This window comes from Pipistrellus kuhlii, unplaced genomic scaffold, assembly GCF_014108245.1.
Source record: "Pipistrellus kuhlii isolate mPipKuh1 unplaced genomic scaffold, mPipKuh1.p scaffold_m20_p_2, whole genome shotgun sequence".
Classification (NCBI taxonomy): Eukaryota; Metazoa; Chordata; class Mammalia; order Chiroptera; family Vespertilionidae; genus Pipistrellus; species Pipistrellus kuhlii.
Window position 1 is genome coordinate 8,297,846 of NW_023425515.1, and position 124,814 is coordinate 8,422,659.

Here is a 124,814-nt window from a genome sequence, read left to right on the forward strand (position 1 = left end):
TCTGTTTACCTCCCTGCATAGCCCAATGACATCTGAAAACATGTTTCCCCTTTCAGAAAAATACCCAGTGAATGCTTGTTGGTGAACAGGCTTTAGTTACGAGGTGCCTTCGCCTTGCCGAGTAAACTAACGGGAAAAGATACTCGAATCCTTAAACAGCTGCTAACATGCAAGAACTCCATTTACTGTGGAGCCATCCAGTGCCTGGCATTTTTCCCCTCCAACTTTCATTAATGTGCAGACACTCTGCACCATTACCACTTCTTTAGAAAAACAACGTGGTCTGTGCTGTAGGTGTCCTCTGTCATCCTGCCGATTTCCTGCAGGGAGAGAGACAGCACAGCAGCCCATTGCCGCAAGCACAACCTGAAGATGCCTCTTTACTGCTTGTGCAGAAGCAAGACTAAAGGCTGAACAAGCTACCTCCATGCACCACGGCAGCTCAGAGTATGGGAGGATTTCACCTGCTGTGTCATTGCAAAGAGCAGCAGTATCAGCAGCTTCCAAATTCATTATGGATTGGTTATTTGTTTGTTTGCTGACTCATGTTAGAGCAGATGAATGCGTTGTTTTGCCCTGTCCCCCACCTTTAATTTAGCAGCGTCTCCCAAAATATATGCTTCTTGATTCAGCCGCGTTGTGAGATGGATATCTTCCCCCGTCTTGCTTTATGCGAGATGTTTAAGATACCTTTGCCATAGTGACATCAACTGGAAAAAGCGGGAACTGGAACCTCTAAGTATCACAGAGACCCCCAAATTCATATTTTTCTGCATTACTTAAAAGTACGGCTCAAATCATGCTTGTATAAGTACCACAAGGATCGTCCCAGCTGCATTTGAAAAAGGACTTTTCAAATTGCTATCTAAATAATAAAAACAGTGTTTATTATTACAAAAATAACCAAGAGAACTAAGAGAACTAATTCGTTCCTATTTTTTTGACTCGTACTTGGAAAACATCCTGGCAATAATGATATGAGAGGTTCTTCGCTTGTCTTTCACATTTAAAAAAAAAATAGATTTCAAAATAAATTTGCAGTATTATAAAATTAATGGGCAATTCATACTACTTATGGATAAACTTTATTGGAATAGTCATTCCTTTATTAGGCAAATATATATTTTAAAATCAGATACATAAGGCATCAACAATGCAAGTTGCGCTACAGATATGCATGAACCATGGATGTTTTCTGTCTCCTGGGAATTTACAATACTACCACGTAAACCATTTACAATACATTTGGATAAAACCTTATGCATTATGTTCATGGCCGAAGAATGAGATAAGAATTTAAAGGAAGAAAATCAGTTGGCGTTCTAATTGGAATTCAAGGAATAAGTAAGATTTTTTTTTAAATAATACAAATAAGCAATACCGTATTTTTCGGACCATAAGACGCTCCGGACCATAAGACGCACCAGTTTTTAGAGAAGGGAAATGAAGAAAAAAAGATTCTGAAACAAATAGTGTCCTAAAATATTTTATGTGCATTAAAACCCAACATCACAGTCATAAACACATGTAATCAACCCTGTAAAGTAAACAGCAGCATTTAGAACCATTTTAGAGCCAGGCAAGCACACAGAGACCACACAGAGCCAGGCAAGTAAAAAAACTTTTTTTTTAAAGTATATGTGTAGGCTATATTTGGACCATAAGACGCAGGGACTTTTTCCCCCCACTTCTGGGGGGGAAAAAGTGCGTCTTATGGTCCGAAAAATACGGTACTTTATTGTTGAAGGTTTTTTGTTTGTTTGTTTGTTTGGTTGGTTGGTTGGTTGGTTGGTTGGTTTTTTATTCCTATAAGTAATCTTAAGCTTTGTTCTGGAACTAGGCTTGATTTTTAAGCTTAGCAAGTCTTCTTTGAACTCGATACCTTGTCCTCCTGAATGACAAGATTTCCCTCTGTCTGGTGGAAGCATCACTCTTTCTGGTCTCGTGTGAGCTCCAAACATTGCTCCCCCTGCTCCTGGCAGGTGGGTCTTTCTTGTCTCTGCTGAAGACCCCCAGCCTCCCAGCCTCCCCCCTAGCACCCCTCTCACTTCGCACTGCCCAGGTCTTCCAGACTCTGTCTCTGTGCAGCCCTCTTCTTTCTGTGACTGCCCTGCAAATGCCAGCTGCCTCAGCTCCCCCGTCATCACCCCTAAATTCCTTTACCCCTATTCTGCATGCTGGAATCTCAGACTGCACCATGAGCTGGGACATCTTGCCTCCTTTGCTTCCCCCTCTTTAGGGTCCCAGGCCTGTGCTACCTGATGTCCAATATCCAAGATATGTTGTTTCTTGTTTTCGTCTTCTTGTTTTACTTTTGTTGAAGGAGGGGAAATATATCCAGTGTCTTAGTCTGTTCTGGCTGCCTTAGCAAAATTAGCATTGATTTCTCCCCGTTCTGGAGGCAGGAAGCCCAAAATTAGGGTGTGCGTGGCAGCATGGTCAGGAGGAGGCCTTCCTGGTTGCATGTTTCTAGGGGGTCCTCACCCGGTGGAAGGGGTGAGAGAGCTCTCTCAGGCCTCCTTTGTAAGGACCCTGATCTCATTCATAAGAAACCCTCATGACCTAATCACCTCCCCCAGTCCCCACTCCTAATACCCTCACACTGGGCACTAACATGTGAATTTGGGGGGGGGGGGTGAACCCAAACATCTGGACCATAGCACCCAAACATCCGGACCATAGCACCCCCTTCCTCCAACTTGACCATAAGTGGCAGTGTGACTACCGCAATATATTTTTATTATGGAGAATTTAGAATATACACATTTGTGGGGAATTTTGTGTTTTTGGGAGGTTTTTTGACATAATTTTTTAACGGATTCTTTATAGATTTATAAATAATAATACATGAACTCAATAGTTTAAATTTGCACATCACACAGCAAAGGTGCCTAAAACAACATGAACGCTGGATTAGGTGTTTTGTTACAACTAAAATATTATCACGACCCAGCCAAGGCTGGTTTTTAAAATAGAACATGATTAATGTTCTCAATTAAAGACACATGCTGGCGGTTTTTATCCTCTCTCTTCTCCTCTGTTTTCTCTCTTTACTTGCATATCCAACATAGTTCTTCCTTTACACTGTGCCCCTTCTGAGTGTACTGCTATGTCACGGGCCCTTCGATGCCCAATATCTATTTAAAGAACTCCCTCAACCTACCAGTCTTAACTGAGATCTGTCTTTACGTGGAGTACATTGCCAGAACTTCAGTATCCTATACACCCTACAGCTAGGGCAATTAGAAGTCACACCCTGGGGGGTACACGTAGCTTCCGTGAGGAGACCCTGGTCAGTGCTTGTATGGAACCCCTTCATCTGAGATAACAAAGCCCTGTGACTCAGTGTAGCAAGTGGACTCTGGACTGGATTCAGCCTCTTTGTGACTGCACAGCTGCAGTCCTGGGATACGGTTCTGTTTTCAGTCCTTGGAGTAGGCATTAACTCATTTCCTCACGCTGTTGGTACCATAGGACTAGGAGTCTGCAGATGAGTGTCAGTCTGTGAACTGTTTGTGATCTGTCCCTGAGGACAGATCCTGAAACAATTAGAGCAGTTTGACAGAGAAATCTTATATCTGTGGAATCTACGCATTTTTGAAAAGTAGGTATTTTTTTCAATCTTCTTTTTGTTTATCTAGTAATTCAATTTTAAACTCTATTGTAATTCACATAGCCACGTGCCCCTATTTTTTAAGTTTCCATTTAAACAAGTTTTGGCAAATTGTCCACCTACGTAATACAGAGCAACATGGAGGCTATACTCATCGACTCTCAACTTTTTCTGGTGCTCAGTCTTTGTTACTGCTGAGTGGCACTTCCACTGTGTATTCTGCATTTGTTTACTCAGTCACCTGTTGAAAGACATTTGTTCACATTTGGGGGGGCCATAATGAATAAAATTACTGTAAGTATTAGTGTTCAAGTCTTGCAGTGGATTTATGTTTTATTTCTCTTAGGTCAATGCCTAGGATTAGGAGTTAGGTTGTAACAAAAATGTGTTAAACTACTTTAAAGTCGTGTGCTCCTTTACATTTTCACCAGCTATTTGCCTGATGATCATTTGTCACCACCACTTGGTGTTGTGAAACTTTAAGCTTTCAGCAGTTATAATGGGTAGTGATACTGAAATGTGATTTTTGTTTCCTGATGATCAATAATGCTGAACTTTTTATATATATGCTTATTGGCTATATATTTTTTTGGAAGTATCTGTTCAAATCTTGTGGCCCTGTTATTGCATTTTCTTGTTAAGAAAAGGGTTCCCTATATATTTTGTCTATTTACCTCCCATTTACCCTCTCCTCTTCCACCTCCACCCCCTCCCCCTGCCACAATCATTACACTGTTGTGTACATCCATGAGTTTTTTTGTGTTTTTTTTCCCTTGTATTTTTAAAATAAGAACTTGGTAAAACATAAGCATTACAAGTTTTTTTGTGGTTTTTTTTTTCCAAATCCATATTTTGACTTTAAAAGTTCAAAAACAAAGGTTTTTAAAAATGCTGCAGTGCCTTTTACTGATATCTCTGAACTTTGCTTTTTTGTCTTATCTAAAAAAATTATTGCTACCCCACACTTATAAACATGTTCTTGTTTTACTTCTGTAAGTTTTAGAGTTTTTCCTTTTTAGGCTGATGATCCATTTTTTTATCCATCTTATTTTTATGTGTGATATAAAAAAAGGATTGAGGTTCATTTTCCCCCATAAATATATCCAGTAGTTCTAACATTTAAAAGACTATCATTTTTCTGTCTACCTTTATCTCAATACCACATCTTAGTTTAGCTTTAAATGGCAAAGCTTTGTATAGTGTAAATTCTCTTAATTTTTCTTTTCCAAATTGTTTTGACTATTCTGGGTCACTTGAATTTACACATAAATTTTGTTTACAAGGAAGACTGCCAGAATTTTTACTTGAATTCCATTATTTATACATCAAATTAGGGATAATTAACATTTATAAAAGTGAGTCTTCCAATTTGCAATTACGGTACACAGGCAGTCCTCGGGTTACATCAGACTCCACGTTCATCGTTTCGTGGTTACATCGCCATCTCCCATTTATTTATAAAAAAAAAAAAAAGTTTTGTCATTTCACTGTATGTATTATTTATTTACCACAAGGTCAGGAATTATCTTTCAATTTTTTTTACTGTTTCACTTCATTACTGCTGAGTATGTGCTCCATGTGAGTGACGTAGGTGCCTATGTAATTGACTTACAGAGAAAATCGTGTTACTTCGTGCGTAAGAAAGGATCTCGACGTAACCCGAGGACCTACTGTATCTCCATCCACTTAGATTTTCTTTCATTTCTTTTTCTTAATATATTTTATTGATATTTTACAGAGAGGAAGGGAGAGGGACAGAGAGTTAGAAACATCAATCAGCTGCCTTCTGCACAATCCCCACGGGGTACATGCCCTTGACCAGAATCAAACCTGGGACCCTTAAGTCCGCAGGCCAGATGCTAGCGGCTAGAGCTAAACTGGTTAGGACTTTTCTTTCATTTCTTACCAACTTATGTGGTTTTCATTGAGCGTCTTAAACAAATTTTGTTATATTTGTCCCAAAGTATTTCATGTTTTCTAATTCTACTAAGTGATAGCTTTTACATTTCAATTACCAATTATGTTGCCAGCATGTAAAAATACTAGCAAAACTGAATTATGTCTATTGAACTTGCACCTTACCTTACTCAAAATCAATTCTAGTAGTTTATTTTTTAGGATTTTCAACCTTTGATCATGTCTCCTGCAAAGAGTTTAATTTCTTACAATATGCATATTCTTTCTACAGTAACTTCATAGGTTGGATCTTCAGTACAGTATTAAATAGAAAAGGTGACAGCAGGTATCTTGTCTTCCCCAAATCTTAGGAGAAAAACAAACTATTATGTATGTTAACTGTAGGTTTTTCAGATACTCCCTGTCAAGTTCCCTTCTAATTCTGGTTTTATCATAGATGGATACTGAATTTTACTGTACACATTTTCTGCACCTAGTCAGATGACCATGTCTCCCCATCCCATGTTAATTTGGTGAATTACATTGGTTTTTGTAAATTCTAGTGATTCATATTTAAAAAGAAATTTGTGGTAAAATACACGTAACATATAATTACCATTTTAACCATGCTTAAGAGTACGTACTGGTGAGTGTCATTAAGTACAATTTTTATTGTGCAACCAATCTCCACAACTTTTTCATCTTGCATAATTAAAACTGTTTCCATTAAACAGTTCCCCATTTCCTTCTGCCCCTTTTAATTCAATTTAAAAAATATTTTTATTGATTTCAGAAAGGAAGGGAAAGGGAGAGATAGAAACATCAATGATGAGAATCATTGATCTGCTGCCTCATGCAGGGAATCGAGACCCTATTAGGAATTGAGCCTAAAACCCGTGCATGTGCCCTTGACCAAAATCGAACCCAAGACTCTACAGTCCTCAAGCCGGCACTCTAGTCACTGAGCCAACCCAGTTAGGGCTCATTTTTTTATTTTACGAAAATTTCAGTCTGTGATCAATTGGAAAAAGTTGTCCTTCACCTCAGAAAGTTTTATAAGCCATGTTCTAAGTCATCTTATTAATAATAAAAAGAAAGCATTTTTAAATTTTCTATATTGTTGAAAATATTACATATGCCCCCTTTTCCCACTGACCCCTTATAACCCACCCCACCCCCTGCCCAGGCCTTCACCACACTATTGTCTGTGTCCATGGGTTATGCATATATGTATACAAGTTCTTTGATTAAAAAAATTTTTTTTAAACATGTTCTTGGCTTGCAAATTCGTTTAAAGTCCCACCAAAAAGAAAAATGCATCAGTGTTTGGGGAGAACAAATATACATCACTTCAAACTAGGTAAAATTAGACTGTTTTTAAAGCAACTTATTTCAGTCAGACTGTGATTTCTTTTTTAGGTATTCTGGATGACTGCTTGACCATAAACAGAAGCATAAGCCATTTTCTCCTGTCCTCTTTGACTCCTCTACACTTCCGTCCTGGCTGAAGCATCCTGCTGTCACTCATGGACAAGTAATGTTTGGGGTTTTTTATTGATTATGGTATCACATAATTGTCCTCATCCCCCCATTCCCATCCCAAACCCCTCCCCACGTATGCTCCCACCCCCCTCTTGTCCATGACCACTGGTTAGGCTTATATGCATGCACACAAGTCCTTTGGTTGATCTCTCCCCTTTACCCCCACCCTCCCCTACTTTCCCTCTGAGGCTTGACAGCCTAATCGCTGCTTCTCTGTCTCTGGGTCTGTTTTTGTTCATCGGTTTATGTTGTTCATTATTTCCCCTAGATGCGTGAGATCATGTGATCCAAGAAATACCCTTATAAGAACTGAAACCGAGACAAGCCATAATGGTTGTGATGAGAGGCAAATAAATCAGTCTGTAGTGAGTTCCTTTCTGGGCCAACAGTTCTTTTGAGTCCCAATTTCAATGTCAAACAGTGCCTTATGTGTACATGTCAGCCATATTTCAGATCTGGTTGGTGGCCAAACGGTGGTGATGCAGGTCCGACTGTCTCTGGTTTGGTCCTGGGCATCCTTTAGTGACACACAGCTGCTGTCTGCTAGTATGGCAAGGCGTTGTCAGCATCCTCCATCTCTAAACTGTTTCTCTTCGTATTCATGGCTGGAGCACTCCTGTCTATTCCTCTCTGTTGCAGGAATCCACATGGTCTCGGAATTTATAGAAAACATCCCTTTATTAACTTCTGATCAAGAATATGTTTCTATATTTTCAGAAAAGTAATGTTTTTTAATCAAAAACAAAAACAAACTTTACTAAGAATTTCTAGTTTAATAATCATTGGCTCGCCTTTTGACATACTCAGGGCTTAACATGTGGATGGGGTTTCATTCATTCATGCATGCATTCATTAATTCATTTTCAAGACTAAACTCTATCACTCAATTTTAGTTCATGACATCTGTTTTTCACAAATTGAGAGTTTTAAAGTATGTGGGAATGATGTATAATACATCAGATGTGTACTGTCCTATTTTCATCAACCAAATATCCCTATAACTTGAGACTGTTTGAAGGAATAAAACTTCTAACACAGAAGTATACTGTATAATAGTTTATTTTTCTCATTTTACTATTTTTACATTTTATGCACAAATATTTTTATCTGAGTAAAAATAGAAAATAACTGTTTTATGTAAAATTACAAAAAAAAATAAAAACCACAAAGAAATACATAATTATTATTATGACAGTATAAGTGTCTTTATTTAAAGAGTAAAAATGTATGCAAAAATCTTCCTCCCTTGTACAAAAAATTGAGAATTTATTTTTCTGGCAGCAAGTGAAATATCACTAAATATCAATATTTTTACACTTCCTAGATATGAAGACATTAAGTTAGTCACAAGTTATTTTGCAGTTATGAATTTAAAAACATTTTTGTGCTATTTCAAAGATACACTGGTTCTTTTTAAAAGGCAGTACATAAAATGATGAATATGGAAAGTAGCAGACCTTGTCATACATATCTGGAGGTACAAATCTTTAAAGAAATATCATACTGAGTTTCACCAGTAGTCAGGGGAGAAAAACAACTAAACAAATTTTCCTAATTAACTGACATAGACTGATACAAAATGAATATGATTGATTCATGTGAAGATCAACCACACAGAGCAATTCTGCCTTAATTTGATTTTCTGATGCCAACACAAATCTCCAAACTTCAGGCTAGTTCTATACCTATAAAGGTGGCTCAGGGAGAACCTCATGTGGAAAACAAGTTTTAAAACAAAATGAACATTTCATTATTCTTGTACTTAAGGTATAAAAGATGACCAATAATTTTATTTCTTCCTTTAAATATATTGTAAATTCTCCTATGAAAAATTCATACATTAAACGTAACAAAGAATGAACAGTGTGAATTATATTTTCTTCCATAATCTTTCTATATGGGAAAAGACTACTTGACTTCTGATAACTGTAACCTCAACAAGGACAGTGAAAATCGTTTACTGTAACTTAACACAAAGTAACAGAAATTTCTTGAATCAATTGGGGAAACTACTTATGTTATGGTGCATAAAATAAGAAGCAATGAACAAAAAAGAAAAAAACTTGATCATGTATGAGAACTGTCTCTGTCCAAATTGTAATGAATAATAAAAACTTATAGAAAAAAATGAAGAATGTGTTGTTTTTTAAGCATCTGAGAAATACTACAGAAGAAATAATAATTTGACTTTAGAGATCTAAAAGAAATGTGGCTGTTCCTTGGCTTAAAAAATAAAAAATGTATACACTCACACACCTATAACTGAGATATAAAGGAAGTCTGCCATCCTGGCTCTAATGTTAACATAATGCCACCTTAAAAGCATTTCAAAAGTCAAGTATTTTAAGCTCTAGAAAATATACCAGAATAGTGTAATTTTTTTAGAACTATAAGTGATTTGTCAATTCCCTAAGCCATAAGTAGATGGTGCAAAACCTTCTTTTTAGCCATTAGCTATCTGAAAGTAGGGCTTTTGTATATTAATTCATATTGCTAGTCTACTCAGATAGTCTTGCAACCATTGCACCCAATATCTAATAATAATTTGTCAGTCTATTTTGTGTGTGTTTATAAAATGGTACCAGTGGGATGTTACAAACTTTGTTCCTTTTTAGGTGTGTACAGCAGTCTTAAAGAACTTAATTCAGTCAAATAGTTGGACCAACATTATACTTTGTAGCCCTACAGCACAGCACTTAACATTAAAGTTATCAGACCAGGGGATCACAGACCTCTCCTCTTCTCCTGTTCCTAAAAGCCCTGTCTCCTGTGGTTCATTCCAAATGCTATTTAGTATATGATGGCAGCACCTGCTAGCAAAGCCACGTTGCCTGTATTACCATGGCCCTTTCCTCCTGGTTAGTCAAAAGCATTAACTAACCCTCATAAAGCTGTTTAGAGGGGTGAATTTAAAGTAAATGATGAGGGAGAAGGTGCATGAAGTAATATTTGAGAATAAATCTTCTGTTATAAGAGGATTAGAACCTATTTGCCATATCTCACATCAGGATTTGTACATAATACCTTAAAACAAACAACAAAACAAAAGCAAGCAAGGAGAGTGAGCAAGCAAACAACAAAAAAATACATATTTCTAGCCACTTCTGCTTAGTGTTAGTTTGTGGTTAAGTAAAGAGTTTCATATTTATAAGAATTATTTAATTTTTTTAAGATTAAAAAAATGAGTTATTACCTTTTCAAATATCTTTCCTTTTGAATATTATGTCTTTATATATGTGTATATCTGTATTTATAGGAAATGGTCATGTGGACATGTATACATATATCTGTATATTCAGATATATATTCAAAAGGAGAAATTAAATAAATGGGCAATTTTGCTTTAAGAGAAAACTGCCTGTACTGGAGATAAAATTTTCGTTTTAAACTATTTGCAAATAATTTCCTAATATCTTGAAAGGTGAAGTACTGCTGACTGATTTAAAGTCTTCATTTCATCAGAAACACAATGACCATTGAAGCTGCTCTACATAAACCAACATGAAAGAGTAATTTAAAAACAAAAAGAGAGAGAGAGAGAGAGAAAGAGAGAGAGAGAGAGAGAGAGAAGACAAACCAATTTTCTGGCTGAGGTATACCTTCTCGGCTTTTTAGATCTCTGACAGGAAAAAGAGATCACTTCAAGATTTTTGTAATAGTTGGTTTATTAGATTCAATGCTTCTCTTAGAATAATTTAAATTCTTGACCTGACATGAATCTATACAAAAACCTGAGCCAGATTTAAACCTGGATCTCCCTCTTCAGCACTGCTCTTCTGCCAGTTGACTTCTTTGTCCTTTGCTTGCAAATATATAAATTACTTTAATAACTTGATACTAATAGTTTAGTAATTTATTATTTATACTTTTATTTGATATGACTATTTTAGCTCTGCCTGATTAGATGAAACAGGCACACATGCTTTCTCTGTTAAAGTTCCATTTTCTGGTTTTATGTAAAGCAACATCTAAAGCAGCAGAGAGGGTAAACAGTTATACTTTCAAAAATAGGTAAGCCAGACTGTTTCCTGAAGATACTTCATTTATTTTTCATCCTCAGATGCTGCTGGCTATTTTTGGTAGGGCTAGACATTAATACTGACCAGTTTAGTTTTCCTGACTGTTAAACTACCCACAATGAACCTGCCTTCATACTGAAGCCATTGTGGTGATCCTGTAACATACACATATTCTAAAATATATGCTCAAAGTAAAAAGATCCAAATTCACAAGAGTATGAAATATTTATAAAAAAAATCATGCATCAGACTGTACAGTCTAGAAATAAAGGAAGATCCAAATTCAGTAATAAAGGTAAGAGCAATGCTTGCTCTCATAGTTAAGAAAAACCTTGAAACCCCAGCAGGTCCTGAGCTCAGTTATCCTTTTCTGCTTGCAGAGAAGCTGCAGCCAGGGCTACTGCCGTGACAGGCTGGGCGATTCCATGGAGCTGCATCTTTGCAAGTTTCTTCTGTTCACACTCTGTGACCAAACGGTTCAACTCTGCCGCACTGTATCCAATAAGAGTCTTCAAGTCACAGACAAATTTGTACACAAATCTCTTGCCCTGAACTTTACAAATCATGTCCCCATCATAATAATACCTTTAAAAAGAGAAAAACACATCAGTACTATATAAAAAGTAAAGAGTTTGGACTTCCCACAGTATTTCACACTCTTCCATAAACAGCAGACTAGGAGAATACGGCATCTATCGTAACAGAAGTTAACATGGAAGTTACATAGAAATATTTAATGTTACTATGCAAGGAAACTTCACATTACTTACTACAATTTCAATACTTAGCACTCCAAAACTTTACATACTACATTTTCAAAGCATGTTTTATACAATTAAGATGAAATACTGATTTAAAAACAAACATTACTAAATAAAACAAAAATCTTTGGGAGCAGTAACAGAACTTATGGACAGGGGCTTAGAGTCAGGATGCTGAGATTCAAAATCTATCTTTATTTATACCGTAATTTCCTTTGAGACCAGAAGAAAGCCACATTTTCTCTAAGCTTTAATTCTTCTTCTATTATATAAAATAAGATGTAAAACAGTACTTACCCTCATAGAACTGTTGAGGATTAAAAGGATTATCTTTGCAAAGTGCCTAAGCATATAAACTAGGACATAATCCTTTATAAAATATAAGCTATGTTAATAATAAAGAGCCATATAATGCGAAGAAATTTTTACTAATATGGATTGTTGGAATGTCCACAATTCTTTTCTGTCTTATACAAAACCCTACGATGTGTAACCATGCCTTCAGTTAATATGTAAAGACTTTCCTTTCTGAGAAATTCACCAAACCCAATAGGGAACCTCAAAAGTATAATAAGTAAACAGGGAAGAAAAAACAACACAGAAAAACGGGAAGTAGTGCATCACTAAGAAACAATGCGTCTGAGCCTTGGGGAAATCACTCCACAACAGTGATTTTCAACCTTTTTCATCTCATGGAACACATAGTAAATTACTAAAATTCTGAGAGGCACACACAAAATATATTTTTTACATATCTGACAAAAAAAAGTTATAATTTTGATTCTGACACACCAAAAAACTATTGTTGAATTGGCTGTTGTCATTTATTTGACAATCTAAGGGAAAAGAGGTCAGTGCCCCTGACTAAATAGGTATAGCATGACAATTCTTGCAGACACTGGTAGAAAACCACTGCTCTAGAAGTCTAGTTTATTGCTGCTTTCTATGGAGACAGAAATAGAACGGAATTTATATTTAACTCAGAAAACACTTTATTTACCACTATGCCCTGCCAATCCCAATTCCAATAAAAGGGGGCGGAAGGCGGGGCCGGCAGACTGTGGAGCCTTTATGTTAAAATTACACTGCCTATTTGCACCCATTTGACAAGAGTTGTTAGTGATTTATTACAAAAGGAACATTTGCAAAAGTACCAATGGTATAAACTACCATATTTAGCAGGGTTTCATTATAAAAGTTACTCCATTTAATTGAGTACATTAATGAAATAACTGAGCTAAACACAGGAAATCATGTCATCTTTCCCTAAATGCAGAACAGCAAAAAACAGAATAGTCATGTTCATTTCCCCCCCAGTAAGAGATTTAACATCGGCTGTAATCTTGTGTTCCCTTTTGTGGCAATTATGTTAAAACATAATTTAGATCTCAGTCCACAAGCCACCAAATGCTTGGCATCCAGTTTAAAATGCTACTGGCATTTCAATTTCTTAAGTAAATCCTATATAATAAAAGCAGGGTATGCAAATTGTCCCCTGGACTGGGAGGTCATCCGGGAGTTCGACCTGGGGCAGGGCCGCAGGGGGAAGGAAGGGAACACCCAGCTGGCAGCTGCTAAGGACCATACCAGTGTATGAATTTGTGCACTGGGCCTCTAGTTTCTACATAATATGTAAGGCTGTACAAGCAGACACCATAGAAAAAAGGAAAATTAAACCTCAGAGGGAAGGTCAGGGAGAGTGGCGGTAAGAGGGAGAGATCAAACAAAGGACTTGTATGCATGCATATAAGCCTAACCAATGGACACAGACAACAGGGGGGCGGGGTGAAGGCATGAGGGGTGTAGGGGAGGTAATGGGGGAATAAGGGCACATATATAACACCATAATCAATTTAAAAATTTTAGAAAAATTTAAAAAAAGGAAAGTGGTTTTATATTTCAAAGAGAAAAATTAAGTTGATATAGTCTTAAGTTTCTAGGCAAAAGGTGATAAAAAAAATTAACTTCCTTCAATCTAGAAGATAAATTACACAACCACCAGCAATTCATTGCATTTGTCCCCTCTATAAAATGAGGAAAGTTGAAAGGTACACAATACCTGAATTTTCATGGTCATGATTTATTTCCTCCCTCTTAAAATTTTTTTTATTTTTTTAACCTTCCATATTGTGAAATATTCTACTCAAACAAAAAGGACAAAAAAGTGAACAGCTCATGATTACAAATTGCACATTCACCTGTTAAATATGACGCAGATCAGGAAACAACAGTGCCAGGAACCCGGAATCCCCTCCATAGCTACTCCCAATCATCACTTTTCCCGCCCCAAAGATAAACACAATCCTGTCTCATGCTCGTTATCTAGTGCTTTTATTTATAGTTTTTCCACCCAAAATGTGATTGGGAATTGAACCATGACCTTGGTTCACAGGTGGACACTTAGCCATGGAGCCATGCCAGCAGGGCCAAAAATCCATCCTAAGTGCTGTGACTTAGTTTTTCTGCTTTTTAAAAAAATATATTTTATTAATTTTTTTTTTATAGAGAGGAAGGGAAAGGTATAGAGAGTTAGAAACATGGATCAACTGCCTCCTGCACACTCCCTACAGAGTGCTCCCACAACCACGGTACATGCTCTAGACCAGATTCTAACCTGGGACCCTTCAGTCTGCAGGCCGATGCTCTATCGACTGAGCCAAACCAGTTAGGGCAGTTGTTCTGCTTTTGCCACTTTACTATTTAAATGCATTCATATAGGATATGAACAGGTCTGGATTTGGGGGGGGTGGGGGGTTTGAATTCTTTCACTAAAAATTATATTTACAAGATTCAGTATCTATGCTTGTAACAACAGTTCATTTTCATGGGTGTGCACTATATTCTCTTCTATACCACAATTTATTTATTCACTCTACTGTTGACAGATATAGGCATCCTATATATAAAAACCCAGAGTCTGTAACATCCAAAACGACTGAAGGCTCCACCGACCGGAAATCAGTCCTGCAGTCAGTGCTGGGTTGCTGTGGCAACAGGGGAGGCTGACCCACTGGGCCCTAAAGGACACTTAGCACACAAAGCCACTCTATCAACACAGGGTAGCAGCCAAAATACGGAGACAAAGAACCAGGTCAAAGATGAAAGAAATGGAGGAAAGCAAACTACAGGGTATAGAGTTCTAAACCATGGTTTTAGGGTTTTTCAAGAATTTTCCAGAAAAGGCTGATAAATTTAGCGAGACCCTCAAGGATATGAAAAAGGACTAACTGGGAATTAAGCATACACTGACTGAAATAAAAAATAATATATAGAGATCCAACAGCAGACTAGAGGATCACAGAATCAAGTCAAAGATTAGAAATACAGAGATGCAAAAAACATTCAACTGGAAAAGCAAAAAGGAAAAAGAATCCAAAAATATGAAGATAGAGTAAGGAGCCTCTGGGACCACTTTAAGAGTACCAAAATCAGAATTATGGGGGTCCCAGAAGAAGAGAGAGAGCAAGATACTGAAAACCTATCTTGAAGAAATAATGACTGAAAATTTTTAGTGAAAGAGACTTACAAGAACAGGAAGCGCACAAAAAGAATCTAAAAAGGACCACACCAAGACACATCATAATTAAAATGCCAAGAGCAAAAGACCAAGAGAGAATATTAAAAACAGCAAGAGAAAAACAGTTAGTTACCTACAAGGGAGCACTCATAAGATTGTCAGTTGATTTCTCAACAGAAACTATGCAGGCCAGAAGGGAGTGGCAAGAAATATTCAAAGTGATGAATAGAAGAACCTACAACCAAGATTACTCTACCCAGCAAAGATATCATTTAGAACTGAAGGTCAAATAAAGAGCTTCACAGATAAGAAAAAGCTAAAGGATTTCATCACCACCAAACCATTATTATATGAAATGCTGAAAGGGTATTCTCTAAGAAGAGGAAGAAAAAGGTAAAGATAAAAATTATGAACAATAAGTACATATCTATCAATAGGTGAATCTAAAAATCAAGTGAATAAAAATATGATAATCAGAATAAACTGGTGAATATAATAGAATCAGGGGGATAGAAAGGGAGTGGACTGACAATTCACAGGGGTAAGGGTATGGAGAGTGTGGGAAGAGATTGGACAAAAATCGTACACCTATGGATCAGGACAGAGTGGGGAGGAACCAGGTGAAGGGAAGCTATGGGTGGAAAAAAAGAGGAAAAATTGTAATAATCTGAACAATAAATATTTACTAAGAGAAAACAAATTTTATACTACTTAGGGGAAATTATAAATAATGTTATTCCATTTCAATTCTATCAATGTAAACGTTGGATATTCAGATTTAGTCAGATTGTGGGGGGAGAAAAAAACAAACAAACAAGAAAACAGGCCACCATTTTGCTTCCAAAATTTTGCATATTTGCTCAAGTTTACACTCAATGCACTTATGCAAATGATAGCATCTTTATCTGTTATGTAAATAATAGGAACCTCAAAGATTAAATATGCTGGTTTTAAACAGAGTAGTATCTGCTTTTAAATCAGATAAAAACAAGGCTATCAGCAGATTATGGGACAGGCCATGAGTGAAATAACATTCAAAATATTTTAAGGCATTGCTTCTTGGCCTTTTGGCTAAGATCAAATGCAAAATATTGTTAAGGCAAAAAACTGCCAGCCAAGAATAATCTCACAGTTAACCTTCAGATATAAAGAAGAAATCAAGGCTTTCCCTGATAAATCAAAGCAAATAATCTTAAAAGTAATCTGTAAAAAAAAAAAAAAACAAAACTCTTTATGTATTATACTAAAAATCTTTTTAAGAAGCCATTTTTAATGTTAAGTGTGAAAATTTTTTAGCATATATTTAAAACATCTTATGAGCAAGTCAAGGATTTTAACACCATTCTATCACAATTTCACACCAAGAAGGAGCCATATTTAGAAAAGATTGACATTTAAGAAGTAATAAATGTTACCTTAATGCACGACTGAGTTTCTCATAGTTCATTGTAGGTTTATTTTTACGTTGTCCCCATTTTTGTGCAACCAGTTCAGGCTGATTCAGTTTAAACTCGCCTTCATCACCAACCCAAGAAATGCAGTCTCGAGCATCCTTGTCAGTAAGAAGTTCTAGCAAAAACTGCCACAGTTGAATCTGGCCATTGTTTCCTAAATTGACAGGGACAAGCAATGACCAAAGTGCTATGAATTAAAAAAGGGCAAAAGGCAACAAACAGGCTCTCTGGTTTTTTTAGCTTAGCTATGCTAAAAGCACAGATTTTTCCCCAAAAAAAACTGTCTAAGCACTACCAGAGAAATAGACCATATCAGGTTTTTATCCTATGTAATAAAAGCCCAATATGCTAAGTGTCTGACCATTAGTTTGATCAGTCGCTATGCCACACACTGACCACCAGGGGACAGACAGTCCGACAGGTAGGTTAGCTTGCTGCTGGGGTCCAGGCGGATCCAGACTGGGCGAGACCAGTCAGACACGCCCTGAAGCCTTCCTGCAGTTCCTCCCCTGCCCTAATTGTGCACCAGTGGGGCCCCTTGGGGGATGTCAGAGAGCCAGTTTCTGCCCAATCTCCACAAGCCAGGCTGAGGGACCCCGCAGTTGCATGCATCCATGCACCGAGCCTCTAGTAGTGAAATAAAACAAAACATATATAACTTGATAAACATTATAAATACCAGATGAAAATGCAAAAATACCTGTTCTGTTCCCAGGTGAACTTCTATCTTCTCCTGAAATCCTTGGAGCTCTTTGTACTTTAGCTGCCTTTGCACTGCTGTTTATACCTTTAATGGTAGTTGGTGTTGCAGACTGAACTGATGCTGGAATAATTTGGACAGCTGCAAATAAAGACAAGGGGAAAAACTGTTTCCACTTCTAATACAAGCAGGGAAAAAAAACTACTGAAAGACATAAAATGCAATTAAGTTTAATGAATGCCCCCCTAATTACCTCAACAAAAAGCCTCATTTCAAATAGCCTTAATCCATAAGTTTTAAACAAAATTACAAAAAAGTTCCGAGGATAAGGTATGATGTTGGTTTGCATTACGGTTCATGAATCTCAACTTAGTAAGAGTTGGTCTTATTTGTGAAATAACTCAGTGATGTATATACAGTCTTAGTATTTGTTCATTAAAAATGGTTTATCAACTGCTGGAGAAAATGTGGGCAAATGAGAACTCACATTCCACTACTGATCAGAGTACAAACATATACCACCACTTTGAGGAAAACACTGGTAATATCTAGTAAGATTGAATAGGTAGAAACCTTATAATATTACAACCAGAGAATCTCATGTATACTCTGACAAATGCTTATTCAATGATGTTGACAAAGTTTAATATACAGCAGTGAAAATAAATGACACTGAGCAGTAATTATCAACATGGGAAAGTCTCATAACTTTTACCCAAAAAGTTTAAATGTGTAAAACAATGCTATCAAGTGTTTATGGTTACATAATTGGTAAAAATCTACACAGAATGATCAACATCCACTTCAGGATAGTCATGTAAAACAGAATCTACAACTAGTAAAGTTTAGATTTTATATATAAAGGTTTAGTTTTTAATAGTGTATGGTGTTATGGTATATAGATGGTGGTTATCATTTATTACTTCTTTGTATATCTAAAATACTTCATAAGTATTTAGTTTGTTCTTTTTTTTACTATCTCGCAGTACTGAATAAAGGAAACATTTCTTATTGATAAATGGGCCTTATGTTATGCGCATGAATACTCACGTTGATCAATTGTAACTATCTCATTCATCTGTTGCTCCTGGCTTGCCAATACATCTGAAGAACACACATAAAAATTTGTTTTCATTTAAAACCAGAATGTAAACCCCAATCCAGTAAAATTGAACTTAATAAATTTGATTCTTTTAAAAGAAACTTCACAATTAAAGGCAAAACCAAGCAATCAATTGAAACTTATTGGCATAACTTTAAAAAAATATTTGATAGTCACTTTTAATTTCTAAGTGTAAATATCTATGTCTAAATCTATTTATCTATCTACATAAAACCATGTAAAACACGAAAATCTTCAATATCAGATCATAAATGAGAATATATACCACATTGAAATTATTTAGATATATACTCTTCAAAAAGGCTTCCTCTCAAGAGAAATCTTTATAATTTAATAATTTGTTCTAATATCCACTTTTAAATAATACTGCTTTAATTTGATAATGCTTTAAAAACAGATACATTTTCAATAAAACTGTAAATGTCCTAAATGTCACAACTGAACTAGATAATTTAACATGTCTACAAATACAGCTCCCAACATAAGAGTACATCATAAAAGGCCCTAACATAATCCATTAGAGACACATCTGTTACGCATCTATTGCTATTCCTTACTCAAATGCTATTCTTTACCTCTCCAATAAGAGGAATGCTTCCCAGTCTCTATTACTTTAGCCTATTCACTGCCCATTATTGCCCCGAAGCTTCTGCCTTAAAATTGAATTGTACCCACCAGCAATCATATGAGTACTCCCAACACAATTCTACTTAGGGCACCATGCCAGGACCCAGTCCCAGACACAGAGCTGGAAAGGGCTGGGGAACTAAAAAGAAGTGTGAAATCCACCTGTCAGATGGAAATTTTGGAAGTTTTCTTTGGTTGTCCTGAGTTTGGGAGTTTAAACAACTACATGGAACTAACCTAGGAGAGATCTGGGTTCTGATCCAAGCACTCACTCACTGGATGTGTGACTTTGGTTAAGTTATTCAACTAACTTGAACATTAATTCGTGTTTAAATGAGATATCCTCAACCTACCACCTCATGAGGTTGTCCTGATGCTTAAAAACAAATGCCTTTCAGAAACACAGTGCCTGAAAACAGTTAACTTTTCAGCAAACTGAATATGCTACCGTTTTATCCAGATTCCTAGTTTTGAGCATTTTCCCCAATAACTGCTGTCTTGAAGAAAAATCCATGCCTTATGTTTGTGACCCCCAAATTTTATTAAAGTACCTTGAAAAGGTAAAAGATGCTACTGAAACTGAAACTGCTCTATTTGTGACTATAAATGAACAAAGGTGCCCTAGTCTAAAAAGGCAAGAGAGTCACCATCACAAAGCACAGGTGTGACCAACCAATAAGATTAGTCTGTAAGTCCTAATTCTCAGAACGAGTTTTATCTCTTTCCTGGGATCTCTCAAAACAGAAGGCACAACATAGAAAGAGAGAGGTTTTTGAAAGCTTGTAATAAGACCATGTAGGTACTCTGTGGTTTGCAGTCTTAATACAGAGATAAAATAAGATAATACATATAAAACTCTTACCACATCCTTATCCAGTGAATAAATGGTAAGTATTATTGCTATTATCAATAAGCAGTTATGTTAACAAAAGGAAAAAATTAAACTTAAGTTACAATATAAATAGATAATAACTCCAGTCATACATTTTCTAAGAAGCTCCAGATGACTCCAGAGAATTTCTCCCCGAGGAACCCGTTGAAAGAAATCTTCTTGGTTGAGACTACATAAATCTCGTCCTGAAATGTTGAGTGTGCTGAGGTCTATATCAGACATGCTGAATTCCTTCATGACCCAAACTACCCAATGCAAGACTTGGTCTGTAGACCACTGTATAGGATCTAAAAAGAAAAAATATTACCATTAGCATTAGCCTAGTTTCATCTTAGATATTATATACATTTACAGTTAACTTGTTAATACACACACACACAAACACACACAGGTAAAATCCAGACAGCCTTTTTCTCCCAAGGAAATAGTATATAAAGTAAAAAGAGTTTTATGCTACATTTTCTCAATAGCTATTTTTCAATTCCTTAATCTAAATTATTGATGGATTCCCCATGGTTCTACATCAATTAGTCTGAAATTTTATCAAGAACAAAATGCTAAATTGCTCTGCAGTGGCCCAACTGGAATAATGCATGTGATTATGGAGTAACTTATCCAAGTTTAAAAAATTGTCTTGTAGCAGTGTATGATTTGGTGCACTGAAGAAAAAAAAAAAAATGGGGGGGGAGGTTGTTTTCTAAAGAGCTAACTTATTATCCAAAATGTGAACAAAGTACTCATTTCTACCTTCCACTTCTTGTAAAAAGCTGGCTGCTTATCATACAACATGCCAACTGCCTCTTACTTAGCTTTTCCCCCTATAATTCATTAAGGTCTTAAATACAAATACTGTGTCGTGTAAATCATTCTATCTTCGAAACTTACCACAGTGCCTTGTGCATACATTTGTTGAATTTAAAAAAGGTGATCCAACTCGTTTCATGTCCTCATCACTTTTTATTGATTAAATTCACAAATGAAAATATGGCAAACACATATAAATATTTCATTGTTGTATGCCTGGGACCTAACAGCATTCTACCCAGAGAGGTTTAATAAATACTAGCTGCATTAATTTGGTATAGGTATTGATGCATGGAGATGATCAATCCAAATGATAGTGGTTATATGCCATCAAGATGCATGCTATTCAATATGAAAATAAGTGATAAAAATAACATTTAGGCCGAAGCCGGTTTGGCTCAGTGGTAGAGTGTCGGTCTGCGGACTGAAAGGTCCCAGGTTCGATTCCGGTCAAGGGCATGTACCTTCGTTGCGGGCACATCCCCAGTGGGGGGTGTGCAAGAGGCAGCTGATCGATGACTCTCTCTCATCGATGTTTCTAACTCTATCTGTCTCCCTTCCTCTCTGTACAAAATCAATAAAATATATTTAAAAAAAAAAAAAAAAAAAAAAAATAACATTTAGGTACTTATCAAGAGCCAATTTATAGAACATAATCAATGTAAGAATACAGGACTAATAACCACAGAATTGATTATTTTATTAAAAATTTTTTATATTGATTTTTCACAAAGAAGTGAAGGAAGGAGGATTCTGAGAAGATGGCAGCAGTTTTAAATTCCTATGAACTAAAAAAATCACTAAAAGCAACTGAAGAGAAAAAAAAAAAAAAATCCATTAATATTCACACTAAAACCAGGGGATAAGTTATCCCATGGACCACAAAATACATTCAAGGTGAAGACAAAGCAGTAATAGCCACAAGCCCCGCAAAGGATCAGAATCTATGCAGAACGCACAGGGAGAAGCAAAGAGACATTTCACATTATCCATTGTGAGAGCAGGAAACAGTCAGGAAATATTCATTAAAAGCACAACATGCCAAGGTGAAAACGGAGCAACTCAAAGTACAATAGTTTTGCCCAATCCAACAGCAGCTGAATACAAAGGTCTGTGGTAAGGTTTAAGGGGCCAGACCAGTTTAACACCTGTGACTTTTTCAAACTGAGCCAAAATCATACAGGAACACATAGCTGAAGTAGAAGAGAAAAGGAAACTGCAGAAGAAAAAGAAACCCTGAGAAAACTGACAGTGAAGGGTTTAGAAACTTTTGCAGATCTCAACAAGCTCCTTGAAAACTTTGAAAACATGGACCTCAACACTGAAAGGTTTCTATTAACAGAGAGGAATGTTCATTATCTGTTTACAAAGAAACCTATGATAAAAATTTTTTTTTAAAAGCAAACCATGATAGATGTATTTCTAAAAAGAGTGACACCTCCTCAATAAATGCCACAGGCAGGTCCTTCGGAGGTATTCCAGAGGCATTGTCATTATGGGAGGTGACAGCACCATGGAAGTTATTTATTGCCCCTGAAGACCTCCCGTAGAATGGATGAAATGTAGAGGTAGAAGACAGTGATAATGATGCTTCTGACTCTGCAGGCCTCGGGTAATGTGCTTGTCTTAGTTCTTAACAAAAAAAGTTTAAAAAGTTAGAATAAAAAATGTAAAAAGCTTATAGAAGGATCTAAAGAAAATATTTTTGTACAGCTAGAAAATGTGCTATTAAAAAAGAGCTGAAAAGTTTTTAAAAAAATTAAAAGTAATAAAGATACAGGAAGCTAAGGTTAATTTATTGGTAAAATAAGCTTTTTTGGCAAATTATGTGTAAAGAGGTCACAAAGTCTACAATAGTGTATAGTAACTCCCTAGTAGGCCTTCACAGTCACTCACCACTTATTCACCGACTCCCAAGGAGCAACTTGCAGTCGTGCAAACTCCACTCATGTGTATCCTTTCTAGCTTCTGTATCACATTTTTGCTGTACCTTTTCTATATTTAGATACACAAACACTTGCCATTATGCTACAATTGCCAACAGTGTTCAGTATAGTAACATCATATATTATGGGTTTACAGTCTAGGAGCAATAGAGTATACCAGACAGTCTAAGTGTGTGATCGATAGTCTATAGCACATATGTTTGTACATGTGCGCTCTATGTTTGCACAATGACAAAATTGCCTAATGGTGCATTTCTAAGAATGTACCACCATTGTTAAGTGAAACCAGGTTGTATTTCTTTATATTCTTAGCACCCAGGACAGTATTTGTCCATCATGTGTTATAGTCCAAAAAAGGAGAAATACAGAAAATCAATATTCTGCCTAAAAATTCTACTTTTAAAACAAATTATAACTTACCCTAGTATCTTCTATGTCAAGCTTAATTCTTATCATTCTACCTAACGTGTAATTATGTACTTTCTTACCATAGGGGATCCCAAGGCGTTCTTGCTCTTTCCTATAACCTTCTAGTGCGGCAGCCCATCTTGTCACTTGCTCCGAGGTTTCATCTGAAATGGTTGTAATGTGTTTTGTGCCATCAAGAGTTATAACCTGAGCTTCTTCAACAAGATGTGCTTCTGCTTCAGCATGATGAGCATCTGGATCAATGACTACTTCAACTGTTTCCGCAGGTTTAACAATTTCAAGGATGTTGAGCTTTGGTTCAATTCCTTTAACAGTGAATTAAAAAAATATCCAGATGAAAACATGAAATTCACTAACAAAATTTAGTTGAGTTTATATGTTCTCAAATGATAGAGCAAAACTCCATTTTCAATGTTTAGCAATATGTCTAGAGAATTTAAGAAAGTCCTATTAAATGATAAAAACAATTCAATAGAATTTTGGAGATATATATATAGATATATATATATCTATATCTATATATATATCTATATATATATCTCCAAAATATATATATATAACTAATATGCAAAGTGTCCCCTCGGGAGTTCAATTGCTCACTATGACCTGCACTGGTCACGAGGGGGCAGCATGGAACATGGCAAGCAACCAGGGGCAGTGGTGGGGGACTAAAGAAGCAAGGGAAGGAGCCGGGGAGGCGGTGGGGGGTGTGTGTATGTGGGGGGGGGGAAGGGGGGGAAAGACCACATGGTGGAGGCACACCAGTGGCAAGAGAAGAAGGGGTGGAGGAGGCAGGGAATCTGATCAGCCCGGATTGCCAGCCAGGCCTAGGGACCCTACCCATGCATGCACCAGGCCTCTAATCCTATCTAATAAAAGAGTAATATACAAATTGACCATAACTCCAACACAAGATGGCCGCCCTCATGTGGACACAAGATGGCCAGCAGGAGAGGGCAGTTGTGGGTGATTAGGCCAGGAGGGGAGGGCAGTTGGGAGGGAGGGGGGGAATCACAGGCCTGGAGGGGAGGGCAGCTGGGAGAGACCAGGGGAGCAAGGAAGGGCAGTTTGGAGTTACCAGGCCAGCAGGGGAGGGCATTTATAGGCAATCAGGCCATCAGAGTAGAAGCTAGGCATCAATCAGGCTGGCAGGGGAATGTTTAGGGGGTGATCAGGCTACCAGGCAGAAGTGGTTAGGGGCAATCAGCCAGGTGGGCAGGCGAGTGGTTGGGAACCAGCAGTCCTGGATTGTGAGAGGGATGTTCCAGATTGGAGAGGGTGCAGGCTGTGCTAAGGGACACCCCCCATGCACAAATTTCGTGCACTAGGCCTCTAGTCCTATATAAGTGCTTAACATGCTAAGTGTCCAGTTGTCCGTTCAACCAATCAAAGTATAATATGCTGATGATATGCTAAGGCCGCTCAACCACTTGTTATGACATGCACTGATCACCAGGGGATAACTGACTAGTTGAAGAATCGCTATGACATGCACTGACCAGCAGGGGGAAGACATTCCGACAGGTAGGTTAGCTTGCTGCTGGGGTTGGCCAATCAGGACTAAGACAGGCCAGACATGCCCTGGAGCCCTCCGGCGTCCCTCCCCAGTCCAGATTGTGCACCAGTGGGGTCCCTCTGCCTGGCCTGCGTCCTCTGCCTAACCCCGCAGGCCAGGCCGAAACCCCTCCAGTGCACAAATTCTTGCTCCAGGCCTCTAATATTATGTAATAGTGTTGTGTCAATATTTCCTGATTTTGAGCATTGTGCTCTGGTCATGTAAAAGAATTCCTTATTTTTAGAAAACGCATTTATTTAGGCAGAGAAGGGAACATGTCTGCAACTTATTAGTAAATAGGTTAAAAAAAAAAAAAGTGGGGGTGAGGAAGAGAATAAAGCAACTTCCTTTGCAAATTTCTCCTTTTGTGCTCAACTGCAGAGTCTAGATCTCCTTTGTAGCAAGGGTACCCAATGTGACTTAGGCTCTAGAATGAGCCTTCTATTGAGAAATGAGTTAAGGGTGGATAAGTAGGACCATGGCATCCATTTTTTGGCTCCTGTGGAGCACTGAAAAGGTAGCATCGTGGTTCTAGCTTATGGCAGGCAGGGCAACTGTCAGTCCCGCACTGAACTGTGGCTGTGTCATTCTTAGAAAGCCAACTAGAACCCATTCTACCAGCCCTCTCTCATCCTGTTATTTATTACCCTACCTTGCTGATTAATCCAGTAAAATGTGTGATACTATCTGCTTCACTTTGACAGATAGAATAATTAATTTAAAAGCCTTTATTTGGCCATAATATCACATTAATTAATTTAGAAAACCATATAAAACACCCAAAACTTATAAAATTCAGTTCTCAGAAAAACATGAATGCAATTTTAAATAACTATACAAAAATTAACTTACCTTGATAAGAAATCACCTGTACACTAAGTTGTACAGTTCCATCTGTCTTTACTCCTTGGTCAAATAAACTTCGTTCTGGATCCAGCTAAATATGGGTAAAAGGAGTAAGATTATTTTCAACAAATTATCTGATTTAATAAAAATGAATATATCAAAACTATACTGAACTACTGAAGTATACTAATTAAATTATAAGAACACATTTAATTTTGCAAGTTGTAATATCATGTACTTCTTTGCCAAAATTTAAAATATTTTAACCACCGTGGTAGTAATTAAGGACAACATAAAGAACAGAATTTATTTTAAATTGAAGTTTTCTCTAGCTCTAGAGTCTAGTTTAGGATTTTAAATAATGCCAAAAAGCAATTGTTTATTCCCTAAAACTATTTTAAGTAGAAAACAATGCAACTTATCTGTCATTAAAAAGCAAGGCTATTTAATTAGTGGGGACAATTTAAATAAATTTATTTGTATAACTAGAGGCCCGGTGCACAAAATTCATACAAGGGGGAGGAGTTAGTCTCTCAGCCCGGCCTGGATCCTCTCAAAATCTAGCACCCTTTGGGGGATGATGGGCAGTCGGGCATCCCTCTTGCAATCCAGGATGCTGCATACACCAGTGACCATACTTTTCACACGGGTGAAAGGCATCTTGCAGTTGTATAAGCAGCTACATTTATTTTTGCCCTGATTATAAAAACTAGTACATAACATGATCCTTCTGAAGCAGTAGTACCATTTTCCCCATCTTATGGGTGGAAAAACTGAAGTAGAGCGAAGTTAAGTAATTGGCTTTGTCATACAGTTATAAGTGTCCGCATCAGGGCTGACCACGAAATGTGCAAGTCAGAGTCCATGCATGTCATCGCTACATCATCCTGCTTTTTCAGTGTTAGAGTAGCCTTGCCAGGTTTTAATTTTTAAATCTAAGAGACTACTGCCAATACATAGGGTAGAGTCCCTAGGCCTGGCCAGCGATCAAGGCCATCTTTGGGGCACCTGGCAGATGGGGCAATTGGGGGCCCTGCTGACACCGGCCTTGGCTGGTGGCCTGACTCCACCCAATGGCCAGCCCCACCCCGACCACGCTGCCAGTCGCCTCCCTCTGGGGAGGGGACACACACTCGCACGTGCACACAGAAGCTCAATGCACGAGCTGCCCCCAACCTCCTGTGTTGAACGTCTGCCCCCTGGTGGTCAGTGCACATCATAGTGACAGGTCATTCCTGCCAGTCATTCTGCCGTTCAGTCAATTTGCTTATTAGAGTTTAATTATACAGGATACTTGTTATCAACCAACTATACACATTTAAGGTCAGAGTTAATGCTAAATCTCTGATCACAAAGTTAATAAGGAACTTATGACTTTGCTACCTGACCTAGATATGGATATCTTTACTCATAATTCTATATCCTTTAAGTATGAGTTCTTTTTACCCTCATAGCACCTTATAATGAATGCATTTACACAATGACAAATTGATGACAAAAAGTAATTCGGATTTTCAGATATGCACTTAAATGCTGAAATATGAATTAAAAAAAAAAAAAAAAAAGATTACCTGAATATCTTGTAGACAAATTTCATGAGCATCCAAAGAACACTGTAGTCTTGGTTCTAGTAGTTTCTTTAAATTGCCTATTGGCTCATTGATGTCTATGGCCTGGCTTACACATTCAGCTGGGGTGTAGGTTTGTTCTACAATGCTAAATGTTAAAGTATATAATGGTTAAAAATTACATTTTTACCCTGAAAATTAAAGTAACAATATGTTCAAACCAAAACTGATTACCAAAACACATTTCTGGTCTTTGAAACTCATGTCTGCATAGACACCATTCATAGTGGTAAACTTATCACCAAATAGTGCTGCCAACAGACCAAGTCCAAAGTGATATACTGCTTCTTCAATTAGGTTATGTAAAGCAACACTGCAGCCCCCATCTTGCTGCGCATGCTCCCTCAGGCCATCTGCCACATCGTGAGCAGCCCTACAGAGAAGCCCATGCGGTCAGGAAGTGAACAGTCATATCACCAGTCTCATGAGTGATCCTGTAAACAGATATGCTAGCCCCAGTCAATTCTCAGATGACTATAGCCAGACTGACAGCTTCACGGCAAACACATGAAATACCCTGAGGTAAGAGAGACATGTAGTCTCTACTGTTTCTTCTGTTAAAGAAAGTAGCATAGTGAAACATATTGAAATTCTCTATCAAAAAGATTAAGATCTCTTGGGCAGCCATGACCTTTTCTGTGAAGAAAACATTCCTGTGCGAGGGTATGGAGGCAGAGGACAGGACCGAGGACAGCTAACGTGGGGTTTTCCTAAGAACCAGAGCCAGACCTCTCCTCTGAGAAGAGGAGGTGGTATGAGTGACCTCCACCTGCTGGCAGAAAATACAGAGCTGCTGAACAGCTAGTATAAATCTCAATTATGCCAGATTAGGTAGTTCTAGAGATCGGTGTACAACATGGTTCTTATAGTTAAATACACAGTATTGTACACTGAAAAATTTGTTAAGTGCTTTTACCACAATAAAACAAATTTTTTAAAAACTAAGGTCTAGCCAGGACTGGTTTGGCTCAGTGGATAGAGCATCGGCCTGTGGACTGAAAGGTCCCGGGTTCGATTCCAGTCAAGGGCATGTACCTTGGTTGCAGGCACATCCCCAGTGGGGGGTGAGCAAGAGGCAGCTGGTCCGTGTTTCTCTCCCATCGACGTTTCTAACTCTCTGTCCCTCTCAATTCCTCTCTGTGTAAAATCAATAAAATATATTTAAAAAATAAATAAATAAATAAATACCCAGTTGCTGAAGAAGGTTGCATGCAGAGAGTCATTTGAATGCAGTAATTTTCAAAAAAGAAACACCCAAAAAACAAAAAAAAACTAAGGTCTAAAATCTTAGCTGTAACCTAAACACTCAGCATCCTATTCATCAATCTTAGTAATTTGGTTCATTCTCATTGCAGTTATTCTAAACTTTTACTAAACAGAAGTTCTTCTCTACTACTCTTTAGTCCCTTTTACTTTCATTGTATTATCTCATCAAGACCACTGCCCTTCTCACTTAATGGAGTAATATTCTATTACAATTCCAAGAACTAATACCTTTCACTACTCTATATGCTTATTACTATGCACACAATTTCTCATATACCTGTATACCTTCTCAAACACAATGTGCCTCTACAAGGACAGGTCATTGTCTCATATATACTCCTGTCAGTTCATAGTAGCTACTTATACATATTTGTTACATTAGTTCAGGTTGGGAATTAAACTCTATAGGAAATCAAAATACCCAGCACAGATGAAAGAATAAAAATAATCAAACAGTGCGATGAGGTATTAAAACCATCACAATCAATTGCTTGATTATGTGTATATTACTATCTTTTTTAAAATATATTTTTTATTGATTTTGGAGTGGAAGGGATAGAAACATCAATGATGAGAGAGAATCACTGATGGGCTGCCTCCCGCACACCCCCTACAGGGAATCGAGCCAGCAACCTAGGTATGTGCCCTTGACCAAATAGAACCCAGGACCCTACAGTCCGTAGGCCAATGCTCTTTCCACTGAGCCAAACTGGCTAGGGCCGTGATCAGCCAACTGCAGCTCTCGAGCCATATGCAGCTCTTTGGCCCCTTGAATATGGCTCTTCCACAAAATACCACAGCCTGTGCAAGTCTATTTTGAAGAAGTGGCATTAAAAGAAGTTTAAATTTTAAAAATTTGGCTCTCAAAAGAAATTTCAATCATTGTAATGTTGATATTTGGCTCTGTTGTCTAATGAGTTTGCTGACCACTGGGCTAGGGCATATTACTATCTTTTAAAACTATCTTTCCATCTCAGCTATAAATTCATTAAGTCAGAGTAAAAAAGCAATACCTTATTCCCCAAAACACTGTCAGTTGAAAAAAAAAAAAAAAAAAATGGCCCCCAAAGAACTCTGGCTTGATTCTTAATTTTAATGTACAATATATGAGTAATATATAAATTCAGATAATACCAACCTTTCTTCTGTGCATTCTGTTTTCTCTGTTCCATCAATTTCAATTTCTATCAGCTCCTCTGCTTCTCTTTTTGTCATGGTTGAAGTAATTCAAAAGCTCAGCCCTGTAAGAGTTAAATTTTAAGACATTTAAAAATTATCTGCACAAAGAGGAGTGCTACAGAAGTAGTAGAGACCCAATTTAAATAAAGAGCAGTGGGTAAGTAGAACAGGAAGAAGTAATCTTCACACATAAAAGAAAATCCACATGATATTGATGAACTAGTTTTTGTTTACATGGTGCTTATTAGCCTAACATAAATTCTTCATAGTTCTATGGATTTATCGGAACTTGTTCAGTCCAATCTCAGGGAATAAATTAACTCAAGCTACTTCAAAATCAAATGAAAGGTATGCGAACTATATTAAAGCAACTTTAGTCTCAATAACAGGTTCAAACCTGTAGCTTAAAAATCAATGAATGTAGAGATAAACCACTATTGTTTACCTAAAAGCTGTGCAGTATTAGTAGGACAAAGAATGTACTTTATTAGCATTGTACTGATAGAGTGATAGAAAACTAAAGTTAATGCTAGCTATGATTTGTTAGAAATTACCTATCTTATAAGTACAATATTCTAAAACAGCAAAATCAAGTAACAAAAAGTTACACACACACACACACACACACACACATATATTTAGAGAGAGAGAGAGAGAGTTAGTTGTATTATAATGAATTACTACATTACTGTAGGAGAAAGAGAGAGAGAGAGAGTTAGTTGTATTATAATGAATTACTACATTACTGTAGGAGAGAGAGAGAGAGAGAGAGAGAGAGAGAGAGAGAGAGAGAGAGAGACTGTGTGAGAGAGAGAGTTAGTTGTATTATAATGAATTACTACATTACTGTAGGAGAGAGAGGGAGGGAGGGAGGGAGGGAGAGAGAGAGAGAGAGAGAGAGAGAGAGAGAGAGAGAGAGAGAGAGTTGTATTATAATGAATTACTACATTACTGTAGGACTAGCAAAGTCTTCCACCTTAGAAAGGGCTATACCTCTCCTCAGGTCTATAATTAGCCGGCATCCAAATCTAGAATGCCTGTAATAAAAATGGTCTGATTTCCCCCATATTATTAAGGTTGCTCTCACATGTCCTCTTATAGGAAGACCAGTAAGAGGCTGGGGTTCTCCAGCAGAGTACATACCTATAATGCACCTCTAGCAGACTGCCTAGGCCCTAGGCAACTTTTGCTTTCTTCTGTTCTGACCCTAGCTTAGTAGAACTTCCCTTTCCCTAATAAAGTCTATTCCTTAACACACTCTTTGTAAACTGTGTTATTTATCTTGACCACTAGGGCAAAACAAGTTGTGACCCTGTAGGACAACATAAATTCCACCTGGTTTGAAGGAATGTTATTATGTTTACAGAAGTATAAAAAATACTTTGAACAGTACTTCACTCTTAGTAGGCACTCTCTTAAAAAAAATGTTTTAAAAACTATTATCCTATATAATGAAAGTCTACTGTGCTAAGTGTCTAGTCGACCAGTAGCTATGATATGTCAATGATAAGCTAAGGCCGTTCAACCGCTAGCTGATGTGCACTGACCACCAGGGGGCAGACAGTCCACCAGTCAACCAGTTGCTATGACATGCACTGACCATAGGGGGCAGGCACTCGGACCTGTAGATTAGCTTGCTTCTGGACTGAGACCACTGGACTGAGCTAGACGGGACATGTCCTAGAGCCCTCCTGCAGTCTCTCCCCGGCCCCAATCATGCACCAGTGGGGTCCCTCAGCCTGGCCTGTGCCCTCTTGCAATTTGGGACCCCTCGGGGGATGTTGGAGAGCTGGTTTTGGCCTAATCCCACTAGCCAGTCCAAGGGACTTTACTGTTGCATGCATTCATGCACCAGGCCTCTAATACTCCATATAAAATTGACTTCAGGCCGAAACTGGTTTGACTCAGCGGTAGAGCGTTGGTCTGCGGACTGAAAGGTCCCGGGTTCAATTCCGGTCAAGGGCATGTACATTGGTTGCGGGCACATCCCCGGTGGGAAGTGTGCAAGAGGCAACTGGTAGATGTTTCTCTCTCATAGACGTTTCTAGCTCTCTCTCTCTCCCTACTTCTCTGTAAAAAAAAACAATAAAATATATATTTAAAATTGACTTCAGTTCCCCTAAAGGCTTAAATGTGAAAGATACAACTATACAGCTAATAGAAGAAAATGGTGAGGGTTTTTTTCCTATGGTTTATTAATAGAAAATAATTTTAACATTCCGAAAATTAAACCACAAGGCAAAACACTAATGCATTTGTGATTATATAAAAATTAAGATTTATGTTCAATAGACAGGGTAACGACTGAGAAAAGATATTTTCGATATCCAAAAGTGACAAGGGAATAACTGGAATAGACAGCAAATTCCTGCAAATGGATAACAACCCCCCAAAAGTCAGGGCAAATTAGGAAAGCAGGTAAAGTGTAGGAAATGGGAAAGTAACATAGAGAAAACCAAAATGGCTAAGGATATAAAGAAATGTTCAAACTCAAATAATTCAAAAATGCAATTTAAAACAAAAACTTTATACTCTGAGTGTGTGTGTGAGAAATGTAGTGTTGAATACTGAAAAGAATAAGCAGGGATGTGGAGCCTAAGAGACCTCTGCCTCTGTTGAAGTACAGACAGGTCCAGCTAATCTGGAGAAAAATCTAGCAGCACTTGTTCAAATCAAACATGCTTACACCTAAGACCCAGCAATCCTGGACATAGATAAGCATTCCAGAGATATTGATTGATAAGAACATTCAGGGAATAGCTGAAAGCTAGAGCCAATGAAAATAGCCATGGTAAGGAAGTCCTGAGATATAAGAAAATGAGAAAGAAGCCCACACCATGGAACTTTAGTAACAGCTAAAAACAAGGAAGTAATGCACCCACACACAAATCATAAAGGCGGGAGCTCTCCCTCCAGGGAGCCCCTGCCTAGCCTAGCCTTTCCCCTCCAGCTCTTGGGGGGAGGGGGGGTGTTGTTACCATTAACTTCCTCGTTCCCAAGCTCCTGGGGCCCTTCCTTTACTTCTATAACTAAACTGGTGAATTCTAGGAATTACTGTTTCTATCTCTGTAATATACTCAATAAATGTTCTCTTACAAAAAAAAATATATATATATATATAGATAGATAGATAGATAGATATATCTATATATATGTGTATTGTATACTGAAAAAGAAGTGAGAAATAGTAAGGTTTATAGCAGAACAGAACTTTAAAAAAATAATTTTTTTTTTAGGTTTAGTAAATTTTTATTATAACATATTTTCCATAATATTTTCTTTTGAAAAACTATATGTAGTAAAGTATAAATAAAACATATACTCATTACCCAAAAATTTTTGAGAAATTAATATTTTTTAATATTAACTTCAGATTTCCTTTTAAAGATATAAAAATGTAAAAGTCTTGTGTGCTCCTTTATATTGTAAATTTGTGAGCTTATCATTTCATACTCAGCTCTTCATATAACATTTCTTTTAAAAGATCTTTATGTTTTATTTTCAGGGCCCATAAAGAGGTCCACTCCTCTCTCCATAACCAATTTTATTTTTTAAAAGGTTAGAAAACAACTGAATTTTCCCATAACTTTGGGAAAAATAAAAAAGTATATGAAAAAGTAACCAGAGGCTGAGAAATGGTCCAGGCTTAATCAGCAGGGTTATCTATGGTTCTCCATAATATAAGCACTAAAACGGGGGCTTGTTAAAAATAAATTTACCGCCGAAACCGGTTTGGCTCAGTGGTAGAGCGTCGGTCTGCAGACTGAAAGGTCCCAGGTTCGATTCCGGTCAGGGGCATGTATGTTGGTTGCAGGCACAACCCCAGTAAGGGGTGTGCAAGAGGCAGCTGGTCGATGTTTCTCTCTCATCAACGTTTCTAGCTCTCTATCTTCCTCCCTTCCTCTCTGTAAAAAATCAATAAAATATATTTTTTTTAAAAAGAAATTTACCCTGTGATCTTCCAAAAAAGTTATAGATCCGTCTCTAGAAGGTGCCCCGCCAAAAAAGAGAACCCCATATACCTTATTTTTTAAAAATATATATTTTATTGATTTTTTACAAAGAGGAATTGAGAGTTAGAAATATCAAAGAGAGAGAATCATCGATCAGCTGCCCCTTGCACACCCCCCATTAGGGATGTGCCCTGCAACCAAGGTACATGCCCCTGACTGGAATGGAACCCAGGACCCTTCAGTCCACAGGCCGATGCTCCATCCACTGAGCCAAACCAGTTTCGGCAAGAATCCCATATATAATACTTTAGAAAAAAAATAATCATAGTCTCTAAATTGATCCTTTTTTCTCTCTCAGGTCTCTAAATTTAGCCTGAAAGTAAGGGAGATTGGGAAATTGTCCAAGTCGCTGATATCACTGCTTGAGTGGGTCTGAGCTTTTTCTGGAACCAGGATTCCTTCACAAAACGCACAGGGGAGGAGAGAACATCACTTGGAGCCTTTCCCCAAAGGCTGCCCTGGTTTCTCCTGGATTAAGTCTCACCTGGGGCTCAGAGCCCTTCACAAAATACAGGTACTGTAAACTAAACTTAACTAAGAAGTCCAGACAAGGCTAGTATTCTTTCAAATATAGTCACATTTAATATTCTTCCTTGGAGCTACAGATAAATTTGAGAACTAACCCTTGCTGGTTTGGCTCAGTGGATAGAGCATCAGCCTGCAGACTGAAGGGTCCCAGGTTCGATTCAGACATGCCAGGTTGCAGGCTTGATCCCCAATGGGGGGCGCTGCAAGAGGCAGCAGATCAATGATTCTCTCTCATCATTGCTAGGTCAATCTCTCTCTCCCTCTCCCTTCCTCTCTGAAATCAATAAAAATATATTTTTTTTTTAAAAACTTGAGAATTAGTCTTCTTCACTGGAAAACATTAATAGTTTAGGACAGCTTTTCCCAATAAGGGCGATACTTATATGCAATACTTATCTATATTTAACATACAAAATGTATTAAAAAATATTATGTAAAATAAATGTGTATTTAATATAAATGTGTACTAAGAGTACCGACCTGATCAACTGAACATTTTCTCAAACTAAAAAATACTGTAATATATCTGAATAAAAAAAAAATGTTTGTTTTTAAAAACAAAGTCAACAGGCAAGCCAGTGTGGCTCGCTGGATCCCATGCAACAAACAGGAGGTCGCAGGTTTGATCCCCAGAGTACTTGCCAGGGTTTCTGCACCAACACCGTTAGTGGGACTGGAGGAAAGAGATCTAAGGATGACGTTTCTCCCTCATGGATGTCTCCCTCCCCACCCCCATTTCCCTTCCTTTCTCTAGAATCAATTAAAAATATTTTAAAAATAAATAAGAAAAAAAAAAGAGTAAAACGCGCGCTCGCGCGCGTGTGTGTGTGTGTGTGTGTGTGTGTGTGTGTGTGTAGAGAGGGGGAAAACAAATGTAGAGAATGACTGATACTTGGTGACTTCCCCCACCAGGTGACGGTGTTCACTGTAGAATTTTTCAAGTTTCCTGTAGATATGAAATTTTCTAAGCAAAATTGGAGGGGAAAAATAGTATTCAGCCTCCACATCCTCTTTAGGAATAGCCTCCATTGAGCATCTAGTTCAGCATTTACCTTCTTACTTCAAGACTATTTATCCCCCATAACACATAGTCCTGTCTACTATGCAATCCAGGTGATCCGACTTAAGCCAACCAAAAAATAAATGGGGCTGGAAAGACGGGATCAAGCCCCGCAGGAGGGATTGTTAATCCCTTTAAGCAGTTTGGAAAGAGCTGGTGGGTTTCTTCGGAAGTTTCGGACACAACACGGTGCTGGCCATGTCATCGCCGCCCGGTGCCTGGCTCTGCTCCTGCCCGGGGCCGGGCCAGGCGGGTCTCAGTGCCTCCTCCTCACCGGGCAGCCCCGCCGCGACCCCCCAAACCAGGGTCCCCCAAAACAGGCGCCAACAGCGGTGCTTCCGGTCCGCATAAAACACGTAAAAAAAAGTTGGCAAACTGCGTTAACCCATCACGTCCCCCTTGTCTCACTGCCACTTTTTAAAAGAAACCCAACGACCAACACAGACACATGAACACATGGCGTGGGTGCAGCTCGGGGGCCGTTCTAGGAAGACCGCCGGGCGGGAAGGGAGGGCCGGTCGCGGGGCCGGCGAGGCTGGCTTTGCTTCTTCCCGGGAGATCCCGGGAGCCGGGCCCGCTCCGCCGCGGGGGCTGCGGGCCGCCACGCCGGGCGGGGAAGGAGCGGGAGCGGGGCCGGGGCCGGGGCCGGGGCCGGGGCCCGGGACGCGCGGCTCGTCCGCCCGGCGCCGCGCGCCCCCCGCCCCTCCGTCCCTCCCTCCGCTCCCCGCACGGCTCCCCGCCCCTCCCCACCCGGCTCCCTCAAGTCTCCACGAACGGAAATGGGAGTCACAGCGCCGGGGACCAGCGGAAACAAAACACAGAGGCGGCCGCGGGGGGGCCGCGCCGGGGGAGCGGGCCCCGGAGCGACGCCGGCCCGCCGCCCGCGCCGCCCTCCGCTCCGCTCCGCTCCCGCGGCCGCACTCACCGCTCCGGAACCCAGCGGGCCGCCCCGCCCGCGCTCCACAGCCGGCCGAGGACCCGCGGCGGCGCGCGCCCCACGTGCGGCGTCTCCCCCGGTGAAACCTGCAGCTCCCGCGACTCCCCGAGTGGGACGCCCCTGGGCCCTTCCCGCGGAATCGGCGCGGAGAAACTCCAACCCCCCCCTCCCGCCTCCCAGGCACCCCCGGGCTCAGGACTACAAGTCCCAGCAGGTGGCGCGACACGAACGCCCCCGAGGCGACGGAGGCTCACGAGGCACAAAAGGAGCACAACGCCCCAGGCCGCTTTGTTTTCACACTGTCACTGTGTCGGGACGTTCATACACTTCAACAACCCAAGAAGAAACAGGACTGCTGGCCGGTTCGGGACGGGAAGGACCGAACTCACGGAAAGGCCGGGCCCAGTGCGCATGCGTACATGGGGAGGGTTTTGTGTCTTTTTTTTTTTCCCCCCCAGAAGGGAAAGAGGGAGCGGATTACATGAGGAGGAGGAGGAAAGATGGCGGAAGAGCCGCTAGGGGACCCGGAAGCACTTACCCTCTACTTCCTCCCGTTTGCCTTCTGCCTCACCTAGAGCCGTCCGGTCGCGGACTGTCTCTGAGACGCTTCCTGTCCGGTGAGCGCCGACCGACTGAAACGGCGGCCCACAATGCACTGCGATAGCGTGTAGGCGGGCGGGGGCGGGGCCAAGGCCGGAAGTAGGACGGCGGCGGTGGCGGCGGCGGCGGCGGCGGTCTGGCAGCTCGGGACTGAGTACAAGGTGACTGGGAGGGTAGCTGGCCTAGCTGGGCCTCTGGGGACTGCGATTCAGAGTTTTTCTCTGGGGACCGGGCTGCCTGTTACCTTTGCCCTTCCTGAGAGAGCAGCGTTTTTGGCCCGGGGACCTTCCCGGCCGGCTCCGAGGTCACTGCAGACGCCGGAGCCTGCAGGCCTCGGAGTTTGCCGAGGAGGCTCGATGGATACGGCCTGGAGGATAATGTCCGCCCTGAGGGCAGGCCGCGGTGGGGCGGGTTGCAGGGTCGCGGGGTTTCCCGGCTGGGGCAGCCCAAGGTCATGCTCGGGGAGCATGTCTCAGCCAGGCCTGCTCAGCCCGGGCTCCCGGGAGCTGGTTCTGAGCTATTGAAAGCCGACCATGGGGATAGTCGTCTTAAAAGTTTGCAGCCCGCCTGAAAATATAAGTAGTGCTACAACTGTTAGGCAACCGTGTTTTTACACTCTTTCCTGCACCATCCTACGCCCCAACAACCCCGAGGAACCGGACGCTGGCGGGGCCGGGTGGGGAGGCTGGGGCTCGAACCTGGGGAGGGGCCAGAGTGCGCATCCGAACTCAGCAGGGATCCAAGAGGGAAAAAGCGGGTCCAGTTAGGCGGGTTGTGCATTGACTTTGAGGAGATGCTTTGAGGGGCCCTGGCGGGGTAGCTCGGTGGCCAGAGCGCCTTCCCCATACACCAGGGTTGAAGGTCAAGGCACATACAAGAGGCAGCCATTGCATGCCCAAAGACGTAGAACAACGAAGGCGATGTTTCTCCCTCGATCCCCCTCTAAAACCAATAAGTAAAAAAAAAAAAAAAAAAAAAATGTAGCCGAAACCCGTTTGGCTCAGTGGTAGAGTGTCGGTCTGCGGACTGAAAGGTCCCAGGTTCGATTCCGGCAAGGGCATGTACCTTGGTTGCGGGTACATCCGCGGTAGGGGTTGTGCAAGAGGCAGCTGGTCGATGATTCTCTCTCATCGATGTTTCTAGCTCTCTGTCTCTCTCCCTCTCTGTAAAAAACCAATAAAATATATATATATTTTTTAAAAAAATGTATATCTTTCAAGGATATGCTTTGAAGAGGCAGCGAGAGGACTGACCTTGGCTGGTCGGCCATCACTGTAAACAGAACCCTGCTCTTGCACATGCCATGCCCTTTGCTGTTGCCTTCCCCAGTCCTTTTCTGACTGTCACCTCCCTGTCATGGCCTCTCGTGGCCCCTAGTCGTACTCCAGTAGGAAACTTACCACAGTTGCTCTTCACACCTGTTTGTGTAATAGCACGTGCCTCCTGCGGGCCAGTGGACAGTCCACACTCACTGTGTATTTAAGCACAAATGAGGTTATGTGTTTTATCTTTTTAGACAAGATGGATTTGAGGGCCCCAAAGGACTTATGAAGGGACGTGAGCTGTTGAATGTATGGGACTCAGGGGCAAACAAAATTAGAGAGGTGATTTCCGAATCATTAGTATTCAGAAATCGGGGGGGAAAAAATAGATTTTACTCCTTTTGCAGTAGGAATAATATGGTTTTTGCTGTCAGAGCAAATTAATTGTGGAAATATGAGCAACTTTTTTAAACTTAAACTTCTTCTAACACCACATCTTCAAAATAGTATTTTGTGGAAGAGCCACACTCAAGGGGCCAAAGAGCCGCATATGGCTCTCCAGCCGCAGTTTGCCGACCACGCTATAGCTCAGTGACACAATCTGTATGCTACTACTGGTCTACAAACCATACTTCCAGGAGGAGAAGGAGGAGGAGTATAACTTAATATGGGTTCTGTGTCAGTATGATGATGATTATTGTTATTGCTATTATTAATTTTTGGAGGTGGAGGGATCATGTTAGCTTTAACATGTCAGGTTTTGACTTTATCTTTAAGGTTCAGAAATTGTACCAGGCTATATTGAGTTATGACTGTTGTCATCATTCCAATATAGGGTTTGGTAAGCCCTTAACTAGACTCAGTCTTTTTTAATTTAAGGGAACTTTTTTCTACTTATGGTCTCCTTATCTATTCCTTTTCTTTTGAAATTCGTTTGCGTATATTTGTTGTAATTTGGTATTTTTTACATTTGGTGTTTCATGACACTGAATGCGATCTCAACTGAGATCAGTTTATCAACTGAAATTTATAGTTAGAAAAGTATGTCCTTTAGCTCTAAGGATTTGGAAATCCGTATTTTTAAAAATCAGAATTTCATGTCCTTTACATATTCCAAGTCACTGACTAGGTTGTACCACATGATTTTCTCTCTTGTTGGTGGGTTTCCTTGGCTGGTTGCTATTTCTCCTTGCTGGCTGTGTTGGACTTAGATTTGCAGTTGTAAAAGGCAGACTCCCTATGTGGGTCTTCCAAGTAGAAACTTCCAGGCTATCAATCCTGACTGAGGCTACTGTCTCCAGCGCCCCTGCCCGGTTCTCTGGAGAGAATCCTAGCACATTGTTTTAGAGGTCGGGATTGTTCTTTTCCTCTCGGGGTGGGTAGCTTTCCAACATCCTAATTTTCCCTGACCCAAGACTAAGTTCATGGGGAGGGTACACCCCATTCCATATTCTGTGCTTTCTTTCTGATGTAACCCTGGTGGGGCCACTCAGAGCCCTGAGCTCCTAACTGCTCCCAGGACCCAGGTGTTCGGGTTAAGAAGTGGGCAGTGGAGAGGGGAATGGGGCTAGGATCAGGTGATTGTTCTTACCCTGTTTCCCCGAAAATAAGACAGTGTCTTGTATTAATTTTTGCTCCCAAAGATGCGCTAGATCTTATTTTCAGGGAATGTCTTATTTTTCCATGCGCTAGGTCTTATTTTCAAAGGATGTCTTATTTTCAGGGAAACACGGTAGCATTCACTGAGGTCTAGTATGCTTCAAGTCCTAGAGAAGTAGAGGTATTTTATAATTATATGTATATTAAAATGTATTAACATTGTGGTGCCTTTTTTTCTTTCCACAGTAATAGTCACCATGATTCTTCAGAGGCTCTTCAGATTCTCCTCTGTCATTCGGTCTGCAATCTCAGTCCATTTGAGGAGGAATATTGGTGTTACAGCGGTGGCCTTTAATAAGGAACTCGATCCTTTACAGAAACTCTTCGTGGACAAGATTAGGGAATACAAAACTAAGCGACAGTAAGTGGGTGGATGATCAGCCATTGTGTAAATGTAAATATTTAAAGTATGTAAGTTTTGAGGTGGTCATACACTTGGTGTTTGAAAGTGTCTAAAACCTTTACTGAGCTGATCCCTTGCATGGAGGTTCATTAGATCTTGATTATTTTAAGTCCCTGATTTTATCTTTTTTTTATATGGTTTTCCGGGAAAAGTTCATTAAACCTTTTGTTATTTTGCTTATATCCTTGTATCTAAAGGATATGTCATCATTCTACCTTTAAAAAAAAAAAAGTGAAGACTTGACTCAGGATTTTGTTTATAGCTTGAAAGAGTTCTCAAACCTATAGACATTCCCAGGTCTACCTCAGGTTACAAACAATTGGTGTGAAGGTGGAACAGGTAAATGGGGTGGGAAGAGAATATCTTTCAGGAGGAAAGAGTACTGTGAGCTAAGGCATGAAAACTGGAAAGCATATATGGGAAATTGTGTAATGTTATTTCCTAAGACTGTGGAGTATATAAAGCAGCGTTTTTCAACCGCTGTTCCGCGGCACACTAGTGTGCCACGAGATGTTGCCTGGTGTGCCGTAGGTGCAGACAAGACAAGAATTTTATAATTTTTCACTATTTTGTTTACTTAATATTTCATAATAAAGTAATTATAAAATACTTTCTTTGTGTTTATTTGATTCCTATTCAAGAGAATTACTTTATATATAGTCAATATAGGCACAGAGTTAAATTTTTTAACATTTTCTAATGGTGGTGTGCCTCGTGATTTTTTTCATGAAACAAGTGTGTCTTTGCCCAAAAAAGGTTGAAAAACACTGATATAAAGAATGTAGAGAGCACTAAAGGATAGACTAGGATTAAAATGAGGAATTATGGAAGGCCTTGATTATAGACTGGACAATTAAAATATATGAAAAGCATATATGAGAAATTAAAGATTTTTTAGTGGGATGGTGAGGTAGAACAATATTGCTCCGTATTAGGAAGAAGATTTTTATCACAGTGTACTAGGAAATTTGGGTTGAGAAAAAAGGAAAGATAGACATGTTAGAAAAATATGATAATATCAGCATTAATGAGAATCCTGTCTTTATAGCAGTGGGAATATAAAAGTGACAGGAATCAAAATACTGAGACTTGAGGTTGAGTGACTAACAAAGGTTTTCTCGTTACCTGAACTAAGGAGGGAGAGGGTGAAGGGATTAAAATGAAGATAATATGAAACTCCCACAACAACCTTATTCATGTCATCCCCGTTTTACGTATTAGAAAACTAAGGCTAAAAAGTTAGAATTCATACTGTTCAGTAAGCAGGTGTGCAGGACTGATTGGGAAATTGGAGCATCTGTGTGGAGGTATTGTGGCATCACAATATTGATGCTATTTGCACTTTCACTGTCCTTAAAAACCTGTTCAATAAGAAGTCAAGCCTTAGGCATACTCTGAACCTTAGGGGTCTGGCTCCTTCATTTGTGCAAACAGTAGAGAAATGTTCTGAGCATGAATACTGGGCAGATTATTTAACCTCTGTACCTCCGATTCCTAATATATAAGATGGGGATGATGATAATAGCAGTACCTGTATCATAAGATGTTATAAAGATTAAATGGTCAGGCCTAATATATATGTGAGTGTTTTTAAATATATTTTACTGATCTTTACAGAGAGGAAGAGAAGAGGGATAGAGAGTTAGAAACATCAATGAGAAAGAATCATTGATCAGCTGCCTCTTGCACACCCCCTACTGGAGATTGTGCTGGCAACCAAGGTACATGCCCTTAACCGGAATCGAACCTGGGACCCTTCAGTCTGCAGGCTGACACTCCATCCACTGAGCCAAACTGGTTAGGGCCTAATAATTTTTTTTTTAAGTGAAATAAATAAATCTCCCTTGAGTGTCTGTTTTGTCCCAGTCACCATCTATTAATAGAACAAGATGGGCAGGGAGACTTATAGTCAGTTGAGGAAGTAGATGACTTATGAAGAGGGAGCTTTTTAAGCTTAAGCAGATGGCTGAAACTGGTTTGGCTCAGTGGATAGAGTGTCGGCCTGCAGACTGAAGGGTCCCAGGTTCGATTCCGGTCAAGGGCATGTACCTTGGTTGCGGGTACATCCCCAGTAGGAGGTGTGCAAGAGGCAGCTGATGGATGATTCTCTCTCATCGATGTTTCTAGCTTTCTATCCCTCTCTCTTTCTCTCTGTAAAAACTCAATAAAATATATATATTTAAGCTTAAGCAGATGTATGGTAAATCAGATTTGATTACATTCAAGTTTTAATAGCTATCACCTATCAGTAACCAGTATATTGATGAGACTGGCTGGATCTTTTCAAAGCAGTTTCTAAAGCTTGTGAATCCCAGAGCTGGAAGACAGGCACAAAGTACTGCTCGAATGCTCTTTCAAGAACTGCACTGTGGCTGGCCCAGCCAGTGTGGTTCAGTGGTTGAATATCAACCTATGAACCAGGAAGTTAAACTGTTCGATTTCTGGTCAGGGCACATGCCAGGGTTGCAGCTTGATCCCCATGGTGAGGCGTGCAGGAGGCAGCCCATCAGTGATTCTCTCTCATCATCGATGTTTTTGTCTCCCTCTTCTTTCCTCTCTGAAATCAATACAGTTTAAAAAAAAAAAAAAAAAAAAGAACTACATATGTATGCATTTCAGTAGCTGTTATTTACATATGACTAATCAAATTCTAGTTAATTACAATTAAGTTTAAGTAAAAGTTCAGTTTTTCAGTCACCTTAACCACATTTCTAGTGCTCAATAGGCAGATGTGACTAGAGGCTACCATATTAGACAGCACAGATATAGAGCATTTCTGTCATTACAGAAAATTTCATTGCTGATATAAAAGAAAATTGTATCCATAACAAGAAGTACCATTAATAAGTTCATAAATTAGAGCTGTCTCTATATTTTGTGAAAATTCTGTAACAAATGTTTCCCTGTCTGTATCATAAGCATGTATGAAAATATTATTATCCTAGATGGAATTTTCACTTGTAAATATTTTGTTTATTGTTCATTGATAGATGGGCGGTAATATTATGGCAAGCCAAAGAATTTGTACAAAGTATTAAGTAAATTTAATTGGTCTCGTTATATTTATTTCCCAAAACACAGCTCTGGTATGTCATTTTATTGCTTTGCAAATAAAATACAAACTCCCAGGCTTAACATTTCAGGCTTCTCATGATCTGGATCCTGCTGGCTTTTTCATCTAAACTGCTTAATATTCCCTCATAAAGCCAGTGCTACCCTAACTGGTTTGGCCTTTGGACTGAAAGGTCCCAGATTCAATTCTGGTCAAGGGCATGTTCCTTGGTTGTGGGCACGTCCCCAGTAGCGGGTGTGCAGGAGGCAGCTGATCAATGTTTCTAACTCTCTATAGCTTTCCTTTCCTCTCAAAACTCAGTAAAATAAATAAAAATAAATAAATAAAAAGCCAGTGCTTTACCTCCTCCAGATCTCTGCTTTTTTAGTCTTAGAATGTCTCAAATTCTGACCCAAATATTTTTTTTAATCCTCACACAAGGATTTATTTTATTTGAGGGAAGGAGGTGGGAGATCTGGGAGATGTGGGAGAGAAACCAATCGGTTGCCTCCTGTAAGTGCCCCAGTTGGGGATGGAACCCTCAGCCTAGCTATGTGGCCTGACTAGAATCAAACCGGGTGTCCGGGACGACGCCCCAAACAACTGAACCACTCAGGGCACACAAATGCCATTTTTTTAAAATGAAGTTTTTTCTGATTAGCTCAGCAAAAATGCCCTCTCAACAAAAGTGCCTTTTTGTTAAACCATGACTCCCTTATGCCATAAATGTTTATAAATATGTTTTGTTTTGTTTTCTTCTAAGTGGCAAAACCTCTGAGGATAGGGAGTAGTTTCAGTTTTGTAACCAGCACCTTAAATGAGTTTTTATTTGCTCATTTGCACACAGGTCATCTGGAGGGCCTGTTGATGCCGGCCCAGAGTATCAGCAAGACCTGGAGAGAGAGCTTTTTAAGCTTAAGCAAATGTATGGCAAAGTAGACATGAATACATTCCCAGACTTCAAATTTGAAGGTAAATCTCTAATCAGATTCATCCTTTTGGGAGATCACTTTAAGAGGAAAATATGTATACCTATTTATGTTTACTTCTATAGAGGATAAATATCAATTACATGTAGATTTATTAGGGCAGTGATATGTGCATGGGATAAATATTTGCCATTGGTATCGGTCACAGGGGTGGGGAACCTTTTTTCTGCTCGGGCCACTTGGATACTTAGAACATCATTCGTGGGCCAAACAAAATTATCAACTTAAAAAATTGGCCTGCTATATTTGGTCAAACATTTAATTAACTCACACCTAATGCCTTGGCAGGCCAGACCAAATGATTTCAATTTCAGTTTTTATACATCCTATAGACTGGGTGTTCCCCCTACAGGATGTTTAAAATAATGGGGATCTGAAATCAAACTCCCTGATCTTGAATCCTCTGACAATATCACTTATGAACTGTAGTCTTAGATAGTTAACTGATACCTATTTCACATTTGGAGAGAATTATAATATCTTCCTCATGTGGTGGTTTTAGGTAAATGATATATGTAGAGTCAATTAATAGCCTGCCTCATAATAATGCTGAATAATCTTCAGCAATTGTTATATTTCCATGTAGATGTTTAGAAACAGTCTGTATTCACTAAAAAAAAAAAAAAAAAAAAAAAAAAACAGCAGAAGATTGATGAGTTAAATATTGAAGCCTTCTCAATAAGGCATTTTATTGCATTAGGCTAAGCTTAAGCCTTTTTTCCTTTTCTTAGATCCCAAATTTGAAGCCGTGGAAAAACCCCAGTCTTGAAGAAATGTAAAATATTTCTGGTCATGTGTCCTGGATGAGTTGTATACCTGATCAAAAGTATCAGAAGAAGCATACATTTCAACAACTGTCAAATGTTCTTTCATTCTGATTCCAAATAAATTATTTGGTGATTTTGAGTGTATTGAATTCTGTGTTTTAGCATTACTTTTAAATCATCCCATCTGGTTCTAAGGAAGCACGTGGAGAACATGGATAAATTGAGTACAGCTTGCCTATAACCTACCAGACTCTTATCAAGTGCTGGGTTTCCTTTTCATTCTGGAGTCCTGCAGCCCAAGAGGATCTCTCTCCTTCTTAACCCCATGACCTTGTGATAGGAGAGAAAGCTAGGAAAATTCTAGGACCGGCAGAATAGGGGAACTAAGACAGATAGTTAAATAGCAGTTTTCAATCACCTAGTAAATCCCAAGTTCCCTAAACCAAGGACACTTAAGAGTAAATGGTTTGCACTGCTCCCAGAGGGTAAATAGCTTAAATCACCTTACTCAGATAACAGAAATTCAATTCATGCCATTTGTCAACCATAGCCAAGGACAGATTAAGAGGATAAATCTCTTGGTTCATCAGCAAAGGTTGATGAGTACTCTATTGATCCTACCCTAAATGCTCAGCCTTTAAAGCCCCTGAAAATGAAAGTCCCAGCATGCTCTCTCTCCAGGGAGCACATACATGCCATGTCCCGTCGTCCCGTCCCGTCCCTCCGCCCTCCCTCCCCCCCGCACATGCCTTCTAAACTCCAAGGAGACTTTGAACCAGGGGAGCAATGGGCAGTGGCAGCTTATCCTGGGCTAACCCCCTGAGCCTGTCCCAAAGGCCCCCTTTTCTCTGGCTTCCCAGTGAACCAAAGCAGCCCAGACTAGGCTCTGCTGTTGCTTCTTCTGTGCCCTTCCTTGTTCCAGTGTCTAAGTGTGCTTTTGCTGCAGTCAACTTCTTGCTTTTCTACACTTTGTCTCTTGATTAAAATATTTCCTTCAAGAAGACAAGAATCAAAAGAAGACATCTCAGCAGAGAGAAGGTCACCAGGGCCAAGAACCCCGACCATGGGAAAAACTACAAGCCCTTCCCTTAAGTATTAACCCCTGGAGATGACATCTAGGCTTCAGCGATGCTTCAGCCCCAGGCCCAAAACAGGAGCACACCAGGCAGGGATGCAATGGCTGGTGTCAGGGCCAGCCGCCATGAATAATGACTCCCTGCTCTGGCTCTGGCCCCTGACAGGACACACCTGGAAAGCTGATGAATATTCTATTGAGGTCCTCTGGAGACCTCAGCTAAAAGCCCTCAGGATGGAGGAGCCAGTGCCACTCAATGGAGCAAGCCAGAGCCTTTCCCAACCCCCTCTCCCCAGGTGCCTCTTCTAAGCTCCGAGGACCCTTCTTTTGCTGTAACTTGTTTCCATTTCTTCTACAGCTCACTTCTACCTCTGTGACTTTGTAAAGAAACTCCCTTATAGTTTGTCTTGGGTCTGAATTCTTTCTTAGCCAGAACTTAAGAACCGAGGTTGCTGAACCGTGGTTTTAACACCTGGTACCGTTTTGCCACCAATAAAATGTCCTTAGTTCCATTTGATGCGTGCATAAGGCAGCCAAAGAGGAGTGTGACAGATGGATAGGGACAATATGCCAAGATGTGTGTGTGTGGGGGTGGGCCTTGAATTTCAAGCTGAGAAGTTCAGATTTTAGTACTCACACTGTATAGAACAAGAGTGAAAGGTTTTTAGCAAGGGGAAGGGAGTTGTCGTTAGTAGAGGAATTGGGAAGTAACTGACAGGGTTGGGGAAGGGAGAGACTAGAGGACAAAGGAGAGATTAGCAGAGATTGAAATTGTGATTATGAAAGAGGGTGTTTGAAAGGAAGAAGTTCCTAGAAGACAAAAGATGAGATATTAACAGCCTGAGATAAAAGGATTAAAGTAGTGACAATTATCAAATGAGTCAATGAATGGTGGACTCTGAACAAATGAGGTTAAAAACTAGAGATTGAGAAAAAGGGTAGTAGTGATGGTGATAGAATTGAAATGTATTCATCATGGTTGGCTTCAATGGTTTAGGAAAGATGGGAGTTGGACACCTGTGGAGAGGGGAAAGTGGACAAGAATGAAATGGTCCACCAAGGCATTTAGACTGGGTAGCAGAGAAAGGAGAGACAGAAAAATGTTTTAGGCTGTGAGACTAGGGAAGGGTCAGGGGCCAGAGATTCCTGAGAATGGAGGGAAGTAAGGTATAAGAGAAGAATTTGAAAATTGAATAGACAGAATGTTCAGGGCAGAGAAAAGACAGCATGTAGCCCTTACTTTGGCTATGAACTTGGCAGTCACTGACCCTCTGTAGAACACGTCATCGCCCATTTTAAAATATTGAGATTTTATAGACCCTCTCTTCCATCCTCCCCCACCTCTGACATATATGAAATGTTCAATAAATAGTTGTGGCTTTTTATTTTCAGAGCTTTTTTTTTTTCCTTTTCAGTGTTTGAGAGGTTGGCAGGCATCCATATTGAGATGATGAGATTCTAATCTCAGGCAGCTCAAGAGCTGGCCTTGTAACTGCAGATGGTAAGAGGGTGTGGCTTCCTGGGCTTCGCTAAACAATAGGTGGATGACTTACCCGGCACAGTTAAATGGGCTAAAAAGTTGATCAAGTTCAGCTATTTTTATAATGTAGACTATTGTCAAATAAAACCACCTGTGAGATGAAGGAAGTTTTTTGCAAACAAGTTTTCCAGATACAGTTAGATTAAACCCCCAACTAAAAATAAACCTTGTTAAAAGAGCAACAATAATAATGAAAACAAAACAAAACTTGCTGTTAAAGATTCTAGAGCCCTATTAATTATATAGCACAATTTTACTGCAGAACCCGCTGTTTTTGTTAAATAAAGTTTTATTGGAATACAAACAGGTCCATTTGTTTATTATTGTCTAAGACTTCTTTAGTGGGACAAGGATAGAGTCCAATAGTTATAACATGAACCGTATGGCCTACGGTGTATAGCCCTTAAAATACCTATCTGGCATTTCTTCAGAAAATGTTTGAAGGGGATTGATGAGAAGCATGATATGCCATAAACAGAGGGGGGAGAGGGGAGTAGTCTGACTACAGGTGTCTTCCCAGTGACCTGGTATCCAGGCACGTGCTAGACACTCAGTGAGTGGTTAAGTCATTTGTCCAGTGAATTCTGAGGATTTGCTTTGCTTATTGGGCAAAAAGAATGTATGCCTTTATTTTTTATTTTCTACTATTTTTAGAGAGAGGGAAACATTGATGTGAAAGCAAAACATTGATCGGTTGCAACCCAGGTATGTGCCCCAACTGGGGAAATGAACTGGCAACCTCTCCGTGTAAGGGATAACTCTCAACCAACTGAGCCAGCCAGGGTAAGAATAGGCTCATGTAAAAGCAGCTTAACCGTGTTCAAAGTTGTCAAAAGTAGTGAGGGACTTTTTCATCTAGATTTGCCCAGAACTGGAAATACAATATCCTGGTCGTTTTTTGTTTTCAATATGAATGATCCAAAACAAATTATAATTATGCTTTTAACATAGTTGAACTGCTCTTATTATGAAACTAGTGGCCTAGTGCATGAATTCGTGCACCAGTGGGGTCCCTTGGCTTGGCCTGTGGGATCGTGCTGAAACTGGCTCTCTGACATCCCCCAAGAGGTCATGGATTGAAAGAGGATGCAGGCCAGGTTAGGGACTCCACTCATGCACAATCAGGACCAGGGAGGGATGCAGGAGGTTGGCCAGCTGGGGAGGAACCAAGGGAGGGCTCTAGGCCATGTCTGGCCCCGACTCGCTCAGTCCTGATCATCTGGACCCCCTCAGCAAGTTAACCTACTGGTTGGAGTGTCTGCCCCCTGGTGGTCAGTGCTCTTCATAGTGACTGGTTGACTGTCTGCCCCCAGGTGGTAAGTGAACATCACAGCAAGCGGTTGAGCAGCCTTAGCATATCATTAGCGTATTATACTTTGACCAGACTTTCAGCATATTAGGCTTTTATTATATAGGGTTACAATTTGATTGATTGAACGGATGACCAGATACTTAGCACATTAGGCTTCTATTATATCATTGACATTTTCACTTTGTGACACTAGCTGGAAGTCTTTGTGATTAATCAGTTGAGGAACCAGATGATTAGATCCATTTTCATTTCAGCCACTATTTCTCCTGTGCCCTGGATGTAGCAAGGGGATGGGTACCAAGCTCAGGGAGCCATAGTGAACTCCTTCACCTCATTTTACTTGTCACATGCTACTTTTCCCCTCCGTAGCCACAGATTTGTGATGAACAGGATTGTCAATCCACAGGCCATAAGACCAAAGGACTTGGCCAAGCCCAAATTTTCCTGCCTGATTTTTAGACAGACATGAAGTCGCCATCCCACAGGGAAAGGCATTCACAGGGTTCTGTTTGCAGGCTCCAAGACACTGGTCCTCTTCAAAGGAGTCTTAGGGGAAGGAAGTAGCAACAAGCAGATCTGGGTAAAATAACACAATTGGGTCTGTGTTTGGCTCTCTTACTCAGCTCTGGTCAGGAAGTATTTTTCTTCATTTTGCTTTTACTTAGAAATGGAAGTAAATACAGAGTACAAACCTTTGGGTATAAGACTCACTCCCTATCCTTCTCTTCTGTGGATAAATGAGCAGTAGAATAAGGATTATATGAGGGGAGAAAAGAGGATTTTGGTGGAAATGAGATCAGAGTTCCCTTTGCATCTGTCAGTATATTTCTGAACCCTCTAAATCTGTACAGGGAGTGCATGTAGTTTATACTTGCATGCTCTGAGGATTAATTTCACAATAAAAATATGATATATTTTAGTAACTTTATCTAGAAGTTAGGACATTTAAGATTTTACAAACCCCAGAATAGTGCAATGTATTTTGATTCTGTTAACTCAGTCCACACACAAGCAGCCAGATTATATTTTAGGTGCACACAAACTATTTGATTTTTCTTCTTTTTAATTTTTTAATTACAGTTGACATACAACATTATATTAGTTTCATGTGTGCAGTCTAATGATTAGACATTTATATAACTTATGAAGTGATCACCCTGATAAATCTAGTACTCACCTGGCTGTATACATAGTTATTACAATACTAGGAGCCCAGTGCACAAAATTGCGTGAGACCTCAGACCTGCTGCACCACAAGACCCATCAATGCACCTCCTGGTGACTGGTTGTTTAATCGTTATGGCCACTGACCTTTTATAATTTAGCTTTTTCTTGTCTGGGAAGCTCTTTATATGGCCTTTGATTCTGAATAATAATTTTGTTGTGTAATCTTGGTTGTAGGTCCTTGCTTTTCATCACTTTGAGTATTTCATGCCAATTCCTTCTGGCCTACAAAGTTCCTCTTGAGAAATCAGCTGAGTCTTATAGGAGCTCCCTTGTAGGTGACTAACTGCTTTTCAGATTCTTTCTCTGTATTTAATATTGTCTTTTAGTTATAATGTGTCATGGTGTGGGCCTCTTTGGGTTCATTTTGTTTGCAGCTGGGTACTTCCCAGGTTTGTATATTTATTCCATTCACTAGCTTAGGGAACTTTCATTATTTCCTCAAATAGGTTTCCAATTCCTTCCTTTCTCTTCTCCTTCCAGTACCCTTATAACGTGAATGTTGGTATAGTTCATGTTGTCCCAGAGGCCCCTTACACTATCTTCATTTTTTTTTTAAATTCTTTTTCTTTTTGCTGTTTCGATTGGACATTTTCTTTTTTTTAAATATAATTTTATTGATTTCAGAGAGAAAGGGAGATGGATAGATAGAAACATCAATGATTAGAGAGAATAATTGATTATTTGCCTCCTGTAGGCTCCCTACTGGGGATCGAGCCTACACCCAGGCCCTGGGGATCAAACCTGGGACTCTTCACTCCACAAGTCAAGGCTCTGTCCACTGACCCAAACCAGTTAGGGCTTGATTGGACATTTTCTGCTACCTTATCTTTTAAATCACTGATTCAATCCTCTGCTTTATCTAACTTATTGTTGATTCCCTCTAACATATTCATTTTTGGTTATTGTAGTCTTCATTTCTGACTTGTTCTTTATGTCTTCTATCTCTATTTTTATGTTTCATATCCCTTTGTTAAAGTTCTCACTGAGATCATTGAGCATTCTTATAAGCAGTGTTTTGAACTCTGCATCTGGTAGATTGCTTGTCACCATATTTGTTTAGTTCTTTTTCTGGAGTTTTGTTCTCTCCTTTTATTTGGGACATGATTCTTTGTCTCTTCATTTTGGCTACCTCCCTGCGTTTATTTCTATGTATTAGGTAGAACTACTAGTCTCCCGTCTTAATAGAGTGGCCTTATGTAATAGGTTTTCTACGTTTCCTGTGGGGCCCAGTGGTGCAGTTTCCCTAATCACCTGAGCCAGATGCTTCATGTATATCCCTTGTGTGGGATGTATGTGCTGTCCTGTCATAGTTGAGAGATTGCTGTTGGCATGGCAATGGGAAGATTGACCCTCAGACTGACTGGTGGTGAGAACTGGCTGCAGTGGAGAAGCTGTTGTGTAGGGATTGACTCTGCAGAGCAGGATTTGCTTTAGTGGAGCTCTAGTACCTGCCAAGTCTGCCTTCTGAACGTACTGATTGTGGAGGTGGTTGAGTGGTACTAGTGTGGTCGGAAGTTGGCCACCAGGTATATTGGTTTTGGGGAGGTATAGGCCCAGGTCAGAAACTGCCTGTGCCCTGCTCAGGGTCACTTGGTATGAACTACAAAGTGATCTCTAGAGGACTGCCACTTGTGCTGGGTTTGCAGATGCTGGGAGAGAACTGAGACTGGCTACCTCTAGTGCCAGGCCTGGGGCTGCTTACAAAAGGTACAGGGCACATCAAGGCCAGATGCTGCTTGTTTGGGGTTTGTGAACCTTTGAGTGACTTTAGGAAAGTTCGCAGTATGAACCAAGACAGGCTATTTGTATGGAAAAGCCACTGGAATTGGCTTGAGTGGGCCCAAAAGTTAGGTGGCCTTGGTGGACAGTATTAGCCAGGTTAATGGAGACTCGGGTATGGCACCTGTCTGCTGGCTCTGTGAAAGGGGCACTGTGCAAAGGAGCAATGGCCTCTGCCAGCACTTCCCGCCCTGATGCCAGACTCCACAGTTTCTTCCTGTATGTTCTTTTGTGCTGCTGTCTGTGTTGGAGCTCAGAACGGGTGAGTCCCAATGAGTGTGTGTGTGTGTGGTGGTGGGGGGGAGGGGGGCTTTTAAGAATGTCTGGGGCTCCAGCATCCCTCTGTCCCACTCAGCCACAATTCCCATTGGCTTTCACAGCTAGGAGTTATGGGGACCTCTCTTCCCAGCATGGGAATCTGGGCTTGGGGGGAGGAGGGGAGGCGCATGGTATGGGGTTGGGACCCGTTGCTCTTCAGCAGGGATCTATGCTGCTGAGATATTCTGTTTCCTGTGGGGCCTAGGGGTACAGTCTCCCTAGTGACCTGAGCCAGGTTCTCCAGGTATGTCTCTTGTGTGGGATGTATGTGCCCAATTTTTAATGGCCACATGTGGGTGTGGGACCAGCCCATCATGCATCTCTGGCCCTCTTACCAGCCTAGAAATGGCTTATGTATATCCTTAGTTATACATAATCTGTCCATCTAGATGTCAGATGGTTTTCAATATAGTTGTTCTGTACTTTCGTTGTAATTTTGATATCGCCGTGGGGTGGGAGATGGTGAGTATAGTTTTCTTCTTGACCAGAATCCCAGACTGTTTAAAATGACAATTTCAAGTGATTTAGTGTTCATAAAAATTTTAATAAAATACCAATTTCATCTCCTTATGTACCTCTTTGCAAATGTAAGACAAAGCAGAGTGTTATAATCTTTTAATAATTTGTGAACAAATTATTGGTGTATTTCAGAGGTGGAATTCTTTTAAATTATAAAGGATTTTGAGTGCTTGAAATCCTACGAAAAGAAAGAAAAACCAAGTTTAAATATACAGTATTAATTTCTATTTGAAGAAATATACAAATCTTACAGTATCTGAATCTTACAAGTTCACAAACCAGCACATATTGAATTAAACCTACTTTATGGGAAACTAAATAATTAAATACTAGGAGACGCTGTCTTTGAAACTGTTCCTAAGGCAATAGGAGTAGGAATAAGAGTAGGGTAACTCTTATTTCTGAAGGGTGTGCTACAGCATCAGGTGGGTAAAGATCAGGGGTGCTGCAAAGCATTACCCAGTGCACAGGGCAACTTCTCCCCCCCTCAAAAAAAAAAAAAAAAAACCCAGAATTATGTGAAATTATAAGAATTCATTATATATGAATTATAACACCCGGCTGGTGTGGCTCAGGGGTTGAGCCTCAACCTATGAACCAGGAGGTCAAGGTTCATTTCCCCATCAGGGCACATGTCTGGGTTGCAGGCTCGATCCCCAGTGTGGGATATTCAGAAGGCAGCCAATCAATGATTCTCTCTCATCACTGATGTTTCTATTTCTCCCTCTCCCTTCCTCTCTGAAATCAATAAAAATAAATAAATAAATAATAATAAAAAAAACTTTGATGGGAAAAACTCTATAGAGCAGTGTATGGGTGTTCAACATTAGTGTCCAGCAGGATCACCCAAGTGTTTAAAATACTGATGCCCATGCCCCAGCCCAACCTCCAGTGAGAGGAAATTGAAGAGAATCCCTGCCATAGAGTGCTAGGAGTGCAGAGAACCAGTGCACTATTTCTCAAGAAAGGGCTTAGGCTCCTAAAACCATTGGAAACCTTCCACCCCCCACACCCACACACACACTGTGTTCTTGAAAAATAACATGGAGTTGAATATATATATATATCCAGAGAGTTATAAAATCTGAGCAATGGATTTACTGCTTTACGTGGTGTCTATGAATGCAAAAGTGCACCAGGGTCCAAACGTCTAAATCGTGTTCCCTTAGCCATCTCCCTTAGACGATAATTGCATCTTGTCAGGGATTTCCAAGATTTCTGCAATAGCAGAGGATGTTCTACCTTCTTAAAATCTCTCAGTGCTTTTATTAACCAAAAGAGTGTCCTGGGACCACAGATGTTCGAAAAGAAGTGACTGCTGGGCCAAGCTGACAAAATTGAGGTGCCTGGTTCCCAGCTCTGCCACTATTATCCTCTGAGAACTTGTGTCTTCATTTCCTCATCTATAAAATGAAGTGGATAATAGCAGCCCCAAAGCCGACTAATAATAGAAAAACACCATAAGAAAAAATAATGGTGTGGCAAGGCCTCCTCGCTCTACAAATGCCCAGCAACTGGATCATGCCACTGCAGACAGGGATGCAAGCTCCCATTTACTCAGCTCCTTCGAAAGGCCAGTGGTAGACACTAGTACAAAATATATTAAAAGTGAAAATGCACCCAGCGTGGCCCAGTGGTCGAGCCTCAACCTATGAGCCAAGAGGTCATGGTTCAATTCCCAGTCAGGGCACCTGCCTGGGTTGCGAGCTTGATCCCCAATGTGGGCTGGGGGTGGAGGGTTTGCAGGAGGCAGATGATCAATGATTCTCTCTCATCACTGATGTTTCTATATCTGTGTCCCTCTCCATTCCTTTATGAAATCAATAAAAATATATGAAAGGAAGGAAGGAAGGAAGGAAGGAAGGAAGGAAGGAAGGAAGGAAGGAAGGAAAGAAGGAAGAAAGGTAAGAACCCATCACTTCCATACAATTACTTCCTTCCCTTGCCTTATTCCCTAAACACGTCCATTCTATAAATACGCTTTAACAATACTCACATTTTGACCCACTGGAGTGGCTTTGGATGCAGAGTTACTCTTCCTGTTTGTGGAATATAAAAGACATTTAGTGCATGATCACTTCCAAGTCTGAAATACATACCCTCATTCGGTCAATGTTACTTCCATACATTTTCTCAACAGGAAGGCGAACATTTGTAGCCAGATACAAGAAAAAGCCAGAAATCCCAACTAAAGTCCTTTATTTATAGGCAGCATCCACAGAGAAAGCCATGCAACACAATATTAGTGTGTGTTTGTGTGTGTGTGTGTGTGTGTGTGTGTATGAGAAAGAGAGAGAGAGAGAGAGAGAGAGAGAGAGAGAGAAGCCCTGTGTATCTGGTTGAGCCTATGGCTAGTATAGTAAGGATTTTTGTGGAAAATGCAAAACAGAGACTTGCAAACATTTAACATTTTGAAGGCTTGAGATTACAATCTCAAATTTCATTTTTCCCATGGAAAGGAAGTTCTATGCGGTGACTATGGTTATGGGGTAACTTGTGTGTATGTCATTTCTTTCCCCCCTCCCCACCTCCCGTTACTGCTGCTGTGTCACCACAAGTCCCTAGGACAGTGTTGGGCACAGAATCCGTATTTAATTAAATGTAAACATGATGGTTGAATAAAATTTTCCTTGGAAAATTTCTATTTAGCAAATTACTGCAAATCTATTTTGTTTAAAGTAGTATTATGGAAATGCCTATGCAGTCAAATTAACAAATGTATTTCGTCTCTAGGTAGTCAAACATTATTGACAAGTAGGCATGTGGTGGGATATATTTCTTGATGAACTTGAGTCACAGTCACTTCTCATAGAATTAACAGCCTTTGCCAATTAACTCCCCACATTTGGCTTTGAGCAGATGATTAACAGAAAATTAGTTGGTATGAAAGGAAAGCATGCATTTTAAGAAAGTATACTTACTGGAAGGTTTCCTCTACAAAAGAATAAGTATATATCGTTAGTACAAGAGTTAGAATGGCACGGTATAGATCTATATAATCATTAAGTTTAAGCTTCATTTCTTTTTCTGTCTTGATTCTCACTTGCTGACATTGGTACCTTCTAAATCAAGAGTTGGCAGACTTTTTCTGTAAAGGGCCACATGCAAATATTTTTGACTTTGTGGGCCAAGAGGTGAAATTGAGGATATCACATAGGTCATTATAGAGCAAGAAAAAAACAAACTTCCATAAACTTTTATTGGTTAAACTTTTAAATATAATAATAAATTCTTGTGTTAACAGAATAATGAAAATTCTCCTTTGGGGGAGCTAACATTCATCTTAATTAAGGTTCAAGGTTAGTGTTCCCTATTTTCAAATAGATTGCCAGTGTTCATCTGTAAAAACCATTCTTAGCTCATGGTCCAAAAAAAAAAAAAAACATGTGGCAGGCCAAAACTGGTTTGGCTCAGTAGATAGAGCGTCAGCCTGCAGATTGAAAGGTCCCAGGTTTGATTCCGGTCAAGGGCATGTACCTTGGTTGTGGGCACATCTCCAGTGGGGGGTGCGCAGGAGGCAGATGATCAATGTTTCTCTTTTATCAGTGTTTCTGACTCTCTATCCCTCTCCCTTCCTCTCTTTAGAAAAATCAATAAAATGTATTAAAAAAACAAAACAAAAAAATCACAACAAGTTTGTCCACACTATGTAGTTTGCCCAAGCCTGTCTGAAATGCAAGTTCAAGAAAATGGTTCTCTTAGATTTTCTGCCAGATGAAAATGGAGTAACACTCTTAGCTAATGAACTGCCAACACCCAAATCAATTCTTTAATTCATTATTTTAAAAAAAAATGTTTACCAAATTTTCAAAAGATACTTAAATATTCTTTGCAAGTAGTAGAAATAAAGATGACAAGAATTTTGAGCAATCTTTTGTCTGTTCTTTCACTGGTGGCCAGCAGGGGGACTCAGCGGATTCCATTCATAAAGTTATACAGGACAGGACTAGTTTGTAGTACCATGCAAAAGAACAAGTATTATTCATTCACAGAACAGTTCTTAACTATAAAGAATTTCCTTGAAACCATGTTCATGGAAACATTTTATTACAATATCTACTTAAAGGTATTATTATCTAAACCCCTTTTAAATTTAAGTTTTATTTTTGTATAGAATACTTTCTACACCTAAACTCCAAAATTAATGTTCACTATGAGACAGTGGGTCTAAACTAGTTTGTGCTGTAAGTTTATGTATTATTCCATTAAAAATTCTACTTTGTACACTATTCCCAATGGACTTGGTGGGGGGCGGGGGGTTCTACAGCTTTTGAGCTCTCAGGTAATTTTAAAGATTAAGGAAAAAGGAAATGCATTAAGAGAATAAAACAGATTAGTTTTAAATCTCACACATTTACATCAAACCTATTACCAAATTTGGGTTTAGCATCACCAGAGGTCTAAACATGACGAACGAAAAATCTTGTTCAGAAGCAACTGTAGTGTCATAGGTTTCTAGTTTTTTTTGTGTGTGTGTTTTTATTTTTATTTATTTTATTATTATTATTGTTGTTGTTTTAATTTCTTTATTGGTTATGGTATCACATAATTGTCCTCATCCCCATAAGGTTTCTAGATTTTGCTGAATAATTCTTTTCTAAATACAGTTGTGCTAAATTTGACATTCCACATTCCACCGTTATCCATTGATAAAAACAGTTGACAGATTTCAATGAAATAGCTCATAATAAAACTAGAAATCAATTTACCACTTGAGATACACAGATCCTAACTGAAAAGGATCTTCCGTGCATGTGCATGTATGGTAAACACCATCCACGTTGACTATCTCTTGGTATCACTGCACCAAGCCACGCCAGGGAGCCTCCGGCGTATCCAGTGGTGCCTCCTGGGATGCTGGGCTGAGGCAGCTCTGCCTTTGCTCCCTATATTTGCCAAGGTGCTTCATGACCCACCTGCAGGTCATCTTCGATATCCTCTACTACAGAAAAAGCAAGGAAAAATAGTCTCCAGAAAGATGTTCTCACTTCTTAAGAGAAACAGTGTCGCATAAGAACGCTCTCTATCCACAGGAATTTGTCTAGCAAAGGATGAGATCACTTACTTGAAAAGTAGCCTTTCCTCTGAGCATAGCACACACCAAGGCCACAAATGGAAATCACTAAGGCCACTACCACCACGGCCGCAATGATGCCACTCACGTTGAGATCATCTGGAAAGCAAAATGGACCAGGAATGAACTCATGTCCAGCAGAAGGGCAGGTGCAGTCCTTCTGTTTGCAGCTGTACCATAGATATGGGTAGTTTCATGCTTTTGAAGTCCAGACAAATAACTCATTTTCAGGACATGGTTCAAAAGATAATTTGCTGATTACCTATAATTTCTATATTTCAAAAAGAACTTCTTTAGAACGGTTCACAGGTTCTGCTTTTGGTTATGTTATTAATGATAATTTAAAAAGAAAACAACATGAGATTTCAGGAATTCTTGTGTATTTCGAATTATATAAATTCCAAACCAAAGGCGTGAAATGCCTAGGAACAATGGATGAGCATTAAATAAACTAATTTTAACTTTTAAACTAACTTATGCCAGAAAGAGTAGATATGTGGAAATCATATCTAACTTAAAGCGGTACTACTAACAAAACACAAACTATTAAAATACTATCTGTTATGTATTTTACCTATTATGTATCTGCTAGAAAAATGTAACTAGAATGTAAAAACCATAATATCACAGATATTACTTCTTAAGAGGTGGGTAAATTAGGCATTAAAATTAAACATGACCATTTAAAGAAAAAATAAATAGTAATAATGTAGGTGGTACAGGTTACAATAAAAACCATGAGGATAGTATATGAATGAATTAAGTTAGGAAAACACTACATCGTGTTAATTTTTATAACAGACTAGAGGCTCAGTGCACGAAATTCATGCACTCGGGGGCAGGGGGTCCCTCAGCCTGGCCTGCACCCTCTCGAAGACCAGGAGCCCTTGGGGGATGTCCAACTGACAGCTTAGGCCTGATCCCCATGAACCTAAGATTATATTTTCCTTAAAAATTAGTGATGCATTTAACTGTACTCAGACAATACACATTACTGCACACATATCTGCACACTCGTAAGCACACTGGAAAAATAAATTTCTGACCCCAAAATGCTAAGGATAAGCTCCTGAACTGAGAGAAACCTCTGTCTTCTGCTTCAGGTTGCAGCCCTCCTGAGTGACCTTTAACCCCTTGGGGTACCATCTCAGCACTCTATTACACTCCATTTTCAAAACACACATTTTTCACAGAGGAAGAATTAAACCAAATTATTAAAAATAAAATGAAAAAATAATATGCTTGTTCTGAAACTCATAATCTGAAAAGATTCTTGTGCCCTAATTTTATTGGATTTTAAGGAGCTTCATTTTATGTAACATAATATACAGCAGCTACCTTTTATAGCAACCTAGATCCATAATTACCTTTTTTGAGAACCTACTTTGCAGTAAGTCTAACAGTATTTCCCAAGATCAACCAAATTAACAATAATAACCTGATAACAAGTCAACAGACAACACTTATATGGTGTTCACAATATGCCAGTGCTACTCTTAACACTTTCAAATATCATTTCCATCTTCATATCAACCCTGTGAGGATAGCATATTTTTACTTCCATTTAGGGGAGACTGAGGCACAGAGGTCAAATAATTCACCTCAGAGTATATAGCTAGTACATGGCAGAGCCAGAATTGGATGCAAAGACAAAGAAGCTATTTTTAATCTATCTCCCAAACAAGCCGAGTACTTAGCATTTTATGTGGATTAAAAACAGCATCTTTGCTCCTTACATCAAGCTAGCTTTTTTTAAAAAATATATTTTATTGGTTGTTGCTTTTTTTTTTTTAAATCAAACTCTTTTTTTTTTTAAATATATATATATTTTTATTGATTTTGTGCAGAGAGGAAGGGAAAGAGATAGAGAGTTAGAAACATCGATGAGAGAGAGTCATCCATCTGCTGCCTCTTGCACAGCCCCAACTGGGAATATGCCCGCAACCAAGGTACATGCCCTTGACCGGAATCGAACCCGGGACCCTTCAGTCCCCAAGCCAACGCTCTATCCATTGAGCCAAACCAGTCTCTGCTGGTTGTTGCTTTTTTTATATAGAGAGGAAGGGAGAGGGATAGAGAGTTAGAAACATCGATCAGCTGCCTCCTGCACACTCCCTACTGGGTATGTGGCTGCAACCAAGATACATGCCCTTGACAGGAATTGAACCCAAGACCCTTGAGTTTGCAGGCCTATGCTTTATCCACTGAGCCAAACCTGTTAGGTCATATCATGCTAGTTTTAAACATTCCCTCCAGATTATCCTCCCAACCACTCAGCCCTTTTCCACCCCTTGCTCCTTCTACCCCCACTCCTTACACCTCCTAGCTGCAAACCATCTGTTCCCCCCAGTAGTTCATGCTTACCTACTTGCATTTTTTTCCCACGGCACCTGCGAGATCCAACGGAATTACGGGCTTCGCAGTAATACTCTCCACTGTCCAGTTTTGAAACGGTGTTAAATTGCTGGAATTTTGTGGAAGGAAGAAAAATAAATGTGTTTTTTTAAGCAATAAACCTGTGAATAGGCTCCAGGTCCCTTGAACTTTCGCGGTAAGTTGGTTTTTCTTTTTCAATGACTTCAAGACTGTATTTTTACTATGAATTCAAAAATCTTCCACTAGCTAGGCCTCCTGTTTAATTTGACAGAGAAAGGTTTATGGAGAAGTATCTTTTTGTGTGTGATACTGGGAAAGTAAGACAGTTATGAAAGCAATGGGCATGTTTTAAAGTTCATAGTACATTGTATTCTAGAAGTATTCTAGGTACTTCTTTTTTAAAAAATATATATTTTATTGATTTTTTTACAGAGAAACATCAATCAGCTGCCTCCTGCACACCTCCCACTGGGGATGTGCCTGCAACCAAGGTACATGCCCTTGACCGGAATCGAACCTGAGACCCTTGAGTCCGCAGGCCGGCGTTCTATCCACTGAGCCAAACTGGTTTCGGCTCTAGGTACTTCTAATTCTCCTAGTTAAATGTTATTTGCAAGGGAAGGCCTTCTTGGCCTGAAAGGGCTGGTACACCCTTTGAAGCCACATTGAATTCAATGCAGAGGCACATGCTAACCCTTCTAAAGAGCCAGCGCTACCACCGGGAGGCAATATGGAGCCTAGGAAAGTCATAATCGATGTGGTTCATAGGATTACAAATTCTATCAGGTGTAGAATATTTGAAAATTCTAAAAACATGAAGTCCAACCCTTGCTCCTTCCACTCCCTGCTAAAGTAACTGAGAGTTAAGACTTTGATTTAGGTTTCATACTTGCTATTAGTAGTTTTATCCCCTTGGGAAATTTTACCTAGGGAAGGAGGAAGGAATGCGGGGAGATAGGAGGATTTCAAATAAGAGCGAAAGACAGACAGATAAGAAGGAAAACGGAGGGAAGGCAGGAGGCTGGAAGGAGAATGGGAGGAAAGAAGGAAGGAAGGAAGGAAGGGAGGGAGGGAGGGAGGGAGGGAAGAAGGGAGGGAGAGAGAAAGGAAAGGAGGAGGGAGGAAAGGAGGGAGAGAGGGAAGGAACAAGGATAAAGGGAGGGAGGAAGAGAAGAAAGAGGAAGGAAGGAAGGAAGGAAGGAAGGAAGGAAGGAAGGAAGGAAGGAAGGAAGGAAGGAAGGAAGGAGGAAAGAAAGGAGGAGGGAGTGAATGCAGAGTTGCCTGGACTCAGTACAGAGGGGAAGAGGGTGCTCAGAATCATTCCTTCACACCTCCTGTCACCTCAGGACGGCAGGAGCCATTCTTAGCCATGAGAGCCAAGAACCTCTAAGGAGCATCCCCTCATGGTCTTTGCTCTTCATGCCACGTATGTCCCTAAAACTAGCCAAGATCTTATTAACTCCCTTTCCTCTCACTTTTCTTTACTCACTCCCCACCCACTTTCCCTCTCTGTAGACTTCAGCCAAGTGGGGTTAAAGCTTTTCCTCGTTTATTTTAACTCTTCGGAAACATCTCTCACTCCCCCTAAAAGTCAGAGTACTTCAACAATATTCACCATGAGCTCCAGGCCCAGCGTGTGTACCAACCATCCGTTAGACTAAAACAATGATCTTCCAACACATTATAACTGGTCATTATAAAAGGAAGTCACGCCAAAACCAATTTGGCTCAGTGGATAGAGCATCTCGGCCTGCGGACTGAAAGGTCCCAGGTTCAATTCCAGTCAAGGGCATGTACCTTGGTTGCGGGCACATCCCCAGTAGAGGGTGTGCAAGAGGCAGCTGATCAATGATTCTCTCTCATCGATGTTTCTAACTCTTTATCCCTCTTTTCCACTCTGTGAAAAATCAATAATATATATATAAAGGAAGTCACCATCACCCGTACAATGGTGTTTTGGTTGCTGCCCATTTCTCAAAAACCAAGCTGGTTCTGCCCTTGACATCACAAGATATTTCAAGGGTAACAGAGGAAAGTGAATGTTATCCTTTCAGACTTGCCTCAGGGCTTTTAGCACCTGCTCCGGGAAAAAATAAATTGGAAAAGCAAATATAGCGAAGTGTGATGGCAAGTGCTCGGCCCAGATTCACTGGGCCTGCTGACTCACCTGCTGCCACCCAGAGGGCCAGGGCGTGGCCTTCCTCAGGGAGTAGCCACACCCATGGAGATGCCCATTACTTAGCCAGTTTATCCATATGCGTTTTTGTTTACCAGAGGAACTAGTTTGTAAATGTTATAATGCACTTGTGGGTTGAAGGCAGAAAAGGAAACATTATACCCTCCTTTTAAAATCATGAAAATGATTATTGCCGGGTCTATTTAAGACTTTTTGATAATGCTTGTGGTAGTAATTCTGCAGGAAGGGAAAGTAGATATTTTAAAACTGACATGTTACATTTTTGGAATGAAAAAGAAAGCTTCAAGCTTAATGATCTTGATTTTGACTTCCATCTCTACCTTACAAGAGAGAAAAAGGCAAATATATACTTTAATTTTTAAATGTCATGAACTTTAAAAGTTTATTTCATAGATTGCCATCAGTGTTCCTAGAAAGGTGATATTTTCAATGGGAAAATCTAAAGTCATAGGTTCTTCAATCACCAAGTCAATGGTTGATGATCTAGTAATGGGAGTTTCATGACACAGACATCCGATCAGAGGTTGGCAATACTAATCTTACATGACTGGCACTTGGGTAAGGGTGCCCCTCCCAATGCCAGAGTTTCTGTGCATCTCCCTGACATTGTAAATGTTACCTTTCCAGGCCAGGAAGGCAGCCAGCATGAACCACCTGATCCGTCATCACGGTTCAACCTGCTCTGTCCCAGGCCACTGTGTGCTCAGCTCCCCGGTCGTCTATCGTCTTCCCATCTCCGGTCCCAGCCCTTTCCCTCCCTTCTCTGGGCATGGACCCCTATCTTCCCATCTGCCCTCTCCTCTCTCCACTTAACCAGCAATGACATCAGCCCTCTATTCTACATCATTTTACGTTCCAATTATTTCTTTCCCCTCCAAATGCAGAACAGTTATGGGGCCAAGGCCTGCAATGCCCTCACCAGAGTTCCAGATTTCGTGTTCATTGTGTAGGAGCTGTTGGTAACGTGGGCGTCGAGTCTGGGGTTCCCCAGCAGGCGGGTGCCATCCTTAAACCACGTGTACGTAGGCGCTGGATTCCCTTCTTTGTCTTGACATCGCAGCTCCACCACGGTCCCGCTCAGGACAGAACTGGGGATGTTACATGTGGGAACTCCTGGAGCCACTGGGGGACGGGAGTCGAATGGTATTGGTTATTTACAAGGCAGATTTGGGAGATGCAGGTAAGGTCCAAAAGCTGCTGTTTCTGCCAGGGACTGACCTAATCAATCCCTCTTTTAAACAGGGTTTTCTCTGGCTCATCACAAAAGGGAAAAAGAAAGATTCAAAGCACAAGAACAATTAGCCATTCTTCTATGAGACTGAAAGTTTCCGCCTTGTAAAACTCTGGGCAGAGAGCCTGTCGGTCACACTGGACTTCTGATCTGCAGAACCGTGAGCTAATTAGTGGGTGGGGTTTCATGCTGCTAAATTTGGGATCACTTGTTATGTAACAATTGAAGGTCAATACTCCATGTGATTCTCCTGCAAGGTTTTCTGAATTTCTTCTATACTAGTATGTCACTAGTATTGTAGAAAGATCCTGGATTATATAGAAAAAAGAAGTGGTTTTATTTTATTGATTTCAGAGAGGAAGGAAGAGGGAGAGAGAGATGGAAACATCAATGATGAGAGAGAATCATTGATTGGCTGCCTCCTGCATGCCCCCTACTGGGGATCAAGTCTGTAACCTAGGCATGTGGCCTGACTGGGAATTGAATCATGACCTCCTGGCTCATAGGTCGACGATCAACCACTGAACTACACCGGCTGGGCAAAAAGAAGTGATTTTATTCCTCTTGTTTGGTATTTTATACTAACATCTATGAAGGAGCAAATATCATGTTCCTCTATCAACAGTAATCACGAGCAGTTAATATCCATCAGTGATTTTTACAGTAATTAACCATAAGGCCTTTGGGGTTAGCTCCAAATCCTGACCCTACCAGCTGTGTGGGCTCGGGAAAACCATTTAACTTCTATTTCCTCATCTGTGAAGCTCAGGCTGTCAATGATGATAAAGTAAAATTACATATTAGAAAAGGCCTGATGCATAGAATAAATGCTAATTTATTATTAGAATAAATGCTAATTTCTTTTCTTTATCAAATAATATCTAATACTTCTCCTGGACTACCCTTTTGTTTTACTGTTTTGTTTTTTTTGTTTGTTTGTTTTTATCATCTCGTGGGATACTCTCCTATGCGGTAGGAGAAATACCGCATATGCTGAAAGGTATTGCAAGAAAATGCTCCTATGAACAGTGTAGGGCCGTTCAGATTTACATCCCTCTTGAATGAAGAGAAGTTTTGTGATCACGCACTAGTAACCTTCACAGTTCACTAGCCAATGAAGTGAAGTGAGAAATGGTCGCGACACTGCAGGGAAGATGGTGCTGGTGGTCTCTGTGACTCTGCTGCCTGGGCCCTGAGCGGCCCCATTGTCCCCAGGGCAGGGTGATGGGAAGGGGGGCAGGGCGCAGTCATCACACAAGATACAAGTACGTCACCTAGTACTTCTAGCGTGACTGTGTTCTCTTCCAGCCTCTGGCCTTCGTTAGTTGGGGTGCTCACTTCACAACGATATTTCCCAGCATCATTTCTTGTAACATTTTTGATCCTGATACTGAAATCCATCATCTGAGCTCGATCTTTAAAGTCACCTGTTAGAAAAAGAAGACCACGGTGTTGATGATAATACAAGTCACTGTCTCTATACTACCTTCCTCAGATCACTTCATTCAGTACCCAAAGCAGTTATTTTTCAACCAATAAACGAAACTTAAAAATTGCATATGAGTGCTGCTATTTCAAACTTCTTTTCTTTCATCACCCACCTTAGAGCAATCAATGCATGGCCTGTCAGTGGTTGGCAAACTCATTAGTCAACAGAGCCAAATATCAACAGTGCAACGATTGAAATTTCTTTTGAGAGCCAGATCTTTTTAAACTTAAACTTCTTCTAACTTCACTTCTTCAAAACAGACTCACCCAGGCCGTGGTATTTTGTGGAAGAGGCACACTCAAGGAGCCAAAGAGCTGCATGTGGCTCTAGAGCCACAGTTTCCTGACCATGGGCCTGTCTTACTGCATCTGTACTTGAACCACTGAGTTATTGTACAATAAGTCACAGACATCCTAGCATTTCTTCCATCCATCTACACTTTAAATCAAAAGCTCATTACAAAGTCAATAGGAAGAATAGGGAGTGAAATGTAAGACAAATCAAAAATAAGAAAGTACTGGATTAAGGTAGTTGCATTTACCCTCCTCTAAGTCTTACTTCCTAAGCTTTGCAGTGATGGAGATACTGAAACGCGATGAAGTTACTATAACTGAGCTGCATCCCAATCTGCAGCATCTTGTCTTTCTTTCTCTCGAGAGGAAGAACAATTGTATTCTACACCCTGGAGGTCTGAGCTGAGCAAGGAAGGGACCAGGGCCTCAGTGGAGTTCGCCTACGTCTGTTCTGTGTTCTCTGTTCCGGGGGCTGTGTTCTAGGTCTTCGTCACTCACTGCTGGTTTCATCTCCCACTTGCAAACACACATTTTCATGAGCCGGCTACGTCCTGTCTCATTTGTAAACGAACAGATAGCAGCTGCGCTTGGTGTTTGTTCTCTGGCTCTCACCTCGAGTCCACAGCTTCTTACCTCTGAGATCCTGGCCGTAGTAGACAAAGGAGACACTCGGCCCCAGTTTCTTCCACTCTAACCTGGAGGCCGGGGTCTTCCTGGGGAATTTGCAGGTTAAAATAACCTCTAGAAACAATAATAGAAGTACTTATTTGATAAATTGTCCCTCTGAAATCATATTTCACTTAATTATGCAATGAATTTTTAACATCCTTAAGTTATTCCTCTGTATTTCTATTCATTCATTCATTCCATCTATCCATTTCATCAATCCATCCATCCATTCACTCATAAATTACCTCAACATGTACCACATGGCTTAACCCAAAGGTAAACTGAAAGCACTGTAACTCTTCCGCATAATAATTGTGTGATACTTTGTTACTTTCCCTAGTTCTTAGACATCAGTTACTCTCAATAAAATAAGATAATATCTCAAATTCTTGTGAGTCTTTAAATACAATAATATATGCACAGTATGTACTTTAAAATGGCAGCAATGATTAATTACCTTATTCTTTCCAGCCTCAGACTTTGAGGATTTTATAGTCTGGAACAAGAAGCAAATCGGATAATGCCATTTCGGTCCAGTGTGCTGAGCGCCAGGGTGGAGGTAAGCCTAGGAGAGGCACTAAGTCCAGCCCAGGCCATGCAGTGCACACCCACAAATATCCCCTCCACAGGCTACATTCCCACTAAGATCCCTTCTTTGGTTACTCTCTCTCAGAATATTTTAATACAAAGCTAAGATTGTCTTCTAACAAGTTGTTGAATCCTACCCCTTACCACAATCCAGATAAATTATGGTAAAATTCTTTCATATGTCTGATTTTGTGGTAAGCAGATTTAATACCATTAAATAAATTTAAAAAACCACAACTCAGGATATTACATAATAAGGTAGATTAGAGAGTAATGCTTATCATACTATTCTGGTTGTATTAAAAATATACACGTAGGTATGAACAAAAAGCCTGTATAAATGTATATGAAAATATTAACCAGTGATGATTTCTGTGTGATAGAATCATTATTTTTCTTTTTGTTTTATGTAGTTGCTAAGTTTTTTTTAGTTCCACGTGTATTGATAGAAGAAGATGTAATGGAAAATAGAAAGTAGGTAAAAGAAAGGTAAGGGGGGAAAAAACCCGAAGTTGTTTTCAAAGATGCCTAAAGATGTATTGATAGAAGCAGGTTCTGCATTACAGAGAGACACCATTTCACAGACATGTTTACAATTACACTGAGAGACAAACGTGTGCCGAGGCACTGGTCTGAGGAAGCACAGCTCCCTTCTGTTGATTAAGGAGATGGGTGGGGACTTCCCGGGGTTTGGAGTTTTAGATAGGTTTCCTTCCCGTATTTTGTTGAGTTTCCAACAATTAAACACACACCCACACTCATTTTTAGCCCCTATTCCTAGTTCTTAGGAATACACTTACTTTCAATTGTTTCACATATTTAACTAGACACACGCACACCCCCCCTTGGGGAATTCTTCCTGATTTCTGTCCTTGCTGCTCTGTGGGGGACCTTTGGAGAAATGATTTTTGAAAACATAACCAAGGATTTCCCCAAAGGCAGTGGACTCCGCTCCAGCCTCATTCGCGCTGAGCACGTGACCTGTGGAGAAATGGTCTATGCAACTTGTCTAAAATACACTGAGCGTATTTTATTGTTCTGGAGCTCTGTCGAGGAGCAACACAAAGACCTCTGTCCTTTTGGATCTTATAATTTGCAAGAGGTCAGAAAAGCATGAAGTAAATTATATAGTATATCAGGTTGAGTGTTATAGAAATAGAGTAGATCAGAGTACAGGAGGCATGGGAATTCTGGGGGACACATGTACAATTTAAAAAAAAATAACGTAGTTGGGAAAGAGATCAACCAAAGGACTTGTGTGCATGCATATGAGCCTAATCAGTGGTCATGGTCAACAGGGGGGTAGGGGCATGCGTGGGGAGGGATTTGGGATTGGAATGGGGGGATGAGGACAAATATGTGATACCTTAATCAATAAAGTAATTAAAAAGAAATAATAACGTAGTCAGAATTCACCTCATTTCGAAGGTGACATCTGAACAAACACTTAAAAGATGGAATTAGATCCCAGCTGAATGACACAGTGGTTAAGCATGGACCTATGAACCAGGAGGTCACGGTTTGATCCCTGATCAGGGCTCATGCCGGGGTCATGGTCTTGATCCCCAGTAGGGGGCGTGCAGGGGCAGCTAATTGATGTTTCTCACATCAGTGTTTCTCTCCCTTCCTCTCTAAAGCCAATAATAATAATAATAATAATAATAATAATAATAATAATGGCCAAAACCGGTTTGGCTCGGTGGATAGAGCGTCGGCCTTCGGACTGAATGGTCCCAGGTTCGATTCTGGTCGGGGGCATGTGTCTTGGTTGCAGGCACATCCCCAGTAGGGGGTGTGCGGGAGGCAGCTGGTTGATGATTCTCTCTCATCGATGTTTCTAGCTCTCTATCTCTCTCCCTTCCTCTTTGTAAAAAAAAAAATCAATAAAATATATTAAAATAATAATAATAATAATAATAATAATAAAAGACAGAATTAGAATTCTAACTAGAATGTCCTAAAATTCCCATTTAGAATTTGCCATGTGGTTCTTGGGAAGTGCTCTAAGCAAGGGATGAGCCAGGGCCCAGACCCTGTGAGGAACAATAAATCGGGGTTCAACGTCTGAGTATAAAGAACCAAGTGAACTTAAAAGATAACTACCATGGACTCTTCTTTTCTTCTTAGCCAAAGGTCAACACTCCAGGCCTGCATAATTCTGCATCTAGCCCTCAGGGTAATTGTGTCATCATATAGTAGCTTAGCACAGGCTTTGAAGTTAGATATTTGCCAAATACCAGCTGTGTGATACTGTGCAAATTACCTAACTTGCACAATAGGTAAAGTTGTTGTAAGGTTTAAATGAGATGATGTATTTATGTACTTGGGGGCACATGGTACTCATGCGCCATAAATGGTAATTATTACTTTCACACAGGAGGAGCTTGTCTTAGTTGTAGTGGTAAGAGTGCATCAACATGACAGAAATCCACACTTTATTACCATTACAAATTTACCTAAAAAATCACTTAGATTTGAACTAAAATGTTACTTCTCAGATGGCAAAGAAAATAATATAGAGATAAATCATATTTTCTCAAAAGAAGGCATATTAAGACAGAAAAATGCACCAAGTTTTTCCATTAAGATGCTTATTTCATTCAGATTGAGAAAAGGCAATTTTTTTTTTTAAAGTTTAGTGCCTGTTTGTTGTTTTTATTGCTTTTTTAATTTATTTTTATTTTTTTAGAGAGGAAGGGTGAAGGAGAGACAGAGAAACATTGATGTGAGAGCAAAACATCAATTGGCTAGATCATTGATTCTCTCTCATCATTAGTGTTTCTATTTCTCTCCCTCTCCCTTTCTCTTTGAAATCAATAAAAATATTTTTTAAAAAAATCAATTGGCTGCCTTCTGCATGCCCCCTACTGGGGATTGAGCCCACAGCATTGTGCCCTGACCAGGAATTGAACTAGCAACCTTTTGTTGTACGGGACAATGCCCAATCAACTGAGCCACAACAACGAAGGCTAATTTTTGTTCTGACAAAGCATTAACACAGATATTTTGCTATGAATTTTAGTTTTTCTAGGATTCTGTACTGCTGACTATCTTCTGATTTTCTTCTCTGTGCTCAAGTTAAAAATAATCAAAATTTTATATAATGCAAGAAGAGAATTGATCCTACTAAGTAATTGTGAAGAATTCAAATTACTTCTGAGGAGAAAAGTATCCTATAAAACCCTAATTTATAGCTCTCGGGGTTGGACACTCTACATAAGATTATTCATATAATTTATAAGCCTGACAGAGCTGTCTTTTTTTTTCTTTCCCCAATCTTATTCTGTTTTTGGCTCTACTATCGGAAGTGATACAGAACAGCAGTACTGGAAAGAAGGAATTAATTCATGATTTATTGACATCAGAGTGATAGAGACAAAAAGTCAAATGAATTGGATGGACCACACATACACATAAATCATAAAATATTTTAGACTGCAAGTAAAATCAAATTACTGTATGCAATATCCTAAAACTAAAAAGTGGTAGAAATTTATTTTTGCTTTATGGAGAGCCAAGTTGGAATGATTGGGCACATATAAAATGGAATCAAAATGTAATTCTTAATTAAAAGGAGCAGAAGTGAAACCAAAAGATAGAAAATACTTACTTGGGTCTAAGACTAACGTTTGATTGCAATAAATTATAGAAGAATTTTCTACAGTAAACGTAAAACACCCATTAAAAAGGAATGTAGCCGAAACCGGTTTGGCTCAGTGGTAGAGCGTCGGTCTGCGGACTGAAAGGTCCCAGGTTCGATTCCAGTCAGAGGCATGTACATTGGTTGTGGGCACATCCCCGGTGGGGGTGTGTGCAGGAGGCAGCTGGTCGATGTTTCTCTCTCATTGACGTTTCTAGCTCTCTATCTCTCTCCCTTCCTCTCTGTAAAAAATCAATAAAATATATTAAAAAAAAAAAAAAAGGAATGTAGCCCTGGCTGGTGTGGCTTAGTTGGTTGAGCATCATCTCATGCACCGAGAGGTCACCAGTTTGAATCCCAGTCAGGACACATGGATTGTGGGCTTGATGCTTAGTAGGGAGGATGCAGGAGGCCGCTGATTGATGTTTCTCTCTCACATCAATAAATCTCTCTCTCTCTCTCTCTCTCTCTCTCTCTCTCTCTCTCTCTCTCTCTTTTCCTCTCCTTCTCCCTCCATCTCCCTTCCTCTCTATCTAAAATCAATAAAAACATATTTTTTAAAAAGTAATGTCAATGGTTCAGAGTTGTAGTATGGAGCGATGTTTTGAAACTAGATGGAGGTGATGGTTACACAACATTATGAATGCCACTAACTTGTTTACTTTAACACAGTGGATTTAATGTTATGTGAGTTTCGCCTGAATAAAATTTTTAAAAAATATATTTTATTGATTTTTTAGAGAGGAAGGGAGAGGGATAGAAAGCCAGAAACATCAATGAGAGAGAAACATCGACCAGCTAACCCCTGCACACCCCCTACCGGGGATGTGCCCACAACCAATGTACATGCCCTTGACCGGAATTGAACCTGGGACCCCTCAGTCTGCAGGCTGACGCTCTACCCACTGAGCCAAACCGGCTTCGGTGTGAATAAGTTTTTTATTTACTATCATCATTATTATTATTATTTAGTTAATCCTCACCTGAGGATATTTTTCCTATTGATGTTTAGAGAGACTGGAAGGGAGGGAGAGAAGAGAAAGAAACACTGATTTGAGAGAGACATATATATTGGTTGCCTCCTGCGTGTGCCCAGTCCAGGCCAGGGGAATCGAACCTGTGATCCTTAAGCATGAGGGCTGATGCTCTAACCATTGAGCCACTGGCTAGAGCTCAGTACGTTTTTCAAAAAGGAATGAAAGGTTAAAGAATATAACTGGCATTGTAATTCAGATATTGTGGCATAGGGCCGAGAGGGCAGGGATGGATGTATATCCATGGTATCCCGTTGCACTCAACAGTAAGAACCTCCGGGGAAAGTAAAAAGTAAGAGAAACTAACTCCACTTCCTTATCCCTCATGAGCATCCTGACCCATCTTCCTCTCACTGTGCTCACTTGTTTGGCCTTGACAGTGTCTTTGGTACCTCTTCCAGGCCTGCTTATCCTTCCTCTACGTACGTTCCATAGTTCCAAATCACTTCCAATCTTTAATTTCCTCTTCCCACCTCTGCCCATTTAAAACTAAGCCAGGATAAGAGTATTTTATTAGCTTACTCATATAAAATATTAGAACTTTTAAATACTTAATTTGTTATTAAGTGATGTTATTTTTGAATGATAGACTGACTCTTATTATAACATATTTTTACTATATAATCACATATAACAAATGTGCCAAGTACTATTGCAAGTACTAATTCATTTAATTCCTCCACACCCCACTCTTCACCTATAATCTTTTTTAAAAAAATTTTAAAAATACATTTTATTGCCGAAACCGGTTTGGCTCAGTGGTAGAGCGTCGGTCTGTGGACTGAAAGGTCCCGGGTTCGATTCCAGTTAAGGGCATGTACATTGGTTGCGGGCACATCCCCAGTAAAGGATGTGCAAGAGGCAGCTGATCGATGATCCTCTCTCATCGATGTTTCTAACTCTCTATTCCTCTCTCTTCCTCTCTGTAAAAAATCAATAAAATATATTAAATAAATAAATAAATAAATAAATATTTTATTGATTTTTTTACAGAGAGAAATTGAGAGGGATAAAGAGTTAGAAACATCAATGAGAGAGAAACATCAGCTGCCTCCTGCACACCTCCCACTGGGGATGTGCCCACAACCAAGGTACGTGCCCTTGACTGGAATTGAACCTGGGACCTTTCAGTCCACAGGCTGATGCTCTATCCACTGAGCCAAACTGGTTTCGGCCTCACCTATAATCTTTGCTCTCCTTTAACCTATCTCTCTCTACCTCCAGGAACCTAAGACATGCCTGAAGAAAAGGGATCAGACATCAGGACTTGTTTCTTAAATGCTTACCGTCTCTGCCTCAGCAAGTATGACATTTAAGAGACAGACAGTCTTCTCTTTTCCTAGGATTATTGTGTTCCAGGTAAAAGAGACTTCAGAAAAGTAGTGGGTAGTCAATATTTGAGGTAAACTCACAAAAGCCTTATAAATTGTTGGCTATTAGAACCATTAATTTTTTAAAATTGTGGTAAAATACACATACTTTAAACGTAACATCTCAATTTTCCAATATATATATTGAATATATAGATATAGATATAGATGATATAGATATAGATATAGATATAGATATATTTTTATTGATTTTTTTTACAGAGAGGAAGAGAGAGGGACAGAGAGTTAGAAACAATGATGAGAATCATCGATCAGCTGCCTCTTGCACACCCCCTACTGGGGATGTGCCTGCAACCAAGGTATATGCCCTTGACTGGAATCAAACCTGGGACCTTTCAGTCTGCAGGCCGATGCTCTATCCATTGAGCCAAACCGGTTTTGGCTAAAATATATTTTTATTAATTTCAGAGAAGAAGGGAGAGGGAGAGGGAGAGAGAGAGAAACATCAATGATGAGAGAGAATCATTGATCTGCTGCCTCTCGTATGCCCCCCTCTGGGAATCGAGCCCCCAACCTCAGCATGTACCCTTGACCAGAATCAAACCAGGGACCCTTTGGTCCACAGGCCAACGTTCTAGCCATTGAGCCAAAAGATCTAGGGCAACATCTTGATTTTTAACTGTATAGTTCAGTCATGGTAAGTATATTCACATTGTTGAGCAACAAACCTCCAGAACTTTTTCATTTTGCAAAACCAAACTTAAATATTTTGAAGAAACTAAAATAAACCACAAAATGGCACCTCAAAATAGGCTATGTTCATTTGAAGTACATCAAGTAGCGTGAGGTTTGCGGTGTTAACTTCCATTTACCACATCTACCTGACTGGAAATTTTTAAGATCCCCATCTCCCCAGTTTCACAAATTAGATTTGCTTTGTTCCGGATAATTTACGTAATAAGAGACCTTTCTTGTAATCAGGTCTTTCACCGCATGTCCAAAATTTCCATTGAGGAGGTGGAGAAAGAGTTCCCAAGGCAGAAAGGGCATTTTAGGCAGAAGAATGAGTGTGAGGGGAGGCAGAGGGTCTGGACAAACAGAAAGATTGCTTCACATGTGCCATACTCTTGGGTCATTTAATCAAAACAGTCTGTGAAAAGCAGCAATGTACTCTACCTTGATACTCGATTGCTGTGATTACTTGATGATCCTTTGGGTCAGACAATCCAAAGGTCTTAGGACCTGGCAGATTAAAACAGAGAGGATAATTAAAATAGTATAAGAGGTCTTTCTAAAAATGTTTGAATAAGATGCAAGGGTGGCAATATGAAAGAAAACAGGCCTCAAGTTTGGTGACAGTTTCATATAATTCGTAGCATGTTATGTTTTTATTTTATTTTATACATATATATATATATATATATATATATATATATATATATATATTTGTATTGATTTCAGAGAGGAAGGGAGAGGGAGAGAGATGGAAACATCAATGATTAGAGAGAATCATTGACTGGCTGCCTCCTGCACTCCCCTACTGGGGATTGAGCCCGCAACCTAGGCATGTGCCCTTACCGAAATTGAACCTGGGACCTTTCAGTCCACAGGGCGATACACTTTCCACTGAACCAAACTGGCTAGGGCACATTATGTTTTAAAGTATTCAAATAAGAAAAACCAAGCCAAACCATTAAATGTCTCTTCCGTGTTCTGTATGGTGGTTTTACCCTTTAAGCATTTCCCAAAGCAGAACCCATAAATCTATTAGGGCCCCCTAACAGACAACACATTTCCACAAGCCTGATTGTTAAACAAGAGTGTATGTCCTTAATTCACCAAATATATAATCCAGTATCAGAGGGCAATGTCCCCCCACTAAAACCTACTAATTTTTGGCACCTCATTCAAGGATATAAACTGCTTTGGGAACTTATCCCTGACTGTACCTTCCTTGTATGAAAATGGGTCATTATGGTGATTATGGTGGCGAACGTGATCTGAGAGTTATACAGTGATGATGACGATGGTGTATCATCATGCCCATTACCTTACACAAAATTTCACTTTACAAGTGTTCAAACATAATTTACTTTTATTCTATAATATGCAATATTCAGAGTGACCTGCTGTACTAGACATTACTTTCTCTTAAAAAAGTTTTTAAAATTTATTTTTCAATTACAGTCGACATACAATATTCTATTAGCATCAGGTATCCAACATAGTTATTGACTTTCGTATACCTTATGACTAGGCATACTAAGATTGGAACAACCAAGTAGCAGTACCAGGAATTAAAACTTTCTAATTCAATCTTTGACATGTGTCATTTTGTGTTATGGATGCCATTCTACCATCAGTTTAATGACCATATTTAAAAATAATTTAAATCACTTCCTATAAGTGTGAAAATTTCATATATATATGAAATATAAATGCTACTGGGGAAAGATTTTTACCTGTTGTACCTCTGATATAGCCCAAATACCTAGAATAGTGCCTAGCATAAAACAAGGCACAGTAAGTGGTTGTTGAATGCATAAATAATACCCGACTACCTTGTATACTATTGAGAGGAATCCAGTGAATGGGGTCAGATCAAACCAACATTAAATAAAGGGTTCCTGAAGGCAAGCAATTCACTGGGGAAGGTGTCATATGTATGCAATACTGGACTGGTATTAATTTCTTCAAAGTCAGAATACAAAGCATCCTTGCTGGTTAGCTTAAGTAAACAATTTAGGTAAAAGGATCCAACTGCTGCTATTCATTATTCACCCCCAAATCACATATGAAATAACCTAAGATGAAATTAAACTGGTCATAAAAATATAAAGGTTATTTCTTGAATATATTTCTACAATTTACTAGAAGTGCTGTTTTGCTGTTCATGCTTTCATCTGCCTCTGTCTCTGTAAGATCTACAACCCTGCTTTCACGAAGGCAAAAATGATTTCATTGTTGCCATATCCAATGGACAATTTTCAGTGTTTATCTTACTTAATCTCTCTCTGAAATCTGACTTCGTTGATTTCCCTGGACTGTGTGACATGACTAATCTTCATTCTGTATCCCTTGTGGGTTCTTCTCATCCATCCACCATCCATCCATCCATCCATCCACCCGCAATCCATCCATCCATCCATCCATCCATCCATCCATCCATCCACCATCCATCCACCACCCATCTATCCACCATCCACCATCCATCCATCCATCTATCCACCCACAATCCATCCATCCATCCATCCATCCACCCACAATCCATCCATCCATCCATCCATCCACCCACCATCCACCATCCATCTACTACCCATCTATCCACCATCCACCATCCATCCATCCATTTATCCATCCATCCATCCATCCATCCATCCATCCATCTATCCATCCATCCGGAAATGGCTTTTCTGACTCAACTCCTTTATATATAATTTCTTATAGTCTCAGTCATTCAATAACCATTTATTTGCTAAAAAGTCCTAAATCTGTATACCCAGTTGTAAGTTGTCTCCTGAGATTAAATCCATAAACTGCTCTTTCTATAGGATATCTATATCTCCATTTCCTATAAGAACCACAAACTCATAGGCAAAAATAGACTCAATGTTTACCCCTAAACGTTGTTTTCTTTCTACAAATCCTATCACAGTGAAAGACACCACAATCTATTGTACATGGTCACTCATGCCAGAAATTTAGGTGCTTCCCATGATGTAACATCATTCCATCTATTTACTCATCAGTTTCCATCTATGGACTGAGAATCATGTGCTGTACAAGACACAATGTTTTGGAATATTTTCCCTCCCCCACCTTATGCAGCCAAGTGTTCTTTGCCTCAGGAGGGAATGTACGAAGCCAAAACCAGAGAGAAAAAAGCAAGTATTTCCAGACTTTCCACACCTGGAAAACTTGACTGTGAGGGAAACGGAAATGGAAACGAATCATAGCTGATGCAGATCTTTAAGAAAAATTATACCTTGTTCCCAGCCTTATGGTAGAGAGGAGGAAGTGAATTGGAGAACAGAATCTTAATGGGCTCTTAGGAAAGAACAATAGACCTGGCTGGTGTTGCTCAGTTGGTTGGAAAGTCCCTTACATTGAAAGGTCTAAGGTTCGATTCCCTGTCAGGGTACATACCTAGGTTTCGAGTTCAATCGCTGGGCAACTCATCAAGAAAGAAAGAGAGAGAGAGAGAGAGAGAGAGAGAGAGAGAGAGAGAGAGAGAGAGAGAGAAAGGAAGAAAGGAAGAGAGAGAGAGAGAGAGAGAGAGAGAGAGAGAGAGAGAGAGAGAGAAGAGAGAGAGAGAGAGAGAGAGAGAGAGAGAGAGAGAGAGAGAGAGAGAGAGAGAAGAGAGAGAGGAAGAGAGAGAAAGGGAGGAAGGGAGGAAGGGAGGAAGGGAGGAAGGGAGGAAGGGAGGAAGGAGAAAAGAAGAAAAGAAAGAAAGAAACAAAGAAAGAAAGAAGGAAAGAAAGAAAGAAAGAAAGACAGAAAGGAGAGAGTAGATGACATTTATTTAACACTTAGATGTTAGGCCACATTCCTAGAACTTAAATATTAGGTTATTTGACTCTTACAACAATTCTCTATGGTAGGGTACCATTAAATTTTTTTTAAATTGATTTCAGGGAGGAAGGAAGAGATAGAGACAGAAACATCAAGAATGAAAGAATCATTAATCAACTGCCTCCTGAACAGTCCACACTTGGAATTAACCCGGGCATGTGTCCTAACAGAGAACTGAACCATGACCTCCTGGTTCAGAGGCAGGGATTAAGCAATCTTTTTAAATATCCTTTTTCTCCTTCCCATATATTTCTGTCCCAAAGCAGAATATGTACTGTGTTCCTCTAACTCTCTTCTCTCATCCCCATCCTCTCCCCAGGATCACACACACACACACACACACACACACACACACCCAATCCCTGTGTCTTTCTTTTTCAGCTTCTCCTCTTCTTTCCCAACTTTGTTGAGGGTCTGGGGAAGCCAGGGTCTCATGTATTCTTGTTGCATATAACCTACATCTAAATAATACGATTTTTTTTTTATTTTTTTTTTGCCAGTGATTCTGATTCCAAACCATTATTCTGTGAGACTTTCAAAGCACATTTTGAAAAAGTCTCTTTTCTCTTTTAGCAACATGTAAATTAGTGCCCTCTGAGAAATTCCAATAGGACTGGCATTTGTCATTTTTAAAGGGTTTTGGTACTTTTTAGACAAAACACCGAAGACTCATATTCCCTTGAAACAAGCTGAGGGAAAAGTCGGGGGCCAAAGAGGAAAAGATCTTTGTTTCCTCAGCATCATCAGATCTTTGAACTTTTCCAACACTGCAGGGCCCTCTGAGCCTGTTTGTTTTCTTGAGGAGGCTCGGGCCAGCTTTCAGTGGAGGCAAACATTCGTTCAGCCTGAGGTTGGAAGGTTAGGACTGGGTTAAATCATGTCCCTCCTTTTCCATTTTTCCACTTGCTTAACACTACTCTGAGAAAAGTTTCTTCCATTTTCAAAAAATCACTTCAAAAGTTCTGTGGAAAAGAACAGCTGTTAACTTCGGATTTGAAGTCCCTCAGAATTTTTATATGTATATATTTGAACAGAAAAAAACAATGTGTCCCAGACACTAAAAAAGCGAGGGTTGGTTGAATTGGCAAAACTACAAAGATAAAAACAAAAATTAAAATGAGGATTGGTTTTAATGAATTAATAAATAGGTAGTTGAATATTAATTTATGTAATTTTTTAAGCATCTCCTCCTAGCTACCTTTCTTCTTCTAATTCTATTTACTTCAAGGTTTGCTTTTAATTAAGTAAGAAGAATTAAAACGCATGGTGACTTTGGTTGAGCTTATTAAAGACAATGTTCTAAGTCTTTATAAAACAATTTATGCGTTATAAGACTTCTATCCTGTTTCAGCCTTCCTACCCTTGGCATTCAATTTTAATTTTTTTTTAAACTTGCACTCAATAGCTCTTCTTATGAAAACAAAACGTTGGATTTTGTATAAACATTTCGCTAACAGATGTTAGGGATAGTCTCTGTTGGCTGCTTTCTTGAAGTGATTTTTATTTTCCTTTCCATTTTCCAGAACAAGTTAAGTAGGAAAACAAATAAAATTGTCTGCTGATTGAGGCCGGCGATTGTTTTAAAGTTAGGTTAGCTACAAAACATCTTTAATAGTTAGGGATGTGTGCCAGAGTCTCTGGCAGAAATTCATAAGATGAGGCTAAGAGATGATTACTTCCATAACCACTAACAACTCCCAGCCAAGTCAAAAGAAACCCTGGTGTTTCTTCCCCTCCCTAACGGTAAGGATAAAAGTTCTTATATTGTTTATCACTTACCTAAAATAATCTGGTTTGACTAAAAAAGAAATACTCATCGACAGCATCACAATTTTAAAATTTACTATAAAAGTGTTGTTTAAATGAATGCTTTTAACTAAAAACATACTTAGCAAAAATGGATATGTTGACCTAACCGGTTTGGCTCAGTGGATAGAGTGTCAAAGGTCCCGGGTCCAATTCCGGTCAAAGGCATGTACCTTGATTGTGGGCACATCCCCAGTAGGAGGTGTGCAGGAGGCAGCTGATCAATGTTTCTCTCTCATCGATGTTATTGACTCTCTATCCCTCTCCATTCCTCTCTGTAAAAAAACAATAAAATACATTTTTTAAAAATTGATATGTTACAGAGATGACCATGCACACAAGCAAGGTATAAAAACTGGAATAAGTTATTTCATAAATCATCAAAAATAAACGTTAATAGCCTTGTGGTTTTGATAAGGATATGGAATTTTTGGACTGGAACCCAGATTCTTTGTCTGCTGGAGTCGAAGAATGAATCCATGAACAGAAGGTGGTATAGCAAAGGTGGAGATTTATTGAAGAACAAGTACAACTCCCATGTGGGGAGAGGGAAAGGGTCCCACATGGGGAGGGGAAAGGCATCCACCGACTTCCTGTTTCCATGGTTTATAAAGGCAGCAGTTTCTGTGGGCTGATATCCCCTCTGATTGGTCAATATTCCCTTTCGAATTGGTTACTATAGTGACTCCTGAGGCCCTCCTCCCTTATTGTCCTCCTATTCCTTTTGGGCTTTTTTTTTCTGTCTTTTTTATTTTGTAAATATAGACCTTTTTTTGGCTACTTCCAGTTCCCTTTCTTACGGAAATGTAACTGTACCTGGTTTCCTTGTATTATGGAAATGTACCTTCTCCCAATCTGTAGCCCTGTTTTTTCCATGGACCCCAATTCTAAAAATTCCTTCAACCTGCTTATCTATATACATAACACAGACATATGTTAATTAACCAGGACACCATAACGGATAGACCAGATAGGAGGAGGTTGCATGCCCAGTGTTGGGGTGGGGTGGCAGGGGCCTTTGCACACCTGGGCTGGGGGAAGGCCTGATCTGCAGCAGCTGTGGCTGCTTCAGGGGCCAGAGACAGAGGCGAGGCCAGACCAGTGACTGGAGGGTGGGTGGTGCCTCTCGATTCCGAATCAGTGCTGGGCTCCTAGTATTCCCCTAAAATTCTTGTTTCAGCAATCACTGATATACAATTACATTAACAACTATAAGAAAGATGCCCAGGGCCAGCAGTAGCAAAATAATACCACCCAGTATTCATTATGGATAGTATTTATATGTTTTTAAAAAATATATTTTATTGGTTTTTCACAGAGAGAAAGAGAGAGGGATAGAGAGTTAGAAACATCGATGAGAGAGAATCATCGATCAGCTGCCTCTTGCACACCCCCTACTGGGATGTGCCTGCAACCAAGGTACATGCCCTTGACTAGAATCGAACCTGGGACCTTTCAGTCTGCAGGCCAACACTCTATCCACTGAGCCACACCAGTCCCGGCAATATTTATATGTTAAAATTTATAAATTGAGACAGGAATTAGGATTTAGATAATATACTCATCTATCTCACCACTTAAGTATAGTAGGTCTAAAGAGGGGTGGGGATGGAGGAGAGGGAGACAAACATACAGACATGTCTTCTTCTAACCTCTCAAACTGGACATTCTGGACATTTTTTAAAAAATGGGTGTTTGTTTACTTACTTATTTATTTATTAAAATATTACATATGTCTCCTTTCCCCCCCATTGGCCTCTCTCTGGCCACTCCCACCCCCCAGCACATGCCCTTACCCCCCTAGTGTCTGTGACCATTGGTTATGCTTATATGCATGCACATAAGTCCTTTGGTTGATCTCTTAACTTCCCCCCTCCTCCCCTGCCTTCCCTCTGAAGTTTGGTGGTCTGTTCAATGCTTCTATGTTTCTGGATCTGTTTTTGTTCATCAGTTTATACTGTTGATTATATTTCACAAGTGAGTGAGATCATGTGTTATTTATCTCTTTCCGATGGGCTTATTTCGCTTAGCATAATGCTCTCCATGGCCACCCAGGGCCCTTCCCCTTAATGAGACATTGATACCCTATTTTCAGAGAAAGTAAAGCCACATCAAAGTGTAAGGAAAATGAAAAGATGTGCTTAACTTTTAGAGCTGATGTCCTGGTGAGCTAATGACGTCCTGGTGAGTTAATGATAGCCTAAAGAATTTAAGGGTGATTTCACTATGAATAAATTTTCTCCTTAAGAACCTAACTTCTAAGTAAAATGTGACTCCACTGTGTTAATATCCTCATTTGACAGATGTGAGGACTCAGAGAGAGGTTAAGTAGCTCTTGCTCAAGGTTACAATGCTATAAAGCAGGGAAGCCAAGACAGGCATCTATACTAGCTCTACTGGCCCCACAGGTATCCCCTCCCCCTGCCCAGCCATTCTCAAATTAGGGGCTTTGTGAGAAAGTACTAGGACCAAACACAATACTGCCAGATACTCTGCAGATGGCTTCTTTGTCTGCTGGAGTTGAAGAATGAATCCATGAACAGAAGGTGGTATAGCAAAGGTGGATTTTCAAGCCTGAGGGCTGTAAGGACATCATTCAGAGAGTATATAACCAATTGCCATTTTTAGCAGAGAAAATGTTTGTGGGAGAATGTTTGTGGTGAATGAAGTAATCTGAATTAAACTTGTGTGTTTATTAATGCTGCACAAAAGTGTTATGTCTCCTCCCCTTTGCTGCTTTAAAAACCATTTGAGGACAAGAAAGACAATTTGTGTTTTAGAACTGAATATAAAGTTGTTTTCCTATAAGTTGCATGCATTAGTAAATTTAGAGAACTTTTCAGGGCATTCTGTTACTCAAACAACCATTCAATTAAAATTTTGGAGTAATATTAGATAGACATGAAATAAATAAATTAGCTTCTTACAGTAAAACGATTTCTAAAAAATGTCAAAGAAAAGTCCTTCAGCACAACTTCACTTGTTTAACAGTGGTCAATAGCAATGGAAGGCCATCAATGGTTGAACTTCACCAGGTAGGTAGTCCCCAGTAGGAAATAAAAGAAGCTATTTAAATTTTCTGAGGACTTTCATTGATATTCTCCATGTGACAATCTCAGCCAAATACAATTATTTTACCAATGGCATGAACTATGTATTTTATTTTACTTTTTAAATATTTTTAATTGAATTTTAGACAGAGAGGAAGGGAGAGAGAGAGAGAAAAACGTCCATGAGAGAGAAACATCTATTGGCTGCCTCCTACATGCCTCCTACCAGTGATCCAGCTGGAAACCTGGGCATGTGCCCTGACTGGGAATTGAACTGGCAACCTCCTGGTACGTTGGATAATGCCCAGCCAAGTGAACCACACCAGCTAGGACTGAACTCTAGATTTTTAATAGCTGATAACAGTCAACCCAAATCCAGTAGACTCTCAAGGCAAAAATGAAGAAATGTCATGGTATAAACCTGATGCCAATAAGAATCACACACTCACTGGAAGGCATGCCGATCATTCTGTGTTCTGATTTCCCCTAAGACTAAGATACCAAGAAACAATAGCATGAGAACTTTATCAGTGTAAAATAAGAAGCTGTTATTAAAGATGTCAGATATAAAAATAGGCGCATGATATAATGGCAAAGAGCACTAAAATGGGAGAGGGTCCCTCTTCACTGTCTCCTGTGGTCTGAGCTATGTCTCAGGCACATCCTTAGAGTGGAGATGGGGCATCAGGCTTTGAGTGCTTGATGACATTTTTAAAAAAATATATATTTTATTGATTTTTTTTACAGAGAGGAAGGGAGAGGGATAGAGAGTTAGAAACATCAATGAGAGGGAAACATCGATCAGCTGCCTCCTACACACCTCCTAGTGGAGATGTGCCCGCAACCAAGGTACATGCCCTTGAACCTGGGACCCTTCAGTCCACAGGCTGATGCTCTATCCACTGAACCAAACCGGTTAGGGTGCTTGATGACACTTTAATTTAAGATCATGCTCTGCCCTTGGTTCTGAAACTTTAGTTACTAACTCAATATAGTTTTTCAAAACTTAAAGTCCAGCACCACCAGTATTTGATAGTTATAATTCTCAGCAGAAATGAACATATTAATATACTGTCACATTCTAGTAAATACTGTTTCAGAGCAGGCACTATAAATCATTTCTCCAGAGGGGTGTGTGTGTGTGTGTGTGTGTGTGTGTGTGTGTGTGTGTATTTAACCCTCAAACAAGGGTATTTTTCCATTGATTTTTAGAAAGAGTGGAAGAGCCAGGAAAAGACGGGAAGAAACATAGATGTGAGAGCAACACATCGATTGGTTGGTTGCCTCCTGCATGCTCCCCAACCAGGGCCCAGGCTGGGGAAGAGCTTGCAACAGAGGTAGAGGTACAAGCCCTTGACCAGAATCAAATCGAACCTGGGACCCTTTGGTCCACAGACCAACGCTCTATCCACTGAAACAAACCAGCTAGGGCTCTCTAGAGTTTTGATCAGCTCTGGGCAAAGTGGTAAAACTGAATTTCTGAATTCTGGGTTCTGAACTCTGGTTCTGAATCACCAGCGCATGGGAATCTGGAAACCCTGCACGCACTGTCCTCTGACAGCTGATACACAGGCTGCTCAGTGGCTGTTGAGCTCAAGGGAGAGTGAAAAGGTTATTCCGCAGTCAGGTAATGTTTATAAATCCACTAAAGCAACAAACGCGAGAAGACAGCACTCTACCATCTACTAAGCTCTCTGCACCTCCCACAGGACACATGCTTGTTTTAAACTTTCTTTATACCTTGATGTCTAACCTGATTAAGTGAATTTGGGGAATTATAACAATTTATTATTTTTTTTAATTTTTATTTTTTTAAATCCAACACCATTTAAAAATATATATATTTTATTGACTTTTTACAGAGAGGAAGAGAAAGGGATAGAGAACTAGAAACATCGATGAGAGAGAATCATCCATCAGCTGCTTCTTGCACAACCCCTACTGGGGATGTGCCCGCAACCAAGGTACATGCCCTTGACCGGAATCGAACCCGGGACTTTTCAGACCGCAGGCTGATGCTCTATCCACTGAGCCAAATCGGTTTTGGCACAACAATTTAATAAATCAAAAGTTTTTATATTTTGAAAGCATAAACATGCAGTTATGAATACAAATTGTGTATTACAAAGATTAGTATAAAAAGTATCCAGAAGATTCTCTAACATCACCAATTTGTTAAATTTATAACTTGCAAATGAAGTTATCTTTGCATTTCTTTTTTTAAAAAATGTTTTTAAATTAATTGTAAGGAGAGAGGATGGGAAAGAAGAAGAAGAAGAAGAAGAAGAAGAAGAAGAAGAAGAAGAAGAAGAAGGAGGAGGAGGAGGAGGAGGAGGAGGAGGAGGAGGAGGAGGAGGAGGAGGAGGAGGAGGAGGAGAAGAAGGAAAAGAAGAAAAGAGAAGGAGGAGGAGGAGGAAGAGGAGGAGGAGGGGGAGGAAGAGGAGGAGGAGGAGGAGGAGGAGGGGGAGGAGAATGAGAAGAAGGAGAAGAAGGCGAGAGAGAGACAACAATGTATTGTTCCACTTATTTATGCATTCATTGATTCTTGTATGAGCCCTAATGAGGGACCAAACCCCCAATCTTGGTATATCAGGACAAAGTCTAACCAACTGAGCTACCAGTCTAGGGTGATCTTTGCATTTCTTCAATGAAGATAGAGCATTGCTAATGTTTTCAATTTTTTTTTTCCTGAATTAAAAGTGTTACAGACATAATGAATATATAGACTCACAAAGGCAGGCAGGCTGACCAGGAATTTACTGAGGAATTTAAGCTTTGGGGTTCTCACTTGCACCTCCCAAGGCCCTGTGGTGAGGTGGGGAGGGCCTAGCAATGTAAGCTCATTTTGTAAAATTTGAAAGAACAAAATTAAAAAAAAAAAAATTCTTAGCGAGAGCTCCAATATTCCATCTCTGCACGCCGTTATGGACTTCTCCTTATTAACGAGCTCCTTTAGCTTTCTAGATCTGACCACCCACAACAAAGGAAGCAGTCTGCAGAATCCATTATCTGCTAGTTCAACTTTTAAAAGTATAAAGATTTTATAGACCACAACTTAGAGCTCACCTGCTCCCATACACCACCTCTCTCTCCAACTTCAATTCTTAAAATATGAGAGTTGTATACGTGTTGTTTTTCTATTCTCCTGTTGGATGAGGATTCCTTAGAACTGTAGTTCTTACATTTCATACATGTGATATATTAATTAACTTTCATTAGCAGAAATGCTTCCAGAAGAGATGTAGAAACGAAGGGAAATCCTCCAGCTCATTGTTGCTTCGTGTTTCCTTTCATTAGTCTTCAGGAAGCCAAAGGAACAAGAAGCATTTATTTTGAAGTACAGATCATAGAAACAATGGTTTGGCGTGGCTCACCAGTTGTATTTTACAACTGTCAGGGAAGACTGCTCAGAATTAGTTACCCTGATTTCTTGAGCACTCAAAATCCAAGGACTATAATCGCCCCCTCTTTAAAATTCTTTATTGTTGAAATTTTTACATATGTATCCTTTTCCCCCCAATTGGCCTCTCCCCGGCCATTCCCAATCCCCGCCCCCCCCCCCCCCAGCACAGGCCCTCACCCCACCTCCCCTATTGTCTGTGTCCATTAGTCATGCTCATATGCATGGATACAAGTCCTTTGGTTGATCTCTTATCCCACCCCTAGCACTCCCCTGCTTTCCCTCTGAGATTTGATGGTCTTTTCGATGCTTTTGTCTCTGGATCTATTTTTGTTCATTAGTTTATGTTGTTCATTATATTCCATAAATGAGTGAGATCATGCGATATTTATCTTTCTTTGACTGGCCTATTTCACGTAGCATAATGCTCTCTCGGTCCACCAATGCTGTTGCAAATGGTAAGAGTTCTTTCTTTTTTACAGCAGCATAGTATTCTGTTGTGTGGATGTACCACAGTTTTCTAATCTATCTAATCATACCCAAGACCCTTTAGTCTGCAGGCTGATGCTCTAGCCACTGAGTCAAACCAGATAGGGTGGTAATAAACTTCTGATGCCATATATATATTATATATAACACTAATATGACAATAGACTGAACAGCAGAACAACTGAACCACCACTCACTATGACGAGCACTGACCACCAGGGGCCATGCATGGAACATGGTGAGTGTCAGCAGCAGGAGGCAGAACATGGAACATGGCAGGCATTGGAGCAGGTAAGGGGGGACACCAGTGGCGGGAGTGGGGGTTGCTGGCAGAGAGGGGACTGGGCGCCACAGTGGGAGGGGTGTGCCTACCATAGCCTTGCAGCCCACTGTTCCTTTCAAGGTGCACAAATAAGTGCACTGGGTCCCTAGTACGATATATGTGTGTATGTATATATAATAAATGAGCCCACAACCCAGGCATGTGCCCTGACCGGGAATTACGCTGTGACTTCTTGGTTTATGGATCAATGCTCAACCACTGAGCCATGCTGGCCAGGTGCATCAAAGTAATTTTTTAAGAGTAAAACCTATGATGTACATTATAGTCCATTGGTGGTACTTGTTCTCAGAACTGTGAACGAAAAGGGGGTCACAAGCTATTAAACCTGACAAGTTCTGGAGAGGCCAGCATGGCAGACCTGTCCACATAGGATGGTCTGAACGTAAGAAGACCTAAGGAAGCATGGATTCTATCTTGGCCTGTAGCTTCTTTGCTAAAGGGCAATCTTGTCCTTAAGTGTACCTGCCTGTTGTCTTTTTGCATCTAAGACAGCATACTCCTGAAATGCCAGAGTATTAGTAATCTCTTCTAAACCCCTTAGGGCACAATCTCCCACCACATCAGAGCAGAATTCCTTGTTCTTTATCCTGTCCCTGCCGACGGAAAAAAATATGTGTCTCTGTTTTACTCTTTATCCAATCCAAGACATTTCCTCCTTTGCTGCCTCTGCCCCTTTATTTATTTTTAAATATATATATATATATTTTATTGATTTTTTACAGAGAGGAGGAGAGAGGGATAGAGAGCTAGAAACGTCGATGAGAGAGAAACATCGACCAGCTGCCTCTTGCACACCCCCTATGGGGATGTGCCCACAACCAATGTACATGCCCTTGGCCGGAACCAAACCTGGGACCTTTCAGTCTACAGGCCGATACTCTATCACTGAGCCAAACCGGTTTCGGCTGCCTCTGCCCCTTTAATCTATCATCATGATTTCAGGAAACCCCTTCCCCAAACCCTACATCGCCTCCTTTGATTCTAATATGTAAAATAAGCTATAGCCCTAGCTGGTTTTGCTCAGTGAATAGAGCGTCAGCCTGCAGACCAAAAGGTCCTGGGTTCGATTCCACTCAAGGGCACATATCTCAGATGCAGGCTCCTCCCCAGCCAGGGTCTTGGTTGGGGTAGGTTCATGATGCAACCAATCGATGTGTTTCTCTCACATTGATCTTTCTCTCTGTCTTTCCCTCTTTCACTCTCTCTAAAACTCAATGAAAAAAATATCCTTGGGTGAGGATTGAAATACACCAACAACTACAAAACAAGTTGCAAAAGTGCCATTCTCAAGGGAGCATTTTTTCAATCCATTGAGATCTTGCTCCATCGCAACTGACCTCGGTTAAGCTCAAATAAACTCATAAAAATTCCCTTCAGGTTTGGACATTTCTTATGTGGACACAACAAAACGACCTAAGAAGACACAGGATTTATTCAAGAACTTTTTTGTACAGTTTGGAGGCTTTTCAATGCTGTTATTTTCTGTCTCACCTCTCTTGACTTTTTAATTACTTACCCGCTCTAAATTGCAGCCCAATATAATTCTTCCTACTCACAATACGCTGCATTTCAAAGGATAACATTTTACGATAAGAAACGTTTAAACCATGCTGATGAGTTTAACTGTGATAACTGGTGTCTGTTAAGTCTCCTTATCTGTCAAGAGCAGCATGCCTAAATATGCTTAATTTTGTTCAAGCATGTTCTACCACACTTAAATGATTTTAAAGCTCTCTGATCTAAATCTTTGATTAAAATATTTGAAAATGCAAACCTATCATGAAATCCTAGCCCAGTTTGTCTACACCAGTGGTCGGCAAACTGCAACTCTCAAGCCACGTGAGGCTCACGAGCCGTGCTTTACCGCTTTGTTGACTGAGTTTGCCGACCACTGGTCTACATCTTCGAGGAGGTAACACAGAGACTCATATTCACTCAGCTATAAGTGCCTGACGCCTAATTAGGAATCCTTCCCTCCACATTCTGAATGAGTCCCAAGTACGGTCTGACTGACCCCGTTCCCATGGAAACTAACAGTTAGGGGTAACCAGAGGAGGGAAGTTGGGGGTAAATAGCCTGGCAGGGGAGCAGTTAGACATCAATCAGGCTGGCATGGGAGTGGTTAGGGGATAATCAGGCTGGCAGGCAGAAGTGGTTAGGGGCAATCAGGAAGGCAGTCAGGTGAGCAATTGGGAGCCAGCAGCCCTGGATTGTGAGAGGGATGTCCGATTGCCTGTTTAGACCTGATCCCGGATCGAGGGGTCCCAGATTGGAGAGGGTGCAGGATGGGCTGAGGGACACCCTCCCCCCTACCCTGTGCACGAATTTTGTGCACCGGGCCATATATTAAAAAATGAATACTTATAAATTCTATTAGGGGGTTTTAGTGCAATCTTTATTCCACTTGAAAACTGAGAGGTAATGGGATGGGAGGTGAAGTGAAACTCCTTCCTCTAGTGACATCGCATCCTTTTGCTCATAAATTCAGAGTGTATTTGGGGGAAATGCAGTCCGGCTTGGAAACAGCTTCTGACACGAATGACTGCATTGATGGTGGGCAGGAGCTGCTGACACAGGCACTAGGCTGCTTCCAATGGGGCAGAAAACTGGCTCTAGTTCCCCCATTCTTCCCCAACAGCCACACTCTTCTCTAGAATCCTGACAGCCTTAAGGTCATCAGGCTTAGAGGGACTATGGGAAATTAAATCATATTAAAAACTCATTTGGAACTTGATAAGTTATTAATGACATGGATCAGAACACTAAATGAATAGTGTATAAAGCATGATTAATTTTGAAATGTGTTTGAGTTTATATGTCCAATGCTGGATACAATCTTCCCTGTAGGAAGTCTGCAAGTATTCTCTTTCTTTATTTACAAGAGCCAGAGCATTGACCAAAAGGGTTTGATAGAACCAGCTTCCAAGAAATAAACACAGAAAAAATTTAATGGGACTTTAATCAACTCTCTTTTGCATTTATCTTTTTTTGCCATCAGTCCATGAATATAACATGCACTCACCTAATGGTTACTTTTACATTTTAGGAAATAAAATATTAAAGTCCCTTTCCAGTGAAATGAACTGAAAGGTCTACACCACATCATGAATAAAAATATAGCTGTTATACTAGCACAGTGGATTTACTAACAAACTCTGCTGTATAACCCGGTGTCTCGGAGTTCCAGTTAATGAATGGGTGTATGTTTGTTTAAGGCATTTTTTTTTTATACTAGTGGGAACTAGACTGCATAGATTTAGAGGGCTGTTCAAATAAAATTTGGGTTTCTTATATTGATTACAGTGGTTAAAGTGAAGAGTTTAGGAAAACATATTTCAGATATTTTAAGAAGACTCACTTTGGTCTATTTATTTTTTCTTTAAACCAGTAGACTCTAAGGTGGGGCATATAAGAAAACCTAGAATTGTGAAGAAAGGGAATATTAGAATTTATGTTCTATATTTACCATGCTTTTCTTTTTTGTTTTTGTTTTATGGGTTTAGAAAATTTTTTTATTATGAATAGTTTCAAGTATCCACCAAAGCAGAGAGAACAGAACAATAAAGGCCCATATTCTGTATTTATTATTGGAATTCAACAGTTATAAAGTTTCTGCCACATTTAATTCACATATTCTTTTTGTTGTTGAGGAATTTTAAAGTAAACCCTATACATCAATTTTCTTTACTATTTTAGTAGGTATCAATTCAAGCTAAAGACATCTACCAGAAGCTAATTTCATTCACAGATAAAGCTAATTTCATTCACAAATAAATTTGGTATTTATTTATGTATGTTTTGATAATTAATGTACTATACTGATACAGAAATACATGTCTATAATTTGTAACCAGAAACTTATGTTCTTTGTATAAGAGGTAGGATATGGATAAAAAAAAGTTAGAAGACAGTGCTGCCAACAGTGATGATGGAAGATTCCAGCATCTTCAGAAAGCTTTTCTGGGAGTAGCTCAGTAAGCAGAGATTCTTGGGATGAACCTATGCTAAGTATTTGTCGAATGCTGAACACTGAGATGACAATCTTGGAACAAGATGATGAGCTGCCTGGATCCAGGGAGAATTTTTCAGGCTAATGACCTGGTGTTAAGATCCCACAAGAAGCCGAAACCGGTTTGGCTCAGTGGATAGAGCGTCGGCCTGCGGGCTGAAGGGTCCCAGGTTCGATTCCAGTCAAGGGCATGTGCCTTGGTTGCGGGCACATCCCCAGTGGGGGGTGTGCAAGAGGCAGCTGATTGATGATTCTCTCTCATTGATGTTTCTAACTCTCTATCCCTCTCTCTTCCTCTCTGTAAAAAATCAATAAAAATAATAATAATAATAAAAAGATCCTACAAGAAGATGCTATGATGATTGGACAAGAACGCCTAGGAGAACCATTTTCGGTTTGAAAATAAAGATCACATTGTCAGGCCCTTTTCCTCTCATCTCTCTGTAAACTTTTTCCTGTTATAAGTCATGGACTGCTGTGACATCAGCAAGTGTCAAAAAAGATGGGAATGTCTGCAGTTCCCTGCTCCAGAGAGCACCTTTACAATTTTCCAACCTCGTATGCTGTGCTGTATCTCAGGTAACCAATGAAGAGGTGCTATTTTTAATCAATGCTTACTGACTCAAGGAAGCATCAGGCAATCAGAAAAATCCCTCAGCACTCTAAAAGGCAGACCTTTCTCCATATTTCCTTGAAACTCTGTGAAGGCCACAGTTAATCAGGAAGGAGGGAGTTCTAAGAACACTAAAATTAGGCATTCACTAGGAACATTTAAATTTACAAGTGTCCTGGGATCCTTGTTATTAAAAAGTTATGGCCTGGCCAGTGTGACTCAGTGGTTGAACATTGACCTATGAACGAAGAGGTCATGGTTTGATTCCCGGTCAGGGCAAATGCTTAGATAGCGGGCTCATTCCCTAATGCGGGACATGCAGGAGGCAGCCAATTAATCATCCTCTCATCATTGATGTTTTTATTTCTCTCTCCCTCTCCCTTTCTCTCTGAAATCAGTAAAAATATATACATATTAAAAAAAATAAGTTATGTAATTGTATGAAGCCAAGAAACAAATAAACCAACATTACATACCCAGTTGCTCACTTCTATCCATAATAATAAAAGCATAATATGCTAATTAGACCAGACAGCCAAACTACCTTCTGGACGTCCTTTCGGACAATATTCCAGAGGAAGCCGGGGCTGGGAGGGCAAGTCATCGTAGCTGTGAGGGCCGAGCTCCTTGCACAAATTTCGTGCATCGGGCCTCTAGTATAACTATAAAGAATCACTAAGTGCTAGGCACTACACTATGTGTTAGAGACTCTAAGGTGTGTTGTCTCTGCCCTCAACAAACTCAAAACACATGTAAAAAGTGCCACAAAGAACCAGGAACGTACCCAAAGCACTGGGATCTAATAGGCAGGTGACTGGCTTTGAAGAACAAATGAGTTGGGAAGGCTTTGAAGAGGTAAGGGATTTGGAGTTAGATCTTCAGAGAGAAATTGCATTTGGCCACATGGAGAACATTGCAACAATGACAACAATGTAGAGATGATGGCGGTTGGAGAGGAGAAACATATCCTGGTAAATGGCATAGAGGTTCACTCCCCGCCCCCCCCCCCCCCCCCCCACACACACACACACGGAGCACAAAAGCACCTGACTGGTTCTGGGATCAAAGGCATTTATATGGAGCCAAAGCATTATGATCTCATGAGTCCAATGAGCTTATGTAGATTTTTTATCATATATTTTTTGACATGCTCGCTGCATGTTTACCTTATTGTGTTAAATAATAGACTAATTCATTGAACGTTGGATTAAGTAGATCACCGTCTATTTACACCTGAGTTCTTGTTTAGGCCATTGTGTCAGGTCTACTTCTGATTAGAATCCCATTCTATTTTAAAGTGTCTCAAGAGCATTTCTTAGAGCATTAGCATCATTCTCCCTTTTCAAATTTAGCACTTTCTGCTAGTTCACCATGTTCCCTTTTTATTTGTGGCCATCACTTCTCCCTTGGTCTCCTTTAAAAATAGCCCAGCCTGCACTTGTGTGTCGGTCTCAGCTGGTGCTGGCGCCTCAGTCCACCCTGGGTGTTGGTCCTTACCCCTTCTTTGGCCTTGCCCATTGGGTCTGGGTTGGGATTGTCCCTTCCCAGATTCGGTCACTGGTTTGGGAGTGTATTTCCCCCTGTTTTGTTATATTACTTTGTTTCATGACTTATTTTTGGTGGTTTTAATAGAAGGTAATCCTTACTCTGCATTTTGCCTTAGGGTTTTAAAGACCTCTAAGATGTCATCACCAGTCCTGGTGAGACCTCGTCTTGGGTTGCCGGTTTATTAGTAGGAAATGTTTGCAGGGAGGCGAAGAATACTACACATACTATGCCTTGACTTGTTGAAAGGTGAAGAACAGTAAACAGAGTACATTTTGATTTTAAATTTTAAAGAAACCGTGTCATATACACTGCAACTATATTTCACCACCCCCTCTCCCTTCTATTTTTTTTGGAACTACATGCAAGAAACCTAAGAGTGGGTTACTTGTGACAGAAGTTGGAGAGCTAGAAACTGTATTTTTCATTTTATATCTTTTCTGTGCAGTGCCAATTACCATGTACATATTTTTTAACATGTAAGTAAAGGCTTTTAACAATGGTCTATTTTTTGTCTTTGGCTATGTATGTCCATAATAAAGTAGTTACCACGTTTTTACAGTGTGAGTGACGCAAAAATTAAAAACAGCAGGTGACTGTTGTGACACAATGCCTCACACAGAGAAAGGCCCGCAGGCTCGTCTACTCTGTACAAATATAAAGATGAATCTGTCCCAAACCGTCCCTCTGCTAAATCTGGAGAACTGAAACAAAATAAATAAAAACTTGAGAGAAAGGCAAGACTCTAGTTAGGAGCGAAAACTCCTGTCTGTTAAGCTCACAAGATACCCACTCAAGACTTTTTGGGCCAGGGCTGTGGAGAGCAAAGAGTGTAGGTCTTGAAACTTTCACGGGATGATATCCAGCAGAGTTTTCTGTGTATAAAATGTAAGAAAAGCCCGGCCAGTGTGGCTCAGTGGTTGAGCATTGACCTATGCACCAGGAGGTCACAGTTCGATTCCCGGTCAGGGCACTTGCAAGAATCAACCAATGAGTGCACAAATATGTGGAACAACAAATCAACTTCTCTCTCTCTCTCTCTCTCTCTCTCTCTTTCCTCTCTCTCTCAAATCCTATATAATAAAAGCCTAATATGCAAATGGACTGAACAGCAAAATAACCTTTTGCTATGATGTGCACTGACCACCAGGGGGCAGATGATCAATGCAGGAGCCAGCGGGGGACTCCAATCGCCCTGCCAGTTGCCCCACAGATCAGCCCTGATCGCTGGCCAGGCCTAGGGACCCAAGCCATGCATAAATTTTGTGCACCAGGCCCCTAGTCAATAAATTAAAAAATTTAAAAATAAAATAAAATGTAAGAACAATTTAAAACTAGAGAACAGTTCTGACCTGCTCACTGGCCTGAAGCCTGAAGGTGCTGAGAGTAGGGTTTTATGGTTCTGATGGCAGAAATTCATTTGAGCACACTTTTCTCGCTCTCTCCTGCATTCACACACTTAGTAACACAGATGGCCACTCTTCTCTCCATCAAAGTAAATCATATAACCCACCTAAGGGTGCACCAACACCAGGAAACACTTAATACCAAAGAAAGACAAACCCAGGGGTGGGAAAGAGAACAAAACTGAGTGAAGATAAAAAGAGCTACTGTTTCATGTTTATATGTCGGGAACTGAAGAGAAAGTCAGAAACACAGTGACAAGATTTTAAAATTCCTCAAATTCCTGATTAATTTAATTCACTCCATTTCAAATATAAAACAGCTATGTGTGGGTCTATGTTTAATTGTATATGTGTGTACATATATTTTAATAAGCTATATGAATGTGCTTATGAATTGCTGGATCACTCCAAAGGCACCTCTCCCCACCCACCCCATCCTGCCCATTCCCCATCTCCCATCCACTGGTGTTCTCCTTTTGAAATGCAAATCTGACTCATATTCAATGCTGAACCGCCTTCAATGGTTTCTCTTTGCCTTCAAGATAAATGCAAAATCCTAACTGTGTCCCACAAGGCCCTTGAGCCCTGGGCGCTGCGCTTTGCCCTCCCATCCTCAGGTCTGGCAGCAGGAGCTTTCATTCCCTCACACTCTTCAGGCTTGCTCATGACCTTGGACATCTGTGAGTGCTGTTGCCGCCAGCGGAACTGGCTCTTTACCTAGCTAGCATATTCTTTTCATAGATAGACAGAGATATCAATGTAGATGGCATATTTAGTAATAATGCTTTAAAAAAAACATATTTTAAGCCCTCGCTGGTGTGCTCAGTGATTACAGCATAGCCTGTGCATTGAAGGGTTATGGGCTCGATTCCTAGTCAAGGACACATACCTGGGTTGTAGGTTTGACCCTGGTCCTGGTCAGGTCTCATGTGGGAGGCAACTGATCAATGTGTCTTTCTCTCCCCCCTCCTTTTCTGTCTAAAAATCAATGAAAAAATATCCTATGGTAAGGATTAACAAAACAAAACAAAATAAAACCACATTTTAAAATAAGTTCTTAAAATGATAAAAGTAAATAAGCAACTTAAATGAATATAATACTTAGGAAACAACCCCATTATATGTCTTTGGATATGACTCCGATAAATGGAAGAAATCCTTTAAGTGAGAATGTGAAAATATTTTTAATAATTTGTTACTACAGCGATAAGAAACTAATTCAGTTGGGGTTTGTTTTTTTGTTTGTTTGTTTGTTTTTTTCTGAGTTCTTGCCTGGTTAGCAGTAACACCTTCCAAGAAAACATTGCCTAGCTTTAAGTTGTTTAAAATTTATTTTTCCTGCTTTTGGAAAAAAAAAAAAAGCACTTGATGCCAATTCTGAGTCTCCCTTTCCATCCTCACCCTCATCTTCCTCAAAACAGCAATCTGGCAGTACAGCTATCCGGAAGTACTGGCTCATAATCATTGCCCTTATTTGCTGTGAGATGAGGAGAAATGATATTTTAAATGGTGGTCTTCACTGTTTTCTGTGGGGCTGTCTTCACAAGAAAAGACTGCTTGCCAACAAGAGAAGCTGCCCCTTGCGTCTATGGCCCAAAACATCTTCTCCACCTAAAAGACCCCCAGGAGAGAACCAAAGTGATGGCAACCATGGGGAGGGCAAGCACATGTAAATTCACATGGGCTCCTCTCACTAAACCACTACACCCAGCCGGGTGTAGCTCAGTGGTTGGGCATCGACCCAGGAAGTAAGGCGTCACTGGTTCAATTCCTGGTCAGGGCACATGCCCAGGTTTCCGGCTCAATCCCCAGAGGGGGGCATGCAAGAGACAGCCAATCAATGATTTTCTCTCATCATTGATGTTTCTATCTCTCTCTCCTCCCTTACTCTCTGAAATCAATAAAAATATATTTAAAAAAATAACTACTCATGTAGAGGAATAATGAGTCTTCTCAGGCTTAGGAAACTCCAGGTTCTATTTATGCTGATGTTTTGCCATTTAAAAAAAAACGTTTCTATTGATTTTAGGGAGAGAGGAAGGGAGAGAATGAGAGAAACATTGATATGAAAGAGAACAGCGATTGGTTGCCTCCACACACACCCTGACCAGGGATCAACCCACAACCTGGGTATGTGCCCTGACTGGGAATCGAACTGCTGACCTTTCAGTGCACGGGATGGCATTCAAACCAACTGAGCCACATTGGCCAGGACTTGACTTGCTTAAAAGGTCATTTCTGTTGCAGCCTGGAAATGGTTATCGGGTCTACCAGCAGGCCCAATTTGACCTTTATGTTCATCAGATAAGATGTCGGTGGCAGGATGGAACCAGTTCTCTCCAGTAAACTCACTTGTAAAGCTTTGTTCTTCACAATGTTTCCAGGGGGCGGAACTCTCCTAGTGGCTATTTTGGGTCTGTTCCACCACAGAGGAGGAACCTTGTAATTTTGCAGAAGAGCCAGACTCCCGCCCACCCTCACGCCACAGTTCTTATCGGCTTAGGAGAGATTATGGATGAGTCAGGCCAAGTTGACTGGCTTAGGGTCCAGGCCACTCGGAGGACCAGCTGCTGCCAGTCATGCGGAATCAAGAACAGCCCACAGCTCTCATGCACATTCAACTCCTTGGCTTTGAAAGATACCAGGATGCATGGACATCTCCTCCCCCGCCCCCCTATCCCTCATACTAAACAGTCACTTCTTTTGTTTTTTGAGGTATCAGCTTAAATACCACCTTAGAGAAAACTGACACCCCACCTACGTAGGGCCTCATGATTTAGAATATAATCGTTAATTTCCTCCCACTTCTTCCACCCACTCTAACTCATCCCAAAATCAACAGGCATATATTTATACCAGACACTCCGCTCAGCCCTGGACCTCCAGTGGTGAGCAAACATCAAGAAGTTCTCTTCCTTATGCAGCTTCCATTTTAGTGAGAAATAAAAATGCCATTCAACTAAGCACACAAATAGATGTGCATATGTCAACAGATACACTGAAAGCATAGTTTAAATAACAGCAGCAAGAACGAAAATAATCTTCCAGACGACAGAGGAAGACAAACAGAAATAAAAAATGGAATAAGCACGGTATCATACACGATAAGATGGAGACAGAAGAGTGGTACAGTTATATTTGGGTGAATGTTAAAAACGTAAGTATGTAATCAGAACATAAGAAAAAAGCCACTAGTTCCACTAAATCTACTCCACTCTATTCTGGAATAAAGATAACAAGAGGGTTAAGCACTCAGATAGAAAGATAAGAAGTCCAGCCATCCATAAAAAAAATCCTCAGGTCTTTAAATTCCAGTTCTATCTCCTTCCAGCCTCGATAAATGGTCTTAGACAAGCAAGCTAGCTTTCCTGAGCCTTGTGTATAAATTATACGTTCCTTCTCAGGAGTTTGTTCAAACCTTAGAAAGAGATATACAAGAAAGTCCTTAGAAAAGTGTCTGGCATACATGGGAGCCTTCAACACTGTATTTCTGGATCTGGACATGAGTGGGTAGGTCACAAACAGGATTGGGTAGGTCACAAACACAGCCCTGAAAAGCATCCCTGTTTTCCAATAACACCCTGCTAGCCATGAGCATGCCTCCTGCCCAGATTTCGCTTTCTAATACCATTTGCCAACAAAAGAAACTAGGGATTCTTGGAGTGATGGCTGATTCTGGGACCCACGCAGAAAATACACAAGATCAGTGTGGAACACCTGTGATGTGAGAAAGAAAAGTGATGTGAAAAACGTGTGTGTGTGTGTGAGTGTGTGTGGTGGTGTGTGTGTGTGGGGGGGCATAAGGAACCAATTGAAAAAACTCAACAGCCGAAGCTGAAATAACCTGAGCACTAAAATAAATAACTTGGTATTGGACTATAATCCAAAGTGTAAAAATAAATGTTCATGAGTGCATAGTGATATAAAAATGAATGAATAAACGAATGACTGAATGTGGGAGGCTTAGACACATCTCCCAAGGAGAAGTCCAATCATTTATGGAGATACTCCATTCTCAGGGATGCAAAGTATAACTCTTCTTCCTTAAAGTGTGATTTGTACCTAATGACTTCCCTTTAAAAAAACTACAGTGTGAAAGGGAAGAAAAGAGATAACTGTGGACAAACCTGATATATATGACCTCATCCAGGTAATGAAGGTTAACAATAACAACGATAAGTCATATTCATAGTGTAGGGTGTCCCAAAAAATATATACACACATTTGTTTGTTTGTTTTTTAATAGCTCAATTAATGTTTCTTTCTTTTCAGATTTAACCCATGGAATGAATAATTATTCAAATTGTGTATACATTTTTTGAGGATTACCCTTAGGGTAATATGATGAAAATACTACTTTTGCTGAAACTGGTTTGGCTCAGTGGATAGAGCGTCGGCCTGCAGACTGAAAGGCCCCAGGTTCGATTCCGGTCAAGGGCATGTACCTTGGTTGCGGGCACATCCCCAGTAGGGGGTGTGCAGGAGGCAACTGATCAATATTTCTAATTCTCTATCCCTCTCACTTCCTCTCTGTAAAAAATCAATAAAATATATTTAAAAAAAAGAAAATACCACTTTACATCCTCCACCTTCCTCCAAAACAACACCACCAAAACCCCCCATAACCATTAAGTCTGGTTATAAGAAAAACAACAGAGAAATACCCATGGGGACATTCTACTACATACTTCCCATAAGAATCACGGGAAGTCTGAGACTGTCACAGCTAAGAAGAGCCTAAGGACACATGACTAGCACATGGAATGTGGTACCCTGGATGAAATCCTGGAACAGCAACAAGAAGACATTGGGTAAGAATATAGGAATGATAGGTGTGCACTTCAGCTAATAATAATACATTAATTCTGGCTCATGAATTGTGACAAATGTATCATACTAATGTCAACTGTTAACAATAGGGGAAAGTGGGTGTCGTATATTGGAATTCTCTATACCATCTTAGCAATTTCTCTTTCAACCTAAATTGTTGTAAATGTTAAAAGCCTATTTTAAAAAGACAAAGAAAAGAAGATATTCTTGCAATGCCAAGCCTTTGGGCATCCCAGGAACAAGATAAAAAAGACACCCCCGCGGCCCCCCGTTCCCCCGCCCCCCTCGTCTTAGACATCCCTCCGCCCCCCCTCCGTCTTTACTTCTACATTCATTCCCTATAGTAGGGGTGTCAAACTCAATCAGAGAAGGGGCCAAAACCTAAAATCCAGCCTAAATCGCGGGCTGAGTGGTTTACTGAACAGTCATAAACTGTCACTGTGATGGAAACGCAGCGGAGTGCAGTGATGACAGCATGGTGCAGGCCACATTGCAAGGCCTGGCGGGACGGATTTGGCCCGCGGGCCTTGTGTTTGACACATGTGCCCTATAGGAATTGGGGTTAAAGGAGCCAAAGTGTTAGATTTACCCAAAGCTTGAGGAGGAGGTTACCCTGCTCAACCATCCTAGCCTGTGTTGGTGGTTCCTTGGCTACAATCTCAAACTTGGGGTGTATCGTTTCTATTTCTGATGACTGAATAAGAATAGCACACCAAACCCGTTTTTTCTGATGCGAACTAGTGGCAGTTCTACACTGAAGTCACAGTCTGTTTTGTTTGACATGTAGGATGGTCCACGAACACACAACTTTCTCAGCAGTTCCGTTACAAGCCCTCCAGCCTGACTCTTGGTTGCCTTTCAGCATCTATGCCTTTTGTTTCTCTGTGCGTTCAAAGCAATACCACTTGACATTGCAATATTACTGATTTTATTATGAAGCTCGGCTTCCCCGGGGTGATTTCCTATCCCCTAGGTCAGCATGGGCCCAGTTCCTGCCACCACCTGCGCCTTCTCCCTCACTAAGGGCCAAAGCTCCCATCACACTCAGCTGAGCAATACTCACTGGGGCAGTGAGAGCCTGAGAAACAGTCATCGCATTATGGTATTAGGGGCTCATCTGGCAGGTTATTTTAAATAGTCTATTGCCAGAACTTGAATAACTTATTCTATTTTTTTTAAGGTTTTTGGTTTTTTTTAAAAAAATATATTTTTATTGATTTTGTACAGAGAGGAAGGGAGAGAGTTAGAGAGTTAGAAACATCGATGAGAGAGAGTCATCGATCAGCCGCCTCTTGCACACCCCCCACTGGGGATATGCCCGCAACCAAGGTATAATACATGCCCTTGACCGGAATCGAACCCGGGACCCTTCAGTCCCCAAGCTGACGCTCTATCCATTGAGCCAAACCGGTCTCGGCAACTTATTCTATTTTTTTAAAAAAGAAGAAAAGAAGGGGAAAATGACCAAAAGCAAAAAGGAAGGAAGGAAGGAAGGAAGGAAGGAAGGAAGGAAGGAAGGAAGGAAGGAAGGAAGGAAGGAAGGAAGGAAGGAAAGAAGAGCCGAAACCAGTGGGTAGAACGTCGCGTCGGTCTGCGGACTGAAAGGTCCCAGGTTTGATTCCGGTCAAGGGCATGTGCCTTGGTTGCAGGCACATTCCCAGTAGGGGGTATGCAGGAGGCAGCTGATCAATGTTTCTAACTATCCCTCTCTCTTCCTCTCTGTAAAAAATCAATAAAATATATTAAGAAAGAAAGAAAGAAAGAAAGAAAGAAAGAAAGAAAGAAAGAAAGAAAGAAAGAAAGAAAGAAAGAAAGAAAAAGGGCTTCATTGCCTAAGTGCTTAAGATCTGGTGTCATTTCCTCCATTTTCCTAAAAAAGTTAACGAGAAGAAAACAAACTAGGAAACGTTCTCAGGATTTACAGTCGCATGAACCTGCAGTTTTTGAAAGTCTCGTTTAGAACCATCCCGGGAAAGTGGCGTTGGGACCCGTCCCTCCCTTCGACCCGCCACTCAGGCACCCAGCCCGGCGCGGCCTCTTTCTAACCACCGCCTCTCCGCCGTCCCCCGGGGGGCAGAGCTGGCCGGACCCCAGGCCCCGGACCTGTCCTGAACAGAGACGCGCAGGTGGAGGGGATGCAATGATCCGGGCTCAGCAGCCGGGGATGCCCCAGTCCCTCGCGTGCACCCCCGTTCCCGGCTGGGACCCTCGGAAGTCTCCCCCGGGACACTGTCCCGCGGCCCCCTCCTCCCAGAAGCGGGGTGGCCGGCGCCTGCCCTCAGAGATGCCATCTGGGGACCTCAGCATCTCACAGCAGCCGGTGCGCTCTGCATGCCCATCACGTCCCCGCAAACTCACCCCAACTTCGCCGGAGGAGAGAGAACCTGCTGGGGCGGACCCTCCGCGCTCTCTAACTGGGACCGACCACATCTGATGGTCCGGACCGCAAGCCCAAGTCCTGGGGCCCCCGTGCCCGCCCGCACCCGACCCCAGGCCCGCAGGGGGCCAAGCCCGACGCCCCTGGCGCCCCCTGCGCCGGAGTGGGAGACGCCCCTGCACCGGCGCCGCGTCCCAGCTGGCGCGATGGGGGGACCGGTCCCGGGCCGGCGCGGTGGGGGGACCGGTCCCGGGCCGGCGCGATGGGGGGACCGGGTCCCGGGCTGGCCGGCGCGATGGGGGTACCGGTCCTGGGCCGGCGCGATGGGGGGACCAGGTCCTGGGCTGGCTGGCGCGATGGGGGTACCGGTCCTGGGCCGGCGAGCTGGGGGGACCGGGTCCCCCGCGGCGGGAGGAGGGGGCACCGGGAACTCACAGCCCAGGGCGACCACCAGGCAGCGCAGCAGCAGCAGGAGGCAGCGGCGGCTCCTCCTCGCCATCTTCGCGGGCACCGAGCGGGGGCAGCTCCGGAGGCGGAGGGGCCCGGCGGCCGGAGCTCGGGAGGCCGAGCGGGGACCCCTGAACTTCTGGGCGGGAGCGGAGGAGCGGCGCCCGGGGCGGGGAGAGGGGAGGGGAGGGGGGGAGGGGAGGGGGGGAAGGCGGGGCCAAGGCCGCAGCAACGTCAGCTTCTCCCAGCCCGGGGCGCCCTCGGTGCGGGCTGCCCGGGGCAGGGCTTCCCCAGCCCCGGGATGGAAGGATGGGGGCGAGGGGTGGGGGTGGGGGGTCTGGGCCTTTCTTTCTTGGGGGGCAGCGGGTGGGTGAGAGGGGGCGGGCCGTGGGAGCCGGAGGAGGTGGGAGGTGGCGGTGTGTCCTGAGGAGGGAGCCCGGGGAGGCGAGGGAGGAAGGGAAGCCGCGGAGGGTCCCCCCCTCCCCGCGCGGCCCGGGGGATCCGCTTTGTGTCTGGTCCCCGCCGGCCGCCAGCTGTCCCCGCGGCGGGGGGTCCGGGGCGGAGGGGGGGGAGGGGGGCACGCGGCTTTTCTCTGTCTCCTCTCTTGCCCTCCTCCCTGTCGCAAAACTTTTTGAGGTTTGCAGCCCGGAGGTGGAGGAGATGTTTGGGGACATTTTTGGCGTGGAGAGGAGAACCCGAAGGGGCGCTCCGGGGAGATGGGGTCCGCCTGGGACGCGAGGGTGAAAAAAGCAATTGAGATGGGGGGGGGGGGGGGGGATAGCAATTAAGATAGGAGGGTAAAAAAAAATTTAAAAAATCAGGATAGAAGGGTAAAAAAAAGCAACCAGGATAGGAGGGTTAAAAAAGAGCAATCAGGACAAGAGGGTAAAAAAAGCAATCAGGAGTCGTGCTGGATGGAGGGCAGGTCTCCGATTTGAGCCCTGGCTCGCCCGTGCTCCAAGGAGAGCTGAGGTGTGTGCTGTGTCCTCGCTGTGCACGTGTCGGAGTTGGAAGTTCCTCTAACGGAAATATTTAGCGTGTTCCCTGTTGCATAACGGCCGCCCGAGGAGTTTTCCAGGCGTTACCACTCCACAGCTGCCCTTTCTCAGCTTTATTTTGGGTCCCTGGTGCTTTTAAAAGAGACACCCATGGTGCGCGCTCCGCTGCATGCTTTAAGGCGGACCCTCCCTCCACAGTGCCCGCACCACAGAGGCTGAGCAGGCCGTTTTCATATTTGTCCTAAGGGACCAGGAACGTCTGGTGCGGTTGGGATCCCGGACAGGTCTGGGGAAAAACCATTGCCAGGAAGAAACTGGCAGACCTCTACTTTTGGGGGACCTATTTTGTTAAAGGTAGAACAATGGGCAGAGGTCTGTGCAGACGGCGGCTGACTTAGCGGAGTGCACACAAAGCATTGAGCCAGCTCCGCGGACAAAGGCGGCCAGCGTGTGGCTGCGCAGAGCTGTGAGGGATGAAGCATCTCTGCTGTTTCCTTGGTGACAGGAACTGCAGCTTAGCGTCCAGAAAGGAAAGTCGAAGTGGCCACAAAGGCCCTGGCCAGTGTGGCTCAGTTGATTGGAGCGTGATCCCGTGCACCAAAAGGTGGCGGGTTCAATTCTGGTCAGGGTTCTGGTCAGGGCACATACCCAGGTCTTGGGTTCCATCCCGGGTCAGGCATGTGCTGGAGGCAACTGATCAATGTTTCTCACACATTGAGTTTTTTTTTTAATTTTAATTTTTTAATTGATTTCAGAGAGGAAGGAAGAAGGAGAGAGCGACAGAGAAAGAGAGAGAGAGAGAGAGAGAGAGAGAGAGAGAGAGAGAGAGAGAGAGAATCATTGATTGGCTGCCTCATGCATGCACCTCACTGGGGATCAAGCCTACAATCAGGCATGTGCCCTTGACCAGAATGGAACTTGGGACCCTTCAGTTCACAGCGAAGGTCCACCCACCGAGCCAAACAGGCTAGGGCTGATTTTTTTTTTTTCTCTCTCTCTCCTTCCTGTCCTCTCGAAGAAGAAGAAGAAGAAGAAGAAGAAGAAGAAGAAGAAGAAGAAGAAGAAGAAGGAGGAGGAGGAGGAGGAGGAGGAGGAGGAGGAGGAGGAGGAGGAGGAGGAGAAAGGAAACCTATCAACTAAGTTTTTTTAAATGGCAAAAACGTTAGCATTCATACTGCAGTCAAGTAAGGAAAACTCACTCCAGTTTTACTCCAATTTTCCTGGCAATAACAAGAAATGTGGTAGGCAGCTAGACAGACATGAGCAGAGCACGGACGATGGGCCAAGTGCAGAAGGCCACCAGAGTGGAAAGCCCTGGGTGACTAGCAAAGGGCACTTGTAGGGTGGGGCCTTGTCCCAAGTGTGACTGTAGAGGGCCGCCTGAGAAGCCACATGGACATCCTTTAAATTGTCAGCTGAGCCCGTGGCACCAGCAGAGTCTGTGTCCCCAAGAGGGCTGAGGGTGTATTCAGTTTCTGACTTACCTTTGTCCAGGTGTCAGCAGGGGCGGGTCTAGATATGTAAATCGAGAAATGCTAGAGCCTAGTTAAGAATGCAAATAAGCTCCTTTGACCCTATAAACTAAACCTGCTGTGTGGCTGGGCTGCTCGCTGCCTCTCCATCACAGAGATGGCGCCCACCTCGCACCCAGCTTGATGCATCTATTTCTGCCTCCTGGTCTCTTTCTTAATCCCCAGCTCCTCCACTCAGAACCTGTTGTGTTCCGTGATGGACATAAAAAAACAGAGAAACAGCCCCCGGCAGGTGACCTTTTCTCCCCTAGCATATGGATGGTCATGCCGTTTGGACCCCCTGACTTTTCCTCCCTAGAGATAACATCCGGGCCTCAGTTGTATTTCAGCTCCAGATCTAGGAAAGCAGCAAAACTAGACAAGTGACTGCCCCCATGGCTGCCCTCAGGACTAGGTGCATTGACTAATGACCCCCTGTCTGGTGCCGACCAATCAATCAGTGGAGACCCAGACCCTGAAAGGACACACCTGGAAACCTGCTGAATATTCTATGGAGACCTTCCCCTGGGACCTCCCCTAAAAGCTCCACGCTTAAAACCTTTAGGATGGAGGACCCAGTGCACTCTGCCTTCTGGGAGAAACCTCTTCCCCTAAAATTCTGGGGGTGCCTTACCATGACCTTCCTCACTCCCAAGCTCCAAGGGCCCTTTCTTTACCTCTATCACTTGTTCCCTAAGCCCATGCCTTCTACAAATCACTTCTTCTGTCCCTGTGATTGTCCAAATAAATGTTCTCTTATAGTCTGAGTCTTGGGTCTGAATTCTTTCCTAGCCAGAACTCAAGTATGGAGGTTGTTGAACCCAGGTCCTGCCTGACCCCACCATTCTAACACCTGGTGCCCTTCTACCATGCACAACAGAAAGATGCCATATTTCATAAGAAAAGTTGTTGGCATCCTCTTTTCTTTCTTTAAAAAAAAAATATATTTTATTGATTTTTTACAGAGTGGGAGAGGGATAGCTAGTTAAACATCCATTAGAGAGAAACATCGACCAGCTGTCTCCTGCACACCCTCTACTGGGGATGTGCCTGCAACCAAGGTACATGCCCTTGACCTGAATCAAACCTGGGATCCTTCAGTCCACAGGCCGATGCTCTACCCACTGAGCCAAACCAATTAGTGCCTCTTTTCTTATTCTTGCCACAACTCTATGTCTCTGTTGTTCCTCCCTGGAGACACATACACATAGAAAAGACACATTTTAAAATATTCTGTGATGAACTATGTGAATAACTGATTCCCTTGGTTATGTATTCATCACCCAGTCAAGGCATTTGTCAAATGGCTACCAGGTGCCGGATGCTGGTGGACAATGATGAATAAGACCATGTCTTAGCTGCTAACAAGCTCATAGTATAGAGGAGAGAGAGAGAGAGCCCCATCTGGGAAGACATCTATTACCACGTGGTAAGTGCTATGGGAGGGCAGAAAAGAGTGACAGCTGTTTTTTATTGAGTGCCTTCTCAATAGTGGAGTCAGAATAGTGCAATACATAATCCCCAACAACTCAGAAAGAGAGAAAATGTTATCATTTTCACTGTATAGATGAGAAAACTAGGCTGAGAGATGCTAAATTTGTAACTGCATAGAAATCTTATTTTCTTTAATCTGGCCTTTTATTTTGATTTTTTCCCCTTTGACTCAAACTGGCCTCACCCAGCTCCCTCCCTGACTCACCCAGCTCCCTCTCCCTTGCTTAATCATTAAGCCTTCAGGACAGTGAGGTTTTGGTCAGCCTCCAGTAGTCTTAGAAACAAAGACCTGGGTCTATTGACTACAGAGACAGACTTTCAGTCAAACTAGAGACAATATCTTGGCCTCAGTTGTGTTTTAGCTCTGGACCTCAGAAAGCAGAATGATCCCACAGAATAAATTCTTGTGAAGTTGGACAGAGCAACTCCATGGCTGACACCAGGACCATATGCAATGATCAATTACTCCCTACCCTAGCACCAACCAACCAATAGAGACCACCACCCTCACTCCTTTAGTCACCATAATTAATTACTTTTTCCCTATGTAATCCATCTCCTGGAAGCCATGGGGAAGCCAGATCTTTGAGCATGAGCTATCTATGACTGGGCTTGGTGCCATCCCTTAATAAATCCTTACTTTCTTGTCTGCAAATTCCTATTTGTGTCTTATTGGGCTTGGATGCATGTAGCAAATGGACCCTTTTAGTCTCCTTTAGTTCCATAACAATGGCTTGTTCAATGCCAAGGATAAGAGTGTGTCTCTATGTTGGGGCTTAGGAACCCTTTAGGAATGACTAAGAAATATCATCAGCATCTCCTAGAACAGTGTAATCACCAAGGTTTTCTGCTCTCAGAATCGCCTACAATCCTTAAATATGAATCCCTGCTTAAAATTCTGTTAAAATTCTGAGTGCCAAAAGTTTCCATCTCGGGGGCACCTATGAAGTTGTATTTCCAATAAACATCCTGACTGATTCTGATGCTGCTAGTCCATGGACTGGTATTTGAGGACTTTTCTAGAAGCCTGAAGAGTGAATAAATGAGAGCAATCTGGATAAAAGTAAATATTTAGTGATAAATCTAAGGAAATAAATGCAGTAAGAGGTAGAAAAAAGACCTGGGGGCGGGAGGAGATAATTTAGACACAGCACTTACACACTTCACAAAACTGAACTCAACATGGATCACAGACCAAAAACTATAAAAATCCTAGAAGATAACACAGGAGAAAAGTCTAGACCTTGAGTTTGTTGATAACTTTCTTTTTAAATTTATTTATTTATTTTTAAATCTTCACCTGAGAGTGTTTTTATTGATTTTTAGAAGAGAGAGAATGGGATGACCCCCACAACTGATCCATACCAGGCAGGACTACAAAGAACTCTTAAAACTCTACAACAAGGCAACAAACAACCTGATTAAACAATGGGTCAAAGATCTTAACAGACAGCTTACCAAAGAATATGGCAAATAAGCACATGACAAGATGCTCCATATGTCATCAGGAAAATGCAAATTAAAACAACATTGAGCCCTGGCCCATGTGGCTCCATTGGTTGAGCATGGTTCTCTGCACCAAGAGGTCTCCAGTTTGATTATTGGTCAGGGCACATGTGGAGGCAGAGAGAATATGGGAAATCTTTGTATTTTCTGCTTAAATTTGCTGTGAACTTAAGACTGCTCTAACAATTAAAGTCTGATAACATGATTGAAACAAATAAAAAAAGAAGACCTACAGAAAGAGCAGTTTAAAAAGTACAAGAGGAACTGGGAGAGAAGCAGGAACCAAATAGGTAGGTGTTTATAGTGTTAAATGCTAAAAGAAAAAAAATGAGGTTGGGAATTATCTTCTGTGTTTAATAATTGTGAGGGCATTGACCACACAGACAATAGAGAAAGCAAGCCTTAAATCAACTTGCAGAAAGAATTCACAGTCTTGTGTCATACAGTTAATAAAGTATAAAACTAGTGCACAAGATAAAAACAATGAAATGATTACAAACAGCAGCAGGATGGTGAGGAGAACAGCAAGAGTTGATTCTGCTTCATGAATGAGTGGATGGAAGTTGGTTTCATTACTGTTCTGCCTAGGAGAATCCGTAGCATAGGAACATGGGATAAGTCTATCCTAGTCTCCATGATGATGCTGGCCTTCCCCCACCTGCGCGTGTCATAATCGCTTTCCTCTGACATTGAAAGTGGTTTTGTCATGTGGACATAAACAGGGACTTGGTGCTTTAGAATAGTGGTCGGCAAACTCATTAGTCAACAGAGCCAAATATCAACAGTATGACGATTGAAATTTCTTTTGAGAGCCAAATTTTTTAAACTTAAACTTCTTCTAACTCCACTTCTTTAAAATAGACTTGCCCAGGGCATGGTATTTTGTGGAAGAGCCATACTCAAGGGCCCAAAAAGCCACATGTGGCTCACGAACCGCAGTTTGCCGACCGTGGCTTTAGGACATATTATCATTTTTTATTCTTTCCACCCATTCTAATTCTGAATTTGAAGTAATGTTCCAGGCACCTTGCCTCAAAGAAGCAGCACAGAGAAGAGTGGGTTTAAATTAAGGGACTCCTCACAACATTTTAGATTTGGTATTTCTGGGTTGGATGGGTTATTTTTTTCTCATGGGTGTGGAGAAAAAGTGTGCCCATATGCTGCAATTTAGAGACAAGAGAAAAAAAAATCTTCCATTTTCCAAACCACACAATTCCCAAGTGTCTCTCTTGTAAACTTGTAACTCCTATGGATAGAACTTAAAGTCTTTAACTAAAGGGATCCTCATTACTCACTTATCCCTCATCATTAATTCCTCCGATCATTTTCTGGAATAAGCCTGATTTCTACCTTCCATTCTGATGTGCCCACAGCACATTCCTGCTTGTGCTCAAACTACAGTTCTTTCCAGATAAGTGAACCTATTCTGAGAAGCTCACGATGTCCCCAACCTGTAGCCTTTGCTACTTTTCCAAAGGGACATCTTTCTTCAAGTTCAGTATAACAATTCTGTGCTCAAAACTTTCTTCCCAGAAGAAGAAAAGATAATTAGCTTTGCCCGGCCATGGCTCACTGGTTGAGTGTTGACCTATGAACTAGTAGGTCATGGTTCAATTCCCAGTCAGGGCACATGCACGGGTTCCGGCTCATCCCCAGTGGGGGGTGTGCAGGAGGCAGCCAATCAAGGATTCTCTCTCATCACTGATGTTTCTATCTCTCTCCCTCTCCCTTCTTCTCTGAATCAATAAAATATTGAAAAAAAAAAAAAAGAAAGAAAATTTGCCTCACCTGTTTCTAATTACTACAAACAGGAACTTGCCTTCTTTTATGTTCTCTTTGCGGCAAACTCATTAGTCAAATATCAACAGTACAATGATTGAAATTTCTTTTGAGAGCCAAATTTTTTAAACTTAAACTTCTTCTAATGCCACTTCTTCAAAATAGACTCTCCTAGGCCATGGTATTTTGTGGAAGAGCCACACTCAAGGAGCCAAAGAGCTGCATGTGGGTTGCGAGCCACCCTTTGCCGACCACGGGTCTAGATAACTCAAAATCACTAAGGTGATTCTACCTGCCAATTATGTGAAGTTCACCAGTGATCAATAAATTAATTGTTAATGTTTTATTTTTTTAAAGGGCAGTTACTATTGACTTAATAGTTGTTCTTTTTATTGAATGACACTTAGAAATTTCATAGGGATTTAGATAATTTGAAAATTATTTTTAAAATGGAGTTTACTTGGGCTAGGAGCTTGCACTTAACAAACATTTGCCAGGGGCAAACCAAGGATAGACAGGCACCAATTAGTCTACCAGCACAGAATCATAACACCGGAAATGTGGAGAGAACTGAGAGGCCATCTCTAACTCCACCCCCTTCTTTCATAACCCCTTCCCTCACTACACAGTTAAGGGTGATAGGGCCCAAAATGGTGGAATGACTTCCTCGAGATCACCCCGCAAGTTAAGAAGAGAGCAGGCCTGGAATGAACACTAGCTATGTCTTTCCTGTGCAGTCCCCAGGGTAGCTCTCTCTACATTGTCTCGGAATGGATTTGCCATCCCATATAGAACTTGACCCGAGTTATAACTGATCCTCCCTATCTCCCCAGAGATCCCTTGCCAAGGACAACTACACTTAACAAATGCCCTCAAGGCTGGAGGGAATGAGGAGAGTAAGAATGCTCCGTTGGGTTGCAGGGAGCTCTAACTCAACTTCTTGGATCCTGGGTGCTAGAGACTGGATGAAAGGATGCAGAAAGATGTGGGGTTCTGTGATTCTTCCAGTGGGTCCCTGCTCTTCAGAACACTCCTAAAGTCAGTGACGATATTAAACATTAACATGTATGAAGTACCATATGCCTGGCACTGTGCACACCACTTCCAGGCATTATCTGAAAAACAAGTTTGGGAGGGGGTGCTATTGATGATCTTACAGATGAGAATGAAGGCTTGGAGAAGTTGAGTCCCTGGTCCAGGACTAGGCATCTACAAAATAACTGAGCCAGATTTAAACCCAGGTTTGTCCAATTTCCAAATCTCACTGAGGTATCAGAGAAGATGGACTCCCATAAAATGTCTCTATCCTTGCTAGGAAGAAGAAAAAGCCATCCTGAATGCTGGTAGTTGATCTCTATAATGGCAATGTCATACTCATTTGTTTGACCCTTGATGTTTTCTTTTCTTTTTAAAAAAATATATATTGTATTTTATTGATTTTTTGCAGAGAGGAAGGAAGAGGGATAGGATAGAGAGTTAGAAACATCGATGAGAGTGAATCATCAACCAGCTGCCTCCTGCACAACCCCCACTGGGGATGTGCCCGCAACCAATGTACATGCCCTTGACCGGAATCAAACCTGGGACCTTTCAGTCCACAGACCGACGCTCTATCCACTGAGCCAAACTGGTTTCGGCGACACTTGATGTTTTGAAAAGCTCTTCAAATGCCTTTTCCCTTTGGATCTCTGCAACAACCCAGCGAGGAAGCCTGGGAAAGGTGAGAGGATGCATGTTTTAATAACCCTACCGATGCCTGACAGAGATCACAAGCAAGGGCACATGCTCAGGTTGTGGGCTTGATCCCCAGTGGGGGGTGTTTAGGAAGCAGCAGATCCATGATTCTCTCTCATGATAAACTCCAGATGCCAAATCAGAAGAATCTTATTTCTGCATGGTCAATAGTCAGTTGTTCTGAGTGGTCAGCTGGGTATAAGATACCTGGAGATACAGAAGCATATTTTGGGAGTTTGGCTGGCTGCCAAAGGTTCACATGTCTCTGTTGGGGTTTAAAGGTTGCTCAGACTTGGTAACCTGCCCACATTGACACAGTTAGGGATCCTAAACCACCGAGAATCATACCATGACCTCCGGTTCATAGGTCAATGCTCAACCACTGAGCAACCCCAGCCTGGTGTGAGCTGCCTTTTTTTAAACTTTAAATTGTTTTCCCTGTTTTTGTTTTTTTTTAAACTTTTTTTTAATTGATTTTTTACAGAGAGAAAGAGAGAGGGATAGAGAGTTAGAAACATCTATGAGAGAGAAACATCGACCAGCTCTGTCTTGCACACTCCCTACTGGGGATGTGCCCGCAACCAAAGTACATGCCCTTGACCAGAATCGAACCTGGGACCTTTCAGTCCTTAGGTCGATGCTCTATCCACTGGGCTAAACCGGTTTTGGCTGTTTTTTCTGTTTTTAGAACATTTGTTCCTAGATGCAGCACTCAAAATCAATGAAAACTGATTTTAAAAAATTTAAATTAAAATAAAGTCTAAATTGAACTGATTTCATCACTTCTCCACACCTCACTTTCTCTCTCCTCCCCCCTTCTCTTCCACCCTTTCTGTCTTCCATGATCCAATATGAAATAAGCACCTACTATTGACCAGCCACTGTGCTAACGGCTGGAGACAAAATTGTGTGCAATCATAGACAAAGTCTCAACCCGAGGAGATGTAGGCGGGGGAGACAGACATCAATCAGACAAAGTGAGCATATGTACCAAGGGAGGTATTCACAAGTTGCTTACCTAGTTGATACCAGGGAAGGCTTCTCTCAGGAAGTGACACTTAAGCTGAAATATGAAGGAACTAGGAGACCTTAGCTGGTTTTGCTCAGTGGGTAGAGAGTCTTCCTGTATACTGAAGGGTCCCGGGTTTGATTCCTCTCAAGGGCACATGCTCAGGTTGTGGGCTGGATCTCCAGTGGGAGGGTGTTCAGGAAGCAGCAGATCCATGATTCTCTCTCATCATTGATGTTTCTATCAGTCTCTCCCTCTCCCTTCCTCTCTGAAATCAATAAAAATGTTTAAAAAATAAATAAAGGAACGAGGAGGACAAAGGTGGAAAGAACAGTCTATGAAAAGGGAACGTCATGTGAAAGGCCAGTTGACAAGTACTAGAGAACCGGAGTAGGCAAGTGGGGCTGTAGCACAGAGGTGGTACATATGTGGGCAGGTTACCAAGTCTGAGAGAGAAACATCGCCCTCATACCAATCATATTAAATAAGGACATGTATTATTTCCACTTTACAGGTGAAGTTGCTGGGGCAGAGGGAGAGTGATGGCGATTTTTGAAGGCCACTGTTTACAACCTTCAACGGCTGCCAGCAACCTTTGGAATAAAAACAGAATATACAGTGGTTTCCACAATCCCCCCCCCGCCATATTGTCATCTACCCTCAGTCCACTGTGGCCTGAAAATAGTAAATGGAAAATCCCAGAAATAAACAACTCTTACGTTTTAGATTGTGTGCTGTTCTGAGTAATGTGGCAAAATCTCTCCATTCCCCTCAGGATGTGAATCATCCCCTTGTCCAGAGGATCCAAGCTATATACACAACCCACCTGTTGGCTAGCCACTTCATAGCCACCTGGGGTATCAGATCAACTGTCTCAGGGTGGAAGTGCTCATGTTCAAACAACTCTTATCCTACTTAATAATGGCCCCAAAGTGCAAGAATAGTGATGCTAGCGATTCAGATCTGTCAAAGAGAAGCCATAAAGTGCTCCCTTTAAGTGAGAAGGTATATAGCCGAAACCAGTTTGGCTCAGTGGATATAGAGTCAGTCTGCGGACTGAAAGGTCCCGGGTTCGATTCCTGTTAAGGGCATGTATTTTGGTTGCAGGCACATCCTCAGTAGGGGGTGTGAGGGAGGCAGCTGATCGATGATTCTCTCTCATCGATATTTCTAACTCTCTATCCCTCTCTCTTCCTCTCTGTAAAAAAGTCAATAAAAATATTTTAAAAAAGAGAAAATATATATATATATAGAGAGAGAGTGCATACACAATTTTGGGGGTCCTTGAATATATACTATACTTTTCCATATATAACAGCTCAATTTTGAAAAGGAAATGTGGTTTAGTAACACTGCCTTTCTAGTTATTCAGAGTGTGTGTATACATTTTTGGGAAATACATACATGTATATATTCTTACATCAGGGCTTCATTTATTATTATTATTATTATTATTATTATTATTACACTCAAATGGGGCCTTTGCATACACTATCCCCTCTTTGCACTTGGATTTCTATTCTTTTTCCTCCCCTTAAGTGCTATCTAGCATTTATTGAATATTTGCTATATGTCAGGTACTACACTAAGCACTTCTCATACTATCTCATTCAGCCCTCATACCAATCATATTAAATAAGGACATGTATTATTTCCACTTTACAGGTGAAGTTGCTGGGGCAGAGGGGTTGTGTGACAGGCCTAGGATCACAGGAGCTTGTGAGTGGCAGAATGCAGTTTGGAAGGGCACTTGGCTGACTCCAGACTCCATGTGCTTAGCTATGCATGGTACTTCTTTCACCCCCATCTCATCTGGTCAGGGCTGACCTATCTTTGTCTTTGCTCAGCTGCCATTTCTTTAGGGAATGTCCCTGCTCTTCTGAATGGATCAAATCCTGCTTTTGCCAGTTTTCACTACCCGCTTCCTCTCTGGCATCATCACTGGGATTTTACCCTCAATTAATCACAATCAGTAACCAGTTGTAGTCTGTAGACTCCAGGAAGTCAGGGCCCACCTAATTTTTGGCTCCTTATTATATTTCTCTTTGCCTTATAAAGTGCCTATCAGTTAGTAAATGCTCAAAAATTATTTAGCTACTAATGAATATATAGATCTGTATATCTTTGACAAGATTCTGTACCTCTGCTGCCTCCTGCATGCACATCTTTATGTATGTACTCTTGTCTGATTATTGTCTCAGTGTAACTGGTGAGTAAAAAGGTCAGGCAGTTTTTAAAAATATATATTTTATTGTTTTTTTTTTTACAGAAAGGAAGGGAGAAGGATATAGAGCTAGAAACATCGATGAGAGAGAAACATCGATCTGATGCCTCCTGCACACCCGCCACTGGGGATGTGCCAGCAACCAATGTACATGCCCCTGACTGGAATCGAACCTTCAGTCCGCAGACCGATGCTCTATCCATTGAGCCAAACTGTTTTTGGCTGGTCAGACAGTTTTTGAAGTTTCTGATTCATATGGCCAAAATGGCAACAAGAAACCTTGAGTTTTAGTAGTGTATTCTATTCCCTGACCATTGGTGAAGAGAGTTTTTCTTTGTCATTGTGCCAACAAAGAAAAACATGACTTAAAAATATATTTTGCACTTCAGTTCATTTGTCTTGGAGTTCAGAAAAAAAGATTGAATTCACTCTACCCTGTTTATTTATTTATTTTTCTCTTTATCTTTTCTTTTCACTGTAGCCCTTTTTGTTCGGGCCTAGACCTCAGGCATTCTTTTGAAGTACAGAATTTAGCATGTACTCCCACGCAAGGCAAATAAATGGGAGAACATGTAGCAAACATAGACTACTTATCATTCACTTGGTGTTTACTATGAATCCTGAACACATTTTTCTCTGATGTGTCCGCATAAATCTTTAATTTTCATGCATACTCAAATTCTTAATGCTGATAAAATTCTATACTTAGCATAACTTTTTTTTTACTGGCATCTCAACTGTGTTCTTTCATCTTTAAGATTTTTGGGAAGGTTAACCCATGGACACAGACAATAGAGTGGTGAAGGCTTGGGAGGGATGTGTACAGGGTGAAGGGGGTCAATGAGAAAAAACAAACAAACAAACAAACAAACAGGACATCTATAATACTTTCAACAATAAAGATTAATTAAAAATAAAGCCCCAGCCAGTTTGGCTCAGTGGATAGAGCATCCGCCTGCAGACCAAAGGATCCCGGGTTCAATTCAGGTCAAGGGCAAATACTTGGTTGTAGGGCCCTCCCGGGCTCGGGCCCTGGCCAGGGTATGTGCTAGAGGCAACCGATCAATGTGTTTCTCTCACAACAATATTTCTCTTTGTATTTCCCTCTCTCTTTTACTCTCTCTAAAAATCAATGGAAAATACCAGTACAATAAATAAAGCAGCTATACATATATTTTTTTAAAAAGATCACCTTCTCTCCCAATTAAAAATAAATAAATAAATAAATTTGGGCAAGAAAAAAGAAATAAAATAAATAAACTTGAGAAACCCAAGCAAGAAAAAAAGGCCTTTGGGAAGGGCTTAGAGAACAGGAATAAACTTGATCTATCTTGTTAGGGCAAAATTTGGATGGGATGGACAAGGAACAGGATGATGTCATTTAACTTCCAAAGATTTCAGAATCCCACTGTGTTCTTGGATCTGTCCCCTTTAAACCAGGTGGATAGTTTTAGCCTTGCTAGAATGTTCTTTTTGGCCCTGATGAAAAGTAGCTGCCTGGAAGAGCAGCAGCAGATTAACAATTAGTTCACTGCTGTTAACACTGTGACGACATTCTGTCCACCACACAGGCCAAGATAGATGTTTTTCTGGAGAAGTTATATATATATATATATATATATATATATATATATATATATATATAGTGTTTTTTTTTTATATGATCACCTTTAAAGCCATCTCAATGTTTCACTGAATCTTAAGGCTTGTGTAGTGCCTTATAGATGTGAGTGCTCCTAGGAATTAGAGCAGTTGTCAAAAATATTGTTTTCTGAAGTGCTGGGAATGGTCACAGGGACAGAGGTTCAAAAGCATGTCTGCTGGCTTGCTGCCAGTGAACACAATGGTGGAGAATAGTGAGACTTTTGGAACACCCCATGAGGTCAAGGCAGAAATGGCCAGCCTAGCCATTCCTTCCTGGAATAGGGACTAAACTTCCTGGAGTAGTAAGAATCAAAGTGCAGCTAGACTGGTCTGTCCAGAAACAGCATTGGTCCTCCCGGAGACACTTTCAGTCGGCCACTCTGGAACTTTGGGTGTCACATACAGGAGCTGGGACTGAGGATGTGGATTAAAGGCATTGGCAACTATAAAATACTCTACTCTTACATTTGAGTCTTCAAATTCAGAGGCGAAAAATAAGTCTTCTGATGACAATGTTGGGTCATATTGCTGCTGGAAACCTGCACTCAACTACTGCAGATTTTTTTCCTTTCTCTTCTTGTCCCCTCTACCCCCAGCCACTGAAAACACACACACTGTCTCTCTCTTACAAGTTGTTTAAGACATACTTAATATTGCCCAGCTGGTGTGGCTCAGTTGGTTGAGTGTAGTCCCATGAACCAGGAGTTCACGGTTCAATTCCCAGTCTATAGCACATACCTGAGTTACAGGATTGATCCCCGGTGAGGGGCATGCAGGAGACAGCTGATTGATGTTTCTCTCTCATCAATGTTTTTATCTCTCTCTCTCCTCTCTGCCTCTCTCTGAAATCAATAAAACCATTTTTTTAAAAAAAAAAGACATAGTTAACTATTAATTTTGTCCTAGTACATCAAATATGTTAGACTAGAAAGGAATTAGGAATCTAGAAGAAAGAGCTGCCTTGATTATAACATTTGAGTTGGAGTTTATAAGACAACCCACTTCTTTTCTTCTCTCTTCTGATCTTCCTCTTATTACCACTTTTCTCTTTTCTACTCTCCCTTCCCTCTATCTGCATTCAAAAATTTCAATATGTTGACTTAGATTCTTATTTTAAAAAAATGTTTTAATTGATTTCAAAGAGAGGAAGGGAGAGGAAAAGAGAGTTAGAAACATCCTATCTAATAAAGAGGGAATATGCTAATTGACCATCACACCCTCACAAAGATGGCAGTGCCCACAGCCAATAAGGATGGAATATGCTAATGACTGTCATGCCCTCAAAGATGGTGGCATCCACAGCCAGTCCCTTCAGACCCCCAAGCTGCCCAGGGCTTGCCTGAGGTGCAGCAGCCTCGAATGGTGGCTGCCCATCTTCCCAGGGCTGCCCGAGGCTCAGGTAACTAGGGCCAGCTGAGGCTTGCACTGCCAGCAGTGGCAGCAGCAAAGGGGGCGTTGCCTTCCCCTGATCGCCTCCCACCCGTGAGGGCTCTCAGCCTGTGAGAGGGAGCAGGCCAGACTGAGGGACCCTCCCTCCAGTGCATGAATTTTCATTCAATGATGAGAGAGAACCTTTGATTGGCTGCATTCTACACAGCCCCTACTGGGGATTGAACCTGCAACCTTGCATGTGCCTTGACCTGGAATTGAACCATGACCTCCTGGTTCATAGGCCCACACTCAACCGCTGAGCCTCGGTGGCTGGGCTGACTGAGATTCTTAAGTAAGAAAAGGCCAATGGTATATAGCCAAATCTTTCCACAACTTTTTCTATGAGGAGAGCTTGGTTTTTGGCTTAACTTGACCACAGTCTTTGTTAATAGTCTACAATTAAAGAGAACTTTGCTTTCTGTTGTCAGAGCCCCTCTGGAAACACCCAAAATTGTGTCTCAGCTGGTACTCAGACTAATTCAACAGGTCCAAGTTCTTTTTTCCTTGTCTTCTGTTAGTAGGGGGAAAAGTGATGAGAATAATAATGGAAGCTTTGTGGAACTGAAAAATCCATCCAGTTTAACCTCAAAAGTTTTAGTTAAGCACAATTCACTTTTATGTAACAAAATGCCACTAAAAAAGATACACAAAAAAATAGGGGCTCTAAATATGTCAGATTATCTGTAAAAATTAAAATACTTTAGAAAAATATAGGAGAAAAATGTGACAAAAGGGTTAACCTAGGAGGTGGGTAGCTGGCATTTGCTAGACTATTTTTTCTCCTTTTTTGTATGGCTGAAATGTTTCACACACGCTTCAAAATTTCATATATGTAACAAAAAAGAATAAAAAAAAATAACCTCATCTTCATAAATAAAGAACCAAAGTGTATTAAATGATTTTGGTATTCTCTCTCCCACACTAAGCTTGCTGGCTCTTTCACATAGTATAATAGATAAGAACTCTTTACTATGTTACCAGCTCCAAGAAAAACGATCACTCACAAAAGGCGTTTCATTTTACAGAGGCCTTGACTTGTTCCTGTCTTGCTCTTCCCAACCCCTGCTTTGAGGGAGATAAAGAACAAAGGAGAGAAAAGGATGGGAGGCAAGGCATCGAGACACAACTTTATGGGGATTTCACTCGCTTAGCAGAAGTAAATAAAATTAACTGATCTCAACAGACAGGCAGGCAGACAAACAGACAGACAAATGACAGCCAGTTCTAGGTTCAAAAAATACTACTGATGACTTTTAAGAAATAAACTTGTGCCGAAACCGGTTTGGCTCAGTGGATAGAGCGTCAGCCTGCGGACTGAAAGGTACCAGGTTCGATCCCGGTCAAGGGTATGTACCTTGGTTGTGGGAACATCCCCAGTAGGGGGTGTGCAAGAGGCAGCTGACATTGATATTTTCAACTCTCTGTCCCTCTCTCTTCCTCTCTGTAAAAAATCAATAAAATATATTTTTTAAAAAGAAAAGTAAAAAAAAGAAAGAAATAAACTTGCCTACTCACAACTTGAGAGAAACGGGTGTCAAGGGCAAGGAGGACTTAACTACTCTTGGGACTACACATATTTTTTCCATTCACACATTATCTTAATGTTTCCCAACAGCAGGAGGGTTGTACATGGTCCTCTAAACAAGTGCTTCTCAGATTCTAATGTGAATGTGAATCAACAGAGGATCTCGTTACAACGCAGACGCTGATTCAGCAGCTCTGAGGTGAGGCTGGGGATGGTAGTGCTGCTGATCCGAGGACCACAATAAAGAACAAGGCGGAAGTCCAATGTCATTGATTGGCTGCATCCTTTGCTGCCACTGACAATAAATAAGCTGTGAAAAGAGGGGCAGTTGACGTGATTGCTCATCCTACATTTTCTTATCAAATAAATGTGAATATTTCAGGCCCATGAACTCTCAATGGGCATAATATTGCTCCCAAAAAGGAAGAAATGATGTGTGGAGGGGGAAAAAAGCTTAACCAGATAAGAAGTATGTCAATGGTCCTGAAATGTCATGGAGGCTTTTAAGAAAATGTCTAAAAATGCTACTTGGATTTTGGCAAGTGGCTTTTCTGCATCTGTTGAGATTATCATGTGCTTTCTTTATTCTTTATTATTTTATTTATAGGTTGTTACATTGATTGATTTTCATATTAAACCACCCTTGCCTTCCTAGGATTAATAGCATTCAGTCATAACATATAATCTTTCTATACATTATTGCATTCAGTTTTCAAGTATTTTGTTGATTTCCACCCTCCCTCTATCTTCTTGTCTTTGTCTGATTTTGGTATTGGGCATTTTTGGCCTCATAAGAGATGGAAATTATTTCTGTCCCACTTACCTTTTATAAGAGTTTGTAGTCCGGCCGGTGTGGCTCAGTGGTTGAGTGTAGATCTGTGAACCAGGAGGTCACAGTTTGATTCGTGGTCAGGGCACATGTCCAGGTTGCGGGCTCATTCCCAGTGTGGGGCATGCAGGAGACAGCCTATCAGTGATTCTCTCTCATCACTGATGTTTCTATCTCTTGCTCCCTCTCCTCTCTCTGAAATCAATTAAAAATATTTTTTAAAAAAAGGAGTTTACAAAGTATAGGAGTTTATAGAGTAAAAGGAGTTTATAGAGTATTCAGTCTCTTTCCAATGTTAGATAGACTTCACTAGGGAAGTAACCTGAACCTGTTCTTTTATATTTGTGGAAGTTTTTAAGTGGCTAATTTGATCTCTTTAATTGTTATAAGCTTTTTCAGATTTTCTACTTCTTCTTGAGTCAGTTTTGGTAGATTGTGTCTTTCTAGGAATTTCCCATTTCATCTAAGTTACCTGATTTGTTGGTAGATAGTTGTTCATTATTTTCCTTATAGTCACTTTTATTTCTGTAAGTTTGGCAAAGTGTGATGTGTGTTTTTTTCATTCCTGATTTTAGTGATTTATGTTCTCTCTCTCTCTCTCTCTCTCTCTCTCTCTCTCTCTCTCTCTCTCTCTCTCTCTCTCTCTCTCTCTTTTAATGGGATAGGGGACAGTCACTCTTCCTAAAGATTTGTCAATTTTGTTTGTCTTTTCAAAGAAACAGCTTTTGGTTTCATGATTTTCTCTATTTCATTGATTTCTGCTCTAATCATTATTATTTCCTTTCTTTTTTAAAAAATATTTTTATTGATTTCAGAGAAAAAGGGAAAGGAAGGGAGAGATAGAAACACCAACTATGAGAATTACTGATCAGCTGCCTCCTGCACCCCCCCACTGGGGATCAAGCCCGTAACCTGGGCATGTGCCCTTGACCAGAATTGCACCTGGGACCCTTCAGTCCACAGTCTGACACTTATCCACTGAGCAAAATCAACTAGGGTGTATTATTTTCTTTCTTATGCTAACGTTGGGTTTATTTCGTTCTCCTTATTCTACTTCCTTAGTGTGTGAAGTCAGCTATTGGTTTGATACATAGCTGACTTCACACACTTTTTTAATGTAGGCGTTTAGAGCTGTACATTTAGGAAGAAATGGGGGTTAATTTTGGCCTGAAGATATAATAATCAAATAGAAATCCACCAGTAGCACTGCCTTTATTTGGATGCCTTTATTTAGCCTCTGATTTATGGCCAGGTGACATTTGGTGTGAACGAACTAAATTCACAAACTTTTTAAAAATAGTGACCATTCTTCTAAGAGTTCAATACTTTCTAATTGTGAAGGATGATTACTTCGATGACAATTAGGAAACATCCTCAAACCTGTCCTGTCTGGTAATTCTGTAGTCTGAGAAGTTGTCACTGGCATTTGCCGGCACAGCAGAAATGTAGTAAACTGTTGCCAAGCCATTTGCTTGTTTGAATGCCAAGGTTTCCTTCCCCACATCACATGCAGCGCCCTGCTGCCAACACTTATCAAAATGCTCCCACAGTTGTCACCGAGAGAGTTGTTCAGGAGTCTTATTGCTTTATCCTCATTGTCCATACATTTCACCGTCTGGCCACTTCTATGTGGAGACTTATTTAAATAACCTGACTCCTGTCAGGTTGGAGCAGTTAGATATTAAATAATGGATTGAAAAATAAGAATATCTAAGATATAGCTATCTAGCTGGAGCCATAGAATGCAGCAAGAATGGAAAACAGCACGTTCACACTTTATTCTCTACATGTTCCTAATGCCTGAATCTTTTTAAAATATATTTTTGTTGGTTTCAGAAAGGAAGGGAGGAGAGAAATATCGATGATGAAAGGGAATCATGAACAGGCTGCCTCCTGCATACCTTTTATTGGGGACTGAGCCCACAAACCCAGATATATATGGCCTGGATCAGAATTGAACCTGGGACTCTTCAGTCAGCAGGATGATGCTCTATCCACTGAACCAAAGTGGCTAGGGCCTAATGTGTGAATTTTTATAGAGAGATTATGTCACTTGTATAATGTAAAAAACAACAACAAATGTAAACACAGTTAAGAGAGAAGAAATCTAAAGGAGTGAACAGTGAAGAGCCTATTTAGACCACCTCATTCTAATTGAAGATATGCAACTGTGTAGTCCTGGTTGATCTCCCAGTCGAATCCCGGTCAAGGGGACAATTTGTATATTAGACTTTTATTATATAGGATAAATATATATTTATTAATGAAGGTCCCAATTTTAAATAATTTAGAAATCATGTAAGAATGATACTGGAATCCTGTTTGCCCAAGAAATTGACACATATTTGTTTTATCTGTGGCAATTATAAATACATTTTCTGAAAGCCAATTCAAAAGATTTATCCAATCAACAGTGATTAGATTTGATATTGCAAATGTGAACTGACTTCTAAATATCAGAGGTACCGGTTTTTCCTTCCTCCAGTTAAACATATATCCTTTATGTGCTATATACACACACATATAAATAATATCCTAAATAATATATTCTGAAGTGAATCTCTTGTCATTTTAGTTTAGTTAGTGCCCTCACAAAGGAAAGAAAAACTAACACATCTGCTCAAGGCAGTAAAATTGTCTTTTACATATATTATAGTACTAATAGTTTTACTTTGTATTAATATTTCACATGATTTCTTTAGTCTAAACATTTTTGTCATTGTGTTTGCCTTTTTGCATGTATATAAAATGTTTATGGTTTTCTTATTTTTGTTCATTATGGGTCCCCCACTCCCACTCATACCAGAGCCTTTGAAAGAAGACATGTCTGCATCTGAAAAATACTAGTTCCTTTCCTATGTCCAGGGTATTATAGGTAACAGTGTTGGAGAATTCTGTAGGTATAGGTAGCTATGGCCATAATAACATCAATAAAGATGCTTTTATGCTTTAAAAAAAAAGTACAAGCCTTTAGAATAGAATTTAGAGATGAAATTCAGCCCTTTGAACCAAAAAGTGATAAGATTTTTAAGAAGCTAAAATTACTGGCTTTGAATTTGCATGTTCTGCAATGACTCCAACAGGTAAATGCCAGGCCCGGTTAAAAAAAGCTTTTGCATATAAAACAAGAAAGGTGTTTGTTGGAAAGAAAGAAAGATGGTAGACTAGAGGTTATAACCTTGGACCTCAATCACAAATTCAAAGATGTATGAGAAGCGTAGCTTTCGGTTACTGTGGTTCAACTTGTCCGATTGTTACCCTTGAGCTGAGGATGAAACTTCTGTTCTTATCTTGAAAGAAAGATTTCAATGGAGGGACAAAGTGTAGAAAAGCAAGCAAGAAGTTACTGACCGCAGCAAGAGCACTGGAACAAGGAAGGGCACAGAAGCAACAGCAGAGCCTCGGCTGGGCTGCTTTGGCTCACTAAGAAGCCAGAGAAAAGGGGACCTTGGGGCAGGTTCAGGGGGTTGGCCCAGGATGAGCTGCTGCTGCCCATCGCTCCCCTGGTTACAAGTCTCCTCGGAGTTTAGGAGGCATGTGCCTGTGGGGGGAAGGGAATGGCATGGATGTGCGTCCTGGCGAGAGAGCATGCTGGGACTTTCATTTTCAGGGGTTTTAAAGGCTGAGCATTTAGGGTAGGTCTTAGGGTAGGATCAATGTTCATCAAGCTTTGCTGGTGAACCAAATAAGATTTATTCTCTTAATCTGTCCTTGGCTGTGGTTGGCAAATGGCACGAATTGTATTTCTGTTATCTGTCTCCCCGAGTAGGGTGATTTAAACTATTTACCCTCTGGTTGGGGAGCAGTGCGAGCCATTTACTCTTAAGTGTCCTTGGTTTAGGGAAGCTAGGACTTACTAGGTGACTGCAAACTGCTGTCTTAGTTTCCCTGTTCTGCTTGTCCTGGAATTAACAAGGTCATGGGGTTAAGAAGGAGAGATGTGTCCAGCTGGTGTGGTTCACTGGTTGAGTGTCCACCTAGGGACTAGGAGGTCGCAGTGTGATATCTGGTCAGGGCATACGCTGGGGTTGCAGGCTCATTCCCAGTAGGAGGCGTGCAGGAGGCAGCTGATCAATGATTCTCTCTCATCATGGATGTTTCTATCTCTCTCTCTACCTTCCTCTCTTTGAAATCAATAAAAATGTATTAAAAGAAGGAGGAAGAAGAGGAGGAAAAAGAGGAGGAGGAGAAGAAAAAGAAGAAGAGGAGGAGGAGAAGACAACGTGGGAACTAACCTAGGCTTGATTCCTTCCCATGCTGCACTTTATGAGTTAGTCAGTGGGTGTAGGTGGCTTTGGGTGGTCAGCACTCAGCTTGCATGGTTTTCAGGGGAGTTCAAGGATGGAGAGGTGTCACAGCCAAGGGATAAGGAACAAGACAGGAAAACTCAGGACCTTAAAGCAGGGGGAAAATGTACGTATAATTAAAAAAGAAGGATTCTGGAGGAAAGTCTTTTGTTTCACCAAAAGAGCATTACTTTAGCCAATCCTCCCCCTGCTCCCAGGAGCCATGAACCCCCATCCTAAAAGCCCCTAAGTGAGCTTGTAGGGGGTCTGACAGGCTTTCTCATTGTGAAATAGGATGGGGGTGGCATGAGGCGAAGAAAAAGTTGAAGAATATATCTGTCTCTTTTCATCAAAGAGCATCCATATTAACATGTGTTTGGGGGATTAGTACATTTTTGAAACCCAAAGCAAATGGAGCAGAATTCTCGCAGTGCTCACAAGACTATGACATGACGGATTTGGTGTGGCTGCTGCTGTGTGGGATGATTCGGAGCATTTTAGAGAGCAGATGCCAATTTTAGGAGTCCTGGCATTTTCTGCATACCCCGGTGTTTCCAATTATCTCAGATGCTACACTAGCATTCTGTATGACCTTGAGCCAAACACTAGTCTTTCTGTAACTCATCTTCTCTACGTGGTAGACGAGGGGGTGGAACAAATGCCCCTTACTACCCATAATCCCTTCAACTTGTGGCTTAATTTATGATTTTTTCCCCCAGACTTAGTGAATTACTCATACTATTTGTCATTGAGGGTAAGAAATGCAAAAACTGACTTTCTTAACATAATTTCCACACACTTTTTTTATTTTTGTAAAATGAAAGATAAAATATTACCCATGAGAAAGTCTAAACCTTGGTGATCTGGATCCTTGGTTCTCATTACAGCTGGGAAAGAGCTGGGAAGATTTCCTTGAGATATAAGGAGGAAAGAGATGGTTTAAGAAGTGGTATCAGAAGCGAACTATGTGTGCATCTTTATATTTGACTGCATTTCATTTCTCCAGAAACTGAACACACACACACACACACACACACACACACACACACACACACTCCATGCCATCTCAGCCCACTGAGCAGCTGGTAAGAAATGATGTTGAAGTAAAGGTACCATTAAGCCTCAGGGTATGACATATGAATGGGAAGAAAAGCCATGGGTTGCACCTGCTTCTTTCTCTCATTTCTCAGGAGTAGCA

At 40.9% G+C, this 124,814-nt stretch overlaps 3 protein-coding genes across 6 annotated transcripts; 1 reads left to right on the top strand and 2 right to left on the bottom strand.

Moving 5' to 3' along the window:
* Positions 1–9,659: 9,659 nt before the first annotated feature.
* GABPA (GA binding protein transcription factor subunit alpha) lies at positions 9,660–36,992 on the bottom strand. Of its 3 annotated transcripts, XM_036444410.2 has the most exons (11): positions 36,874–36,992; positions 29,757–29,859; positions 27,296–27,440; positions 25,731–25,815; positions 23,383–23,628; positions 20,237–20,431; positions 18,553–18,606; positions 17,503–17,643; positions 16,764–16,956; positions 11,402–11,655; positions 9,660–10,295 (listed from the first exon to the last, which is right to left on the bottom strand). In XM_036444410.2, exons 2-10 carry the CDS (start codon positions 29,831–29,833, stop codon positions 11,427–11,429), a joined length of 1,365 nt encoding a protein of 454 aa, XP_036300303.1. In that variant the 5' UTR covers positions 29,834–29,859; positions 36,874–36,992; the 3' UTR covers positions 9,660–10,295; positions 11,402–11,426. The 3 variants fall into 3 exon arrangements, with proteins under 3 accessions (XP_036300303.1, XP_036300301.1, XP_036300302.1); XM_036444408.2 differs by having other exon boundaries at positions 9,660–11,655; XM_036444409.2 differs by lacking the exon at positions 36,874–36,992 and adding an exon at positions 36,324–36,709 and having other exon boundaries at positions 9,660–11,655; positions 29,757–29,860.
* Positions 36,807–45,211, top strand: ATP5PF (ATP synthase peripheral stalk subunit F6). 2 transcript variants are annotated; one of them, XM_036444412.2, is made up of 4 exons: positions 36,807–36,952; positions 40,043–40,217; positions 44,159–44,283; positions 45,032–45,211. In XM_036444412.2, exons 1-4 carry the CDS (start codon positions 36,817–36,819, stop codon positions 45,067–45,069), a joined length of 474 nt encoding a protein of 157 aa, XP_036300305.1. In that variant the 5' UTR covers positions 36,807–36,816; the 3' UTR covers positions 45,070–45,211. The 2 variants fall into 2 exon arrangements, with proteins under 2 accessions (XP_036300305.1, XP_036300306.1); XM_036444413.1 differs by having other exon boundaries at positions 36,948–37,096.
* A 7,630-nt stretch (positions 45,212–52,841) lies between these two features.
* JAM2 (junctional adhesion molecule 2) lies at positions 52,842–101,825 on the bottom strand. The gene is made up of 10 exons (XM_036444411.2): positions 101,635–101,825; positions 73,936–74,001; positions 66,131–66,238; positions 64,990–65,142; positions 63,404–63,606; positions 60,276–60,375; positions 57,903–58,010; positions 55,759–55,771; positions 54,834–54,876; positions 52,842–53,015 (listed from the first exon to the last, which is right to left on the bottom strand). Exons 1-10 carry the CDS (start codon positions 101,696–101,698, stop codon positions 52,983–52,985), a joined length of 891 nt encoding a protein of 296 aa, XP_036300304.1. The 5' UTR covers positions 101,699–101,825; the 3' UTR covers positions 52,842–52,982.
* Positions 101,826–124,814: the final 22,989 nt, after the last annotated feature.

Excerpts from the sequence above, each read along its gene's own strand:
- JAM2 (XM_036444411.2), bottom strand. The coding sequence starts at position 101,698 with ATGGCGAGGAGGAGCCGCCGCTGCCTCCTGCTGCTGCTGCGCTGCCTG. Across the intron at positions 65,143-66,130 it reads CTACGGCCAGGATCTCAGAG|GTGACTTTAAAGATCGAGCT; the intron begins GTAAGAAGCTGT and ends TTTTTCTAACAG. Across the intron at positions 63,607-64,989 it reads AGTCACGCTAGAAGTACTAG|TGGCTCCAGGAGTTCCCACA; the intron begins GTGACGTACTTG and ends CCCGTCCCCCAG.
- ATP5PF (XM_036444412.2), top strand. The coding sequence starts at position 36,817 with ATGAGGAGGAGGAGGAAAGATGGCGGAAGAGCCGCTAGGGGACCCGGA. Across the intron at positions 40,218-44,158 it reads GAATACAAAACTAAGCGACA|GTCATCTGGAGGGCCTGTTG; the intron begins GTAAGTGGGTGG and ends ATTTGCACACAG. Across the intron at positions 44,284-45,031 it reads CCCAGACTTCAAATTTGAAG|ATCCCAAATTTGAAGCCGTG; the intron begins GTAAATCTCTAA and ends TCCTTTTCTTAG.
- GABPA (XM_036444410.2), bottom strand. The coding sequence starts at position 29,833 with ATGACAAAAAGAGAAGCAGAGGAGCTGATAGAAATTGAAATTGATGGA. Across the intron at positions 17,644-18,552 it reads GATAGTTACAATTGATCAAC|CTGTCCAAATTATTCCAGCA; the intron begins GTGAGTATTCAT and ends CTTTATTTGCAG. Across the intron at positions 16,957-17,502 it reads TTCACCTGGGAACAGAACAG|GAAACAATGGCCAGATTCAA; the intron begins GTATTTTTGCAT and ends CTGTCAATTTAG.